Genomic DNA, 143,932 nt, shown 5'->3' on the forward strand with positions numbered 1-143,932 from the left:
TTGCTGCATGTATCTAGAAAAAGGTGAAAGTTTTCGCCACTAATTATTTGAACTCTTTTTCTATCTCTTTTTTTCCCAAACCAACCATTGTAGGGATGGTGTGATGCACATAATTCAATACTTCAAAAATGTTAATGTATTTTTAAAAATAATTGTTAACTTATAAAATGCATGGAATCTTTTAAAAATCTATAACATTTATAAACTAGACATGCTATTAGTGATCATTTTGCTTACTTTTTAAAATTTACAAGTCTCTGGTGTTCCTTTTGCTACATCTAACAGCTCAAAAGGTGGCTTTTCTTTAAAGGTTTCCACTTATAGGAGCCAACTTCTGTTGATGGATAGCAACCGTTTTTGTCTTCTCTGTTGTGGACAGTGTAATATAGTAGAATCCTGTAAACATTGCCATGCTTTTACTTTCTAGGTGCAGGGAAAGTGCCTCTTCTGAGGGGCCATCTTTGGCAGAAGAAATTAGGAGCAGCAAATGCTTAGAGTGTGTAGTATCTGTGCCTTCAAAGTTCAGATCAATGCTAGCCACAGCATCAGCACTCTCTCTGGCTCTGTCACAGTGCTGCAACAGTTGGTTGCTTTTCCGAGACCATGTCAGTATTTCCTCTTTCATCATATGAGGACCATCCACTTTGGTATCAGCTTAGTACTGATCAGTCTCTGTATTACTCAAGCTTCTTCATCAACTCTGCAGATGATGTTGGTCCTCTGACATCCAGCCACAATTTCTAAGTGGTATGTACCTTCAACATCTGCTTGTAAAAAGGGAGGAGGCAAAGAGTAAGTACTAGTTAAGGATGGAAAGATCCAGCCTGAATTTGCCTCTCTTGAACTCACCAGACTTCTTTCCTGTGCTTAGCCTTGGGCAGGAAGCAAGCTGAGATCAAGTCCGCAAATACTCAGGACTGCTAGCAGACCTCGTCTTTGAGCAAAATATGCAATTCTTTGTGCAAAGCATAGAAAGTCTGGAAGTCATATGTGTGAAAACAGAACTCTGCTTGCATGAGGCAGGGGGGTGGGGGATGCAAGCCAGACTCACATAGAATTGCTTCTTGTAAATGCCCAGTGCAGGTCAGACTTAGAACAAGAAGAAAACAGTCTGGACTCTGAAGATCTAGGCCAGGAAAATCCGATGGATTCCCAGTGACACTAGACTCCTCACACATTGGTAGCACCAGTTTATTTCCAGTTAGGTGCAGTTGACCAAATAACAGAAAATGTATGTGCTGCAACTGTTACTAGTGCCTATCAGTTGAACCATCAGGGTTGTTTCCACATCAATGTTTTTTGGACCCCAGTATGGAGAAAATGTTACACCAGTACATTCAAGACAATTGGCTGTGACCAAGGTGTTTCACACCTTTTACCACCTTGTTCACCACAGGGTAATTCAGGGCTTAGCTAGGGTCCTGCATCTGGATCTCCCCATCTCAGGATGGCAGTGTGGCTTATTTACCTCTGAGGATCTTCTCTAAGGGAGTTGGGAAAGTTCACAGGTGACTCACAAACTGTCAAGCTTTGCAGCCAAGTGGACCAAGTTTCTGAAATTTTCAAACAAAGCAGTGGTTGATATTCAGATATGCCCTATGACTACAATGTTAGATTTTTTGTTTGTTTGTTTCAGGTCTTTTTTTAATCCAGAGGGCTTTTGGATCCCTTTGCCATTTCAAGAAATCCTGTATTTGTTTGTCTAATTCAGTGGCATATAGCAGTTTTGGACAATCCTTTGAAGGAAGTCCTTCAGTAGTAAAGCAAAGTCCCAGATTCAGCCTTGGCATTCCTTGTCAAAAGCATCTCAGATAGAAGGGCTGGAAAACATCTCTGCAGTAGAGAATGCAGGGTTATGTGGTGTGAATGCATGTTCTCCCCTCTCCTGGATGCCTACTTCTGTAACTGTGGGAAACATTAGAAACTTGTGCTCTTGAGAACCTCCCTCTTGGGATTTGATGTCTCTTTCCTCCTGAACTAGGGTCCAAAGATATTCAAGTTCATACCCCACAATTTCCATGCCTCTTCTTTTAGAATTACTTGTAGAGCTCCTTTAATTGACAGGGAATCTTACTGTATTATGGAAGGGGCCATGATGTTAAAAGCCTCTGGGATGTATGCAAAATCAGCATTATCTTTGCCAAGGAGATTTTTTTTAACATTGGCAGCATTGAAATGAACAATATTTTGAATAAATGAAATGTGGTTACCCGTGATATTAAATGTAATTTGATTGAAACTTCTGAGATTTGTATCTTTTTTCAATTTGGATGGGTGCAGCATAAAAGAGCCAACCTAAATGCCGTTTCACTTTATTTTTATGTGTTAATACTAGTTAAGTTTAAAATTGTGTTCTTTGTAAATGAAAAAAGATTTCAGAAGTATTAAGACACCCACTTTTGTGCTGGAATTTAATATGCAACTTTTTATTGGAAAATAATCGTCCTTGTCTGGCAAAATCCACCATGCAATATTTCTGTTAGTAGGCATAATGTAATAAAGGCAGGGAGGGCTATTTATCACAACAAATTTTGAGGATTTCAGGATTCTTTTTATTATTTTAATATATTTCTTTGGTATTAAATCAGAAAAATGATAAATTACACCTGTCGAGGCTGTTTTTCCTTTTTGCTGGAAAATGATGTACAACCCAATTTTGCTGGTCATTTTGGCTTTTAACAGTACGTAACCCCCCCATTAGAAATCTATTGGTTCAGCTGTTAAAGAATAATACCAAGGTACTTTTTATTTCTTACATATGAACTGTTTATAAATACTCCCTGGTATTGCAAACTTTGACCTTTTAACATTGCATTACTTTATCAGAACAACTCAATGGCTGTAATAATCAAGCTCACTTAACAAAAGCACTCCTGCTTCTGATCAGGATTGAGCCACTGTGGTAGCTGGAAGGTTAGATTTCTATTATATACAACTTCGTGGAAAGCATTATGTTTTTTAGAGACCACATCCAGGGAGGGCATTTTCTGCACATAGGATACATTAAATTGTGATTAATTTGAAAGGCTAAGAATAATTAGTTTAATTTAAATGCCTGCCCATTGCTTAACTCATTCATATGCATATAATTCCCTTCCAGAATCAAACACTACATGTTCCTTGAAATAGGTACTTTTATTATGTATAAGGGTTATGTATTTCTAAACTGATGATGTAACATTTTTAAAAAGAAAGCATTAGATAAAAAAGCAAAAAAATAGGGTGGATATTTTAAGCAACAAGAGGCAACAAATGATTTGTGTTGCTGTCTTATTTTGCATTTATTTTAACAATTATTCTGGGCTTGCATATTTAGAAATATATTAGCCCAATTTGATTTTAAGGCTCGAGTTATTTGAATTATAAATCATTATGTCCCTTCTAGCTGATCAGTCATGGAATAGCTTTGAATTCATTTACATAATAGAACGTGTTAGTGTTTCCTTTATGTCAGTGCAGTCATGGTGCTCCCTCATGCATCCTCGGTTGTTTCTAATAATTAACTTTATCAGAATCTTTCCAGTAACAAATACATATAATTGCATAGTTATTTTGTGAAGCAACTGACCTCAAGGTGTCTTTCAATTATTCTAGTTGTTCTATTTCCTAGCTATGTATCTTTGCAGTTGTTAAAGGCTTCCTTTAGATTTAAGAAAAACACACACTGTAAAGAGTTCATAGTACTCACTTAGGTTGATGAAAAATATACAGAAATGTTTGCTAAAAATCTTTACAATTATCCATGACCTTCTAAAAGGGAAGTGGATAGGTCTTCCACTGGTGAGTCATGACCTGCAGTTGGATAGCACCCAGACCTAAGATGGGTTGCACAGGGGCTAATTCATGTCACTGTTTGAATAAAGAGAAATAGAAACGATCTAGATTCTAAATAGATACTACAGAGAGATGTATTAAAAAGAATCATGGCTACAATCTAATACTAATGTAAAGCCTGTTACTATCTTGAAATGTGTGCTAGACTGTGGTGTAAATAGAAAAATAAGTCAAAAGTGGGTCCCAAGTTATTAGTTGCAGTAAAACATGGTTCTAGGATCAGGAAAACCTGAAGGCTGCTCATGTAAATTTTAATGTGCTGACTTTTACAACACTGAGTTAAATGTAATTATTTTAAGTAGACCCTAATTTAGAGATCTCTTTAACCTGGAAATTATGTGCAGAAATTGGGCCCACTGCTCCCATTAAGCAGCTTTCAGCAGTTTTTAACTCAAATTCTGATTCAGAAGTAGAACAAGAGGGGGGTTGGAATTCACAGACTGGACCCAAAGATAAACCAGGCAGTTGTTGAGAATCAGACAGTCTCTAGTTTGGGTGTGGGAGGAGGCATCATGGGAAGCAAACTGAGATGGGGGTGGGGGGTGGATGTTCCTAGTAATTGATCTATAAGCAGAAAGATCCACCTTGAAGGTGAAGTCAGCCCTTTTTGGTTTGAAAACAAGCAGAGGCATTTCATTTGAAACTAACTTAATATCATTTAAGCACATTGCTAACTTTGCATTATAACTTTGCTTGTATCTTTTATTGTTGACTTCTGCATTACTTTCCTTTTGTATAACAAAGGCAGCCTAGCCCTAGATGGTCAGATTTAACCTAATTAAAACTTTATTTAGAAAGACTTTTGTCCTGATCTGCTTGGAAGGAGGGAAGGATAGGTTAGCTCCCAGTGTTAATTTCCTTAGCCAAGGCCAGTTTTCCCATGCAGTTTTCCTATTGAGTGTTCTGAAAACTTTTCTCTCCAAAGAATAATTTGTGTAAATCTTTTAATATATTTACTCATTTAAGTAGCAGTATATATTTTAAAACTTATTCTAAATGTATTTTAAAACATACTCTTATTCTATGTATGTGTAGGGAAAAGGTACTAATATTCACAGCCTTTGCCTTTTCTGTTTTAAATATTCTCTGCTACAAATGCATACTTCGATGCAGGAGTTATTGCTCTATTTGATATACAGCTTAGATAATAATAAACAGAATGATGTGGAATAATTCCAGGGTTTATCTGTAATTCCTTTCCTTCCTATTTTGGCAATAGTAAAAAAGGAAGTGATAATAAGGTGAAGTGTGATGGTGTGGAATCTGTTAGAGGTAAGTTGAACTTAAGATCTTGTTCAAAGGCCCATGTACATACGCATAATATGAACAGGGCGGTACTATCAGATCCTACAGTTTTGAACACCTGTTGTCAGCAGTGGTTGAGAGGTTTTTTGAATATGGAAACCTCTCCCTGACCCCTCAGTATTGGAGTACCACTTGCAGAGATGACAGCGTTGACCTTGAAATGTACTCAACAATGTTAGTAGAAAATTACAGGTCTCCTAAAATGTCAATAATTTTTGACAGTTACTATGACATATATCCTCTTATAAAAATTTTGGTGACTCTCAAAACTGTTGTATGTAATTAGCTGCTGGTTATTCTGTTTGTACCAGATCTATTTTCAGTTCACAAGTTATTACAGTGTTGCACTAGCTATATCAGTACTTTTAATATTTTAAAGGTTTTTCTTATTAGAATTATTAGATATTCAGTTGTATTTTTTCATAAAATATTGTTATGCAATACTTTAGCTAATTTTTAAAAACCTTTACATTTTAGTTTGTATATATTTTTTTAAATCTCTGACCATGAGAATGAAAATGTTGTTTTCCTTAACCTCAAGTACTTATATTCTCTTAAAAAAGCTTGTGAAGATAGATGCTGTCAAATTCATGCTGCAGAATCATACGGTAGGTCTCTCAAATTTATTTTCAATATTTCAAAAATCACTAACTTTAAAAATTATTAATTGGTCTGTTCTTTTTTCTTTTCTGCCAGAGTAAACATTTTCCTTTCTTGGGTGTCAATGATAATTATGGGCTGAGTGACCTTAGGTGCAGAACAACTTTCTATACTGCCCTTACACGTCTCCTTATGGTAGAGCTGGGTAAGAAGTTGCTTATGATCTTCCTTCACTATCTTCCTGAAATTAGAAGGTTTTCAAACAATGTTATTCAATTAATGATACTGGTACTTAAATCAAAATATTTCTATGGGAGACCACACTGAAAGCATTTTATGACCACATTTAAATCTAATGTGATGAATTTCCCATTCAGAAGATATTTCCTTATCACAGAAGGGCTATTTTCTATCTCATGCTAGAATGTTGTGTGGGTAAAGTAAAAATTAATGTTAACACTTATGCAAGCAAGAGAATGAGAATTGTCATGTGGAATGAACATGAACCCTTATTTACATGAACCCTTAAAGCACCCTATATGCAGAGCTCATTAATGACTCTTTTCATCCCACACACTCTTCTCTGGATCCATCCCAATTTATTTACCTGTTGGTTTGGTTTTAGTGTAAATATGCTTACCAGGAACTAAATTTCAAGATTGATTTGCAAGAAATGTTTGGGATTAGGTGGGCAGATTTCAGGCATGTAGTAACTACTTTGCTTTTTACCAGAACCTTGAGATGGAAGAAAAAGCCAACACTGCATACATATATGTAAATTTAAGTAATTTTGACCCCAGGAATTTATTTACTGCATCAGAACTGAACAACATTCATAGTCTTTCAGTAGCACAAAATAGCACAAAAATCTACTAATAGGTTCCCGATGCTTTCTTTATTTCTACAGTATAATTTAGGGCAGGAGAGGAGAAATTTATTACTCCTATTATAAGCAATGAGGAGTCAGTCATCTGTGGCAATCCAGTACAAATATCATCCAGAGATCTGTCAGTAGATCCAGAACTATTTTCTGCTCATTCTATTATTATTAGACCATGATTATTGATTATTAGACCATGAGACTTGGGCACAGGATTAACCTCTTTTCCACATATGTTGCTACTTTTGTTTCAAATGTTCTATACTAAGAGTGTAAACTTGGATTTGGAGTGTACATAATTTTATTGGTCTAGGTTGCACCAAAGATCTGTGATGCCACAGTATTTCAAGCTAAAGCTAATTAAATTTCAAACTTTCTCTACAAAGTAGAACTATCTTCTAGAGTAGAGCAAGAATAAAGTTGGCATGTAAACTACCAATACAGTGCTGATGCTTATTAGAATCCTGCAAGGGTCTGCTGTCTTTGTCAACTGTGTTACTGTTAGAATGCATTGTAAATATTTATACAAACACAGTTGTTAAAATGTAATTGCTTGGAGAGAAGGAAATCAAAGGGTTCTTATATGTAAAAAGAAACTTGAATGTAAGATTTTTATTTATTTGTATAGTTTTGATAGCAGTAACAGAATCAGAATATTGTGAAAATAATTGCAGCAACCTACTGATTAAAGATAGTCATCAATCCAGGTGATGAGAATTATCAACACCACAATGCTAAATAACATATTTGATAGAGCAATCGAATATTGTATAAAGTTGTGTAAATACTTAAGAACAAAAGTAAAGTGAAGATTTACTGAAGTGAAGTGAAGAGCTAAAGTGAGTGTTCACATGTCTGGCATTTGTATATACATATTTGGGTATGGTGGGGACAGTAGTCTAATTTCAAGTGTCTTCTTGGTTTTCACCTGGAATTCGCAATACAGCGGTTCGTGTGGCTGTCTGATTGGCTTTCTGGTGTTGTGCGCAAGCATGGTGGCAAAGTGCCCAAATGCGCATGAACCAGATTATAGCTTTGATGGGAATGCAAGCTCAGTCAGTGAAGTCCAGAGGTTTCAGAGTGCTTGCCCCCAAGTAACAGGGGTATAAAGAGGAGGAAGACTAGGGGATGTCAGAGAGGATTCAACACTTCACTCTGTGTGAACTCAGAGCTGGGCAACAATAAAGTCCTGTGAAAGGAAGCACTGGAGCAGTGTGTTTACTTGGGAGGAGGACCATCCCTCAGGATACCTGGCACCATGCAAAGCCTTTTTAATTTCTCCAGGCATCTATTACTTTTATGCGGCTTTAATTTAAAAAAATAATCCTCCTATTTACTTTTTATGTTGTTATTCTTTAATTGCTGTTTTTATAGTGTTTAATGTAATTCTGGAGGCTAAATTGTTTTGTAAATGCATGTGTCGATGGGTAAAATATCAATATATAGAATATGTAGATACAGATAACATGAAAAAGGATGTGCAGGTGAGGGGAGTGGAACCCTTCTCCACTTTGCATCCTTCCCTGCATTCTTCTACCTGAACTCCTTTTTCCTAAGCCAGAAGAGAGGTGCCTGAAATGATAGAGCTGATGGAGAAGGAAAGGCAAAGGAGAAGGGAAGGCTCAATTCTCCTCACCTATGCACTTCTCCTGATGAAACAGTTAGACCCTGCCTCAGGCTTCATATATAAAAGGGGCAGAAGTGAATAAAAATTGCTGCCTGTGTCACATCTACGTTGCCACTTCCTGATCTTACAACTATCTTGAGAAGAATTGGGGTTAGTCCCTCACCCAGTGAAGCACTCATAGTCACCTCCAGATCTACCAGGAGTGCAGAACCCATACACTCCTGGTAGATCATAATAACCCGTGATGACCAAGGGTCTGCTGTGGAACTAATAAGCCAAAAGTGAATCTGACAATCTGAGCCATTGTATCTATGGCTCCTCAGACCAATTTTTAAAGGAAGGAATAACTGGATTGAGTTGAAAGTACCCCCTGTAAATGCATCACAGTAGTTTGACCACCACACCATTTTTGTGTGAGTAGAAGAACATGGATGCATCACATTCCACGAGACTTTCCCATGCAACACGAATTGAGCAGAACCCTTTTTTGCTGCTGCTGTCAGATTTCATATGGACTCAATGCCATTTTTGCTCAGATAGGGCTTTATTTTTCCCCTACTTACATGCTTGTGTTGTTCCTAATGTCTCAACATCCTTCAGTTATAGATATGCCAACAGATAGTCTGCCTCGGAATCAGAATGGAAGGAATCATAGTAGTTACTGTATCAGTAGCCAAAATCAGCTTCTTGTTCTAGTGGCCAGTCAGGTCATCATCAAGGCAACCATGGCTACCATAAATCTTCCAAAGCATTCTGTTCAGCATCTTCAAATCTGGACCATTATTTGGCTGTGTGCCGCCACCCCCCCCCCCCACCACTATTCTTTGGCAAAGGATATATGTGATGACAATCTACACCTCTGTAGTAATGGTCTAATCATGAGAGTAAGAACAGCAACACCATACTCAAACTGTCAATATCTGGGCCAGTGTGATACACTGAACCCAATATATCATATGTCACATAATTGCATCTTGAAATAGCAAAATGTTTGTTATGAGAAACATGATGCTTTGAGCCACACTCTTTGAGATGGCCTCAGTGTGAAATTTCTGTAAAGAGACACATAAAGGCTGGAGCTTAAATAAGGCAAAAATTCCTTGATCCTTGATAAGACATGTGTGTTCAAATCTGACTCCAAAGGTTGCCTCCAGAGGGAATTGTATTCTTTCAGATAGATGTAACCTCATTTCTCCAGATGCCATCTCATGTTTGCTGCTGCCCTCAGTCTTTAATTAATATTAGCATATTAAAACTACCATTTTAAAGGCCACATTAGCTACTTTCTGAAAAGCCCAGGAAGTGGGGCCAGAACAAGGTAGGACAAAAGTCCAGCAACATCAATCATGTCCCAGTTTTGCATTTGTATCCCCCTTTGGAACATGTACCTTTTGGTATATTTTGGAGAGAGCAAAATTGTTTATTTCAATCATATACTCTGGTAGGAAATGCCCATGGAAAGCTATAGCAACACTAGAATGATTGCTTAAACGATAGGAAGTGCAAGGCCACAGGCAGTGTGAATGAACTTTAAAAGGTATTTGTTTCTATGCTGCACTCTTGGAAGAACAATGAGATGGATCAAGTACAGTAGGCCAAAGAGAATGCTTAGGGGAATGCTAAAAGGGAAAATGTGTGCTAAAGCCAATATATAGAAACAGAAAAGCAGCAAAGAGGGACCCAAGGGGCATAAATGGAATGACATGGGCAGTGGTGCTCTGGGCTGGAAAAGGAAGCATGTCACCTGGAATGACATTCAGTTGTCATTATTTGGCATAGTGCAACACTCTCAAGTGGGAAAATAGCATGTGGATTATGTTCCTGTTTCTTGCCAGAGAATGAAAAGGGGATGATTGAGAGCGGAATTTGACACAGGGCGGGGCTTGTAATTCAGTGGTACAGTGCATGCTTATCCCACAGAAGAGGCCAAAGAGTTAACTGGAGATTAAAAGGCCCAGCTGATGAAGCTGAAGGAGCCTCCTGCTGCATTCTGAGAGAGTTGTGGCCAGTCAGAGTAGTAGACAATGCTAGACTGGATATGAATCCATTGGTTAATTGCGGATGAGGCCAGTGCCGAGTTCATGTTGTGGTCTGTGGAATGGCAGTTCAGTGGATTAATGGTCACTAAAGAGAAATATTGGAGGCCGGCCTGCCATGACAAGTGCCAGGCACAGCTCTGTGACCATCAAACGCTAGCCCTGCTTGGAGCGCAGTGGAGCTGTGGAGAGAAACCATCATGCTGAAGTAATGCAGAAAATACTTTGGGTTTTATCATATACAATTAAATAATATTAACATCTTAAACATAGCTAGTGTTGATTTTTTTATACTAAACAAGTGGAAGGAGAATTTACTGAAGGGTACCCATTACATTTGATGCATTTTCCCTGTCTGGAGAAATGTACCCATTTGCATTACTTTTTTACTCAAACAATCCTAGTTCCCCGTTCCTTTTTGCTCTTAGCAGTTACCCAAACAATCTACTTCATGTACTTTGTTCTACTGATATCCTGCTAGGTCTAGTTCCAGATAGTTCTCTTCGATCAGTGTTGTTCTTAATATTCCTAAATCCTCTTCTGACTACCTCAACCATCTTTGTCCGTAACACTTCTCTACATTTCGTAGAATGTGCAGTTCTCCTAGTTCTCTAAATCTAGGACATAAAACAAGACTACCCTTCTAAACTTCACTTCCTTGCAGGAATGTTGTTGTGTGGTAAGTTGTTCTGCTCTTAAAAGCCAGAGAGGATCCTGTTGTTAGCCTCCCATGTTTGATTTGATATGTCAGGGAACAACTGTACAGGTGGACTAACCTAGCTTGGGAACTAGGTAGGGTCACATGGGTATCATGCCTTCCAAAGGGTCCTGCTCTGGAGTAGCCTCCTAAAATTGCAGTATACTGCTACTTTAAGGGAAAAACCTGTCAACAGATGTGATTTATTTATTTATTTATTTTTCAAGTAAATCTCTTAGGACCAAAAGTGTGTGTGCTGATCTTTTCCTGAAATAGCCTGTTCTTTGGTTCTTTTTTTAAAGTGAGTTGCATTGATATAATAGTAAATATGTTTTTCTCTGGTACCACCAAAAATGAGAGACTTGCCTATAATGGACAATGTTTTAATAAACACAGGAATGTGACTAATGTATCTGTGAATACAGTGGTACCTCGTTTCACGAACTAAATTCGTTCTATGATTCTGATCGCAAACCAAATTGGTCACGAACTGAGTCAAATTTTTCCGTAAGGTTCAATGTATATAAGGTTACTCTGTTCTGCACCATATGTAATTTTTTCTAACCACAAAAATATGAAACACAGTACAGTACATTATGAAGAGAGAAAACACTAACCTTGCTTGAGGCGACGACTGGCATGGAGGACAGGAAGGTGGGTGGGGAGGAGGTTATTGTTTGGAGGGAGAGTCTGCGACCACGATCTTGACTAGAGGAAGCTGCCACCATGTGTCAGAGTGGGAAAGATGGCCGCGTTCGTGTTTCTACAAACATAAACACGGCCACCTTCCCCGCTCAAACACGCTCTGACACATACTTGCGCTATGGGGAAGATGGCCACAATCATGTAACTCACCCGATGCAGAGTTTGTGAACAGAAGCAAAACTTTGCCAGACTTTCTGTTCGTGAACAGAAGCATTTGTGAACCAAGGTATTACTGTACAGGGTAAGTGTGTAGCCAGACATTGCTTGTATTTGTGCTCAGTTGTAAATAGTCGTGAGAAGTAGGGCTCTACAGTACTATTGTTGTAGCCTGGAGTGCTTCTTTTAGGGTTCTAGCTACTCTTTTCAGCTCCTAATTCCACTCCCCATTTTTCTTCCCTGTCCCAACAATCTACATTGGGACACTGGGGATGGGTTGGAATGGGGGCTGTAAACACACTGCAGCCCAGTCTCAGCAACACGAACATCTTTTAATTCTGTATTTATCTCAAAATGAAAGGCTGCTTTAGATTTTATGTTGAGGTTTGCATAGGTAAGTAGAATGCTTGGGTTTTGTTTACTTATTTAACCTAGTGACTGTTATGCCTGATTCACAACACTGTGTTCTGTTTGTCTTCCCAATTCCTTTTTCTACAGGAGAAGATGAGGATGAGTTTGAAAACTTCATGCTTCCACTGACAGTTTCATTTGAAACTTTAGCCCAGATATTTAACAGTAGTTTTAAGCAAGAGGAAGCAAAGGTAGGTACTTTGGATAGTAGAGGGAAATTCGGATCATTTTTTTTTTTTAAGGTGGTGTGCACAGTCTTGCCCAAAAAATAAATAAACCGCTACCTTTAAGTTACATTGACTTAAATGGAAACAAATTAAGTGTAAGCTTAAGTCTGAATTCTCAGCAAGATTGATTGAACACTGCCTTGTATATAATTTATTTAAGATTTTTGGAATGTTAGGGTACATTCCCAAATGTAAAGGCATGTCATTAAATCTGTGTGGACAAGGCACTGACGTAAAAAGAGGACAGCATAGAGTGGGCTTCTTGCATTGTGCCTCACTTTCCATATTTGTGGGACCCCTTGCTTCTGTGTTCCTTCCTGCATGGTGTTGAGTGATTTAGGGTTTGTATACATTAAGTTTATTCCTAGCCTATACTGCATGGATATGGCGTACCATTGATTCCCGTCCTCCCCCGCACCCCATGTTGAAAGCTTTGCAAATAAAATAGAACTAGATATGACACCATTCATGTGATTGCTATCAAAAATCATCAGTGTGCTGCCAGTTCCCTCATGTCTCCCCATAACAGTTAGTAAAGGAAATTGTGATGTCATTGCTACATAAGTTTATTTCCCTTCCATCCATTTGCAGCCAATAATGCTAAGCAGGATTGGAAATGTAATGTCAGATCAAAGATTTTGATTACTTAACGGGAAGGAGGAATTAGAGACAGGGTCACATTCCGTTCCATCCTCTCATGAGAACTTTTGAATGAAAGATCAGTGTCTAATTGTTTTGAAATTTCGTCTTTGTATTAAATGCTTGGAGGTTTTTTCCTGTGTTGGTGCTTTTCAGTTCGTTTATTTTGTGTATTTATTTGTTGAGCATGTGTGATTTTCCAGAGGTGCAGATGTATACTAGGTAAAAACACTGAATGCTTAGAACATCTCTTCCAAACAAGAATTTAATATATAAATCAGGAGTTTATTAAATGGCTGGGCATATATGTATAAATAGGAACTGGTCTTGAAGTATTGCATTCTTAAACCAAACAAAGTGATTAGGATAACTGATAGCTAAATAAGGTTTTTATGTGCCTGTGGGAGCCATATTAGGATTGATTTGACAAGTCAGTTCAGCTGTGGCAACAGTCATATTATCTAGCACAACATTATGTTTTATTAGTAAAATCCTTAAGTGTAGCAAGCTGTTTGTGTCAAAACAACAGTATATTTTAGGAGGAAAAGACTTACTAAGTGGAAACTGCATCATCAGGAATGAAACACATTAGCATAGCATTACATTAAATATATTGCCTTCTACTATTATGAACAAACAGTTAGCCATGCACTCTGGAGTGGCTATTTCAGATACATTGTGTAATATTGCTAGAAGCTCTATCAGTATTTTTTCTTTAGTATTTTAAAATGCAAGTGGAAACTCAGTAGTGTCACTGCTGTTTCCCCACTCCTCCCCTCGGTATTTCCAGAAGACACTGACTGCCATGTATGCAGCAAACCTCTGATGCTTCTTTGCCAGACATCATTCCCCTGTCCCACTTGTCAAGCTGATTACGAACTCAGGCAGAGGGCACTGCAGAAGAAGGCTGTGCAACAGGGCCAGCCCAAGAAATGTTTCTGCCTAAGGCGAAGGACAAGATGGCAGCCCTCCCCCATCCCATGTCTAGAAGCCAGCTGGACTGGCAGCTAAATCTTGTTTTGCCGCTGACAACAGGACAGTGTCCTCCACTGCACATGCAGAACAGCCTAGCATAGGGAGGGACATGGAAAGGCAGGCCACATAGCCTGCTGTTCCAGCGAAGAGGAATAGCCCCTGTGCTGCCTCTCTCCTTCTCACAAACCCTTCCGTATCTGCCGCCTGAGGCTCAGCTACCTAACGGCAGAGCTGGTCCTTTGTGAGGTAATTCATGGAAATGGTGCTCGCAGAAAAGGCCCCAAAGTCCCTTTACCTGGGCATAAGCTCTTGTGTGCACTTGAGCAGTCTTACAGAATCTGGCCAGAAATACTCATCAGAATACAAGTTTGCTTATTGTTATTTTTATTATTAGTTACTCCATGTGAACATTCTTCTTGAATTAGTGACTTTTGGCAAAAATATGAAAAGTATCATTTTAATGTATTAACTGCCTGGTAGATTTCAGGTGCTTTAGTAATTTAATAATATCAGTAGTATCCAGTTTTGATTAAAAATAGTAGCATGTTTTTAAACTGAACATTTGCTGATTATTTAGTAGAGCATGTTAGATACTAAAATATTTCCAAGTACGCTGTACCAATCACTGTTCTACGATGCAGTTTGAAGTTAAAAATATGATTTAAAGCGGAATTTAAGCTGTTTTGGTGAAAAATAGCTTCTTTCTGTCATTTGAGGACTTTGTCAGTACTGAAACCATTTTGCTCTTGCACTGTCTTGTTTGATAGAGAAACATTCTTACTGGGGAAATTTTTTAATGGAGTTCCAGTGTTATATCCCTAAACTAGCAAGTTCTTAATGACCCTGGAAAGTGATTGCTTTGATTACACTTTAACGGTATTTGCAAATAAAATCACAAGTAATTAAGGGGAAATCTCCAGGCTTTTGAGCAACTTTGATGCATGATAACTGCCTGATTCAGCTCCATCTAGAGTAATGCTGTGTAGACAAGAGCTACTGAGATCAATAGCAACATAATGATAGTGGCAGAATTAAGTGAGTAACCTGAGAACTGTGCCTTCAGAATGCGTGCAGCTGCCACAAGCCAGGGCCACACAGTGCACTCCTTGCTTCCGTCCTAAATGTTCATCAAAAGACGCCCTGCAGGAAAATGGAGTTAGATGCTCTTTATTGCTGATCGTGTCTCTTGCCACATTTATCAGGGAAATTGGATTAGCAGTTGGCAGCTGCAGGTAGACAAGGTTCTGCAGTGATTAAATATGCAGCTTGGCTGCATTTGTTGTGACAGACCTTTAGTAAATTCTACTGTAAGCACCATCTGTCTAATTTGTATAAAGGGAAACTTCATGCTCTAAGCCACTGCTAAAGAACTAAATTTGTTGCTTTATCATAAAGTAAACTTTTCCGCTACAATCTTTTAAACATAATTTATTAAGTTGAAGGGATTTTGTTTTGTTTTGTTTTTTCTGATGAATAAATAATACGTGGTAAAATGCTTTCAGGTACTCTTATTCTGAAGATACTGAAAACAAAAATAATACATTCTGTTCTTCAATAAAATGTTTAGTATTCCTGTCTGCAGGGAGGTGACACTGTTAAAATATCGCTTAAAAAATGGCCCGTGACTGCCAAACTCATTTAATTTGTGGCTTCTGCTAGGATTTTCTAATTGGCTTTTTATACATCTGAAATACGTAGTTGAAAAATAATTGCAGCAGGGCAGCTTACGCTTGTTGCAATACATCTGGAGTTGACAATCCTGTTCATAAAGCATATGTTCAGGTTTATTTTCCAGGAAATGCTAATCAAATACATAAGGACATTTTTGTGCCATGCCATTAGCTGGGTAGGGCAAATTCATAGTCACACGATGATTGCCAATTTTCTCACCACCACTCTCTTAAACCCCCAGATTGGGCTTGGAAATTTTGCTCGATAATATATTGGCTTTCTATACTTAACCCCAGTGGTACTTTGATATTATTTATGACATGATTAGTTTGATAGGAACAAATAAAGCGTTACATCCAAGGAAGAGGAGTGGTTAAGTAGCATCATGCTATGTATAGCTGGTTCACAGAAACTCAAAGCTCCTGAATTATTTAAAATCCTTGATTTTCAGCTTGCACACATTAAAAGTTTTCACACTAAGTGCCAAATGTTGCAAACAGCACTTTAACAGAATGATTTTGCTTTGATCCCTGTAGCAGTTCCTGAATAATTTATCACAGGTTATTGCCTTAATTCTGGAGAGGGATAGCGCAATAAAGGCAGATGAAAACACTCCAGTTGAAACACCTTGGGGCCTGCTCATTCCTCTGACATGGCTCTTTTGTTGGAACTATTTAGAGGTTATTAAGACGTGTCTGTAGAATTAAGAGTATGCTGTAAGGATGAAGACAGCCATCTTAATTCTAAAGACAAAGCACTATGACCCCTCACCTCTTTCGTGGCTGTTATTATATAGTAGAATTATGAGGGTAATATTATAGCTGCACCCAGAAGTACAACTATACAGTTAAAGGTCTGTCAGACTTCTCCATTATAAAATCCTGTTTTGGGGTGTCCGTCTGGCTCCAGTTGAACAAGTTTAGCAAATGTGGCATAAGCTGTCAGAGTACAAATTCAGTTTGTGTGACAGAGTACTTTTAGAAAGCCATGGCCATTTTATTTTTGAGAATTCAGTGAATAATAGGAAATGGACGAAAAGCCAGCAAAGTTCATTTTAAAGCAGCTTGTTGTCCTTTTTATTTGTAGTTGTAGGATAGACAATAGTAAATGAACACATGCGTATAAATCTGAGTTCTGGCCACTGAAATTCTCCCTGTACATTTTTCACATGTAGGCCTTATGCCACTGTGGTGTAGTATGTTCAGCAACACTTATTGTACATCTCAGGAACTGATGTATTTTGGTGGAACTAGTGAAGCCATCCTTGCTGCTACCACCCTTTATGAGAGACCCAGTAAAGCTATACTGTGAGAATGCTGAAGCCCTCTTCTGTATTTTTCCAAAGAACATGCTAGCCACACAGAATCTATATACTGAATTTGTAGCAGCTCTGAGAGTTTGTCATGGGCCAGTAAGTGGGTTATCAGTTTTTAAAGGAATAAGCACACTTGGCAGCCTTAACATACTTACAGGGTACTACACACTAGCAGAACCAGTGAGATTTCTCATTATGCTATGTATAAAAGGAGAACCTATATTTCATAGAGGTCTGAAGGGAAAGGGTAGGTTGTAAAGGATTTTGAATACTCTATGCAGGAAGCCACACTGAGGTGCCTGCCAGTGGAAGCTTGTAAGGAGCAGTGGACAGATTTGTCCTTGTCTGAACTATACCCCCGACTGACTTAATCACATTCAGTATGAATCATTAAGAATTAAACTAGCTCCCATCCCTGTAGCTTTACCCTTTCTATAGTATTGTGCTCAGAACTCTGCGTATGAATTTTGGTGTGATGAAAACTTTGGGTTCTAAGACCAAAGTTTTGGAGGAGCACAATGGACCGGAGACACCCACCAAATACCAGCATATTTTAGCTTAAAGGTGGGTTTTTTGGCCAGTAATTAGGCCTTAGGAGAGACATTCCAACCTCATAGAATGGGCAAAAACTGGGAAACCACCAAATGGCTGGTGATTAGAGGAAAGATGTAGTTCCAGGAAAGTGAATATGGCCTTTTAGGAAACCATAGAGGGCCAGATTTATCCCTTGTGCCTTAGGTTCTGCACTTTTGGACTAGGTAGAAAGAAGTAATATTTGAGATCTTTCCTTTTGGAAATTATACACATTGATATACTTTGCCATTGGAAATTATATACATTAGTAAAGGGAGTCGGCTCCTGGTAGTTACTGAATGACCAGCTGCCTTGGATGGCCATCTTAGATAGAAATGGTCAGTGGAAAAAATGTTTTCTGAAACATGATTGAGGGAGTTAGAATTATTCAGAGTATCACCTCCATTATGCTGAATGTGTGTCAGTGGCAATGATTCATCAATTGCTGCCCATCTGCCTGGGAAAAGCCTCTATGTGACAAGGCTGAGAGGTTTCATTGTAAGTCTATCCTTAGAAAGCAAGTTTTAGAAATAATCAGACTCAAAAAGCAATGCAATTATTCATTGTTTCTTTTAGATGATAAATGCTCGTAGTTGAACATGCCTTGCTCCCACAAAACCTTCACTGTGTTACTTATATTGAATGGGTGTTGCTGGTTAAAGAAGAGTAGCTTAATGTAGTTGGTAAAGTTGTAGAAATACCAGGCAAAATCAGGTTAATTTTTGTGTATGAAACAGCAACTCCTTATAGCAATGTATCTAGGAACCGAGTGTTTGGTAGTCACATATCCTTAGGCTGTAGGTCAGCTTTGCCAACTTGATGCCTTCTAAACATGTTAGACTACAACTACAGTCATCCCAAGACAATGTGAACATTGTGCTCTGAGCACAGTATTAGAAACAAATAAAAAAATTCTGTGCCAAGAGAGTGTGATTTTTTTAACAACCTGTATGACTTGTGCAAATTAAGCACATTTACTTGTATTTGATTGCTTTGCTTTATTCTGGTTCCAGTTGTCTTGAGGAAAAGCAGATATTACATAGAATGTGGATGGACTCCTCCTCAGCGGGTATCCTATTGTTGCTGCCCTCCCACCTAAGCTTTCAGAATTTCCGAAGGTGTTGGCCAAATGACTTCCAAGCATATTTTCACAGTCATAAAGACTAGAAATTTGGCAAAAACAAATCTATTATCCAGTGGCCTGATACTAAAATTTATACCATCTTTACACTTACTCAGCATACTGGAATATGCAGACTGTCCAAGGTATTCCAGATGTATGGCTGAGAATTAACTTTTACTTCCATCAAAATTATGCATCATCAAACTTCAAGTGAGATTTGGAATGGATTTGGTCTGGTCATCTCTCTCTTACTTGGAAGCTCTTGGTGTGCCTTCCTTTGGTGATTGCATGTTCTTCTAGCTTCTCCTCACCCCCCACAGCCCCCAGTCAGAAGTCTTTCTGGAGTTGTGCAATTGGCAAATCAAAGATGAGGAAAACAACATTAAGATCTAGAGTTGGAGAGCTACAACTATGTTCTATAGCTGTTCTACAGCTGCATTTGTATTTAGTCCCTCTGGCTGAGAAATCAGACAACTGGTGCTGAATTGAAACAATTACACTGATAATTGTGATGGTTTTGCTTGATTTCTGTAAAAAGCAAACTAAAAAAATGTGTTCTTCATTCTTGTGTGGCTTGCTACTTTCAGCATATGTAGATTTTCATATGTGACCAGCATAGGTGATGTAGGCTGGATACATGTCTCATTAAAGACCCAGTAGGGTGGTTGAGCATAACAGATGCCTCAAATTAACACTTACCTGTGCTGAATGTACTACAGGCAAAGTGTATGTATCTTATGATCTTCAACCCAGAAATTCTTACTTAATTTGATTGTTGCTTAATACCAGATTTATCATTCTGGTATTAAGGCTAACTATGATAGCAGTCAACTCCTGTTTGTTCACCTGTGCTGTCTAAAAATGAAATAGCCAAATTTGCCAGTTTAATTGATTATTTAAAAATCCTGCTTTGAAGGCACCCAAATGCCTTTGCATATGGTTTTAAGAAGTGTCTCCTAAACAGATTCAGCAGTTGTTTAATAAAAATCATTACTGGGTCAATATAAAAGAATTTTATATCATGAAATATTTTCAGTGAATTGAATTTTAATATATTAATATACTCAGTAACATTTATGGTTATGTGCTCCTGGTTTATATTCTGCAGTTACCTATGCTTGAAACGTACAAGTGAAACTGCTAAAGAGATTTGTTCAGATTACTTTTGAGTGATGACCAAGTTGGAAAAGTGACATCAGTGAAAATCCCTCAAGCCCGGTTAAAAAAAAAAGAGAAGGGAGGAATTGAAAAAAAGGGTTTATAATGGAAGTTATGTTCTCCTAAATGTATTGTCTGAACTTTAATTTATTATATGATCTCATATCTACTATGTCAAGCTAAACTAATTTTATTATTTTTATGGATACCTTTAGTAGACCAGTAAACATTTTATTAATATTAATATTTAAGTTGGAGACTTAAGCTCCAGTGTTCTTTAAGGGGGCAAGGGAAGACATTTACACTAATGAATTAAAATCAGATATTGTGCTCATTATTGGCTGATCATTACTCCATCTGCTCTTTGCTAACGTGAAAATCAATTACTGTGTCTCTTTCCCACTGACAGCGTATGTTGATCGGACTGGCAAGAGATCTTAGAGGGATTGCCTTTGCTCTGAACACAAAGACCAGCTACACCATGCTGTTTGACTGGATGTATCCTTATTACACTATGACAATACTGGCTCTGTGCACAGAGGGATACCAGGTCCCTTGCATTAGTTTAATAGTGTGGCACAGTGGGGAAGAGGAAACAAAGCTAAATGAACTAATGTGTAATCAGCTAAAATTACAGTACAGTTGCAATCATGCCATTAACTTGGGAAGGCAACATTTGGAGAGAGACCACAGAGAGGTCACTTTTGGGAGGGGCGAGGTTATTCTCCATTAATCTTTAAATATTCTCCTAAACCATTGTTACATAATTCTGTGGCCCTTTAATTTACAATGTGATATACTTCTGATTAGGTAAAATATAGATTGAACTCCACTTCAGGTAATCCATTGCAAGAATCATTTTTAATTTTTTTCTGATATTTAACATGCCACTGTGCAAGTCATCCTGAGATTTGTTGCATTATTTTATAAATACTTCAGGCTTCTTCCAATTGTGTGGATTCTCTGTTTCACTGTACAAGAAATACAAATGTTGGATAATTGCTTCTGAATTTGAAAGAGCAGAAGTGCATAGGTTGAGCAGCTTGAATTCTAAGTTGGGTTTAAATGTATGTGGGTCTCAAGAGTAAAAAGTAATATGCCTTCCTAGAATCCTCCAAGCTGTCCACCTTACTGAAATCAACAAAGCTCATTTTAGAGAGCACTTGAGATACCAGATATCTGGATCTCAAGTTTAGCATGGTCTTCAAAGGGTAGGATTAGGGTCAGTTATTGCAAACTGTTCTGCCCAAGGAGGATTTGTGTTTCACTGAAGTCACCTCAGGCAGTTTAGGACTTCAGCATTTTTAAGGGGATCTAGTTGCTAATATTCATAAATAATGCTTAAATTGGCTTTTGTCTTTCCCTTCTATTTTTTAAACTTTTCTTAACATTAGAATTTAATTTACATAGAAAACTGATTTATCTCCTTTATTTCAAAAATATTTCTTACAGTGTGCAAATTAAAAACAGGAAATATCAAATCAGTATGTAGAATTATTCAACAGCAATAAATAAAAAGAAAGCAAGCGGCAAAGCAGCAGTTGTTAAGCATAGCATGCATGTTCTGTATAAAGATGGCTCACTTCTACTTTTTGTCTGAACATGAAGAATATATCAGACCAAAAAGTTTTCTTAGAATCACTTCTGGTAACCTCCTTAGATTTCCTTCAGATTTGAAAAAACAGCCTTGATTGTTTCTTCTGTCCACTAGATGGCAAACATGAGCAAAATTTATAACATCTTTGACTTGGTCTTTGACCTAGGAATCATTATATTTTATATATTATAACCATTCTTGGGTATGTTTAGAAGTGAATAGCCAAGCAAGCAGAATAGTAATGTTATCCAGCAAAATAGGATTGTTTGTAGCAGGCTTGCTTATACTAATTGGGTTTCCGTAACAAATCAGACTCCTTGGAAAAAGGCCAAAGGCTTTTCATAATTGTATTGACAAGAAAATGAATATGATAAATGGTGTTCATTCAGTTGAGAAAAGATTTATAGTTTTTCCCTCTGGGCAAGGGATGAAGAGCAAATATGTGCAATAATAGAAAAATCTGTTACAAAGTTGTTATTTGATCTCTCATAACGCTTTATTAAAATATCTCCAAATCTTTTAAAGGCATTTCTGGTGGTAAGGTATAGGCTGCTCTTGGCATATTGTGCTAAGGAAAGGTATATAGGATATGGAAATAAAAATATCATGAATATGAAAGTCATTCATTTCCCCTGAAATATTGATATGTCAAGCTGTCACTGATTCGAGTGTTACATTTTGGAAGTTGATTTGCCTTGTACAGTCAGCAGTAGGGTATACAGGGAGCACAGAGCATTCCTAAATATACAGAAGCAATGTTTTATCAAAGCTGTGCCACCAACCCTAAAAATCAAGATGCAGTCCTATTAACTGAGTTTTTTTTTAAAGTAAACAATGTAAGTTTTATGTATTTTTAAAAATTATGCCAAGAAACTGCATGTGCCTTGGCTACATCACAGGATCCGATTATTATTAGGGTTAATATAAATTGTGTTTATTTTAATGGATGTAAACGGAGCATAAGGCTATCAGTGACTACTGGTCATGATGGCTATATGGTGTTTCCAGTGTTGGAGGCAGTTTGCCTTTGCATACTAATGGTTGGGGAACACAAGCAGGAGGGGGCTGTTCAATTTTTGCCCTACTTCTGGGCTCTCCACAGGCAACAGGTTGGATGCTGTATGGACAGGATGCTGGAGCTGGCTTGCAGCAATTTCTCCCTGTCTATGCATGGAAAAAGGAAGCCTTGTGTTGGGAGAGCAAGCCTTACCACCAGAATATCACCCATCCCTAGAATGGGCATCATTTGCACCTTCCAAAGCTCCCCACAATTCATATCAGGCCTCCCAAAATGCAACTGCTCTGCATCCTTGGACAATAGCATTTCCTGCTGATGCATTTGAACTTCCTAACAGTTGCTTTCAAATCAGTAGCTTCATAACTGGGGAATGTAAGAGTCATGCTGGATCAGACTACAGTGGCTAACCAGATGCCCATAAAAAGTCCAGGAGCAGGATTTTAGTGCAATAGACCCTCCTGTTCATACATCTCTGCAGATACTGCCTCTGTAGATGTAATATTTAGCCATCATGGTTAGTAGGCACTGGTTTGTATAATCATGGTTTGAATTTGTTGAGTTTGCAACCATCGCTGCCTCTTATGGTCACAAAATTCCACTGTTAAACTATGTACTGTATGAAAGGCACATGCAGTTGAAAGATAATCCTGGGTTTAAGATTATTTGGGAATGAGAAAAAAAATTATCCACCCCATGCATAATTTCATATGTCCCTATTATATTCCCCTGAAAGCCTTTTTTCTAAGATGAAAAGCCTCAAATGTTGTAATGCAGGGGAGGGGAGCCACTGCCCTCAGAGGTTCCTCAACTAGCCTGCAAAGCCACTGCAGGCTTTTCTGGTGACTGAGGCTTGATTTCCAAGCCTCAAACCCTGGAGAATCTGTGATCTGATCTAAATAATTGGCTGTCATCAGCAAATAGGGATGTTTCATGTCTCACACCTAACTTCCGGTAATTTATGAGCACTAGGTGGCTTGCATGGCTCCAGCAACCTGTGAGGTGTGTTAGGCTGGCCCAGAGTCACCCCCTCAGCTCCAAGGCTGAGCAAGAACTAGAACCCAGCTCCCAGCCCAGCACTCAAACCACTTCACCTCACTGGTTCTCCGTTGGTGTATGTTAAAGAGCTGTGCTCAGTTTCAGTGACCATTTATGCCAACTAAAAATTTCCCCAATATCTTATTTGTAAAGTAAGTTTGACTATTTCATTTTGAATTTTATCTTTAACTTACATTATGAAAGATACCCATCATATCTTCCCATTCTGCAAAGAGCTGTTGAGCTCTGGTATCGTGAACCAGCATGTACGACTCCTATTTTGAAGCTCATGGCCGAGATGATGCAAAACAGGTACAGTTCCCCCACTCTTGTTTATCTGAGATGCCCTGCAAGAATTGCAGTGTATGGTCAAACTAGACAGATACAAACTTTATTAACACTGCTTTGAATTGCTCCAAAACAGGCATCATTTTTGTTGAAGTTTCATTTGAGATGCCTCCGAGGACTTTACCCGGTAAAGTTGGGCCACCAAGGCCTGACTTCCAAAGCATCCCAGAACCCTATAACAAGTCATGGGGTGTTTTGGAAGCCCAACCTGCAATGCAGCTTGGCAGGTTCAGATGCTGTGAAAAGAGTAATAGGCAAATCACATGGTGTACAACCAGCTCACAGCCTGATGTGCACCCAGCTGTGGTGCTGAAAAGCCACGCCCAGGGCCATGTTCACAGATACAATTTCAGTTGTTAAAGCTCTTTGGCAGCCCAGTCCTATGCGCATTCACTCAGAAGTAAATCCAGCTGAGTTCAGCGGGCCTTAGAACCGTGTGTAGTCTTACATGCACTTCCTTGGAAGTGAACCTCATTAAGCACAGTGTGACCTACTTCTGAGTAAACATGTAAAGGACTGCTGTGTGAGCAGATAACTGTTTCTGGGCATTCACCTAAGAAAAGAAGCGATGTGATGGTCCCTTTTTAAAGTGAAGTAGTGGCCTTATTCCTGTAATCATTATAGGAACAGAGCCTGCTGTTCTCCTTTCCAGAATGCTTCTGTTTACCACCAAGAGTATGGCAAGTTGCACTATAGGAAGCAGAGCCAAGAACAACTAATGGATAACAACTAATGGGTAACTAATGGATTTTTGTGATGGTGATTCTCACTCCGCCCTTCAAGACAGGAGCCCAGTGTACACCTGCTTGAAAAAATTACATGATAAATAGAAAAGGAGAACTTATCTTCCTGTATAATTCTGACAGAAGTATCCAGCATGGTTACTCTTGTGCCTGTCGTGTATTTTCTTCCTTCTGTTGACTTCTCTGGGTATTATTCCCCTATACTTTTTAATAGATTGCATAGTGCTGATGATAGATAAGAAATGCAGTTTGGAATAAAGTTACTGAATTTGTACCCAGGATTGGAGAGATGACTTGAAAAAGAAAAGGATAACCATTTCTTTGCAGTTCATGTGTAAACTAGTTGGGTAAGATGTCAGTGAGATATAAGTAGCATAGTTGGATACCTAGATATTTTATCTTTAAAGGAAATTGAAAGTTGAAAAATTTGAGCTGTCAAATATTTTCCCATTTAAATCAACTCAGGCCTGTCGCTAAACTCTGAATGAGGGTTTAGTCTATTGATGTCCTTGCCATGGCTTTATCTGATGTATTTTATATCACGTAGGTGTTTTTTTTCTTTTACAGATAGTTATAGTGTAATTTTAACATATAATTGCCTATATCATGTCCTTCCAAAATTAGTAAAGCTAAAGAAAGACACCTTTATAAATACTGACAGTGGGAAACAGAACAAAGAGGTACTACTAGATTAAATCTCCAGTGAGGGGGAGCTCATTGAACTGCTTTGCATATTCATTATATTCATTTACCTATTGGTATGCAGAAAGTCTGTATTGTTCCCGTTGGAGAACATCTTTAGGGATGGGTTTGCTTTTTCCTGTGTTGTGTATTGCATTAAGTTTTACAGGTTAAAACGCATAATACAATACACTTTGACATGGTGAAAATATGTTACAGGGTATCAAATTGTGCATTATGATAGAACAAGGGTTTGCTTCCATTTTTTTCCATCTGCCAGATGTTATCATTTTGTACTTTGCAGAATACACAGATATTGTAAAATGTTTTGGAAAATTGCAGCTTTGGTGGGTGCAAAACTGAAAATTCGGCTAACTTTTTTTTTGAAAACCTCAAAGCTTTTTCCTGGCATGTCCATCCAAATTACTGATCCATTTACTTGTAAGGAACCAGAGAAATGTCCTCAGCAGTATGAATCTCTGTAGGGGAGCAGGTATATGTGGGCACAGAGACCTAAGATACATTCATTTCCTTCTCTCCCTTCATGATGGCTTTCCTTCTATTAAGAGTAATCCCCTTGTCTCATACATTTGTTTTTAGAATCTAGAATATATATATTTTAGATCTTTTAATGCCAATACTTAGCAAAGATATGGAAGGTGAGTTGCTTCTTAGAAGAGGCATTCTGCCACCTGTACATGAACCTCAGAAGCAAGAGCATGAACACAACCATTCTCCTGAGGTTTTTCTGTTGAGCTGCAGGCCAGGAGTACCATATAAGTGTCTAGTACTCTCCTGCTGCCAAAAGCATTCATCTTTCTCATTGCTCAGACCATGAAATGTCCCTTCTTAAATCCCTGTACAGGTTTCCTGTTTGTTCCTGGTTACTGTGTAGGCTTATCCTTACTTTCAACCCCTTCTGTGTTCTTTCCTGACCCATATATTGTTCCACTTTTATGACTATAAGCAGTCCTTCCTACCAAATATATGGAGTTGGGGGCACCCAGTGGGCAGGCAGACTTCAGAGATGAGTCTGTTGGGCCACATTCCACACACTTGCACTCTGGCAGGAGAAGGGCTTGAGCTGCTCCTACATCATTTCCACACCTGTTTATAGACTAATACTGATAGTATAATTCTAGCATCCCATCCCCATCCAGACTGTGATCTGACCTGGCAACTATAAATATATAAAACATTTGGAATACTGTGAACAGTTCTGGTTACCCCATCCCAAAAAGGCCATCATAAAATTTCAAAAAGGCAATAAAAATACCAAGAAGTCAAAGCACCTTCCCGACAAAGAAAGACTAATGTACTTAAGGTTGTATAGTTTCTTTAGGATAGAGATTTATCAAATTACACTGGTACCTTGACTCACAAACCTAATCTGTTCCAAGACTGTGGTCGTGAACCAAATTGGTCATGAACCAAGTTAAATTTCCCCATAAGGTTCAGTGTAAATAAGGTTAATCCGTTCTGTAACTGTTTTTTTTTAATCAGAAAAATGTGAAGCAAAGTGACAAAGAATGACAAAGATCGCTGCCATCTCCCCCTCCCCAAACATGAGTGTGGCCATCTCCCCACTCCCACAGCACAACTGAGATCACGCCCGTCTTCCCTGCATGCGCCTGTCATCCTGGCGCACTGGGGGGAGGAAGAGACGGGCGTGATCCTGGCCATCTTCCCCACCCCCACCCCCAGCACAATCTCGGCCATCTCCCCACTCGGGTGCGGGGGGAGATGGCTGCGATCTTGGTCGCCACCCAATGTGGAGTTTGCAACTCACGCCAAAATTTTCATGACATTTTTGTTCGTGATCCGATTTGGTCATAAACCAAGGTGTTTGTGAACCGAGGTACCACTGTATTGTGGGGAGAATAGAGAGTTGGTAACTTTCTAGAGGCATCCTGAATGCCCTCTAAATGGGCAGTAGTTTGATCCTATCTCAGACAGTTTTAATGTGCCAGAGTTGAAACTCAAAGTGGAATTTGTAACAAAAAATTACAATGTGGAGTGTGCCAGTTCATCCTTCCTGCCAGCCAACAAGCTACCTTCTTTGAGGACAAACTCTTCAATTTTCTCTCCCCCATTTCAGTTTTATTTTCTCTCCCGCAACAGACACTCAATTTTTTGTGGCCCCTGAATGTGCTCAGTCTGCACTGGCCATTTCATTGTGCAAGGGGTGTGGGATGGACTGTTATTTGCCCATTAGGTTTTTTATTTTTGGTTAAGCATTTGTTGCATCCTTAAGGATGCCGATACATTCCTCGTTTTTCTCAGTACTGTGTTTTTGCCACATAGCTAACATAACTCAGCCCTTGAGTTTGGTATTAATGTATATGATAAATGTTTCTTTGATTGGTTCATTTAATGATGTGCTGCTGCTGCTTTTCCCCACCAGATCACAGCGTTTAAATTTTGATGTGTCATCTCCTAATGGGATTCTCCTCTTCAGGGAGGCTAGTAAGATGATTTGCACTTATGGTGAGTATCTGTTGCTTTTGCTATATATAATTCTTTGATTATTTAGTAAGAAAGGAATCCTTCATTCTAATTAAATAGGGCTTAGCTTCCCTGTTTATGCTGAAGATGTTGATAGCCATACTCCAGCTGTGAGAAATGATAAATTTAGAATACCTTGGAACAGTAGACCACTTGGTTGGAAGTTTATTAAGTTAAGCGACAAATTCCAGAGGAGTAGTCATCATTCCCTGTGATAGCAAAATAGGGTGATCTTATGCCTATCAATTTGGAAGTGAACTTGGAAGGTGAGCATCCCTAAAGACAAAATAACCTGCAGGGGGAATTATGGCTAGGGGAATATATGCCACAAAGTGAAAAAAAAACAAAGGAAGATTCTTCCTGTTTGGAGTAAGGGAGGGTCAAGAGGAGAGGAGAACACCTTTTTTCACTTTTGGGAACATATCAAGCCACCTTATACTGAGTCAGATCATGGGTCCATCTAGTGTATTATTGACGCAAACTGGCGGCAGGTCTCTAGGGTTCCAGATCAGAATTATTCCAACCTTACCTGGGGATGTCAGGATCCAACCTGAGATGCTTTATATGCAGCATGTGCTCTACCACTGAGCTACATCTTCTGTTCTTCAGAAACACACTTCTTAATATATTGCTATAAAGCTCAGGGCTTCAGGTAGCCCATCTTGAAGCTAAGCCCCTTACAGGAAAGAACAAGCACTATTTCTAGACAATAGGAAGCACGTTTTTAAAATTTGCGAGCCCCACCCATCCATTGACTCCAAACAGCACTACAGCGCTTCTGTTACAGGCTGTCTAGAATCGTTTTCTCAGCTGAGGATATACTCCCAGGTCAGCCCCAGCCTACAAGAAAGGAAGAAGCAAATCTGTAAAGGTAGAAAAAGTCTGGAATGATACAGAGTTTGAACTTCTGGTAAAAACTGAAAGCTGCTGTTGACCATGATGAGCACAGAGTGGCATTTAACTTGGTATCTCTGCGAGTAATACCAAAGTATTCACATAAATGTGGCTTTTGAGAGTTAGGTGTGGAAAATCAATTATGTCTCAGATGGGAAGTGCTATTAAGAACTGCAGTGGTCTATGACTTTCTATAGCACTGGTGCAGAGCTCAGATTCCTTGCCAGTTAAGGGAAGAAACCTCTTTTTGTTGCTGTGTGTAGGGTGGGAGTGCTCTACCTTCTTGAATGAGTTCCTGCTTCCAGTTATACTTTCTCCGTGTCTGAGGGGAAGTTTTCAGATTCATACTTTCCAATGTTGCTATCCTACCTGAAGGAATGGGTATAATCTCTCAGATTTCCAGAATTATTAGTTAGATTCTGTTTCCTCAGAGATCTGGTCAAGCTGTTTCACTGTTCTGAACTGACTAGAACTATCCTTTTTGTTCATACTAATCAGAGCACTTTATTTTAGTTGTGTTAACACATTATGGCAAATTTCTCTGTGTTAATAACCAAGGAAATGTTATATTTATATAATAACGGCAGTGTTCTCACATATAATGGGCAGTATGCAACAGGGCACTGCACTTCTGCCAATTTTGTTATGTATTCACCAGTTCTGTTGTGGTAATGATTCTCTTGTTGTTCTGTTTCTTCTTCAGTAAAGTTAACAATTTACTTCATTGTTGTCACTTAATTAGATCGATTTTATTATTAGTAAGAGATGTCCCCAACATCCGGTCCTATTTAGTAACCTCACAGCAGTATTCTGCACTAATTGCAGTTGCAAGGTTGTCTTCAAAGGTAGCTCGCTACACACATTGTATTATAGTAGCCTACACAGGAAGTTGTTACAGCATGGTTAAACTCTGGCAAAACTGGACACATGTCTCAGTGGTGGAAGGTGTTCACGCCACAGGTGGGTTGGTTTCAAATGTGTTATGGACTCTCTTTTCAAAACTATAATTCCAGTGTCCACTCATGTGTCTTAAATTTTAAAAAAGGATCTTTAGTGGAGCATTACTTGTCTGGAATAAATAAGCTTGAGTATGTGCTTTGAAAAGTGCTGTCATGTCAGAGTTCACTCTATTTCAGCATTTTTTTCAAAAACCTCAGCAACTGGCAGGCTCCAGTTGGACCACTGATAAGCTGCCATTTACCTTGTGTCCAACCCGGCCCTGCACCAAACTGGTTTCTAGGTGTGTCTCATAAGAGTTTAGGCTACTTGAAAGCTCTGGCTTTGCTGGTATATAGATATAATAAATTCAGATGTGCTAAATATCGGCACAAGAAGCTGAAAAAATATTTGTTCTAGACCTCAGTATATGTCTTGCTCTAGTGTTTGTGAATAGAATCCTTGTTTTCTTAGTAAGTCTTCTACCTCATCCTTATGGAAGACTGACAGAAAAATAATATTTTCAATATGCTGTATTTTATTTATCTACATTCTGTCATGATATACTTTGATGTAAGTTTTTAATTTTGTTGCAGCTTTCAGCTGTTCTAGCAGTTACTGTTCAGGGTCAACATCAAGGTTAGCCACAGTAGCACAGAACAATTTCCTGTTCTCATAGCCCAGGTAACATTTGGATGAGGATTACATTTTACCACATTTTCCAGTAGCCAGGGACATTATTTCTAATGAGCTTTAAATTGCTTCTAGAACATCTATTGTGTAAAGCTTAGTGTTGTAATCCATTCCAGCCTAGCAACTTAATAAAATAGTGCATCTTTTTTTTAAAAAAAAAGTTAAGTTCTTTGTTGTGCAATACATATTATTAATTTTTTAATCCATTGCCCATTTTTTAATAATGGAACCGATTTTGTGCCCAGTTACTATCCCTAGCTCCTTTGTATTGTGTGCTCCTAGCATCGACATGTTGAAGACAGATGTTCATAGATGTAGGAAGTGATAAGTTACTCCATATTTCAATACTACACTAATTCCTATTTACCTTTTAAAGAGACTTTTAAACATGGCAGCTTGGTTTAAACAATGGTCTTGTTTTGTGCTGGTCAAACCTGTGACTATATGCTGTTCAAAGAAAAGTAAGTTCACTTGAAATTGTGTGCATGTTTCATTTGAATCATTTTTCCCCCTGACAATCACTCCAGTTTTGCCCATTGTTAAGATCGCCTCTGTGTCGCATAAGCATAGCTTATTGGAGGTGCTGCCTTTCTTTCTTTTTCTTTTCCTTACAATATCCAGAAGAGTGTCAACGTTATGACACAGCTAGTGGAAGGCACAGTACAAGGTATTACACTTGTTTGTGCCAGCTGTCACATTAAAAGGAAATCATGCAATTAGTAGATGGTGTCTATAACACCTGCTGAGTCCTTTGTGTTTTCCAAGGAGATGAGAAGCCTTGCAAAGGCAAGCACAGGTTTGTGTTATCAAAGTAGTATATTTGTTCAGATTTTAACACCAGTAGACTGAATCCCCTGGTAAGCAGGTAGGCTGTGGAAGGATGGCCCGTATGCCATGCTCTACCATCATGAGTTTTTGTCAGCTGTATTGGTAGGTCAGTGGATGCATAGTGCATAGGACAGCATTTCAGGTTGAAGGCTTTATTCATCAAAAGCACCCTTGGATTGGACAAGTCTGTATATCACCCAGTGTTTTGAAGGCACTGTTTCCTCAGTGTTCCTGAGGAAATGTATAAGTTGGATGACTTCCTTTTAATGAGGCAACTGGCTACTATAAGAATTTGTCATCTGAACCAGCATGGATCTTATGTTCTTATGATCCTTGCAAAGCATTGTAAACCAATGCTTCATCCTTCTAGTTTGGTACAGTAGTATAGCTGTAGTAATGAAGCATCTTTGTTTATGTTCAATTTAGGATTACTTATTATTTTCTAGTATGTGAAAGCTCTGGAATGTGGTATCAGGCCCCTTCATACGGAACAAAGTCATTGTTGGTGCTGCTGCCTTATTGGGGACAATTATACATTATGTTGAAATGGATTATGGGAATACTTTTTAAATATAGTGATTGCTACTGTGTATTATAAATTTTAAAGAATATAGAAATACTAATAAAAATTGTGATGTGAAATGCTAAGTGACACAGTTACTAAGATTTTCAGTTACTTATGTCAATTTATCTCTCCCCTTTTTCCCCCTCTTGCAAACAGGCAATCAGATCTTATCCCTTGGGACTCTGTCAAAAGATCAAGTTTATCCACTGAAACTCAAGGGTATTTCCATCTGTTATTCTGCACTCAAATCTGCCTTGTGTGGAAATTATGTCAGCTTTGGCGTCTTCAAGTTGTATGGGGACAACCACTTTGACAATGTACTTCAGGCCTTTGTCAAAATGCTGCTCTCAGTATCCCACAGTGACTTGCTAGTAAGAAATTATTCATCTTGGGAGTCTTTATGCAAAATACAAAATCACCACCACAGGCTTAAAATGAGAGAGGGGGATCTAGAACAGCTCAAACATACTTCTTTTTAGTCTCAGCTACTTGCATCTGTTTCCATTCTTGCAGTCAAAAATTTCATGAATATTTCCATTAATTGAAATGATGAACATGCACTTCAGAATATTTAAAATATGTCATCAATATAAGAGGGGGCTGGCCAAAATTAGCTTGTATATCCATAATAACCCTCAAATGGCAGGACAATTATTTTTCATGGTGTCAGTTTAATTTTGCTTAGCTTCCATGGCACTTTTTTTGTAACAGAGTACATGGGAAACCATTTATTTGGGAAATCTGGAGCATAGTTTCCAAAATAGCACTTCTGTTCTCCTCTGGAACCTGGTCATATGGATTGGCTTTAGTAGGAATGATAGCACAGTCCACTACCTGGCAAGTGAGAAAGAAAAATTCTACCGTCATTAAGACTTTACACTGAATCAAATGAGGCTTTTTTCCAGTACAGAAGTGCATAACAGTGAACTTCATCTAGTTTTCTTGGCTGTATCTTGATTTATAGAACTCCTCCTGAACAAAAAGAATCACAGTTTTGGGAAAATGAAGGCAAGTGTGCTATATGTCCAACCAGAGTAAAGAGCACGGATGTGCTATCCTATTAAAAGGGAAAGTATAAATAGTCTTTTGCAGTAGCAACTTTTAATTCTGTAATCTGATCTGCATGTACTCTGCAAGGAGCCTTTTCATATGTATGCATGCATATATGGGAAAATGTGACTTGCCCCCACAAGTAGTACATGAATTTTTTAGCTGAATGTTTCTTTGAGGCACAGCTGCTCTGCATATGCCAAACAAAAGGGGAGGAACAGTTGAGTTACAGTAGTTTGGCCCAAGAGTTTCCACGCTGAATGAACGAGAAGAGACATGGATGTTGGGAATTTTGAAAAGTTGTACTTAACAACTGGCAAATTCTTAGACGCAATGTTGTGGAGGCTTCCGACTAGTTGAGAAGCACAAGTATGCCCGGGCTACAAAATTCAGAGCAGGGAGGGATGCCCAGGGCTTCTGACAGTGCGAAGGAGTGTAACTGCATTCAGCCGGATGTGCTCATAGTCTGTCACAGGGGCCCATTTCCGCATTTTCAGTTTTGTAATTTCTTTTACTCAGTTTCTTCCCTCCTTCCTTCCCCTGTCCCCCCCCCCTACACACACACACACACATGCATGTTTGTGAATTTTGTAACAGGAAAAATATACAAACAGGATTCTGTGTATGCCACAATTTTGGTCTTCGATTTATAGATTTCTAGTGGGTAAATTTTCACAGCTAAACCCTGTTTCTATAATCAGTACAACAGGAAAATAATCTGATGTGTGTCTGAGTGTATAATTAATAGAGGTTGCAAAATGTGTATTTATACCTGTTAGTTTGGTTGATATCATTAAAAATAGGCTATAATGCATCTTTTGGCTATTTTTATGTTAAAAGGAATTTAATTCTATAGATAGTTTGGAATATATTGGGGCTACTTTTGCAGGCATCAAAGTATTTTAATACAATAATTTTTAGATATTTTTTTCTATTTTCCTTCTTTTTATTCTAAGCAATATCGAAAATTAAGCCAGTCTTATTACCCACTCCTGGAATGTCTCACTCAGGACCATATGAGTTTCATCACCAGTTTGGAGCCTCATGTACTAATGTATATATTCACTTCAATATCTGAAGGACTTACTGCACTGGGTAAGTACAGCCTACAACTGAGCCAAGGAATAATATAAATAGTACCATGTACCAGTCAAAAGCAATACAGTATGATTTCCAGAATCATCGAGAATTTTGTTTTGTAATTTTAATTCATGTTTCTTTCATGAATAAATAAATAAATATTAATAGTGTTAATATACCTATGTTAGGAAGAAATTCCAGTTATCCCACCTGACTATAATGAATAGAAGTGGTTACAACCTTCAGCCTACTGACACCAGTGATAAAGCTACTAATGGATGTAATAGAGCCAAATATGCATATTTCCCTTCAAAGTTAAGAGTGTCTGATGCTAAATCATGATTCATATATTTCTTAAAATGAACATCTGACTTTTAATGCAACTTTTGACCCTTTGTACAAAGTGAATTGTTAATCCATGCCATCTTTTTTAAAATCTTCAATTTGCCCTCCTCATGCTGTAGTTTGACTATCATGAATCTAACTTTCCCCACCTCTGCTAGGACAAGAGACATGGCTAAGCAACCACAGCCATCTAGAATCTGCATTTCTACTCATCCTAAATTGATTCTTTGCTTCACATACACACTGCCTCTCAACCTATTCTCTTTGTGTGGATCTTGAAAATTATACTCAGTTGGAAACAGATCTTGATTTAGTTATTTGCTAACTTTACCTAGCACAACTAGACATCTTGGAAAACACACGGGTTCCAAAGGATTCAGACGAAGTCCTGGAAAGGGTTAGGGTTCCATAATCTGGATTCCTATATATATCCACTCCATATAGTTATGGGGTGAGGCAGTCCACCTCTATGGAATATAAGCAAATGGTGTCTTGCAGTTTCTCTTATCTCACAAGGTTGATAGTGTAAGCATACCATTTGTCACAATGACTGGATATATTTTCTATATTTCTTCAATCCTCACAAAAAAACCCAATTACCATTTTACAGAATTGGAACAATCAGGTGATAGCAGTTTGTCCAAGTCTATGCAGTAAGTTCATAAGCAAACTGAGGTGTGAATTCAACGTTCCTCATCCAAGAGCAATTGTTTAGCAGAAAATGGTTTCACAATTATGTGTTTCATAAAGTGCAAATGACATTTCTTGTTCCTAAAGTGGAGCTGGATATTTGTAAGGATGATATAAGTGGATGGCCAGAATGCTAGCCATTCAACTATCAGTCACTTTAAAAGGAGCAGAACCCATAAGCACTCTCTGAGAGTACAGTTATAATTTTAAAATGCATGAGCAGCAGCAAACAATGTTTGACAGTTAAATGCAAGTAATGCCTTCAGATGTGCTAACATTGAAGCATTAAAATAAGCAAGCTTTATCCTTTGCTTAGTAAAATAGAAGGAGGTGGTCAAGATTGCAGACAGTTGGCACTTGTCATTACCCATAGAAAAGTATTATCTGCTGAGATTCCTTTTTTTTTAAGTTTTATCTGCTTTTCCCTTGAGTCACTGAAATGTTTGAAAAAGAGTATAATACTGTGAATTAAACAGAAAAACATGCATCTTTAAACTTATTTTTTAAATTCTCAAATAGAAGCACTATGGTTCCACAGTTTATATTCCATACTCTGCAACAATATTTATTCCTTTGGAATACCTTAGCTGTAAATCATGTGTAATGGAAGCCCTTACTGAGACTTCATAGTCAGGATAAACACTTCAAGAGCCCTTTTCTAAAGTGTTTACCTGGCTTTTTCACAGCTGACTCAGTGGATTGGAACCTTTTAATGTTTCCTGTATGACATGTTCTCACTAACCGCCATGTGAAGCCTCTCTAATTCTCCTGTGATGGATAATATACTATCATTCATTGACTAAAATGAAAGCATGACATTTTCTATGTCCAGCCATATATTATATAGATTAACTTGTTTACTTTCCAAATTGACTGTCTTAAAGGAAGTTTGTTCTGCTACGGTATTTAAAAAAACTGATCAGGGAGCATTATGCTTAAACCTCTTCAGTTTAGCTTCATCTTAAATAACGCTCTTACATTATAGTATTCTCAATAGTATTGCCATCCTTAAAATTATTATTTCATCTTTGCTTATTCATAAAAAGTTAAGACCAAATGAACAGAAGCACCTTGAGACATTTCCCCTCTCCCTCTGTGTTTACCTGAGCAACAATTGTCATTCCCCCTCCCTTTAACTTGCTTCCTTGTTGTTTGTCTGTCTGCCTTGGGTAAAATGCAGTAAGAACTCCAGGTTCAAGAAATGATTCTGTTTGTCCATTAAAATCACTGTGGAGGTCTTGCATAACATTCTCCTCTGTTACACCCTTACAATAAGAAGAAAAATGAGCACCACAAGCGTCTCTGATACACAGTTATGGGAAAATATAAGTAGCTCTTAATACTTAAATTGCATCCTTGTGAGCAGATGAGAGGGTAGACCTCTCCACAGTGCTGCTAAGATCACTTACAGAAGAATATAAAATATCTACTTGTACAGTATCAGCATGTTTAGAGCAGCTACTGGGTTTCTAAATGGACGTTAGTGATTTACTTTGTGTTATTCAATTTTAAAACAAATAGAGTCAAAGCACTGGTTTAAAAGTACTGCAAAACCCGCTTATGAAATATGCATTTCCAAATACATTTCCTGAAGTGTTCATTACTTTCATATGCAGCTGCAAGGTAAAAAAGTTTTAGCAGAGAAAACATAATGGGCCAGATCCTACAGCGTTCACATCAACAGGTTCCCTGGATTATTCAGCAGCAGCTTAATACTTGCAACTAAATTTGTGTTCAATTCTTGGCGTTACTTAGAGGGACATTTGGCCTAAACAAGAGGGCTAAAAACTTGATTGTTTATTTCACTCAAACTTTTGTAGTGCATAAACAACTTCAGGCCTATACAGTTTATTTTTCACTGTTAAAAATTGTTTGGAGTATTTATTTAAAACATTTCTATGCCACCCCCATCGCAACAAAGCCTCAGGGCGGCTCACAAAGCATACATAAATACATACATAAATAATGATAATATGACAATTAAAAAAATCATTAAAAAACCCCCAGTGCATTCTCGGCTAAAAATTTTAAAACCCTAATTAATTCAATCTCCTTCCTGTTTTCAAAACTTTTATTTCTTTCTGAACCAACTTTTTAAATAAAGAAGGAGGACTGTTAGGGAGCCAGTACTCCATTCAAACAAGGAAAGGGCTAGAAAAGAATCCTCTTCTTTTTAGGCTATCCAGAGAAAGTAGCTATTCTGTGACTGGGTTTGGGAAATACTCTTGCCTGATCTCTTTCTGATATGTCATGGTATACAAGAGTGGTGTTCCCTGCCCACTGTACATACCTGTTCTGGTAAATCAAGAGTGGGCCACCTTAGGAGGTCTGGGTCCATTCCCTACCCCCACCCTGGCCCACAGTATATGCACACACATAGAAAAACACTTTATGTTTATTGGCAGAACACTACTGCCAAAGAGGTCAACCCTATTGGGAGCAGGGTTTGGGAAGGCATATGTACCTAACTTTTCCCCAGAATCTGTGCATCCCAAATACTTTCTTAGCCAGTTTAGAAAAATGGGAAGTCATGCTAGATATATACAGAAGTGTGTATTGTCCAAAGAAGGTGGATACAGAGACATTCTTCTTCCTTTCTCATAATGCCAGGCTGGCTGGGCTAAGAGTTGGAAGCACTGCTCTGCAGTGGTTCTGTTCCTACCTAACTGATTGATCCCAGATGGTGTCACTGTGAGATAGCACCTGGGCCCGCTGGCAGTTATGCCATGGTGTGCCACAGGGTTCTATCCTATCCCCCATGCTATCCCCCATCTACATGGAACTGCTCAGAGAGGTCATCTGGAGGTTTGGGCTGAAGTGTCATCAGTACACTCAGCTCTACCTCTCATTTTACCTCAGAACCAGGTGAGGCAGTTTCAACTCTGGACTGGTGCCTATCTGGGGTGATGGACTGGATGAGGGCCAGCAAATTGAAACTTAATCCAGACAAGACAAGGTGCCATTGATAGGTGGAACCTCATTCCAGGAGGAGGATAGCTGCCCTTTTCTGGATGGGGTTGCATTCCCCCTGCAGAACAGAATGCAGAGTTTGGGGGTGTTGCTGGACCCAGAATTGTCCCTGGGATACCTGGTGGTGTCTGTGGCTAGGAGCACCTTTTATCAACTGCACCCCATCTGAACAAACAACCTTTAGTAATGGTGATCCACACACTGGTAACTTCACTTTTAGATTTATGCAGTACTCTGTATGTGCGCCTGTCTCTGAAAACAGTCTGGAAAGTTCAGTTGGTACAGAACAGGCCACCTGTCTGTTGACTGGCATGTGTTGATACAAACACATAATCCCTGTTCTCTATTGATTACATGGGCTACCAGTTGAAGTCTGGGCCCACTTCAAGGTGCTCATATTAACATATAAAGCCCTAAATGAATGGAGTGGTCTAGAAGCAGCTAATAGTCCTAGTAGCTATATGATATCTCTGGTATCACAGACAGTATGTCTATGTAGTTCAGTTGCTGGGGAACATGGGTGGGAGGGTGGTGGTGTACTCATGCCCTGCCTGTGAATTTCCGATGCGCAGCTGGTTGGCCACTGTGTGAACAGAATGCTGGGCTAGATGGATTCTTGGTCTGATCCAGCAGGGCTCTTTTGTTCCTGGATGTTTCTGAATGTCAATACCAATCATGAATTGTTTTTCTCAGGGCTTTTTTTTGTCATAGAACACACCGGAACAGTGTTCCGGCACCTTTTTTTGACGTATTTTTCCATGCAATTGTGAATCGCCTGTCAGGCGTAGCAGGTCGGCAGCAAACAGCATTAAAATAGTGCCTGCGGGCTGCGTGTGTGTCAGCGCTGCTTGGGAGGGCGCTGTTCGGCTCAGGATGCTGCTCAGCTTGGGATCGGTCGTGTGGTCGCGCGCTCAGTGCTTACTGCCAACGGCAACCATTATGTTTATGTGTGTGTAGAGTGACTGACACCAAGAGGTGAGTTCCAGCACCCTTTTTTTTTTTTTTTTTTTACAAAAAAAGCACTGGTTTTTCTTATTATACTTCCTGCATAAGTCTCTGAAAAATATTGTGAAATAAATGATCCAAGGCCTTGTAGTTTTTCTCCTGATGAGCATAGGGGAAACATAGAAAACATAGAAACAGAGCGAGTCAAAAGGGCCTCCTGGGCCATCTAGTCTGACCCCCGGCTCCAGCCGGCTTCGTTCACGACATGCCCATCATGTGCATGTCCAGCCTATCTTTGAACACCCTCACTGTTGGGGCCTCAACGACCTCTCGTGGAAGCCCATTCCACACCCTCCGGGTCCTGACTGTCAGGAAGTGCTTCCTGGCATCCAAATGGAACCTTGGCTCCCTGAGCTTTGCTCTGTTGGAGCGCGTCCTGCCTTCCTCTGCAGGGGAGAACAGGTCTCTACCCATCTCCATGTGACATCCCCTCACACACCTGCATGTCACCAACATATCCCCTCTGAGTCTCCTCTTCTCCAGGCTGAAGAGACCCAGTTCCATCAGTCTCGCCTCATACCTCTTCCCCTGCAAACCGGCCACCAACCTTGTGGCCCTACGCTGCACTGACTCCAACCTGGCTATATCCTTTCTGTAATGAGGGGCCCAAAACTGAGCATAATACTCCAGTTGCGGGTGCACCAGTGTCATACAGAGTGGTAGTAATACCTCTCGATCTAGAAGCCACACTTCTGGCTATGCAGCCAAGGGTGGCATTCACCCTCTTGACCACCGCATCACACTGCTGACTCATGTTTAGCCTGCAGTCAACCAGTACCCCGAGGTCCCTTTCACAAGTGCTGCTCTCCAGCCACTTGTCACCTAACCTGTACTTATGACACCTATTCCTATGCCCCAAGTACAAGACCTTGCACTTATCCACATTGAACGCCATCCTGTTGTCTCCTGCCCACTTCCATAGTCTGTCCACATCCTTTTGGATCTGGAGTACCTGCTCCTCAGTTGTGGCCACTGCTCCAGTTTTAGTATCATCTGCGAATTTGATCAGCAGACTGTTCACCCCTTCTTCCATGTCATTAATGAAAAGATTAAACAGGATCGACCCCAGGACAGAGCCCTGAGGGACCCCGCTTGTCACTGGCCGCCATCCTGATGATTCCCCACTAATGGTTACCCTCTGCTTTTGGTCAGTCAACCATGCCCTAATCCACCGGACAGTGCTTTGGTGTATCCCAAAACTCCTCAGTTTCTCCACCTGGATATCATGGGGCACTTTGTCAAAGGTATACCACATCCACTGCATCCCCTCCATCTAGCCATCTCAAAACCTTGTCATAGAATTCCACAAGGTTTGTCTGGCAGGACCTGTTTTTGGGGAAGCTGTGTTGTGTGGCTGCCAGCCTCCCTTTTCTATCTAGCATCACTAGATCTCTCTCTATTATGAGCCTTTCCATTGTTTTTCCTACAATGGATGTAAGGCTAACAGGTCTGTAATTCCCCGTGTCCCTTCTACTACCCTTTTTGAAAATTGGGACCACTGATGCCACCCTCCAGTCCTCTGGAACTTCACCCGTTCTGCACGAGGCCTCAAAAATGGAGGCCAGCGGGCGTGAGAGAACCCCTGCCAACTCTCTAAGTACTCTCAGGTGTAACCCGTCAGGGCCTGGTGCCTTTGTAATGTCCAATGCCCTGAGGAGCCCCTCGACTTCTAGGGAGGTGATTCTAATCTGTGCCCCTAAATCCCCGGCCTCATCTAATCTCCTATGCAGATCTCCCCCGTCCAGCTTTTGGGAGAACACAGAGGCAAAATAGTCATTTAGTATCTGTGCCTGTTCCCTCATATCAGTCACTGAATCTCCTTCCTCCTTATTAGTGGTCCCACCACTTGTCTCCCCTTCCTCTTCCTATTTACATGCTGAAAGAAGCCCTTTTTGTTGCTCTTGATATTCTTGGCAAGTCTCAGCTCGTAATCAGCCTTAACCTTGCGAAGAATCCTTCTGCAACGGGCCTCCTCCTCCTGGTATACCCTTTTGTCTATTTGCCCCAGAACCCATTTCCTATGGAGGTTCCTCTTTCATCTAATCCCTCTAACCACCTCCTTTCGCATCCATGGCGGCGCTCTCCTCCGCCTCCCCACTTTACTGACTAGAGGTATCATCAAGGCTTGTGCCTCCAAAACCTCCCTTTTGAGTGCCATCCACCCCTCCTCAACTCGCTTACCTTCCAGTAACCTATCCCAGGAGACTTTCCCCAGTCTGGCCTTCAGTTGGCCAAAGTTGGCCCTCTTGAAGTCCCAGCTTCTAGTGCTCGACCTGCTGCATGTCCCCAGTCCCCTGATCTCAAAGCAAAGGATGGAGTGATCACTCGCATCCAGAGCTCCCCTAATCTATACTTCATCTATCAGCTCCTCTCTGTTGGTCAAGACCAAGTCAAGGATGTGGTGAATATATTTTATTCATTTTTTAAAAATTTATGATTAAATAACAAAGTGCAAACAGTAGGATAGAGAAGGGTAGAGGGAAGAAGGGGATGTAGAAGGAGAAAAGTACATTTGGAGTTTGAAGGTGAAAAGAATATTCATGACAGAGCATATTGGAAATTGAACCATAAGGCACATTGTTCAAAGAGAAAATAGGCATAAAATTCTGTATAAGAATCTAAATGGATGTCTATCTGCTATTTATTTGATCACATGTTTAAGCAGACACAGCTCTCAGAAATGATGGCTGTACATTGCTACATGATCTTGTATTCATTTATACAACATGACCTAACATGAATTTCCTTGTTAGCTCAGGTAGCACTACAAAGTTCATTCAGATTACCTTGTCCTAGAAGAAGGAAAGGCTTGGGTTTGCATTTTTTTCTTAATGGGTGTTAGAATCTCTTGACTTAAGCTTTAATTCTGCAATTAATAGAATTAACTATGTAAGATTTTTACATAAAGATCAAGGAGGAGGAAGGGCTGTGTGCTTATCCTTGTTAAATTCAACACTTAACAGGTTGGGGTGAGGATAAAATGGGAAGATCATGTATGCCGTCCTGAGCTGGTACGATGATGGAACATCGTTCCATTAGACCGATAATGAATAGGGTGGGAAGATGTTCCAAATAATGAAACTCTGACAGTAGAGATATGAATGTTCAGTTCCATTTGAAGCCAGTGGAAATGGAGATTGTCAGAAATGCACAGGAATGTTTCATGCTTGGTAATATTAAGAGAGTCTTGAGACTAATTGTGGCTATATTGTCTGCAAAATCTTTCCAAAGACCTCAAGAGAACTTAGCTTAGGAAAAATATATTGCAGTGATGTTCAAATACAAGTAAACTTCAAAACAACATTTATAAAACAGAACTGGCACAGATCAACATTCTGGTGTCTAGAGGGAAGTTCTCAGATGCTCACTGCAATATTGGCAGGCTTCCACTTATCACAGTTTAGGGGGATGCACTTAATTGAGTCTCTCATACACCTTGTTTTTCTCCTACAAATGAATATTTTAACAGTTTGCTGCTTGCACATGCATGCACCTCTCCAAAAGCAAAGCATCCAAAACCAATTATGTGTTCTGTGAAAGTAACCTAGGAGAAAGTACCTCTTGGAGTTAGTGGAGGCTGTGGTATTGCCCTCGCTTGGGAATAATAGGTTGAATCGTTAGAGGTTGCCAATCTCCCTTGAATGTGATTCTTTTGCATTGTTCATGGTAGCATCTATTCAAGTTCTCCTAAGAAATAAGGAGAATAAATTATATCTACTAGTACTACTACTAGAATTGGAAGAGAAGCTGTTCTTGGATACAGAATGATCCCAGAGATGTCAGTATTGTGGGGAAAGAAGACCACAGAATCCAGTCATGGAAAGCTGCTTGAAATGGGCTAAATTCATGACGAAGAGTACAACTTATAAACAACCTTCTGTTGCCATGTGCTGGTACATATAAGCAAATAAACTGTTTTGCAACATGCACTGGAATAAAAAGATACTGGTGGAATGGGAACCTGTAAGGGAAAGATAGTGGGTTTTTTAAAATCAAAAATACAAGCTGAGGAGATAATTCTAGCTTCTGCAACATTCTCCAAAGAATGGGCAGATCCGCTGAATTGGTAATGTATGGTTGAGGGCAGTTCGCTGTATTGAGCATACAAAGGTTTTGCTGTTAAAGCACTGGAGATGGTATCCTGTTTGCAAAGCGGGTATAAATAAAGATGTCAAAGCGAGAAAGATAAACTATGTCGATCCTTCTCACAGCAAAGAACAGAATTACATGTGTGATTCACTTACAAATATTGCATCAAATATGGCTAGGTTTTATTCTCAAAAGTTTGCTTTACTATAAATCCTGCGAGTAAAATTGTGACATGGGCCTTTGCTCTCCTTTTTCTCAGCAGTCACTTTTCCACTGAAATGTTCATAATCCAAAAGTTCTGAAAGAAATTTTGCCTTTGTATGTTTAATTATCCTTGTTTATATTCTGGTAATAAAAGTACCCAACTAGCCAATTGCCCTCCTTATTTCTCAGTACATATCCCAACATTCTTGTCATCCTAACCTTTAATTTCATATCTAAATACAGATTAAATATTTTTCATAACAGGAATATCTGGGTCATTTTTTCTGACTATCTAGCAATAAAAACTGGACACAGGGTGTTCAACTTGTACATTCCTTTTAATTCAATTGTGTCAGTGGCTTTTCAGTATGAATTTTAACAAAGGAAAAGAAAACATTTTTTTTCTTTTCCCTCCAAGTATAGACCCTTCAGAGTTCATAATTCCATAGCAATAGGGAAACAGCTGGAATCCTGCAATTTGTAACAGCCAGCAGGAGTGCTTATAACTAGGCAGAATACCAGTGGGGTATAAAAGTCCCCCTGTGCTGTGTAGAATGAAAGGGAAGGATCTGTCACAGAGAAGCATACTTGGAATACGTTAAACCAGCAGAACAAGAGCAGTGATGTAGTGAAGCAATTTGTCCTCATATTTAATCTCGCTATGGTCTTGTGACTTCACTTTTCTAGTGCATAGTCTTAACATTAAAAATAATAAATGATGACCTTTTATTTCCTTTTCTGTGTACAGATACAATTGTCTCCTCCAGCTGTTGTGCAAGCTTAGACTATATTGTCACCTACCTCTTCAAGCATATAGCAAAAGAAGGCAAGAAACCCCTGAGATGTAGAGAGATCTCTCAAGATGGGCAAAGATTACTGCACTTTATGCAACAAAACTCAGAGGTGCTCCAGCAGGTAAACACAAGTATTGTTCACCTATCTTGTACTTGCATTGATGGTCTGAGCAAAGGTTTTCTGCTTTTCCAGCCTTCTTTGAAAAGCAAGTTCACAGTAATATATTGGTTTATGAATTAGTTGAGATGTTTTGAATTATTTTTATTTTGTAAGACAGTTAACAGCATCTGACTTAGTGATGAAATAGAAGTAAGAGAAGATTGTTTTCCATTCATGACCCCATTGTCAATCATCCTAATCATTGTCTTTTTTATTGGCCCATGGAAACCACATGTCTGCATCTTTGCAGGAAAGGAAACAGTGGTCATATCTGTGTGACCGGGAAATACTCTGATAAATTTATTTGATCATAGAACTTCAAAAACTTCACATGGACACACACACAGAGTCTGAACTGATGAGAACTATCCTGGAAAATGATATTGAAAAACTTTTGGTAGTTCAGTAAAAATTGTCAAAAATAAGGCACAGTGACAGTGAAAAATGCAAATTTAGTATCTGGAATTATTAGTAAAAGGATTCCTCATCCTTCATGAGGCCTTTGTAAATGTATGATGAATCTGCATTTGGGATATTTTTCAGAGTTTTGTGCACATCACCTAAAATATATAATAGAACTGGAAAAGGTACAGAAAGGTATAACTAAAATCAACATCTCTATGAGGAAGGACACTGGTTTTGTGAGTATTCACTAGGAAAAAAACTAGGGAGCACGAGAGAGGTTTATATAGAACTGTAAATCATATTAAAAGAAGGTAGGAAAAACTTTCTTTAATTGTACTAGAACTCAAGATCACCCAGTGAAACTAACTCGCTGAAAATCTAGAGCATAATAAAGAATGAACTTCTCTGCACAACACACAACTGATTTTTGGAATTCACTATCATAAGATGTAGTAATGACCACTAGCTCAGGTGACATTAAGAAAACAACAAGTCAAATTCATACAGGATAGATCTGCCAATGGCTATCAGCCATGACACTATTACTGGGAGTGAACATACTGCTTTCTTGATGCAGTTTGTGACTTTTCTGGTTGCGTCTCACTGGTGGCTGCTGGATGTATTGACTGGCACTTAAATGATCTGGATTCCAGACCCACAGGTTACAAAAGTTTGCACTGATTTGTATATGCTCATTTCTATACAAATGTAGAAATAGTTAATAGAATTGCTTTAAATTTTACAGTAGGCAAATCTAACTAATTAATTTCTCACCCTGATATTTCAAATAAAACTAATTGTTCTCTTAATATGCCTCCTGACCCTGATCATCCCAAACTAATGGGAAAAAATTTTCCAAGACAATTGTCATGCCTTCCCTATCTTTAAGCCACCTTAAATATGACCCTTTATATGACAAGGCATTAAGGATGCTCAGGGCTCTAAGAAATAGGAACCCAGAAGCCCAAGTCTAGCAATGCCTTATTGGACTGGATGTAAATACGAGGATGCTCGTAGAATGCTGTTGCAAATGATCTGATCCAACAAGACTGTTCTTATAATATATTATGAACAACCAGATAGATAGAAACATAGAAACAGAAAACAGAGCGAGTCAGAAGGGGTCTCCCGGGCCATCTAGTCTGACCTCCGGTATTCCAAAGGTCCTGTCCTTTGTTCATCCCCAGTAGTTTCAAAAACAGAGGCAACAAGAAATCAGTATAGGAGCTCTGCTTTGTGCAAGTGCCATGGGCAGTCCAATATGGAACAGTGGGAGAAAGGGAAGAAGGCACAGTTTCAGTCTTTCTCACTGAAGAGGTGGGGGCCATGAAGGACAAGAGCATCTCTGCATTCCAGCATACAGAACTCCAGAGAAATAAGGATGACCATCTTCTTCCCCTTTATTCCCTGTTCAGAAGTGTTAAGTGTGTCTCCCCCTTGACCTCACTTTTCCTGTTAAGGCCACATCTGTCTTCTTCTATATGCTGCTTCACATCTATAGAAAACCACTGTGTGAGATCATTTGAAGCACATTTGAAGCGATTTGAAGCACAACACCATCAGTACACTAATGATGCCCAATCTAGTTATTTCTGTTAAATCCATATGTGGTGATGGTTGCCTGGGACAGGAATCTGTAATGTAGTGGGTAAGGCCTAATGCATTTTATTTCTTTATGCAAAACAAGGTTCATAACTAATCAGGGCCAGTAGTAACATTGAAAGAGTCGACAAAGTATCCATTTGAAACAGTAATATAAAATAATTAACTTTTAAACTGCAACATAGCAGTCCAATAAAGGCATTATTTGAAAGGGGACAACACTAAACAAACCAACCTTTAAAGACTTGCAGTGATGGGACCTGTCATACCCCCAGTGGAACTGATTTCCTCAAATTGGAAGTTACTGGCAAAAAGGCCTTCTGTTACATGCCTGCCAGTCTCATTGCTTTCACAGGTAAGCATGTAAGCAGGGCCTAGGACACTTAACCTAAGATTGCAGGCAGACTTCCATTGGTGCAGGCAGTCTTTCTGATCGCTTGGCCCCAAACAATTTAGGGACTTTAAAAGTCAATGCCAACACTTTAACTTGGGCACAGAAATATACCAGAAACTAGTATAGCCAGTACATTGTAAAAGGTACATGCTTCTGTACTGCCACCATTTGTGCCAGGATTATAAACTTAACCCCAATTAAGGTAAAGCTGAGGTACAGTTAGTATGATTAACCACAGCTGAGTGTTTGGCCTGTGCTGCTACCTCTTAAGGAAGTTTGCGGGTGGGGGAACCTTTTAGGTCCAGCTTTGCTTATAAACACTCAAATGATATCTCTAGTTTGGGGTGCTTTTTGCCTTTATTTGGTATGTCAGTTGCAGCAGAATCTTGCCACAATTACTTAGGCCTTAGTAACATCTACATTAAGCAAATACAATGCATACTATTGGAAAATTGACAGTGAAGAAGCTTCAGAAACCAGCTAAGCAAAATAATAATGAAGAAAAGGCTGACCAAGAGAAGAACATTCAGCTGGTTTAGAGCATTGTGACCAAGTTATTAAGTGAGACCTATCATATTGAACTGATACCAAAGGCTATTTTACTGACTTCTAATTAGTTTCTGAATGCAGTTTAAAATGCTGGCTTTGGCTTGTGGCAGCCTGAACAGGCTTCCGCCAATGCCACCATCTTCATCATCCATTGCATTTGTCTATTAACAAATAATTAATCCATCTTCATTAACAAATTCTAAATGTGATATACAGAAATCATTAAAGGAACAAATGAAATATATGCTCTATGTCTGTGCCTGTTTGCTAAAATCAGCTGGGAACTTGATCCAGCTACCTCCACTTTTGAAAGCTAGGTGTGTGGCCACCACTGATGAGGTCTTTTTTATTGTGGCAGTCCAGCTATGGAACACTCCCCAGAACATATTTGTCTAATGCCTACTTTAATTTCGTTAAGGTGTCAGATGAAATCTGTTTTATATCCTCGCCTCTTGCATATTTTAAATAAAGATGGCTTTTAGTGCCACTGCTTATTATGCTGGCTTTTCTTTTATGGGGTATATTATTAACTGTAACTTGATTACTTTGTATTCAAGTTTATTAGCATTTTATCTTTTACGTAAGCCACTGAGGACCATCAGATGCAAAGGTGGCATATAAATCTTTTAAATAACTTGATGTTACTAATATCCTAACATAAATTATTTGTATACATTTTCATTTACCTTTTGTTTTCAAGACAAATACTACTAGAGCAATTAAAATGGCCTGATCCAAAGAAAGCACAGAGTTGTATCTGTTGTTGCTGTTAAGGATTACATTATTGCTGAAAGGACCCATGAATGCTGACAGATCCTTTGTCACTTTTGACTTTAGTGAGGGATTTCAACTGTTTCTCCAATGAGCAATTGCTGGGCATTTTAACAACAGACTGTTAACCAAGTACCATGTTTAAATAACTGTTTGGATTTATGGACTGCAAGCAAGATACATTAACAGTAGTGGAAGAGTTGGCATGATCTTCAGTGACCTGGAGATTGCACTGGTGGTTACAAAACAGGAATAGTGGTTGCCATTTAACTTTACCAGATTTATCACTCTTATTTCATGCTCCAATTACTTTGGGCACACTTTGCTTCCAAATAAAACAAAATTGGGAGCCAGTACAAAGGCTATTATTTAAGCATGTATATGACTGACATTATCATTGGCAAATGATCATTTCCTTTATTGCCTCCTATTGCAACTACATTGAAGTAGCTATTTCAGAGTCAAAATTGATTAGAACATGGCCAGTGACTGAGTGCAGTAGTTAGTACCTGATAAGCACTGCAGTATGATCAGGAAGACTAGAATGCTGGCCTCCAGTCTGATCTGGATGCTCATATACTTGCCTTTCTTATGACCTTAATGTCCTATTTTGTATCAATGATGCTTGGCAATCCTGAAATTTATAGCATATGAATAAGCAGCAATCTGTCTTTATTAGCTTCACAATTTGTAGTATACATTATATTTAGTTTGAATACAGGCTTTCAGGTACTCTTTTAAATATTAATGACTGGTCTCCAGTAGTCAGCATAAATATGATTTGCATTAGCACGAGTCATACTGTATTGAGTGCCTCTGATGTCAACCATTCAGTGTACTAATACCTGACATCATCTCCTGAGGTCACTGCCAACTTTGACCTTTCTCCTTGTGCACTGTTTCTCCAGTCTCAGAAGCTCTTTTGAATTGATTTGAAATTTTGACTCTTCCCTTTATGAGGCAGTAAAATTGATAATTATTCAGATGGGAACTGAGTGCTGAGTGAAAAATCAATTCCGCCCGCTCTCTGCTGCGTATAAAATTACTTCTGACTCTGCTGGTCTGAACGAATAGCCAAGGTAAAAGCAGCAGGCAGGAATAGTTGAAAGAGTTAGCTGGACGAAGCTAATAGCCTAAAGGGATGGCTTTTTGAGATGAGGGAGTGAGCCAGTTGGGGGTGGTTATCTGCAGTGATGGGACTCATTGATTATATGTTTACATCAGGTTTCCATTGGGTTATAAATCAGCCCTGAATAGAAACAGAACCCAAGGCTTTGCATCTTACCAGAGGGACAATGAATTAGATTATTCTCATTTTCACACTCAGATGAAAAGTGAGCCATTGATTATTCATCGGCAGGCCATTAAACCCTGGCTTTAGAGCTGATTTGACTATCAAGGAAGCTAATGAACAAGACTGTTACTTCACAACTAGTGGTTTCAGTTTTCCAGACAGCTGTGTCTTGTAAGTAATGCCTAACCCTATTAAAAGGAAAGGGTTATTACAAATTGCTTAACAGTGCTAGAAAACTAGACCCTAATGACTAATTGTACTGTGAGCTTAAAGAGGCTTGTCAGTTCTTTAAAGTGATGCAATGAAGCTGGATATTTCCCCAGTTTGTCTTTTTTTAATGGAAGCACTGTTGCTTGTGTTTCTTTTAAAATAGGAAGAGAACATCTCTAAATACCTGTACATATTGGCACAAGTGTAGAATCACTTGTTAAAATAATGCTCTCTTGTTAAATAAATTAAAAATATTTTGTAATTAAATATAACAACGTGATGTTGTCAGTGAGGTATTGTATAAGTTCAAGATATAGATCAGAAAAGTAATTTACTGCTCATGTAGAATGAGTATCAAGTGTTCTTCTTTGTGGTCTCTGTGCATCACTCATATGAGCTCTGTGTCTGCATGGAGCCTGCTGTCAGGAAGATACTGCAGCGAAGCATCAGTTTGGGTGGGAGCCCCTCCCCTTCCTGTTCTCTGCATTGATGGGAGGGGCTCCTGCCAGCTACCTGCTTGCCTAGATTAGGAAGTGCGTCTCTGCTCAATTCATGTAATTTTTCAGCATTTATTACCTTTTTCTTCCTCTACCACTTTCTATTCCTTGGCTCCATAGCCTCTTCTTCATGAACTTTGTTTTCACTCTTCACTTGTAAAATCCGGATTCTGATGAATAAATGATATTAATATATTGTGGCATTTGCCACTACCAGTCCCACCCCTCCATACACAAATTGAATAGTCTCACGAAGCTATTCTTGGCTAGTTAAATGGCAGGATGGTGGCCTCATGGTGGTATTCTCATGTCATGAAGGGCCAGGGGAAACAACATTTGCTCTTTGGAACCTTGAGGGTAATTTCCTGTAATGACTACCATGATATTGCTTTGCTATCTTCTAAATGCTGGGATCACCATACTGGTACCATGGAGTGAATCAGAGCATGGAAGGAGTAACTATATTCTGAAGTAGGATACAGATGGCCACAACTTGTAATGTCTTTCAGCTCAAAGGGTTTGGCATGGCACAGGGCAAGGATCCAGATACCAGGCAGCCCAACTGCTGTCTCAAGCCACCATCCCAGTCCAGATGCCTGAATCATGTTGATGGCAATGGCAGGATCCTCAGACCCATCGTGGTACAGGCCTGCACTATGGATGTGCAGCAGGCATACTAGCCCTGGTTGGGCTTGGATGGTTGAAGCAACACTGCAAGATCCCCTGAGACAAGGGTGTCTGACCCCTGAAGGATAAATTAAATTTCAAAGAAGTTCTTGGGTCCATATTCCAGCTGAGGGCAAGGCAAAAGAGGTGGGGCCAAAATACTAAAACAAGAACAAAAACAGCATATTGTAGTTTGTGGTTTTTACTGTTAATAACTAAGCCTTTAAAAAAGCATTTCAACATTTCAGCCTGAAGAGAAGGCTGTGCAGAAGCCGCAAAACCAAATAAGCGATAAGGGGAAAAGGAGTAGGACCTTCTGGGAAACCCCAGAGTGCCACATTTGGCTCACGGACCTCAAGTTGAACATCTCTGTCTTATGGTCTTTCTTTAGAAGAAGGCAAGCGAATCTACCCTGTTCTTACTCCTGCTATAGATCTGGTCAGTGCCTCCAGCATCTGCAACAAGAATCTATGAGAAACATAGATGACAATGCAATTAAGCAGCAAATTAATCAGTATGGTGGCAAAAAACCTGCACTGTTGCAACTAGGCGTGAATGTCAGGCAAATTTTCTTCCTTGTCAGAGGCTCACCCATGTCCATCACAGGGTAATAGGCCCTAAGACAGAGGAAAGAGGGAGGACAGAGAAGTGAGAAATGATTGTGCTCTTCGAAGCCACAAGCTATAGATGAGCTTACAGTAGACCAGAGGGAGAAGATTCCCCTCTGGTTCCCTTGAAGGTTCTGCTCCAAGAAGCCATCCAGTGTAGCCAGTTGGCTCATGGGGCAGGAGCTGAGCTGTGGTATGACTGGGTAGTGAACAGGATCGGAAGACAGCTGGATAAACATGGCCTTCTCCTGTATGCAGACTACGACATTCTGATCTGGTTCACAAGGGGCTACATCATGCTCCAACAAACGAGGAGGATCTTCTGCTAAGTGGGTCCATAGGACTTTCATAAATATTCAGAGTAGAAAAAGGTATCATGCCACTGGTAGTGGTCTCCTGAAAGAGAGAGGATTCCAGGGACCAACTATATTCCTAAAACATTTGATTATCCAGTAAAGAGTGGACTGTTTAGAATAGATCCTTCACTGTTTCACTCTATTGAGCTATTTCTTGGTTGTGATTATACTTATACCCCAACTTTTCACCTGCGAGGAACTCAAGGAAGTTTACGTAGCCAATCTCTTTATCTGTATTTTGTCTTCCCAACAACTCTGTGATGTAGGTTAGGCTGAGAGTTGGTGACTAGTCCAAAGTCACCCCATGAGCTTCATGAGCAAATGGAAACAAGAACCTTGATTTCCCATGTCCTATTCCAACACTTGAACTGCAATGTCATGCTGACTATCTGGTTGCTGTTATATAAAAGACACATCCTTTACTAAAGCTTTGACAATAGGAATAATATTATGGATATAGTCATTCTTATTAAGAGTATTAGAACTTCAGTGAAAGGCATTTATTTAATTATGTCATAGAATGGAAACTAATTCTGAGAGTGTATATCAGATTGTAGACCTGGAGCCAAGTGCTTTAAGGAATTTTATCTCTTTCAATTGACTGATTTTGTCTACTGAAGAAATAAAACAAATTTATATAGAATGCAAATGGTATTGCCCTGCTCCCATCAGTGGAAATGTTCTTGAAAATATTTTCCACATAGATAGAATGAAAGAAGTCTTGTTATGCACAATTTGTGTTGCATTCCTAGCCAGTACGGCTTTTTTAAAAATGCTAGTGTGGTCTGTTCATTGTAGCTAAATGCAAACAGTGTCTCCTTGTGCTTGTTTGTGCTTTTACTTTTATTACAACTGTTGCTATTCAGTTCTTGCTAAGGCTAAACAAAGGCAATGCCTCCCAACTATTAAAAAGCCTTCAGTTTAATTAACTAATGCTTGAATAGCTTCCATAAGCTGTAGCTTACTGTAATGTAAACAGAATCCATGTGATTTTTATTTTATGTTAGCCAAGTCAATGGGAATTACTTCTCAATGGTGTTTTTTGTGTTGCCCATCTCAGAGTTAATAAGAACTCCTAAAGAAAATCCTCCTGCCTACCTTTGTTTTGGCCTAGGGAGTAGCTTGTGGTACGCATTGTGTTTTGGCACACTTTGTGGGATGTGCTTCCCACTTAAGATTCTGATTGCTGCTCATGGTGGTGAGTGATGGGAGAAGCAGCAGAGGCTGTCAACTTATAGAAGAATTAGAATTAGCCTGGCCTCTCAAGGAAAGGTGCTAAAATAAGTAATTAATAAAATACCCCAATATTTCACTCTTGTGCTTTTCATAATGAATGAACGTTACCCTTACTTGTGTTTGGATGTATGGCAATGTATAGCAGAGACCATAGAAGCATATTTATTTTGTCATTACTCACTGGTGCAATCTTTTCAGCTGACATGACAGCCATTTTTGTAACATTAGACTGCAATTTGGACAAGTAATAACTTTACTTCGTGGTTCGTGTACCGTCTGATAGGATTGGGAATGGGATGTGGGTGGTAGTAGCACAAACAGCACATCTGTTTAAACAAATTGCCTGTGTTTCTGTGTGGTGATTACTCAGTAAACTTTAAAGAAATCATTTTTAACAAAATAAACACAATAAAATAACATACTTCTCCACTGTGCTGTGTTGAGTGAGGAAATTAGGATTGTTTATATAGGAAAGGAAATCATTTTGGTCTTCAGAATTTCTTCCAAATTGCCGGTTTTTTCACTGGCCTTGTTTAATATATTGGAATAGGTGTGCTTTTGTGCAGTTTTCCATAAAATTGAGTGTATAGTAGTGCTCTTGAAGCAAAGAAAGAATTGAATATATATGATTTAATGATGGAAACAAATCTATGGGTGAACTCAGTAATACAGAATGGTAACAAAGGAGAAAGCACATAATCTAAGAACATGGGTCGTACAAGGAGTTAAGACTTGAGAAAGCAGCTGCATCTTAGGGCATGCTTCAGGTTGTTGGTGAATTCAGTCTGTCTAAAGTTATGGACACACTTAATGCCTTGTACTAATTGAAGTCGATAGAATATTTGACAGATTTATATGTTGAGCCCAAACAGTTTCCTAGGATACCATATCTGTGTTCAGGATTTTAACATATTTTGATGATATTCACTAGTATCATAACTTCATTTAATTGGAATGAGAGAAATGTAACAGCTGTAGACCAACTCAGTAGAGACTTGGGTGGCTATGAGATGGACAAAAAGCACCATATTGAATTCAGCCTCAAAACCACTTAGTATAACTATTGACATTACATTGAGGCAACTTGGCATTGATTGATAGTGTAATATCAACAATTTTAATGAAGAAGAAAAAAACTTGTATATAGCTTTAAAAACATATTAACATTTGCACTTCAGTTTGTCACAAATCTAAGTGTACCTATTCATTACTTTGCTTTTGTACTTGTGTGGTTTTTATCAGCAAAGAATTGTCCTCTCATTTTATGGCAAAGAAACCCAATATACAAAGTGATATTTCTTCAGGACATGAAAGTGTCAGTAGATTTAATACTAATGCAGTAAGGGTCTACTGCAAACTATCCAAAATGCTGTGCTTACCATTATCTACATAAAATTATAAAATGGTGAGTGGAGTGGATGAAGGAACCCTATAGCCCTTGCCTTAGTTTGGTTTCTTGCCTAAATTGCAACTTTTATTCCAAACCCTAAGTTTTTATAGTTACTTGAAGCATTTGTAATTTTTGTAACAAACAGTTGAATCAAGCTAGGAATAACATCCCTCATTTTGGGCCATGTTCAGCCTTTAACAATAAGCTCTTTCAAAGACTGTGTTGAAGTTTAGCTTCATAAAGTAACAAGTATTCTACAGTCCGTGGATGGAGACAAAAAGGCTGTAATGTGGCGTTCAGAAAATATCGCTGGAGGTGTCAGTGGGAGAGGTGTACCCTAAGGCTAGGCAGCTGGGGTGTGTGGGTGCGCGCACACACGCTTTTGTTTATCCCTTTCTGTGTTTATGTACCCTTTAGGGCAACAGATGAAACAATTGCTCCTACAGGGTCAGCTGCTGGTCAGAAGCAGAGTAAGAAAAGACTTTGCGTTAAAATATGTCAGCCATCATTTTAGCGCAGCTGGCACCTGCTACTGGTGCACAGCAGGAGGGTTAAAGGTCAAAGAGGCAGTTGTTCTAAACTCAGTGATGGCTTAAAGGGACTTGTAGATTAATCTGCTTTATTAACTTCCGTATATTAGATAACTATTGCTGTGAATGAAAGCATGTCTTTCTGAATAAGTAGCATCACCTCTTTCCCTTTTAAATTGGCTTTTGAGTAATGAATATTAAATAGAATGCATTTCAGGGGTAATTAAATGAAAACATTAGGATGCTGATGTTTGCATCTTATTTGTAACTTTGTTGCATATTTATAACACATTGCTTGCCTTATAGTATATTTGAAGGAAAGACAGATACGCAAAATTTTACAAATAAAACCTTTTCTGCTTGCTCAGTAATAGAAATTTTCTGTGCACTCACTCTTAAAAATAGTAACACATATGACACAGCATTTCAGAACAGATGCTTATAGCCTAATGTGTCTGCTTCTTTAAAGCAGACACATTAGGAGGAATGTCCTACTCTGTTGACTGCACTTTGACTCTAAATGCAAGGATAGAAGACTTTTGGGGTTGGTAGAAATTTTGGTTTCAGAATACAAAGGATATTGCCAAATGCTAAAAATGAAGCATCTTATTGAATGGCTCAGTTGTTAGACTTTTCTTCTTCAAATGTCTCCCAGACAGCTAGGTTTTTTTCTAAAACATTCTCTCTCTCTCTCTCTCTCTCTCTCTCTCTCTCTCTCTCTCTCTCTCGTATTAGACAAACATTGATGGATTTATTCATTCAAGGATTGTGAACAGTGTTTATTGGTGTACCTCTAAATATCTGTTCTGGAAAACAAGCATTGTGGGAAGGCTCTTGCTTTCATTCCTGGAGGTTACCGGTTAGCCATGGTTGAAAACAGGTTGCTGGTCTAGATAGGCCACTGCTGTTATAATGGGAGCCATGCCTAGTCTGTTTCCACTTGAAACTTGAAGAACATTGTTACAGTGTCATTGAGGCATGTTTAGGTGAGTCCTTTTCTTTAAAGAGAGACAGAGTTTCACAGTAAAGCTTAATATCTTGGGCCCACATCTGGTTCATCTTAAACTAGGCCACCATATTTTTCTCCATTGGCTGCACTTTTGCTACATACTGTCTTCCCACTAAGGAGCTCAAGATGGACTACATGGCAGATGCTCCTGTTATTCTCATGGTTAAGGTGAGGTCACTCAGTATTGTTTGTGGCTGGATTGGGATTTGAACTCAAGTCTGCTTAGTCTATTGCATGATATTTGGAGAGGCGTAGGCAGTTTGTAGGCCTAAACAGTATGTGGCTCATCATCAAACGGTAAAGCTTTCTGATCAGTTCAGGCTTCTGGCAATAGCAATCTGATGCTTTCCCAGCAGCTCACTGGATGGAACAGAAGAGACTCTGGTGCCACCCATCACTGGCTTCAACTTTGGCAGCTGCTAGCATCTGTTCCCTAACAGATTATCCCCAAGGGAATGGAGCCACCTGTTGAAGGAGTACAGCTCAGTGAACTGAACTGAACTGAACTGAACTGGTCTGTATGTATGTATGTATGGAGGAATTTCCTTGTGGGTCTCTTGTGGTGGCTGCTGCCATTCTAAAATACTGGGGCTGATGAGAGCTGGTTGTTGGATTGATTAGCAATCCTAAAACAGCCACTAGATTTTGCGTGGCTTGTCAGGCACCCCAGCAACCCACCCTTGCACAGACAAGCTGCAGTGCAGTGCACTGTCATGGTAAGAAGCTGCTTGGTGGAATTCACCCACAGTGCCTTTCATTTTGTGTGACCCTGTCCAGTGGCTCTTTGCACACATCAGATATGCCTTGATTGGGCTGATCTTCGTCCTTTCTGTTGCCTCACATGAGCTCTGCCTGATGTTTAAGAAACCCTCCCTTCAGTCACCCTCTGTTGGCAACTTAGGCCAAGAACTTTTGAGATTTTTGTTGCCATTTGAGCAGTATCAATAGTGCCTTTTAGTTGTACTTAGGTTACTTTTATTGACATAAAAGCACTTAGCTCCTTCTGCCTTTTATGCCAATACATACATACATACATTCTATTTGTAATGAAGGTTCTAGTGATCAGAGAAATCCAGAGTGACTAGAATCTCAGAAACAGTGACCCAATTTGTGTGATGGATTGTTTAAGCTGCCCCACGTGCTGGACACCATGCGCCAATATCTGCCTGGACACAATTTGCCTTGTTGTCCAAACCCAGCTGGTATGACTTGTTGAAGAAGGAAGTAACCCTGACATAACCCATGGCCTGCTGCCGAGTTTGAGAGTTGTTACACACTCAGTCAAGCCTTGTTACCATTGTAGCCATGGACTTTTGTAGTTATTTATTGTGGGGTTAATAGTGTTTCCTAGTGGTTTTCATTGTTCTCTTCTATTGTTGGATTTTGTTGAATATGTTTTAAATTGTATACTGCTCTGAGAGTTCTGTGGGCTATAGGACAGTATAGAAATGCAGGTCAGGTCAGTGAGTAAGAAAAGGAATATTTAAAAGGTTCTTCTAAAAAAGTAATGCCAGTATATGCTCTTACTTTTACTTTTGATAGGTGGCAATTGTAATGAACTATATTAATTGGAAAAGATTCTGATTCCTTTTTTGGTTATATAAGAGGCAGGCATTTGTTGCCACCCTCATCATTCCAGTCTTTCATCCTTACCTGAAATAGATGCTGTTACCGTTCAGTTCATCACCAGACATTTTGTGAGAAGTGCCATTTGTTCCCAATGCAGTTCCATCAATATTTAGAATCAGTGTGTGCACTTACTGTGAACGGAGACACTAATGATGTCTGTATACTGGCACAAACTGTTCTAGCATGTTTCTTAAATGTTCTGCTACTCAAAACAAAACATGCTGGTCTTCTGGAAGACTCTGTGAATGAAATAAAATATAGATACTTCTATAGATCTTCCTGCATTTTCTCTCAAGGGCATAAGCATTTACCTGAATACCAATGAAGAGAGCAAAAACTATCAATAGTTGATATTCATGAGAAAATGTAAGCAACTTTTAAAATATGTAGTTTGCATGCTTCCTCCCTACCCATGCTGGGAAACTCTCTTTTGGTCTGTGTCTCATGTGAATGAGGAACAATTTTCAGTTGATTAGCATTGAGGAGGAGGGAAGATCCTGGGAAAAGATGTAAAAAGGTCTGTATCCCAGTAAAGCAGGCACTGAAGGTTCCACAGATTAGGGCCAGATCTGAAGAGGCTGGTAGGTTAAAAGCTTGCTTTGCACTGATAGACTGCTGCCAAGGCCATTGGCAGAGGAAGCATATGACACTGCTATTAAAGGGATCAGGCTGTCTGCACCTTTCTTCTCTCAAGAGGCACTTGTAATGGATGCTGTTTTCCCCCCTCATTAATCATGTGATAGTGATTGTTCAAAGAAGCGGCTGTTTGCCAATCCCAGTAGTGGAAATGCAGTGCAAATACGGTAAAATGTGGAGAGTGTGTTCTACAGAGGCCTATGTCAGTACTGCCAAAAGGTGGAAGATGTTTTGATCCAGTCCTTAAAGAGCACGTCATAATTTCCAAATAGACCAGACTGCAATATGATATGCACTAACTGAAACTGACTTGCCAGAGTGTGTAAGCTGAAGAATGCCAAGGCATACTCCAAATGAGCAGCTCCCCTTTTGTAAAGTGATAACTTATTCCATCCTTGAGGAAGAAAAATGTTCACGTCCAAAAGCACAGATGGAAAGGTACAAGCACCTTGACTTGAAAAAATCTTGTCAGCTACATCATATACCCAAGAGCAAAACAGCCTGAAAGGACAGTATACTCAATAGAGAACTTATGGGGAATTCCATGTAGACAAAAGCAAGTGGCACTTTTTCAGATTATACATTTCAGTTATATGGAATGTGGCCAGGACAGCCATGCATCACCTATTTGACTTTTGGGAAAATAAGCGTACATCCCACCATACTGCTGAGGTAAAGCCACAGCTCCTTGGAATCTTTTCTCTATTATGAGCTTATTTTCTCAAGAGACATGTTTTCTCCTGCAGCAGATAAACCGTGCGGCTTTTTGAAATGTGAACATGCACCGCAAATGTAAGGTGGGCTTTCACCTCTAATACAGCAGTGACCTCGACTCAGGCTGCTGTTGCCCTGGAATCACCAAACCAGACATGACTGCTGCCATGTTCATGTGTTTGCCCTTTTCACATGTTGGATCAGCTGTATGCCCTCCCCCGCCACACACACACACACGTATCTCTCCATGCTTTGTAATCCCAGGCACTTTGCTCATGTTTGATATTGCACCTAGGCCAGAGGGAAAGCAGATCAGAGGGGTTTTGAGGAGGAAGATGGGTGGGAGATGGAGAAATTATTTCTCCTCAGCTACAGTCCCCCCACCCATCCTTTTTAATGTTAAAACTGGATTTAAACACAGGGGTACTTCTCTTTATACTGGTACATGAAAACAAATATGGCTGCTGCCATCATATGTACTATGGTTCCGAGTTATGTCATCTTCAGCTGTGCTTGAGTCCATTTTAGTCAGTATTCAAACTTGATTAGGGCACAGAAATAGCCTTTGATCCTTGTAGGATGTAGGATACAGGGAGAGTGAAACCGTATTGATTCTTGACCTCTTAGTAGCTTTCACTATCAACCATGGTATCTGTTGGAGATTGAAGAAGGTCTGTTGGAGATTGCTGTGGGTGGGACTGCCTCACAGGTTCCTCTCTTGGGTGGATATTTTCAGAAGGTGGTGCAATGTCATCTTTACTTCAGGGCCCCACAAGGTTCAATCTTGGCCCCCATGCTTTTTAACCTCTACATAAAACTGCTATGTGACATCCTTCAGGGGTTTACAGTGTGTTGTCTGTATATGGGTGACACACAGGTCTGTTTCTTCAGAGCTACACAGCACTCTGGGAATAATGGACTGATGACTGGGCATGGTCACCTTACAGCCTTTGCTATAGGTGGATAGCCTGGCTGCAGGTTTTCAAGCCCTGCTAACTTCATATTTTGATTATTGTAATATTGGGACTGCCTTTGAAGATGGTCTGGAAATTTAGCTGAGAATTGTATCTGGGACTAGGAAGTATGATCATATTGCTCTTTAGACTGTGCCGGCTCCCAGTTATTCTCTATTTTCTAGTATTTTTCTCCCAGAGCAAAGTGCTCCTGTTGACTTTTAAACCTCTACATGGCTAAGGACTGCAGTACCTGATGAAATGTCTCCTCCCACATGTATCTCTTGTACTCTAAGATCATCCCTGTAAGCCTTTCTTCAAGTGCCCCCTCATGCTGAGACTTGGAGAATACCAATGAGAGTGAGGCTTTTTCAGTAGTGCCCCCCCTGCCCCCAGTTCTGAAATGCTGTTCCAGGGGAAGCTTGTCTGACACTCACGCTGCTGTCGTTTTAATGCTGCACTAAGGCTGTCCTGTTTTGCCAAAATTTTACATTTTTCTAAGCCTTTTAAAGTCTTTTAAAAATGCTTTAGTATCATTGTGTGTTATTATCTTTATCCCTGCAGTGTTCTTTATTGTCCTAGTCCCCTCAATTTGATGTTGCATTGTATGCTGCATTGGTACATTTATTAGTTTTATGTTGTTGATGTTATTGTGATTTCAGTTGTATTTTTATCATCATTCTAAAGTGCTTGCAGAAAAGTATTTTATGAGGCCATTTAATACATTTAATATTTAATAAATAACAATATGGATGTCAATCAAGCTGAAAGGGCATGATTTTTTTTTTTTTAGTTCTCATTGTTTTCTTTCTGAGAGGCACATGTGCAGTCACACAGATGCTTCCTGTTTTCCCATTTTCCCATTCCTGTTGTATTTACTTTCAGATAAAATGCAGACATCTGCTTTATTATCTAGTCAGCAATATGAAAGGCAATCTGCCAATTGTCAAAATATTCAGTAATAAAACATTAGATATAAAATGATGGTAGCTTTTTAATCAGTAGAGAAATGTCATTACATTATGTTATGTCATCATGTAAAATTGGAAGATAATGGATAGGTGTAACTGAACTCTGAGCTCCTGGGTGCTTCCAGGCAGACGACTTCTATAGCTACCAATCAAAATACATTGTGCAGCTATTCCATCCTTTCCTTCTTAATGGCTTTTTCAGCAGTACCAAAACAGATGGAAGAAGTGGTAAGGAAGCACAGGAGGATTATTGGTAGGAAATGATGCCCTCTAGACCCCTTGTGGAATTCTGTGAATTAGGTAGGGCATTGACATATAAAGGCCTCACCTAGGCACAGCCTTTACGCTAAATACCTTCCTAAAACAAAAGAAAGACAATTTGGGAAGCTGCCATATCAGGTAAGACTGTCTGTAAGTGAGACTGTCCATTTAGTCAGCAGCTCTTTGGCATCTCAGGCACACTTGCTTACTGATGATTTTACCTGAAGACTAGGAGGCAGAACTGAAAATCTTCTGTGTAATTGTACAAGGGACCACGGGTGATGCATTACCCATGCCAAATCAGTTTGCATGACATGACAATCCATGATCAGGGGTTGACTATACCAGCAAGTATCCTAGAGAGCTTTATGGCAAAAATCCTAATTTCCTTATTCCCTTTCTGTAGTTGATCTGCTGGAGGTACAGCTCATAAGGGACCCCCCCTCCCCCTGGCATCAGATTGCAAAAAGAATTTAGGTTTCTGAGTCCTTAGGACTATGGAAACATATTCACAGTTTTTTCAAGGTATTACCAAGTGCACAAGACTGCCTATTGAGCCCAAATAGCAATATCCCCTCTTGTCAATGCTGTCAGTTTTGTCCTTCACTTTGGCACTTCCACCTCGCATCAGATCACAAAAAGGAAATACTTTTCTGAGCACTTCTGAACATGGGCTTGAGCAGCATTTAGCCATGCATGCCAATACTCATACTTGTCAATGGGCTTGTCAGTTTCATCCTCCGCTTTGCAAGCACCTCTTTTTTGTTTAAAGCTTCTTTGCATTTTGCTGAAACAAAGACATCTGCCCCTAAAGCTCCTTGCCTTCTGTGACCACAGGACACTTCAGTTCCCCCATTCCCATGCTTGTCACTTCTCTCCCCAGGTCTCCCATTGCTAGCTGTCAGATGTATGAGGGTTGCAGAGCAGTGTGGTGGATTGCTAAGCATAACACTGTTGTCATTGCAAGACAGTAAAGCTAAGGGGAAAATTTCACAAATGTGAAGGCAAATCAGTAAAGCTAGGTGAAAATTTTCACACATCTCAAGGCAGAACAATAAAACTAAGGGAGAAATTGTGCAAACATCATGGCCGAGTGGTAGTGGCACAAGTTTCAAGACAAAACAGGAAAATTGCACAAATTTTTTAGCAGCAGACATTTGCTCCTGTGGACTGGGGTGCATGGTATTGCAAATATGTTAATGATCATTCCCTGGTGCCTTTTATTCAAGATTTCTATGAACTAAAACAAAAATCTATCCTGAGGTGGAGGGAGTTGAAATGGGATGAGGCAGAATGATGGCAGCACTAGCAAGATTGTGAGGGAGTGGCAGGAATTTCCACTAATTTTGCCATCCACCTTTCTAGATGTTCCTATCAACTGATGCTAAAATCACCCCGAGAACATGCTTCATTGAATAATGTTGCTACAGGCAATAGGTTCTCAGGGTGGTGTGTTTGTGTAAATTAATCCACATTGGAAAAATGGCTCTAGATGCAGATGTCATGCTAAGCCACTCTGCAACAGCCCACTGTGACTTAGCATGAAGTGCGAACCAAGTCACTGTAGATGTCAGCTTTTATCTAAGGGTGAGAGATTCCTACCCTTGTGACAGTTTCCGGCTGGTTAGCCATGTTAGTCTATTGCAGCAAAGACAGCAAGGGGTCTGTCTTGTTAATTAGCTTACCAGTGGCAGGATGCCTGTGTTATCACCAACAAGTGTTTTGTGAATTGCCACTATTAATAATATAATTGTCAGTCCCTATACCGACTGAATACATAGTTCACTCAGTTCTTAGTGTTTGCTATTCCTTTGCCCCAGCCTGTAACTCAGGATAACACCTCATGCATCTGATGGTGGACTGAATTTCATGAAAGCTTATGCCATAAGTTTTTAGTCTTTAAGAGGTCAAAAGCTCTTCACTGTTTTTTCTATCCCTGTTTCCCAAGATTCATATGATGGGAATTTTTCCTGCTGTGAAATTGACTTAAAAATGTATTGCCTACATTGCAATCCAAAGTGATCGAGTGATTTTCTACCTTCATGCACAGAAATAACTGAAGTGTGAGGCAAGAATTATAGTGAATAGGTTAAGCAGACAATGGAATGCCTGTTTAGACCAAAAACCATCCTACAAGTCTCTGGGTTCCTGAGCCAGCATGGATGGCTAGGGAATTCTGGGGTTTGTAGGACTTTTTTCAGTCTAAAGATATACAGGATTGCACCCTAAAATGATCTGTTTCCAAGTAGTACAGTGAGCTTAATTATACAGGTTCTACATGTATGTTCTGTTGGGTCTATCTGGCCCCTTATTGTCACATTATGGGCTTCTGAAACCAATAAGCCCGCCTACCCCTTGCCTGTCCAGTTCTAGGCAAACCATGACTCCTTGTGAAATTCTAAAACCAGTAAGAAATGAAGCCAAGTCCCTTTTAACTGACTCTTGTGCTCTCTCACATCTCCTAACTTGCATCTCCTCAGGGTTATTTCTTTGCCTAAGTAGTCACATTAAGTTACCTAGAAAATAGAAATTACAGCCAATTTCTCAACTTAGTGCCATTGCTATTCATGTAGAAATAATCCTTACTAGGAAATTTAAAGTAACATTCCTATCAAAGAGACTAGGAGAACGACATAAAATAGTCATATATTCAGCAAGACCAAAAGCATTTTATTAGTACTTGAAAGTTTGATGATCAAGGTCCTGGGCAGAGTTTTTTCCAACCCTGTTGATGGAGGTACTTTTAACTAGATATGCTGGGAATTGAACTTGAGATGTCCTGCTTGCAAACTATGTCCTGGTGCCATTGAGATGTGGGTTTTCCAATTGCATGGAAGGGGAGGCAGGGAAAGTGAGAAATACAGCACATTTGTCTGATGCCTTTTCCAGCTTGTGACATGTGCACAGCAGCTGGATCTGAATCCAGTAGATCACCTGCTGAATCCAGTGTATACTTTCGTTTGTTTTATATATTGCTGTTATACCATAGATAACAGCATCATTATTTATATGTCACTGTTAAATGAATGTGCAGATTAGAGTGTTGGTGTATTTATAAAATGTGTGACATTTAGGAGGTTTCATATCCCTCTAATGCAACCTAGAATTGTGAGAAATTATCAAACCATCTAAGATGGACATTTATATTTGATGTACAGTAGTGACAACCAAGACTTGAACAACGTATTTTGATGTTACACTCTGAATTGAAGTCATTGTATTTCCATTGTAAGGTAAAATACAAGATTAATAGAAGTGTTATCTGAATTCTGTTTATAGAATTGCATTATAGAGAACATAGCTGTATCTTATTTTGATGCACTATATTTTCTGCTAATGACTTTGTTTTAGCATTTGATTGTATTTTACTCCTTAGGATTATGTTTATATATGTAGAGAAACTGGAGGGATTGCCTTTTTCTGGTACCAAAGTATCAGTCTATTATATCTACCCAATCTAGAGAATAAAGCTCTAAATAAAGCAGTAAATTCACATTTTCTTTTTCCTTCAAAGTTTCCTCATTTGTGAATTGTTCAAAAGTCTTTTCCATTGTTGCCTTCATCTGAATCCCTTCAAATTTGTTAGTATTCGTCTTAAAATAATATATTCAAAGCTTAACAATGGCACATACAATCTCTGATGCAAAAGCTAAAGAAACATTTCTTATACTTGCATACAACACTTTTGGAAAGTAATCTAAAATGGTCTTCATCATTCCTTCTCTTTTTGGATGTCACATTGTCAGAATATGCTTGAAATGTTTCATGCTGATACTTGAACAGGCATATCAGATACGCCTAGTGCATTATCGCTTTGGAGTCTGATGTATTTATTTAAAGTTTTTATATGCCGTCCCCTTGTTATATAGCCTCGGGACGGCTCAAAGAAAGAAAGAAATATAATACAATACAATTAAAACCCAGAAACACCCTGGCTGCACAATTAAAACCTGTAAATATTAAACATTATTAAAATATTGTTTGATGTACAGCCAAAAGGCATATTAGAGTTGAAATATAAATGTTGAGAAGAACCCTCCATTGTTTCTGTGCATGTATGTGTATAGAACGAACACACACACACATTTCTACAAAAGTTCAATGTCCCATTTTTATCAAAACTCTTTTATTAAATTGCATTTCTATTCCCTCTATTGATTGTAATTCCCTCCAAAAGGTATTATCCCAATGGGATGAATGGGCATTGAAGTAGCATGTGGTTTGGTGTAAGCAAGTGTAAAATGATACCTTTCAGCAAAAAAATTCTAACTCTTTACTGATTTCCTTTCTTGCCTCATAATACTAAGACCCGGGGTCATCCGAGGGGTGGGAAGGAAGTTCTGCTTTACACAGTGTAGTGTTAATTGGTGGGATTTTGCCCCACAGATGGTACAGGGACCGTGTGGCTGTATATGCCAGTTGCTGGAGAACATGGGCAGGAGTGTGCTATTTCATTCCTGACCTGTTGCAGGTTCCATGGGTATCTGGTTGTGCAAACAAATGTTGTACTAACAGACTTTTGAACTGACTTGGCATGGCTCTTCTTACATTCTTACATTTTTTTAATTGTACCATTGTTTGGGACTGCATGTATGTAGGGGATATGCAAGTGAATTAGATTTATGACCAATTATATAACCTATGTTCTGTTTGCTTGAGTTTGCTATCACATATGCTGGCAATAGCCAAGGAAGGCCTTGCTTTCACTGTGCAGTACACTTCTTGTCTGAAGCTACTTCAATAATTTCCTTGTTCTGTGTGATTTACAGGGCTATGATTATCTCTTTTCACTTAATGAAACATGTTGTTTGACTTAGTCTTGGGCAGTTATTGCAGTCTGGTTTGTAGTGTGTGCCAGTTCTCTGGGGACTCAACTCACTGATACTCATTGCCCTTGAAGAAATAATGTAAGGATTTCCTACATTTTCCTTACTTTTGATATTGGGGAGGGATATTGTGTGTTGCACCAGTGTGTCACTTTTTCTTTACAAATGTAGCACTCTAAATTTACTCATACACTCTCGGTATTTGTATGTGGGATAGTGTAGCTGTGTGTTCTTGCCCTTTTGGTTTCTGTTTTTGCTGTTCTCTATAAAGATCTTGCCTGTGTAGGCATAGGGTACATTCAGGATTTTCAAACAAATAAGAGTGTCTTCCAAACTAAACTCTTAGAAGTGGACAGAGAGTTCTTGTCTGCACAGCATTTAAATCATCTGAAAGTCAACAAATCTGATTCCTTCTAGCAGGCTTCTGTGGCTTCACAGCCTCAATAAAAATATACTTGTCTCATTATACTTGCATTGGTATCCTGTATTTTGACTGAGTAGTCTTCCTGCTTTTGACACCAAGTCAGCATGGCAGAACTGGGGTCAGATTTTTTTCCTGAAGAATTTTTTTTTATTTCTTTCAGATGATGTCAATTCTTATGAACACCATAATTTTTGAGGACTGCAGAAACCAGTGGTCTGTGTCAAGACCCCTCTTGGGTCTCATACTGCTCAATGAGAAAGTAAGTATTTCAGAAGTAGGATCTCCTGTTAGGTCAAAAATTACTCTAGGCTACTTAGGGTGTTAGTGTTGGATCCTAATAAATGAGCTTCTTTTTGTAGTCCACTCATGAGGGTGCAGGGAAGGGGGGAATACATCTCCAAAATCATGCAATCATGTTCAGAGAGACCCTAAGCTGGAAAGAAAGAGTCTTGTTTCTATATAGAAAGTGAGGCCCCTTTCTGAGCCCCCAGAAATCAGTAAGTTTCTGGTTTGGCCCTAGTCATCCATGACAGTATCTTTATTTAGGACTCTGATTTTGTTTAAAATGTCTACATTCTGTTTTTAATGTATTCTGAGTTGCCCGAAAATCTTTTGGCAGTTTAAAAGTAAAATAAATAACTAATCCTTTCTACAGTTCTCACTAGGAATGTGCATAGAATCTGTTTGGAGGTGGGAATCCATTGAATTCCCTGCTCTTGACTCCCCAGACTCCAGTTTGCTTTGCAGTGGCCCAGAGTCTGCAATCCTGGCAAGTGCTCCCAGCATTCATGGGGCATTTGTCAGAAACTGACCCTCATACCCTGCGCAAGCCACACACCCCTCCACACTCAGTGCTGCTGGCTCTGGTGGCAGCAGGCAAGGAAGAAGGTTGGTTGCCAAGACTGACACCCGCTGTGCATGCTCAAAGCACCTTGGGACCACCACTGCTGGCACCACCAGGCAGAGAAAAAAAAAGGATTGGTCACTGGGAGTGGTGCCTGGTGCACCCATGTGCAGCGCACTGCTTCTGCCTCCTACAGCTGCACTTTGGCTCACTTTGCAGGACCAGGCCAAGAACAAGAGGAAGCCTGTGGATGCTAGAGGGATGGATTCTGAAAGGGTTCCTCCCACCCCTTAGCTCTCACTATAGAAAAAGAGGGCTTTCCTGACATTTGACTTATACAGTGAGTACTCTGAACACTCAAAGTTTGGTAGATTGGCCAGGCATAGCCTCCTGGATTCTGGGCCATTTATCTAGCTCTGGCATCAACTCAGTTGGATGCAAGTCAAGCCAGCATGTGCTCTTCCTTTTCTAAAGTAGCTCATGATCTGTGTATTTTTTACGGCAGAGAAATGTGGACAAAATACAGCCACAGGTTGTTTAAAGTACATAAAATACAGTTATATTTGGTGCAAATTGCAGCAGTCTTGTATGCAGATTTTCCTGCCTTTTAAAGAATAGGTTGATTGTGTCCTGCTTTAAAAGCAGAAGCTACAAAAACCATCTCTCAGTTCAAACTGTTTCCAGAGCTGTCAAGCCAGTGAGGTGCACTGAGATCCACTGAACACAAATGGGTTGTGCTTCAGCGTTTTCCATGCCTGTTGAGATTCCTCCCTGGAGAAAATGAAGTGCTTATCTGAGTATTTCTTAAATGTGCCTTTGCACATCTTACCAGTGCTGCCACTGGTTGCGTAATTTGTTTTGAGTTTGCTATTAATATGGCAACTGGAAGGGAAACTGAACAGAAGCTGTGGGCTTGTTTTCATGATCATGGTGGAGTAAAAAAGCCACAGAGGCTTATTTCCCTGCCACATGTGCCAGCCCATCATAATGGCCCTTGGAAGCACAGCTCCCTGAACATGGCCAGGGTCGCTTGTTGTGGTGCTTAGCAAGAACACTACAGTAGCCCAAGTCTTCTGGGTGGCTTGTTAACCACAGCAATAGGTTACCATGGTCAGGTTTGCACAGCATGGGAAGCTGTGCTGCCAAGGGCATTTATGCAAATCCCCCCTCCCAGTTAGCAAGCCATGATGGCTTATGAGCCACTTTGTGATCATGCACACCAAGTTAATGTGCACATCAAAGCAGCACAAGAGCAACCCCTTGCACTTCACTAGAATCTCCCAAAATGGTTTACAATGCTGGCCTGTGCTGGCACGGCCCTAAATATGCAATTGCACCCACAGCCTCACAAAAAACAAACATTACCAGTAAACTGCTGTTCAGTCATCTTCAGATTCCTGGTGGAATGTTTACATTCCAGCCACTGATATTCCCCACCTTGAACTGCCTGCCTCAGCGGTAGACAATTTTAATGTTTTTCAGACAAGCTGCCTTTTTGGGACCTGCCCATGTAAGTGTAGATCTGTAGGCCTGAGATGGATGGCCAACAGTATCCGGCTGAAAAGGAACCTGTTTCGGTAAAATAGTGTGAGCCAGTTGGAGTGTGTATCAGCTTGCTGCAGATGCTAAGGGATTGTTCCTGAAGATATTGACCTGTACTGTTCTCCATACTTCAGTGCGAGTTCTGACTTTATTCCAAATTCGTTTATCTCCTGGGCAGTCACAAGTGGGAGTGCATTACTGCTTTGGAGAATGAATTGTCTATACAATAAGATGGTGCTGGGAAAAAATAAGACACTAAGATTAGCTGCAGCCGCATACATTAAAATTCAAACTGAAATCCCAGCCCTGGTAGGAAACTAATAGAAGAAGGAAATATATCAAGTATAGAAGCGCCGTCTCATCATTCACCTGTGCTGAAGGATCCAATTTTAACCATATCCAATAGCACTGTCATTCATCTTCTTGGTGTATTATTGTGATTTAAATCCAAGCTCCATACGAGGAGCAGTTCTTTTAAAATGATTGAGAGGGAATAAGGGCAAATTCAGTGTTTAGAAAAAGTTTATGACATCACAATATTATCCTTTACAGATGGAAGCAATATTTCCTACTTTGGGAGGAAAACTAATCATTTTCTATCTGCCCTGAGTCACTGCATCATTATAAAAGGCAGAAATAAGTAGTCATATGCATTCCCAATCTTGTTGTTGGCAACATTTTTGTTTAGCCAATGCCTCTGATTTATAGTATTAAATATTAGCCTGACTCCATATTAATTATGTGGTTTTGATTTTAGAAGCTTTAGTGTAAGAAGGAATTAAATATTTCACAAGGAGATACAGCCATGCAATCATGAATAGTAAGAAATATGAAGCTAGCACAATTTTCTTTTCTGCTGGAACAATATTGCATTCTAATGATCATGGAGTTTGGTTAGCTGCAGAAGCTGTATGTATGCCATTATTTATCAGCAGGTCCTCTATAAGTCCATTCACTTTGGACTTGTATGCATTAAGGAGGCAGGCGTTTCTGTTAATCTGTCTATTGAAAAAAATGGGTTGATACAGAAGATGCAAACAGAAAATACTCTGTGTGCCCTCCAGTACACATAACAGTCACTGCTCTGGTTTCTGGAAAGCCAGCAATATCATGATGCAAAGCAATTTGTTTCAAGTGCACAGTTCCAGCAATAGTTTAGGTGCAACCTGGAGATGAGGCATGCTGCAATCCTATGTATGCTTTCCTGGGAATATGTGCCACCCCATACAGTTGGACTTCCAGGTAAACACACACAGGGTTGTGCTGCCAGTTACTCCAAAGCCATCACAATAGATTATGCAATATATATTTAATATTATAATTTTACTGCATTTTATCCCCTCCTTTTTCAAGGAGCTTGAGGCAGCACACACAATATCTTTCCTTGTTTTCTCTTCCCACAAATCCTGTGAGGTAGGTGAGACTGGACAGGATTGACTCAGGTTCCCACAATCAGCTTCACAGCCCAAGCCCAGCACAACCCACTATACCAAGTCTAATATTTAAAGTCACATGATAGAGAGTATCTCCTTTTTCTAAATATACAGTAACAAGTTCATAAATTTCCACTCACTTCAATATATAAAATAAAATTACAGCCTTGTGCTATTTTAGCTCTTATGCCCTCCTTTGGGTCTGGATATTCTCCAAATAAAATATAAACAGTCTTCCTCAAATGGGCCTCCATTCCTAGCCTAATCCTGTGCTTGCATTGGTCTCTCTCTTGTGTTCTCTCTCTCTCTCTCTGTATGTTGAACCCCTGCTTCATAACTGGTTCAGAGCCTGTGAACATCTGGGCTATTATCAGCAGGCTGAAGTGGAGTTTCTAGTTCAGAAGGGAAGGCTGTCCAAATTGCAGGCATCTTTGAGGCATTTTGTATCAAGGGAGCCTAAGGTTACAGCTGAGTGAGGAGGGAGGAACTCAGTGCAGAACAGCCAGAACCTAAATGCAGATACCAAATATACTTACAGGCATTTATTTATATTAAATATTAACAAAACATTTTATTGCATTTAAAAATCTGCCTGGTCAGTTATCCCAGTGCCTTTGCCCTCGCGCTGTGGCCAGATCATAGTAGAAGATGGAAGTCGACTGTGGGCAGAGCAGTCTTAACCTCCACATCTGCCAGCTGGGGAAAGGGAAGGATGGGATGCAGAAAGGAGCTTTGCTGACTGGGAGGGTCCATTCTAGGGGCTCAGTTCCACCCATGGAGAGCTACAGCTGGCAGGGCTCCTACTGACTGTGGCAAGCATTCGGCCTCCAAATTGAGTATTTTAGTGGTGCAGTACAGCCACCTTCTGATCTAAAGCTGCCTCATGCTCTCAGGAGAGCATGACAGTGATATCACCCTGAAAATTTTGGACTGGGCTAAAGCTGTAGCATAACTGAAAAACAGTGCGCATTTCCAGTGTAAACAGCTTATTTTTAGTTTTTATTATGGGCAGCCTGGCACAAACCAAGCATCACGTTCCATCATGTCTGTATGAGTTGAGAATGTTGCATTTCGTGCTCACATTTTCTTCCATGTTTTCGCTGGCCATTTTTGCCTTGTATTCAGTAACCTTGCTTCTTCGTCGTGGCCTCTGTGCATCACACATATGGGTTCTGCGCCTGCGCAGTGCCTTTGGCCGGAAGATTGACAGCTAACGGTTTTTGGCGGGAAGCTCTGCTCCCCTCCCCCATGGCCTATAAAGAGCAGAGCATCCGCCATTTGTTCAGTCTTTGCGACTGCCGTTCACTGTGCCTCGTGCCGCTTTCGTCTTTCGCTTGACCGTTTCCTCGTAACTATTGTCTTCTTCTCATTCCCAGTTTTATATCTCTAAAACTCTTGTTACTTCTAGTTTCTCCTTCTAAAAAAAAAAACCAAAAATATATTCTTACCCTCTGCACTGTCTCCTTTTCTCTTCTCATTATTTCTGCGATGGTGCAGCAAGCGGCCTTCCGCAAGTGTGCGGAGTGGGGATCGAAAATGTCTCCATCTGACCCGCATGATCTATGCCTCCTCTGCAGAAGCCATTCTAGGGAGCAGCGGTCCAAGAGGGTCGAGGACTGGCATTGTCCCTACTATCCACCTTGGGACGAGCCGTACTGCACCGGATACTATCCCGCTCCAAGGGATCAACCACAATTCCACCTTTGTGACCGCCCGCCCCATTCGGATCCAAGGCGCTAATCCCCGGTACCACGGGATGATAGCAGCAGCTCCGTCTCGCCAGCAGAGTCTTCCTCTTCGGCTCCTCCTTATTACGGCATGGATTCCGACGACTCCGATTTGGATTCGACCTCTCCTGATGCCATGGTTACCTCCCAGGGCCCCGCATCACCGGACGAGTCACATGTGTCCTTTGCGGAGCTGATGGGCAGGCTCGTCCAATCTTTGGACATCGACGCTGTCCAACGGCCAGGGCCGTCTACGGACAAAATATACGACGTCCGCAGGGAGCAGTCCACCTCCATCGTCCTGCCACTGATTGCCACCTTGCAGCAGGTGATGACCCAGCCCTGGGACTTGCCATCCCATCCTCAACCTACATCCTGGAGGTACGAAGCCATGTACCGGGTTCGGGAGGAGGACATTCCATTCCTCCTCCAACACCCCAAGCCGAACTCGGTCGTGGTGGAGTCCTCCCAGGGAAGAGAGGCAAGGGGTCATACCGTGCCGAGAGACAAGGAGGGCCGCAAGATAGATTCACTGGCCAGGAGGGTTTACGGAGCCTCAGGCTTGGGGTTGCATATCTCTAATTACGAGGCGACGTTGGCGAGATACCAGTATTTCATAATGCAGTGTCTCAACAACGTCGTCTCGGCCCTCCCGGATCAACAGGGCGAATTGGCCAAGGTCCTCATCAAAGAGGTGATGCATGTGGCTGTGCAACAGTTGTTCACAGCCAGGCACCATGTGGACACCAATTCGAGGGCACTGGTTGGTGCTGTCTCTCTTTGGAGACATGCGTGGCTACGGAGTGCCAATTTCCCTGAAGAGACCAAACGGCGCATCGAAGAAATGCCCTTCGATGGGTCCAGGCTATTCCACGCTAAGACGGACCACAAGCTCAAGAAACTCCATGAGTCTCGGATGATGGCCCGACGAATGGAGCTTCAGTCGCTGCCCAAACATAAGTGGCCATGGAACCGTCCGCCCTACAGGCAGCAATATCACCCTAGGCAACAGCCTCAACATAGGCAGCAACAGCAACAACAACACCGCCGTCAGCAACCTCAACAAAGATACCAGCGGGCCGTCGCCGATTCGACAATTGGAGGCAGCGCTGACGGGATTGGCGAACCACTCCTCATACTCCTCAAATACCCACCCCTCTCTCATCTGGGGATCGGTTCCGGAGCTGACTCCCCATTTGGGAGTCCATCACATCTGACCGGTGGGTATTATCCATCGTTCAACACGGCTATCGAATAGAATTCGACATCGTTCCTCCATCGAGTCCGATCCGGTCTACTTCATGTTCACCGGTACTTCTAGACGAAATACACCAACTTCTCCAAAAAGGAGCAATTCGCCAAGTATTCCCATCTGACGGACTCCACGGATTCTATTCCAGACATTTTACGGTCCCCAAGTGGGACGGTGGTCTACGTCCGATTTTGGATTTACGGGACTTGAATAAGTTTATTATACTGAGAAAGTTTCGTATGAGCACCCTTCAAAACATTTTGCCGTTGTTAAGGAGAGGGGATTGGTTCGCCTCACTGGACCTGAAGGACGCCTACTTTCATATTTCAATTCATCCAGCTTACAGGCGTTTCCTTCGTTTTGCTGTTGCAAACCAACCTTATGAGTTCAAAGTTTTACCCTTCGGACTGGCTACGGCTCCGAGAGTTTTTACCAAATGAGTGGCTCCTGTCTGTGCCTTCCTACGCCTTCAGGGCATACAAATTTACCCGTACCTCGATGACTGGCTGTTGGTCTTGCAGTCCAGAGAAGGACTCTTGGATGCCATCCATTCAACATGTACCTTACTAGATAGTCTGGGCCTGCGTATTAATACAGAGAAATCTTCTCTTCTCCCGACACAGAAGCTCACCTTCATTGGAGCCCACTTGGATTCGATGTTGGAGAAAGCCTTCCTCAGGACAGACAGCAGACCCTCGCTCACCATATCCATCGAATCCGTCAACAGGGAACGGTTACGGCGAGATCCATCCAGAGGGTCCTGGGGTATATGGCCTCTTCGGTTGCTGTAGTTCCACATGCCACACTTCGGCTTCGCCCATTACAACTGTTGTTCAACAAGGTGTATCATCCTCAAAGGGACCCACAATTGAAACTGATTCGGATCCCGTTTTCCATGCTCCACTCCCTGTGCTGGTGGCTGAAGCCGACCAATCTAGTGATGGGAGTCTCCTTCAGGGCGCGACCTCCTACGATAACTCTCAGTACCAACGCATCTCTTCTAGGATGGGGAGCGATATTCTCTGGCCTGTCTACCCAGGGAACGTGGACTCGTCTAGAATCCATGAATCATATCAACTTCCTGGAGCTACTGGCAGTCTTCAAGGCCCTTCGTTCTTTCGAAGACCTCCTTCATCATCAGATCGTTCAGATAACTTCGGACAATATAGTGACCATTTTTTATCTGAACAAACAGGGAGGGACGAAGTCACCGACCTTAGCCAGGCTTTCTATGAGAATTTGGGACTGGTGCATTCAGAGACACATCACTCTGATGGCTGTTCATCTGGCTGGCACAGACAATGTGCATGCTGATCTTCTCAGCTGGCACATCTTCACTTCTCACGAGTGGGAACTGGACCCTGGCATGTGCAACCACCTGTTCAGGCGCTGGGGGTTCCCCGATGTGGACTTATTCGCTACCCAACAGAACAGGGTATGCGAGACTTACTGTTCCAGAGTGGGAATTGGGCAAGCATCCCTAGGGGACGCATTCATGATCCCTTGGGGCAACATCAACTTCTATGCTTTTCCTCCGATCCCTCTTTTGATGAAGGTCATAGCAAAGATAGTGAGCGACCGTGCATCGGGGATACTAGTTGCCCCTTGGTGGCCACGCCAAGCGTGGTTTGCGAAACTGCTCGATATCTCCCACGGGGAGTTTCTTCATCTTCCAGCGCTTCCATACCTTATAACGCAAATGGACGGCACACTTCGTCACCCAGACTTGCTCTCATTGAACCTGACAGCGTGGCGGATTTGATGATTGACCTTCCATTGGGGCTGACGGCAGATTCGAGAGCCTTGAATCTGACAGCTTCTATTAATCCATTGGTATCGATGATTACTTCGACCGCTTCGGTTCCGATTCTCGAATCCAACCATGCGGGTGCCTCTCACTGCCACAGTCTCTCCGTACCATCCGGTTCGAGACAGACCCCGTCAAATTCGAACCCAACGCTCTTGCACCCTGAGATTCAGCATATTATCGACTCTGCCCTAAAGCCATCCACAAGGAAGTCATATACGGCTAAATGGAAATGTTTTTCCACCTTCACCGAGTCTCATTTGTTCTCCCCACTTGTCTCATCAATCGAACAAATTCTTCAGTTCCTTCTGGAGTTGCATCACTCTGGACTGAAGCCATCTTCTATTAAAGTGTATACGGCCGCAATAGCCTGCTACCGTGGCTTAGTCGATGGATCACCCCTATTTTCTCATCCTATCCTCAAAAGATTTTTGAAAGGACTGTATAATCTTAATCCATCGATTAGACCAGTTATGCCACGTGAAGCCTTTCTGTAGTTCTACAGGCCCTTATGAAGGCCCCCTTTGAACCTTTGGCGACTGTGGATCTCCAATTAGTTTCGTGGAAGATGGCGTTCCTTGTAGCTGTCATGTCAGCCGAGAGGGCCAGTCAACTTTGTGCCCTCTGCATCGACCCTCCTTATCTAAACTTCCACAGCGAAAAGGTTGTTTTACGTCTCGACCCATCTTTCTTGCCCAAAGTCTCTACACCTTTCCATACAGGACAAGACATTGTACTGCCTGCCTTTTTTCCATCGCCATCGAATCCCTTGGAAAGATCCTTGCACTCCCTCGACGTTCGGCGTTGTTTAGCCTTTTATCGATCGTGAACGGAGTCTATTCAGCGATCCAATAAACTGTTCATCAAATATTCGGCTAGAGATCAGGGTGACCCAGTCACTCCACAAAGGCTTTCTAAATGGATAGTCCACACTATTACCTTGTGTTATCAGTTAGATAAGCTCGAACTGCCTACAGTTCCCCGAGGCCATTCTACTAGAGCTGTTGCTACGTCTTCTGCATTCGCATCCGGAGTTCCGATTGATGACCTCTGCCGAGCTGCTACTTGGGCGAATCCCTGCACTTTTGCCAAGCATTACCGTCTCGATGTTCGGGCTCGACGGGACTGCTCCTTCGGTAGAGCTGTTCTCTCCTCTGTCCTACAATGAGGACACCTTCCCTCCTCCTTTGATGGTAAGCTTGTTAATCTACCCATATGTGTGATGCACAGAGGCCACAACGAAGAAAAGCAGGTTGCTTACCTGTAACTGATGTTCTTCAAGTGGCCATCTGTGCAGTCACACAACCCACCCGCCGGCCCCGCTCGGTGTCGGTGAGTGGACACATTCATCGGTACCGAAAGTTTCCCATTTTTTCTTGGTACCGATCCCTTTTTTCCTATCTCATACTGAAATTTTTTCCACAAGGGGGCGCACGTTCGGTTGTCAAAGACTGAACAAATGGCGGACGCTCCGCTCTTTATAGGCCATGGGGGAGGGGAGCGGAGCTTCCCACCAAATACCATTAGCTGTCAATCTTCCGGCCAAAGGCACTGCGCAGGCGCAGAACCCATATGTGTGACTGCACAGATGGCCACTCGAAGAACATCAGTTACAGGTAAGCAACCTGCTTTTTGTGCAGCATGGGGAAGGATCAGGGTGGCAGATGCTGGTTGGTTATGCACATTCATGTTGGCTACTCTTAGATTGATGTGGTTTGTTAGTGTTAAGCCGCAAACCACTCTGGTTGTCTTGTAAGAGATTCAACAGTGCTTCACAAGAGATAGGACAGTGGATATTTGTGGCACGATGCTGTCTCTAGGTAGCATGTACCTCACATGCAAGGCATGGCAAACATGTGAAATGTTGCCTTTTTAGTTCTGCAGTGTCGAACTTTTTGGAAAGGCTGACATTTTATAACTGATCTTCATATTTAAAATACTGCCTAACTGAACTTAAAATTTACTCTGCGCATTGGTTAGTCTTGGCCATAGTTTCATCTTCTGTAGTGTCAGTCCATGTCAGTAGCAAATATCCATAGACCACTGGCTTCAAGCAACTTTTTCTAGGCCAGTAAATATACTGAAGCGTAGGCCATTTTAGGTAAAGGGTTACTCCCATGAGGAATATGCTGTTCCGGGACCAGGTAAAGTTAACTGAATGTACCTGTCTGTTACAGGGGGTAAAAACTTCTTTCCCCAGGTGACTCTTCCACTGTAAAGATACCACCTTCTCTCAGCACTGGCAGCACACCTAATTTTGCATGAGAAATTTCTTTTTCACTTCTCTTTAATTTCAGGGAAAAATAAAACATACAGTGTGGCTGGCTTATATCACTGATGTTCATACTTCCCTCAGAAAGCCCATCCTGATTTTTCTCCCCAACCCCTATGCCACATCTAACTTTGCAGTGGACTCCAAGTAGTGTTCTAGGGTAGAGCTGGGCAGAAGGTAAATTTTAATGTACTGGTAGACCTCTGGGTCTACACATGGACATCACCAGACAGTCAACACAGAAATCAGATTGACTATGTGCTCCGCAGCCAAAGATGGAGAAGCTCTATACAGTCAGTAAAAACTAGACCAGGAGCTGACTGTGGCTCTGATCATGAGCTTCTCGTTGCAAAATTTAGGCTTAAATTGAAGAAAGTAGGGAAATGCACTAGGCCACTCAGGTACGACCTAAATCATATCCCTGATGAATATACAGTAGAAGTGACAAATAGATTTAAGGAATTAGATCTGATAGACAGAGTGCCTGAAGAACTATGGACGGAGGTTTGCAACATTGTACAAGAGGTAGCAACTAAAACCATCCTAAAGAAAAAGAAATGCAAGAAAGCAAAATGGCTGTCTGAGGAAGCTTTACAAATAGCTGAGGAAAGAAGGGAAGTGAAAGGCAAGGGAGAAAGATACACCCAATTGAATGCAGAATTCCAGAGAATAGCTAGAAGAGATAAGAACGCCTTCTTCAATGAACAGTGCAAAGAAATAGAAGAAAACAATAGAATAGGGAGGACCAGAGATCTCTTCAAGAAAATTGGAGATATGAAGGGAACGTTTCATGCAAAGATAGGCATGATAAAGGACCAAAATGGCAGGGACCTAAAAGAGGCAGAAGAGATTAAGGTGGCAAGATTACACAGAAGAACTATCCAAGAAAGAGCTTAACGTCCCTGATAACCACAATGGAATGGTCACTGACCTTGAGCCAGACATCCTGGAATGTGAAGTCAAATTGGCCTTAGTAAGTCTGAGCAGCAACAAAGCTAGTGGAGGTGACAGTATTCCAGCTGAGCTATTCAAAATCTTAAAAGACGATGCAGTAAAAGTGCTACACTCAATATGCCAGCAAATTTGGAAAACTCAACAGTGGCCACACGATTGGAAAGCTGTAGCACATCCTCTCTCAACTTGTGGGCTTGGCTTGACGTGAGGCTTTGTATTGGAGAGGTTACTCCTCCCCTGTGAAGCAATTGTACACATATAAATCTGTTACTCAGTATTTGTGTTAGGGGTCTATTATAAAATAGCAAAATAATATATTTACAGTACAAGTTATGCCTTAGCAATTGTTATTCATACTTCTCTCTCCTCTGAAATACCAGATCTGTGTTTAGGATGCAGTAATGTTCAGGTGCCATATAGCCCCATTCTCCTCTTCTTCAGTTGGTGGGTAGGATGGATCAAGCTAGAGATTTAGGATGCATCTTTGTTGTTAGTCGCGAAGTCATGTCCGACCCATCGCGACCCCATGGACAACATTCCTCCAGGCCTTCCTATCCTCCACCATCCCCCGGAGTCAGTGACCCCATCTAGCCACCTCATTCTCTGCCATCCCCTTCTTCTTTTGCCATCTATTGTTCCCAGCATTAGGCTCTTCTCCAAGGAGTCCTTCCTTCTCATTAGGTGGCCAAAGTATTTGAATTTCATCTTCAGTATCTGGCCTTCTAAAGAGCAGTCAGGGTTGATCTCCTCTAGGACTGACCGGTTTGATCGCCTTGTGGTCCAAGGGACTCGCAGGAGTCTCCTCCAGCACCACAATTCAAAGGCCTCATTCCTTTGGCGCTCAGCCTTATCTGGTTTAGGGATCATTATTATTATTTTTGAATCATTCCATGCAGAGGGGATAGTACCTCTAAGTAAGGTATCATTAAATGGAATTTCTGGTATGTTGATTTTGAACATTTTTAAAAGAATTCTCCCGGTGAACCATCCAGCCCTGGAGCCTTTTGATATCCATTTTTAACTGTACGTTCTTCTCTCATTATTTTTTGACTAATGAAAGAAAGATGGTCTATCACTTAGTTTTTTTTAACTGTGTCTTTTCTAAGTATAAATATAGTTGCCATGTGCTTGCACTGTGTGAAGTATGAACTGAATTACTTTGTTTATGCTGTGAATTTTGTTCCTGGATTATTTAACTTTGAGGAGCGATTATTTCGAATTTTTCTTTTCTCAGTAGTGTGATTAGTTAGCTATTTTGTTTAATTCCAAATATTTATTCTGCTTTTGTACTAAATGTCTGTCTATCCTTTTGCTGAAAGTCTTTTATGTTCTAGTTCAAGGCTACATGTTTCTTTTATATTTTTTCCATACCAGTAGCTATTCTCACTGATGCAAACTCCACATATCACACTACCTTTAAAGAGTTCCATATAATTGCTTTTGAGTTTTCTGAAGTGTTATTGATTTCTAAATATTGTACAATTGCAGTTTGTATTTTTTCCACAAGATGTTTGATTTAATAACAGAGATCAGTTTAAGGACCATATGTATGTATATTGTTCTTCCCTTCCTGCATGCACCACTGCACACGCAGGGGCATGATCAAAGAATGTTATTTGTCCTATAGAGACTTGCTTTAAGTTTTGTGAAAGTATTCTTGACACAATGTTATAATCTAGCCTGGTGTAAGTGTGATAGTGTTTGAAGAAAAGAATCATTTCTTTCTCCTGGGTCTCCATAAGTCTGTGAATCATAGTCTTCTAGAAGTTTAGCAGAGTAGCTAACATCTTTAAGAACTTTTGCCCTCTCCCATCCAATTTTGAATCATGTATCCAAATAAGGAGTTCTCCCATTCTACAGTGATTTCTTCTTTTTAAACGTCAGTCTGTAGAGGATTTAATCTAAACAAGTTTTATTTGAATTTAGAGTATGTATCAATCTTATTCAAGTCTGTGTTTCCTATTTTTATTTTATGGATAGACCATGCCCAGTAGGGTCTTCAACTCCTTCATGGATCACTGCCTTGTCGTGGCGAAGGGGCTTGTGTAGCTCAATGAAGCTATGAGCTATGCCGTGCAGGGCCACCCAAGATGGACAGGTCATAGCAGAGAGCTCTGACAAAACGTGATTCACTGGAGAAGGAAATGGCAACCCACTCCAGTATCTTTGCCATGAAAACCCCATGGACAGTACCAAAAGGCAAAGAGATACGATGCCAGAAGATGAGCCCCTCAGGTCGGAAGGTGTCCAATATGCTACTGGGGAAGAGCGGAGGGCTAGTACTAGTAGCGCCAGAAAGAGTGAAGCGACTGGGTCAAAGCTGAAAGGACATTCAGTTGCAGATGTATGTGGTGGTGAAAGGAGAGTGGTCAAACAAGAGATGACAAGACTGAACATCGACATCTTGGGAATCAGTGAACTAAAATGGACAGGAATGGGTGAATTTAATTCAGATGACCATCAAGTATACTACTGCGGGCAAGAATCCCTCGGAAGAAATGGAGAAGCCTTCATAGTCAATAAAAGAGTAGGAAAAGCAGTACTGGGTTACAATCTCCAAAATGACAGAATGATCTCAGTTCGAATCCAAGGCAAACCATTCAACATCACAATAGTCCAAGTCTCTGCCCCAACCACTGGTGCTGAAGAGGCTGGAGTTGGCTGGTTCTATGAAGGCCTACAACACCTTCTAGAATTAGCACCAAAAAATGATGTCCTTATCATCATGGGGGATTGGAATGCTAAAGTAGGAAGCCAAAAGATAACCAGAATAACAGGAAAGTTTGCCCTTGGAGTACAAAATGAAGCAGGGCACAGGCTGGTAGAATTTTGTCAAGAGAATATGATGGTCATTGCAAACATTATTTTCCAACAACCCAAGAGACGACTCTACACATGGACATCACCAGACGGTCAACACAGAAATCAGATTGACTATGTGCTCTGCAGCCAAAGATGGAGAAGCTCTATACAGTCCGTAAAAACAAGACCAGGAGCTGACTGTGGCTCAGATCATGAGCTTCTAGTTGCAACATTTAGGCTTAAATTGAAGAAAGTAGGAAAAAGCACTAGGCCACTCAGGTATGACCTAAATCATATCCCTGATGAATATAGAGTAGAGGTGACAAATAGAGAATTAGATCTGAGGAATTAGATCTGATAGACAGAGTGCCTGAAGAACTATGGACGGAGGTTTGCAATGGCAGGGACCTAACAGAGGCAGGAGAGATTAAGAAGAGGTGGTAAGATTACACAGAGGACCTATACAAGAAAGAGCTTAACATCCCTGATAACCACGAGGGGGTGGTCACTGACCTCGAGCCAGACATCCTGGAAGGTGAAGTCAAATGTGCCTTAGGATGTCTGAGCAACAACAAAGCTAGTGGACATGACAGTATTCCAGCTGAGCTATTCAAAATCTTAAAAGACGATGCGGTAAAAGTGCAACACTCAATATGCCAGCAAATTTGGAAAACTCAACAGTGGCCACAGGTTTGGAAAAGGTCAATTTACATTCCCATCCCAAAGAAGGGCAATGCCAAAGAATGTTCATACTACCGCACCATTGCTGGACCATAAGGAAGGCTGAGCGCCAAAGAATTAAGGCCTTTGAATTGTGGTGCTGGTGGAGACTCCTGCGAGTCTCTTGGACAGCAAGGTGATCAAACTGGTCAGTCCTAGAGGAGATCAACCCTGACTGCTCTTTAGAAGGCCAGATCCTGAAGATGAAACTCAAATACTTTGGCCACCTAATGAGAAGGAAGGACTCCCTGGAGAAGAGCCTAATGCTGGGAACAATAGATGGCAAAAGAAGAAGGGGGCGGCAGTGAATGAGGTGGTTAGATGGAGTCACTGAAGCAGTTGGTGTGAGCTTGAGTGGTTTCCAGGGGATGGTGGAGGACAGAAAGGCCTGGAGGTTGTCTAATTTCAGCCACTGAAAATGATGAAGCACATTGGATCTTACATTGTATAATTTTTCAGTTTTTCAACCAGATTTGCCTTTTCTTCTGCAGCCCACAATAAACCTTAAACATGGTGTAAAATAGCCATCAAACACTTGGCACCAGCAGAGTGAGGCAAAACAGGCAATGCTCTCATACAGATGCTGTAGCTCATCCCCTCTCAACTTGTGGGCTTGGCCTGACTTGAGGCCTTGTATTGAAGAGGTTACTCCTCCCCTGTGAAGCAGTTGTACGCATATAAATCTGTTACTCAGTATTTGTGTTAGGGGTCTATTATAAAATAGCAAAATAATATATTTACAGTACAAGTTATGCCTTAGCAATTGTTATTCATACTTCTCTCTCCTCTGAAATATCAGATCTGTGTTTAGGATGCAGTAATGTTCAGGTGCCATATAGCCCCATTCTCCTCTTCTTCAGTTGGTGGGTAGGATGGATCAAGCTAGAGATTTAAGATGCATAGCACTCATTTTGCTTCTGCAATTGGGAAATCCTTGTGGTCCTGTAGTCCCTGTGCATCATACACATGAGCTCTGCACTTGCATGGAGCCAGTTGTCAGGAAGATTTTGCAGCTGTGAGCCTTTTGGCAGGATCCCCTCCCATACCCCAACATCTGTTATGTATCAGAGGATTTCCCACCCATTCCCTCAGTTCATCTTCAGCTGCCTTCCCTGGTGCGTCAAGAAGCTCCTCTTTGTATTTGTTCATGAGCTGTGAGCATTTTCTCTACCCCTTCTCTCTTGCAAAACACATTTCTAAATACCTACATCTCAGTCTTTCTCTTATTTTTGGCAGTCACCCATCTTTCCTTACCCTCCCTCCCTACAAAAAAACTATAGCAAAATAAGGAAATGTTCTTTGTCTTCTTTGATTATTCCAACCCCCGATGTTTTTTCTCTCACACACTGCTTTTCTTTTTTTCTCCTTTGACTTACCAATGGCATCAAAGGCAGCATTTCACAAATGTGTGAAATGCAGTAGCAAGCTCCTGCCAATGGACGGACACTCTGTCTGCTCTATCTTGGTGAGGAGTATCAGGTCAACCAGTGTCTGCACTGTATGCCCTTCAGTAAAAGGCCAGGAAACTCCTATCTCTGCATAGGAGGTTCTCTGAGCAGTCAACATCCTTAAGCTGCCAGAGCGTATCCACTCGCCAGCATCTGGAGCTGCTGGCTCCTTGCCTCAAGGCATACCTCCTGCAGCAAGTGCCTACACCTCAGACCAGTTGTTGCCATCAACTTCAGAGAGATCCCAGAACCTGAAGGACAACTAAGGTTACTGGATCAAATTTGATACTTCTCTCCTCTTGGAGCCATAAGAAGTATGGCCCAGTCTCCAGCCCTGCTTGGGGAGGCACAATCCTTACTCTCTAAAGGAGCAATTGAACCTGTCAATAGCAATTCATCTGTCATCTCTGAGGATTCTTCTCCAAACACTTCACACTATAAGAGCAGGATGGGAGAGCTTTGTCCAGTCCTGGGCCCAACAGACTTAACTTCTTTATCCTATTGAAGAAGTTCAGTGTGGTTACCCTAAAGAGCATCTTGCCTCTACTTCAGAGAGGAGTCTGGTTTGCACTTATTAGACCTAAAAGATGCATATTTTCATATTTCAGTATAGCGCTCCTCCAGGGAATTCCTCCATTCCTAAACGCAAAAGATCTTTCCCCTTCCCAGTCTATCCTGTATATTGGGGCATGGCTAGACTCCATCTCAGCAGCAGCATATCTCCCAGAGGTAAAAGCTACAGCAGTTGTCAAGATGTCTTCAAGCTTCACCAGCGACATGTAGTAAAGGTTCTCCAGATGCAGTGACTGCAGCTGTGGCTATGCCATTAGCCAGACTTTGGGTGTAACTACTGCAGCTCTGGCTTGTCCGTACCTACCATCCTATGGTTGACCTGCAGCAGCTGGCCCTTTGGTCCCCCAAATTGACCTGTTCCAGACTTGGCTGGTGAATGTGCCACAGAAGCTTGTTGAGAGGAATTCCTTTCTTCTCCATGGTTACAACTGACACCTCCCTGTACGGATGGCAAGCTCACTGTGGTACACAGATGACCCAAGGAACCTGGAATGATTTCTAAGACCACAGGTGTACCAACTACTTGGAAATGCTTGTGGTGAGGAAAGCTCTCATCACATTCCAGACATTTCTCACTGGCCATCATGGCCAGATCACCGTGGACAGTGTCAATATACAAGCAGGGGAATACACAGTCAGTCCCGCTGATATGCCTAGCCATCCAGATCCAGGACTGGTGCATTGACAAGAGCATTAATGTTGATTGTCGTTCATTTCACTGGTGGACCCACCAAGCAGGAAGACTCTCTATTCATGAGTAACTGAACAACTTTGCAAGAGATCTTTGACATGCGGAGAACTCCATCTGTGTGCCTGTTTATCATGTGGGACAATGCCGAAAACAGCAACTTCTGCTCTCCAGCAGGACAGGGCAGGGGCTTCCTGGTAAATGTCTTCCTGCTGAGTTGAGCAGGGACTTTTTCCTACCTTCCCCACCCCTCTAATTGTGAAGGTCTGTTGGGGTGCTGTGGACTGTTTCCTCATAACAGCTTGGTGACTGAGACAACCCTGGTTCACCCACCTCCGTAAACCAAAATTTCTTTGTTGAAAAGAATGAAGCTTTGGATATTCAACAGTGTAGATTTCTCTAGAACACCTGCTCCCCATTCAACTCTAGAAGCAGGTTTCTTTAATTCTAGATGCATGTTTTGCACAAAACTCTAGCTGATGGAACCTGGAACTGTAATTTTAGAAAAAAGATCCTGCAAGCCTGATATCTGCCCACCACCAGGACACACACTTGCAATGACCTGCACAAATACACAAGAATGCCAAGTGTGTCAAGCACTTCCTACAGAATGTGCATCGCAGAGGAAGACTAGTAATGGGGCAGCAAATATCTTTCAGGAAACCTTATCCTCCATTATTGATCTTTTCATCAAGAAGCACCGGTTAAGTTTCTAGTGAACCCATTTCAGAAATCATTGCGTTGGCTTACGCAAGGAAGCAGGCACTCAGTCTTCTCCACACAGTGCATTCTGATTATCCCTGTGGATGCATTCTCATGGAGGACATAATGAGTGGGCCAGACCACACAGCCAGGGCTCTCCAGGCATTGCGGGCAGCTTTCCCAAAGAAAAGTGTGTGCTGTTGCAGTTGAGCCCCTCTTCTGCAATCACAAGAGCTGCTTCTGAATCAGGCACAGAAATTTCAAGTTATCAGTACTAGCACACCCCAATTTGTAGTCTTGGGGCTGCGTTCAGTTTTGGTTCAGAACCTATGAACATTTGACTTCCATGGAACTTTTCTTCACAGAATAATTGCAGGAAAGAATAGATTGGTGGATTTCTTCCAGTGTTACTTCTTATGTGCAGCTGGAAACATTATGTTAAGTTGTAGAAAGTATGAAGTGAAAATTAAGTTTTTGGGAGTTGAGAATATGAACTTTCATCTAACATTGTTTTCTATTAAAAAGATTCAGGAAGAAGCTCACAGATTGGGGATGGGGTGTGGGATCAGTTTGCCCCAGTGCTGTTGGCAGCAATGCTCAGACAGCTTAGCATACATTAGCCATGGTTGCCAGAGTAAGCCATATCAGACTTCTGTGCTCATGCATCCATTGTGGCTGCTGTTTGGGTGTGCAATCTGTGTCTCCGTAAGGCCAGGCCAGGGTGGGAGGTCAGACGACTTTCAGCCACACATTCAAATGATGTGTAAGGGGGGCTTCAGTGCCATACTGGGTAGACCTGCTGGTCTTCCCAATGGCAACAGGCCCTACAGCCTACATATTGGTGTGTGAGAGGAAAGTCCCAGGGAGGCTCCCCCTTGCACAAAGAGAAGGCTCTTGAGTGTGTACAACCCCTTCTCATGCACACCAATTGGCAGCATGGCCAGCAGGGATTTGAGCTAGCCCACAAAGCCCTTGACAAAGGGCCTGCCTACAATCCTATAGTCACCACATCTGTTTCTGATACCCTGCCTGCTTCCAGGGTAGCTGAGGTATCTGGCCTCAATTCAGAGAAAATCGTGTTGAAGCCCTAGAGAAATTAATAGAACTTTAAGTTTGTCATGCCTACCTTGTTGCTTTGCTTTCAGTGATACTTATACACAACTAGATTGTTCTGGAGTGTGGTGTCTGCATTCTGTTCATCATATTCCACCTTGCCGTCTTGGCTGTGGGTTATGTTGGACCCATATGCTCTCCCACATGCTGTGGAGTGACATCTTAGAAATATCTGGGAGTGCTACAGTGCAGAAGATTGGGCTAAATGACCTTAGGGAACCCTTTCCAGTGATAAAATGGCATCCATCTGAACTATAGATAGAACTAGATATTCATACTCTTAAAACTAAGCTCATTTATACCCAGGGTTTGAGAAATACTTGTTTCCCACTGTTTATTCTAATAATGTATTCTTTGTTTTTCCAGTACTTCAGTGAATTAAGAGCGAGTTTGATAAACAGTCAGCCTGCCGATAAACAAGAAGTGCTTCATCAGTGCTTTAGGAACCTAATGGAAGGAGTAGAGCAAAACCTTCTGATAAAGAATAGAGACAGGTATGTCCACCATGTCCTCAACAGACAGCTAAAGTTATAATGACAGAAGACTCCGTAAAATAACCTTACGCAGAGAGCTTTCTAGACCAGCATGCTGAATACAGTGAATGCACAACTAGGATCCAGTATTTTTGCTCAGATATACACTGGAAAAGTTGGGCAACTTCTCAGTGTTGTTGGATTAGGATTGCCATCAGCATAGCACTGGGATCACATTCTAGGATGTATTTCCATCCGAATGTGCCACCCTGCAGAACATAATTTGGCCAAGTGTGAGGGCTGCAGTGGAGAAAAGAGGAGAAACTCTTGCCAGATGATCAGAAGTCTGCTTGTGCAATATTGGGTCCCACCCACTGTTTTCAGTAAAACTTATTCCCAGGTAAGTATGCTTAGAGTTTCAGCATTACTTGGCACTTGGTTCACTGAAATAAAAGTTGAAATTATTTTTAATTATTTCTGTGTTAGATCTTTTTAAGGATGTTGAGCTGTTTCCAGTGTACTGCTTTCTAACTCAGAGGAACGTATATGAGAAACATATGATTTTGTCATCCTCACATAATGTTCTCCTTAATGTTCTTCCATAACTGCCCAAACCTTCACTTAGGGCAAGAGCTTAATTACAGAACTAGCATGGTTTGCTGCTTTCATGTGGTTACTTCTCACTCCACTTTTGTTTGTTTGGGAGATGAAAACGCTGACCACACTAGAGCTGGCCACTTCCCGTGCTGCTCCTGAAGTGGCTCCGATTCTCAGAAGTGAGAGAGAATCAGGCACTTCTCTCTGTCTGGCTGCCCATGTGCCTTTGCTGTGGGAGCCTTGGACCATCAAGGCTGCTCTTCCTATTCATCTCCTGCATCCTATTCTTTTGAGAGTAGATTTGCTTGTCTTATCAATTCCAATTCCTAGAAGAAAGTGGAAAGATTATTATCTGGGAAGCAGGAGATTGTTGGGTGCCGTCCATTAAGCATTGCAAGACTGCTCTTGAGAGATACATGTTGAGTCAAGTAGAAGCTGCTGGCGTCTCGTAGTGGCCCTGTGGTGGCTGCTTGAGACCTTTCTGTGTGGAGTCTTCTTTTCACACAGTTAAGTCATTCAAAGGGGTTGGGGGGCAGAAGGGTCATTTCACACTTGGGGTACTTACAGTATATCACAGAAGTGAGTACACCCCTCACATTTTGTAAATATTATATCTTTTCATGTGACAACACTGAAGAAATGACACTTTGCTACAATGTAAAGTAGTGAGTATACAGCTTGTATAACAGTGTAAATTTGCTGTCCCCTCAAAATAACTCAACACACAGCCGTTAATGTCTAAACCGCTGGCAACAAAAGTGAGTACACCCCTAAGTGAAACTGTCCAAATTGGGCATTATTAGTCATTCCCCCCCCCTCGGTGTGATGTGACTCATTAGTGTTACAAGGTCTCAGGTGTGAATGGGGAGCAGGTGTGTTAAATTTGGTGTTATCGCTCTCACTCTCTCATACTGGTCACTGGAAGTTCAACATGGTACCTCATGGCAAAGAACTCTCTGAGGATCTGAAAAAAGAATTGTTGCTCTACATAAAGATGGCCTAGGCTATAAGGAGATTGCCAAGACCCTGAAACTGAGCTGCAGCACGGTGGCCAAGCCCATACAGTGGTTTAACAGGACAGGTTCCACTCAGAACAGGCCTCGCCATGGTTGACCAAAGAAGTTGAGTGCACGTATCATATCCAGAGGCTGGCTTTGGGAAATAGACATATGAGTGCTGCCAGCATTGCTGCAGAGGTTGAAGGGGTGGTGGGTCAGCCTGTCAGTGCTCAGACCATACGCCGCACACTGCATCAAATTGGTCTGCAGGGCTGTTGTCCCAGAAGGAAGCCTCTTCTAAAAATGATGCACAAGAAAGCCCGCAAACAGTTTGCTGAAGACAAGCAGACTAGGGACATGGATTACTGGAACCATGTCCTGTGGTCTGATGAGACCAAGATAAACTTATTTGGTTCATGGTGTCAAGCGTGTGTGGCGACAACCAGGTGAGGAGTACAAAAACAAGTGTGTCTTGCCTACAGTCAAGCATGGTGGTGCGAGTGTCATGGTCTGGGGCTGCATGAGTGCCGCTGACACTGGGGAGCTACAGTTCATTGAGGAAACCTTGAATGCCAACATGTACTGTGACATACAGAAGCAGAGCATGATCCCCTCCCTTCGGAGACTGGGCTGCAGGGCAGTATTCCGACATGATAACGACCCCAAACACACCTCCAAGACAACCACTGCCTTGCTAAAGAAGCTGAGGGTAAAGGTGATGGACTGGCCAAGCATGTCTCCAGACCTAAACCCTATTGAGCATCTGTGGGGCATCCTGAAATGGAAGGTGGAGGAGCACAAGGTCTCTAACATCCACCAGCTCTGTGATGTCGTCATGGAGGAGTGGAAGAGGACTCCAGTGGCAACCTGTGAAGCTGTGGTGAACTCCATGCCCAAGAGGGTTAAAGCAATGCTGGAAAATAATGGTGGCCACACAAAATATTGACACTTTGGGCCCAATTTGGACAGTTTCACTTAGGGGTGTACTCATTTTTGTTGCCAGCGGTTTAGACATTAATGGCTCTGTGTTGAGTTATTTTGAGGGGACAGCAAATTTACACTGTTATACAAGCTGTATACTCACTACTTTACATTGTAGCGAAGTGTCATTTCTTCAGTGTTGTCACATGAAAAGATATAATAAAATATTTACAAAATGTGAGGGGTGTACTCCTGTGATATACTGTATCTCCATGCGAGCACAAACAGCTGGAACAGGATTGAAATTCCCAGTAGCACCTTATGCACCTGATGAAGAGGACAGTTGTCTGTGGAAGCTTATGCCAGAATAGATCTTTGAGGAGACACAAGACACTGTTCTCTTCTCTGTAATTCACTAACATACTAGCATGGCCAAAAGTGGTGATCAGCTTCATCATGTTACTGTTTAATAGCTGTGACATGCAACAATTTAACAGGCACCACTAACCTGGCTTTTTAAAATAAATGTGATCAAGTTTGGTTCTAGCCATTTTTACTAGATTTGTATCCCCCATCATACCTTCCCTGTAGTTTAAGCAATAGTGACTGGCTGGTGTTACCCCTTGAACCACCAGGCTTCTGAAGGGGATTTGAACTTGGACTTTCCCCATCTCTAACATCACACAGATTCTCACCACAAGCCATTACAGCCAAATTGTCAACTGACACTGAGGCAGGGATATTCTGTGTCTATGCCAGAAACAGACAAACAAAAATCTAGTTTGACTGGGTAAGTCTGAACATGGAGAAAACCAGACTTGTGGCCCTTTATTATTTTTGCAATGTGCACTTGCATGATAGAAAGCCTGGAAATGTGGACATTTTGGAGGCCAAACAAAAATGGTGGGATTTTATCCCCTTTCTACTTCTGGTCAGCCACTAAACTCTTCCATCCATCCTGCATCCTCATTTGAAATGTTTAAGCTTGTCAGACATTTAAACTACTTTGATATGGGATTGCAAATATGGAATTGTTTGTAGATGGGGGTTCTGCTGGGCTCAAAGAATAATGGAAGAGTTCCAGCTAGTGCAGTAGATGCATTAACTCTATGGAAAATGGTATCCCCATTGGGAAGATCAGAGGGAGGGATTTGGAAGGCTACTTCTAATTTTAAAACAATTTAATATATTCTGGTAGAAATTCAAACTCAAGCTATAATTATGGCTAAAACTACAGTCTGCAGAGAGTTAATGCTAGTTTAGAGGAGGATCACTTTTCACGGTGTATGTGTGCAGTCTTCTCAATCTTGCCTCTGGTCAGCAGTCTCTGAAGGTTTTTGTGTTGTTTCAAATGCCTGCAAAACCTGTATCTTTGAAGGCAACAGCATAGATAGTGAAATCTCTTAAACTTTAAACTCCTAAAGCTCTGGCATAATGTGTTAAAGCAGAAGTGGTCTGAGAAACAAAACAGAAAATAGTTATTCCTGCATTAATTAGCCAGATAATTCAGTTTTTGGCTATGCCTTATTCATGCTTGGGGAACATCTCTTGTGAACCACCAGAGAGCTTCAGATCTTGTGTGGTATAGAAATGTAATAAAATATCCCAATTTCTCTTCACACTCCAAAAAAAGTAAAAAAAAAAAACCCTACGCAGTGCAAAAAAAAACCAAACCCCCCCCCCATTACAGATTCAATAACTGAAATGTGATGACCATGTAGACAAACTTTTAAAAAAGTATTTGGGACCCTGTGGAAAATTAGCACTACATGGAGTGAAATTTTGATTAAATACTGAATGTGCAAGAATTTATTTCTGTCAGCTCAACGCTAACAAGAAGACGGCTTTTTTCAGCATTCTAACTCATGTGGAATTAGATGTAAGGTTATGCTACAATTTATTTGTTATATTTCTTCTAAATGCCTTAATCAAAGGACACTTGTTTGGGGTTTTCTTGGTTACAGGTTCACACAGAATATGTCTGTCTTCCGGAGAGACATGACTGAAACACTGCGCTGCGAGGGGGTGTCAGAATCAAGCAGTTCAGAAATGATGAGTTGATGCTGAACTTGGATTGTGTTTCAATAATAATGAACACACTTGGAAGGTTGGGGCCCCATGCTATGTTGTTAGGTAAATTTTGACTTTCATAGAAAATATTTTTTTAAATGATTTCTGCCTTTTTATACCTCTGGCATAAATGTAAGGATTTGTAACATTGGAAGCAATGTGAAATCAGACTTGGCCCGAAGAACCATTTTGAATTCCTGGACTGGTATTTCTTTTTTTCCCAGTAAAATGATACAGAAATGAAACTTACCAAAGAATAAAATATCTATTTTCCCCGAGATTGCATTTGCGACTGGGTTTCAATTGGACCAATAAACATTTTCTCAGAAAATTTCTAAAAAGTTAGTGATTGTCTTTTGACTTTTTCATCTCATCTTTCCCCAGAACCTTTGAATGAACAGAGCACATAATATTAAACAGTGCAGCTATAGATACATCTATATTTTTTAAGGATTTCCATCTAAATCCTTTTGATGAGAAAAATACTTACAGAATGAAAACTAATTCTTCTGGTTAAATATAGGTGAGAATGCAGAATGTGATCCTTTAAGAAGCGTACAGGTAGTTATACATCCTTTGGAAGAATGTGAATAATTATTTGTTTCACACTGATGCGCTTTGAATGTTTCATTCGCAGCAAAATACCAGTGCCACAATCTGTATTTGTTAACTACTATAGCATTCTTGGAACAAGAATTAAGTTGAGTGCCACTGTAAGAAGCCAGCAAATACAGAGCTTTCTATCTTAAGCATGTAGTGTGTAAATAGTGCATGACATGAATCTAATATCAAAAGCTGGTATTTTACTATTGTAGAGGAGAGCATATCTTAAGTGCTAGCAAAGTGTAATGTGAAATCCAAAAGCAAGGACTCTTTGTCTATTAGTTTCAAATGCTATTCTGTTGAAAACAATGGGATTTACTTGGAAGTACTTTTATTTTTAGAATAAATATTTGGGAAGGTGAAAGAATATTGAGGTGCTTGCCTTCATCCTGTTTTGTGCAATCAGCATTTACCTGCTTTTGTATGTTTTTCTTTGAGATTTTGATTCAGCTTCCTGCAATTCATGCTGCTGTTTATTGTAAAAAAAATCTTTAACACATTATTTGAATATGTGGTTTTTCTTTTCTCCTAGGTAAGTAACATTACAGTAATATTTCTTAGGAACATGGTGTCACATAATGTCCTCTTCTTATTTCCTATTATGGATGTTACTAGGGCTAAATAAGACACAAACAATCCAATGCAGAAGCTATTTTATTTGGCTTTCACTTAACCACATGGTAACAAAATAGGTCTAAGTTGCATTTCAAAGCTAAAATTACCCTATGATTATACTAATATGTGGTTTAATAAGAGGTATTCTGCAAGCCATGAGTGCCCGTGTTCACATATTCCAAAAAATACCCTTGATTTTCAGTAGGTGCACTGGATCCTTTCAGCTCATCAGTGACTGTGTGGAAGTTGGCCTTTGACAGGTCTCAGGAGTAGCCTAGAATCTCTGCCACCAGCAGACACTTCAAAGGCTTGCGACACACACCCCCACAAACAAAATTAAGACTGTTCTCCCGCCGCCCCATGGGTTAAGCACCAGGGGTTGCTTCAGCAGTTGAGGTTAAAAGTATGTACACTAACTTTGGCGATGGTTTTTGAAAAGCAGATAGATTCAGGGTGGGTGGCCTATTGCACACTCCTGTGCACAACGTAACTGCCGTCTCTTTGGGGGTTGTGGTAGTTTATGCTGACAAAAGACCTCACACAAGCCCTGGTCAAGTGTGAGGGTGTGGATGGGAAAGAAGCAGGTGGCAGCATCCCAATATACGATCACAAGAAGCACCTGTAGTGAATAGGTCTGTTTATCAGGGAGCTGGAGTTGGCTGCACTTGCCTGGTGATTGTAGCACCTGAAGGGCAGGTGCATTTTAGGTGGCTCCAAGTATGACATGCATAAGAGACTCAAGGAACCTTCCCTGCTCGTCTGTGACTTCTCTACAAGAGGCTCACTTGGTCAGGGGCAGCGCAACAAGGAACCACTCTGATGGTCCAAGGAATTCTGAGCACGGAGGTGCTCACGCCACCCATTTTAGTCCAGCACACAGGGCTGAGTTCCTGTATGAGCAGCACAACATAATAAAATAAACCTCAATACCAGCACTTGGTCAGTTGGTTAGTCTGCCCCTATGTTATCTTATGTTACATTATTTTGCATTTTTCTAATCCCCTGAAGTCACTGTTCCAAGCCACATCTCATATGATTGGACAATAATGCACATTTCAAAATTTTGAACCCACAACCATTTAGTCTCAGTCTGCTGTTCACTTGGATAGTAGGGCTGAGAAATACCCACAGATGAGCCTTCAGGGAGCTGCTGCCAGTCTCGGTATGTGATTCTGGGCTAGACAGACCAGGGCTCTGACGTGCATTAAGGCAGCTGCACACAGGTACCCAGATCGCATTTAGTTAAAAGCTGGTGTTTGTTATTGCTGTAGAAAGATGCACTGGAAGGAGTCTTGTTAACTCTAAATTGTTTCGATCTGGGGCGGGGACAGGCAGTGAACAAATAAATGACAAACTGCATTCTGTCAAGTTATTTCAAAGCGTGAGCTACTCAAGTCACAAGTGCTTTTTCTTTTTTCTCTCCTTGTAAAGAACTCTGGATCCTATGCAAAGCCATTGCCTTTACCCTGAAAATCTGTACATTTATGTTGAAAAATTGGGATGAAGACTAATTGATCCTTAGCATGACATGGGAAGATATACTGCTGGCCTGCAGTCTCCCTGTGTGCACAAATCAGTCATTTTTGTTGGTTTAAGCTAGCATCTCTCTTGAAAGCAGAAGTTGAAAAGTATCGCCTTGTAACTCAGCACTCTGGATTTAATGCTGCTTCCTCATATAAGACTACAGGTTCCCTGGAGCACTGAAATCCACTGCTAAGATTCACTTCTAACATGCTACTTCCAAAAAAATAAGATCCTATATAAATTTGTAATCCATATTTTGAATAGCATCTCAACTTCAGTTAAGGGCTGAAACATATTAGAACAAATGAACATATAAGCATGCAAACATCTTGATAGGAAATGGGTGCCATAGTATGTGGTCTGAATTTTACAATTTTATCTGCTGCCATTAAATCTATCTGTTTTTCCAAGGAACACTGCCAAATTAGAAGTGTCCAGAATTAATTCCTGTTAATGTTTTATCTGTGCAGTAGAGCCCCTCACACAAGTGTTTTAATGTCCTACTTTTACATGGCTCTTTTCCTATGCCCTATTTTCTCCATAGCTGTGGGCCAGGCATAAACATTATGGAGGTAAAATAATTGGGATGGGGAATTATTCTAAAAGCAAAGAACTAGGCCACAGTTATTCCTTCTGAATTGAGTATCTGGGTACATAAATTGCAGCTATAAATTTAACAAATTGGGATTTCCAGTTTGAGAATACACCTGAATTGCCCTACTAAACATAGGCATGAAGTAAAACCAAGCATTGACTAGACTTGTACACAGAATTTTTTAAAGTATCTATACTTAAAAGTATCTTTTTTAAGTATCAAATGCTGAAAAGGGTTACAACTTGCTTTAAAAGACAAGGATAGAGAAGGCAAGACAGGGATAGAGAAGGCAAGAAGCAAAGCTAGCCATCTTGGAAAAATGTTCCCTGTTATGCAAGGTTTTGTGCTTGCATAAGAATGCTTCAGAGGAACTTGGCTGTGGGTGCCTATGTGCTTCGTAAAATAATTCTTCCGACTTTTTAATGTTTTATTGTAGTGTGTGTTTATAGTGACAGCAAACCTTTCAAACTATCGAGAAATACCATGCCTCCTTGCCGTATTAAAAAATAATGGTGGTGTAGATTTTATGTACCTTAGTTTAGATTGCTGTTAAGAGCGCTTCTTTGACAACATTCTTTTTGAGGTTTACAGAAAAGCGTAATAAAATATGTAAGTTACATTTCTACAAACAAAAGCCCCATAGCATAAGTTATTTATAAGTGTGAGATCTAAACAGTATCACGATAAATAAACTCTAATGGATACCTGCACCATCCAGCCTAATGTAATTTGCCCAACAAAAGTGTTTGAAACAAAGTTATATTTAGTAGAGAGAGAGAAAAATCTGGCAAGGACTGAACAGTGTTATATAAAAACACAAGGAAGAAAATGGAACAGAGGAGCAAGTTGGCTCAGTGTGCTATAACTGGTTTATGTTTGATCCACACATTACACAGATCTGTGATGCATGTTACCCTTAAAGAATACACAACCTTCATGTACAGAATTGTGGAGTTTTAAGGATCTCCATCGTTGCTTGACTCTAATGAGCTAACTTTAATTCTAGAGAAGACCAAAGTGAGCTGTCAACCTTTGGCATGCGTTCCTTGATATCTGCCCCTGACCATCCCACCTGGCCATCCATGCTTTGCTCAGTGCATTTCCTTGTGGGTCATGGCCTCCTCTTTTTGGCCTAGAACAGGGATGGGGAAAATGTGTCCCTCCAGAGCTTGTTCGACTGTAACTTTCTATCATCCCCTGCCATTGGCTGTTCCAACTAGAGCTGAAAGGATCTGCAGTGCAGCCATGTCCTGGTGGTCACACTTGGTTCTGTACCCCTGATGCTGCCCCATTATTATCCTTACTGAAACCTCGTGCTATTCCTTTTGGCTTTACAGAGGCACAACAGAAGTCTATTTCCCATGTATCCATCTCTTCTCTGGGCAAGGGGATGCTGCGGAGAGCGTCCAGTTCCAACCAGAAAGCTCTGTAATGCTTGTTTCTCTCACCTTCCCCACTGTAGCCCTATACTAATGCTGAAAAGGGTTACAACTGGAGAAAAAAATATGTATTTGTCTAACTGGTCTTGCCTCTACACATTGTTAATGCAGACTTTGGTGGCAAGGTTAGGCCGGTAGAGCTTTGTCTCGTGTGTTTGTCTCTCCACTGTGGAAAGCATGGCTTCTGGGAAAGGTGCAGCTGCTTGTTTAGGCCAGCCTTACATTAGGCAGAGTGCAGAAACAAGCCTGGAGAAAAGAGCAGCGTGCTGCTACACCCCCAAGTTAACCTTCAGGTCCCACCATCAATCCTGAAGACTGATTTCTCTGCAGATCCAGTCTGCTCTTGTACAAAGGACTGGAGGGAGTACCATCTTGTTCTTCCACCTCAGGCAGAAAACTGTCTTGGGCCAGTCATCATCAACACACACAGCACACATCTGCACCTACAGAATGGTTTTGGTTCAGATGAAATTCATTCAAACGGCGACTCTTGTCATTGTATATCAGAATGCACGTCCTGCCATTTTTGCTGATACTCAGGATTAAGAAACAGAAACGGTTTTCTAAATAATTAAATCAGCAAAAAGAAATCTCTGTCTGCAGCAGAAGTCTATGCTGCATGGAAGGTTGCATTTGTGGAATGACAACTCTTCGTTTATACGGAGCAACTGCAATTGGCTCCGATTGTAATCAGGCCTGAGTCAGTTGTTGGGTGTGCTTGTGCCAACCCACCCTGGCAATACACTGAACAAGCCACGGTGTGCCCATCACCTGACTGGGTTCCTTTGCCCTTCCCTCCTGCTCCTTCCCCTTTGGTCCAACCATGGGTCTCATGGGGGTCCCTATGCCAAGCCTGGCTGGTCCACTCCTACTCACAGCAATTGAAAACCATTTTTGGCTCACTGCAGCTTTTCTCTTTAACATTGCAAACAGCTACTTGAGAGCTGCCTTTTCTGATCCCCAGTTTGGCAGCCACAGACAGTCCCTTCAAAGTGCCCAAGCAGCACATTGCAGGGGCTGTTTGTGGCTGGGAAACAAGGTTTTTAGATGCTTCCTTGTAAACAAACCTTGTCGTGGCCATGCAACAGCAGAGGCGCACAGTTCCAGATGAACAGCAATTGGAAGGCTTGGCTGGGTCAATGCCCTGGGGGGCACCTGCAGTCAGAAGACAGCAGCGTCCTTCACAGGGACTTCTGGAGGCAGCCCCTTAAGCAAAAAGACAGAAAGGCCATGGAGACCTGAAGTGGCTCCTGAGTGTGGCAGGGGACATCAAGCCAATCATCTCCAAGTGCTATTTGGGCACTTGTGGGGTGGTTGGCCCTGTCAGGTGCCCAGGCGAGGTTGGCACAAATGGCAGAGGGGTGATTGGTAAGTAAATCACTGGCATGATGGGCTTCACTACCCAGGCTCAGAGGACACAACAATCCACTGTGGGTACAACAACCCCAACCACCCTGTGAGAATCCGCCCAGGTTCACACAACACAACAATCCAGCATGGATTGTGTAAAGTAATGAGCTGTAGTAGTGGATGTTTTGCATCAATGGGGGCTGGTCTAGATCAGTGGTTTTCAACCTTTCCACAGCTGGGGACCTGCAAAAACAGGGAAATGGTCTTGAGGACTGCTGAGAAAGAAACAAAAAGCACCATACACACGATACAGTATTCTGTATATTAGTTTCCAAACACAGTACCAAAAAAATGAAAATTCTCCAAACCAACCAGAAACCAAGCAAGAAAAAATGCCAAGAAAACAAAATACCAAAATCACAGCATGACTCCCAGCCAGCTCACACCAAACCGTCTCTCCCCTCTGTGTCCCTCCCCGGCAGCACCAACGTACCCCCCTGCAAATGCAAGGAAGAGGTGGTGAAGCACAGCCGGCCCCAGCACCAGTCCACAGCGAGCAGGATGCCGCCCCTTTGTGGACCAATCTAGATTACCCTTGCAGTCCCTTTCAACATCATAATCCTACATCAGCAAAACCTCAGCAAGTTAACAGAACAAATCCAGTCTTATCTGCCTACTGCTTTTTGCTGCATTCACCAGTGAGGGATATTTGGCCATGCTTCCTACATGTTGAAATGGGAATCATTTCTTGTAATGCTATCCATCTTGCTGAGTCTCTTTGCAGTGCTGTTGATGCAACATCTGCAACTCCATAGGACTCTCAAAGTAATGTAGTATCAATTAATGTTCCATTATTATAAAATGTTACCGGTCTTTTTAAAAGGTTTTCATTGCCTCACTTGCTCTTGATCTCCTTCCAAGAGCCTGTCCATCTCACCTCACCTCTTCATTTAGAAAGAAAAAAGTGAAGTATTAAATGACAGATGTGAGGAGCTATACAGCTTCCGCTGGCATCCTGTTGGAATGCTGGATGGAATCCACTTTACAGCCTGCCTAGAATTTCATTAAGGAGCTGGAGGTATGTGGGTAGATCCAGGTACTTGGTTCTCTTATGCAAATATTACCTGGCCAGGAAGGTGAGACAATACATTGCGCAGAGCCCCTTTCATACACTCAGCTGAAGACACCTGTATGGAGCAGAAGCAGGGTCACAGGTCCTGGCAGCTGCTGCCCAAATTTGCACATTCAAGTGAAGATGTGAAGAAGCTTAGATCTATGCAATTTGCTCCCACACAGGTAACAGATGCACCACTCTGCCTATTCAAGGAGCAAAGCCATTGCAGGTACAGTTAGTTTTCTAGGTGTTTGTTCTTTCACACCATCTTCTGAAGATAAAAATATGGCCCGTAGCAGTGAGTATGAGTGATTCCATCTCTGCTGGATGTACCCCAAGTATATGAAAGGGGCTGGGGCTGGCATATCCCAGGGGTTCTCAGCTGTCTTGGGGTCACTCAGCATGTCTGCAATTTTGAGAGTACATTGAGGGTACTCTTAAAAACTGGCTTCCAGAGTGGGTGTGGTTGGTCCCAAAACTCCCATTGCCCAGACGACAAGCTGGGAAGGATAAAAGCAAATCGCTCAAGAACAAAGTCCACAGCAGAGGTTGTGCCAGATGTTCAAAATATAGTAATGTATTTTTGAAGTTTTTTTCTGTGCTTGCATCCATTTCATGGACAGCACAACAAAACTCAGGCACAAGTAACTTGGCCAAAACGCTGGAGCACGAATGGCCAAATTTCTCATACTTGTTTCCACATATGCCCATTTCAAAGAGGGAAAATTGAGAAGCACACACAGGCAACAGCCCAACACACATGCACAGATACCTGAAAGCCAGACAAACCCCACACCGAACCATCCGCCCTATACACAGAGAACCAGACAAAACTCACACCACACTGAAACAACCAAACCTGATCTCTCACTGAAAGAAGCATCTCCCCATCCACCCACCCTTTGCTGCCACTTCTAGCCTCCCAAGATGCCTTAGTCCATCTCATCATTTGGTGAGGCCATTTCCCCCTTTTGCTGGGCAGCTCACATGTTTCAAACAGAGGATGCCTCAGGGACCCAAGCTGGTGGATGGCCCAGCACTTTGCTTCATGCCAGCCTCCCAGTTATGTTTTCTTGATGAAAAAGCAGAGCTGCGAATCCCCCTCATCTCTGCAGTGGATAACACACCAGTCCCAAACTTGCCCAGATAAATCAGTGGGCTTCAGCCATCAAGGGCAAGGCTTCCTAGCAAGGTCCCCAGCTGAATCCCTCTCCAATCCGTCATTCAGCCTGTGCTATTTTCAGTGGCTTTTAGCAGCTGGCAGAGAGGAGTTGGAGCACCGTGATGAACTGTGTGGATGATGCCAAGCTACGGGGTGTTGCAAAGGCACAAAAGGGTCAGGAACGTCATCAGTCCCATTGGATGAGCCGATTCGATTGTGTCTGCACCTGCGGAAAAGCAGCCCATTATCACCAGGATGGGCAGGGGACAGGGAGGACAACTCAGGAGGAAACAACTCAGGAGGAGAGCCATGCATGGGCTTGGGCTGAGGGCAAAGTTCCCTCAGAGCTGCCTGCAGGATGAAGATGGCATGCTCAGTTGTTTGTTACCGCAGGTGAAGTGTGGGTAGAGATTTACCCCTAGGCAAATGGCTACAGACTCATTTAGCCCTGCAGAGCAGGGGTGGGCAGCTGGTGACTGATGCACCCTGAGATTTGTAGTCCAGCAGCACTGGAGAGCATCATGTGGCAGAAGAATGGCACAGACCAACTGGCCATATGAGCGACGACATGAGGCCCTCGCCCTAACGTGAGGCACTTGACTTAAGCTGCCTTTCTCCTCTTCCACTCCGATGATACACCATGGTGGAAAAGTGAATAATTGATGATTACATTTGCTTTATCATTATTTTATTATTGCTAATCTTTCATTATAATCATGCTGAAAGACCTCCAGGAAAGCACGTGTGTGTTGCCTCATCCCATAGGCTCAGGGCAGCTTACAACATTTTATGAAACATTCATTAGCATTAATTAAAATACAGTGAATAATTAACATGCAATCTAGATTAAGAAGAGGCAAACTATAAATGAATGTCCCTGACAAACCTCCATGCGCTGATTTCAGCATTAGACAGCTCCACATGTCACCTGTCTGTCCCCATCAAGAGGTTTCCAAGCCATTTCTCCGAACAAGGCATCACTGGGGACCACGATGCATGCAACAAGCAAGACAAGGGTTGCATAGGACAACAAATGCTTCCTGTAAACCCCAGGATCCACCTCTGAGGCTCTTCCAGGCCCTTTCCCCTCCCAAGTGCTCCGTTTCCTGGTTCAGCCCCTCCTTGGTGTCAAAGGAAGGAAGCCAGTGGCACTGAGGGTCTAAGGGGCAAAGGCATGAGATCCAGCCCAAGGGCCTGCCTGAGCACAGGCCTCCTGCTCCACAGGGGCTTTTGCTCCACAAAAGAAAGGAGAGTCCAATTCTCTGCATCTTGGGGGGGGGGGGGTATTTGTGTGATGGCAGGGAAGGGGTCAAAACCTGCTCACCCCCCACAAAAAGACAGTTGCAATGCAGGGTTCCTCGTCAGTGGAAGTGTGCTTTAAGTCTTGCCTGACTTCTTCTCGCAAGGGACCAGGCTGGTTTGCATGGTCCTCCTCCAGCTCACACGTGAGAGAAGGCATTGCCCCACTGTTGCAGGATGCGTGCACATTTTCTTTTTCGGGAGGCACCTTCTGTGATAACGCCCGTGATGTGCTCGCCTTCCCTTCCGCTATCCAAACGTATCTGCTCCAGCGTGAGTGTGCACTGCAACGCCCATCGAGACCAAGGCCGGGGCCAGGCCGGGGCCAGGAAGTCCCAGCCCCGCCTCTGTTTCCCAGGGACCCAAGTGCGAGGCCGCTTCCTCAGCGCAACTGCCCCATGGGAGATAATCTCCAGGAGGAGCTGAGCGGGGGGGGGGGGGGGGGGGGGCGTGCCGGCCTCCTCTTCCCACACTCCCCAACCCCTCCCATGCATGGAAATGGGGCTAAGAAAATGTCTTTCCGTTGCTGTTGATGGGAGATGATTCCTACTCTTAGCTGCCATGCTGGGACGGGGATGGATTTCCACGGCGATCGCCGTGGGAAAGGGAAGGGTTACTCTCCCTTCCCCATGGACTGTGGGCCCCCAAAGCCCCCTCCCTGCACAGCAATTAAGGTTATTAAAGCAGGTGCTTTGGTTACAAGTGCAAAGACTGGGCTAGCCATGGCCCTAATTAAGCCATAAATTATTGTGTGGTGCTCCTTGGAAAGGAAACGCTGAAAGGATAGACCTCATGAAGCCTCACTCCCCCTCCACTCCCAAAAATATGAGTAGCATCGAGGCTGATCCGGGAATAGGAACTGGCCCCCAGGAGCCGAGGGTGGCCAAAGCCATTTTACTGCTTGTGCAGATAAGAAAGCATCTCCTTCCACGTGGGGTAGCCACCACCAGCCAGACTTGCCTGTGTTACTACAGCCATGCTGATAGGGCATCCCTCACCAGCCCCACATTCCATGCCAGCCCCTAGCCTGAGGGTCCTCTGTTACCTCCCCATGATGCCCTCACCCTTCCGCCCAGCCCTTGGGTCCACCCACATCTCTGATGCCCACCCATCTGAGGTGGCCCCCTCACTTTTCACTGGCCACACTCACCCTCACTTCCCACATGTCAGCCCTGGGAAATCCCATATCCTTACCCACCAGCTCCATCTGTTGCTGCCACCTTGCTGCACCTGTGGCATGCCTCTTGCCAGCTGGTACCCCAAAATTATTCCTCGTGCTTGTTGAAATTTATGACATTTCCATAATCTGGATATCCACACTCCCGAGTCACTGCATGGTTGGAAGAACAACATTGACTGGCATTGCAGGCTCTGGCGCTGCCTTGCCCCTCCCTTCGGATTGGCCAGTTTTATGCTTCCAGAAAACTCCACCAGGGAAGGAGTGAGGTGCCCTGAAACCCACGATTGCTACTGAGGTTTGCTGGCCATGATAATGAGAGGTACGGGCTGAAGGCAGGATGCGGGGGGGGGGGGGCAGCAGCTCAATGATCCAGCCCCTGCTTTGCATGCAGAACACCCCCATTCGATCCCCAGCATTTCTAGGTAGAGCTGGAAGGCCTCCTGCCTGAACCTCTGGAGACCCAATTGCAGTCGGCAGCGCTGGGCTGGCTAGAGCATGTGGTGGGGTCAGAATAAGGTGGGCTCCTGTGGGCCTTGCAGGTGGCATGCAGCCAGGTCAAGAGATGAGGCAATATATTTTGGGGCGGTGGTGATCATGTGTGTGTGTCCTTTAATATTTTTTGACCAAATATTTTTTGGCCTGCATTGATGACAAAATTGGGTTCAGACCCCTGTTCAGAAAAGAGCCCAAATTGCCTTGGACCAATTCAAAAGATGGCTGCTTTGACTTGGGCCTGAAATCCAAATCTTCTTGACAGTCACTTGGGCCTGAAATCCAAATCTTCTTGACAGTCAGTGGAAGACAACAAATGGCTTTGACTTTTTTTGGTTTCTGTTCTCCAGAACTGGATGAGATTTGAGGGTATCGTGGTCCTTTATGGGAAGCATACTGCCTGGCCTATTTTGGACAAATAGGTGCAAGGTATTTTGCATTGCACATCTTTAATTTGTCTTTTTAAGAGACCTGTCATGATAATCACTTTAAAAAGGAATTCTTGCCAGAATTATCTGAAATTTGCCAGAACAGTTCTCCTTTCTGAGGAGATCAAACCTACCAAGTTTCAGATAGAACATGGAAGCAGAATTGATAATTTCCAGATCTCAGGAAATAAAGGGTGAAAAAGAGAATGAAAAGAAGGAGATGCATTATTCCCTTAAGGTTCTGTGAGCAACTGTTATGGAAACAACACACAGCACAGAAGTCCTTGTTAAGAAAACTGCAACATTTCACAAGGTTTGCAGTAGTGCGTGTGTGTGTGCAGAATCCAAGTGTGTGTGGGGCACTGAACCACTTCCTCTTCTATGGTTTTTTTGGAAACTGCTATAAAAATAATGTATCTGTAAGGTTTTTACAACCCTGTAAAATCTTGGGAGGATAGGTGCACAACCTGGGGAGTTATGGTGAATATAAACCAATGTAAAACCTTTTTTCCCAGCACAATTTGACACCAGAGAAAGTGAAGGACCTACAGATAAGGAGGACCCTTTTAATTAGCCCCAGCCCTTCTCCTGTCTCTTCTCAGTGTCCCCCCCCCCCCCCCCACAAAACATGCCCAGGAGAGAAATCCCCATCTGCTCCTAGGAGAGGGAACCAGCAAAGAGCTGCAAAACATTCCTTCAACACACCGCCCGCAAAACACTGAGTGATGAGCCTTGATAAAACCATTAGCTGTGCCCAGAAAAGTGGAACTGCCCCTCGTCTCTTGGCCTGGTGTTTCCCTAAACAGATCTGATAGCTGGGGGAGAAATTTATTTGAGGGAGACACACTGCTGGTGTCACTCTGTTCCTCTGCATCTTCAGAAAAGTTAAGACTGGGATCTGGTCTACTTCAGAGTAGCCTCGCTTCAACACGGACACCTCCTGCAACTGTTCCAATCAGACAAATTCGCTCAGGGATTCAGCACCACAGTCCTTGGATAAATCTACCCAACCACTGCAGTGTCATCAAGCAGAACAATCACACGAGATTTTAACAAAAGGTTGAAATAATAGGCTTATAAGGTGTAACAACTATACAACCCTATTAAATGAAAACAAATACTCTGTGTATGTTCTGGACAGGCATCTTCAATGGTATTCTGCCAATGCAGTGCACAGCAAGCCTTCAGTGCCAGCTGGCAGGCCAATGGCCAGTGAGGATGGGAGTTGTAGTCCAAAACATCTGGAGGGCACCAACCGGGGGAAGTGGGAATACTGTACTAGTCATTTCCCTTGCTCTCAGGGAAAGCTGGAGGACAAGACATGTTTGCTGAGGACCGGGCTTCTGGGGCTAAGAAAACCAGAAGGTGCGTTCCTGATGCGAGCAACTGATACAGAACAGTGGCGGGAGGAACAGTGACTGAGTGCACTTCCAGGTACTGCGCATACAAGAGAATAAGCGAAGGTTAGCCTAGATTGCTCCCCCCCCCCCCACCAACATGCTACTTCTCTATAAGCGGGAAGGTGTTTTTTAACTCGGGAGCAAGCGAGCCAACTCACAGAAGCAGCCTCAGGTTCAACCCCTTCCCTCCTCCTGCCATCCTGTAGCCCACCACCGAGTAACCCACTTCTCCTTCTATATTTCCAGCATCGGTGGCCTGGAAGCAGAACTTGCTTTGCACTACCCAGGACTCGCCCAAGGACAAAGCCAGGAGGTGCCCACAGAGCTGTCTTCAGAGGGGCCCTGCCACCTTCAGCTGCAATCTCTCCAGCAGGAATATCTGCATTTCTCTTCTTCACTCATTGTGTTTTAAACCAGCACACCTTTGCATGTAATTCTGTTGTAATTCTAGGCTTGCTGGCTGCCTCGAGCGCCAGATTTGCAGAGGGAAGGGGAGGTGGCACCTGCCAGACATCCAGAAGTGCCCAGAGATTGTGGGCAGCCCTGTCTTTGCAGCTTTCTTCTCCAGCTTGGTGCCCTCCACATTCTTTGGACTTCCACTCCTATCAGCCCCAGGCAGCATAACCAAGGCTTGGAGATGCCTGGAGTTGTTGACCAAAGCAGCTGGAGGGGGCCACCCTAGAGCAAGGCAGCAAGGCCCAGAATATGCTTACCAGGGAGGCCGGAAAGCCGGGCGAGAGCATGTGCTGCCCCAGAATCTCTGCTCTTGGCAGCTTCTCAAAATGTGCTGCTGGGACCCACTTCCCTCCAAGATTGTGGTTGTGTGACATCCTTCTGCCTCATGGTTGGCAGGGTGGGAACCATGCCTGGCCCTCGTTTCCACTCCTGCCAGCCCACCGGGAGCCTCCCTCTCAAGCCAAACTCACACCTAGGAAAAGAGCAGGTGGCTCCATCCCCCCCACCCCCAAGCACACATGCAGGATCAGGCCCAGAGACCTTGGAGCAGCCAAGCGGCCAGATGGGACCATTGCCAGGCAGCCAGGGCCAGCTGCTTACCTTGTCCCTCCCCTGCACTTCAGTTCCCCTGCCCCTGCTTTTGGCTGGCTAAAAGAGCAAAATACACCATGTTACAAAGGCAGTCCCTCCCTCCCTTGCTCGCACATGTATGCACACACTTGCATGTGCACACACATTGCCACATACAGAGACAATGTGGCAAACACAGTGTCACACTGAGCCCCCTCACACACACAGTGTGTCTCTCTCTCCCTCTCACAAACACATACGCAGTGTCACTCGCATAATACATAATCTCTCTTATGCATGCAGGGTCACATATCACTGACACACACACACACACACACACACAGAGTAGCACACAGTGTCATGCAAGGAGACACTGGAATGAACACACAAATGCAGCATGTTACAGAAAGTCTCTTTCTGCCTGTCTAGCATGAGTGCACGCGCACACACACGGAGTGTCACACATGCATTGCCACATATATCGATTGTCTTTCTCACACAGTGTTACACACGGACTCTTTCTTGCACACACTCATGCACGCACCCAGTCTCTTCTCTTACACACACAAGTTACTGCCCGGGCTGACTCCCCATGAACCTGCAGTTCTTGCATTTGGCACAACTGGCAGGAAAGAGGCCAAGCTCCGGTTCAGTTCCCGTCTCCTCCCTCTGCTTCTCCTCCACTTGGATCCCCTTTTGTTTTGCTTCCCTTCACGTAGCTTGGTTTTACTATGTCAAGTTCTAAGTGGCGATGGCAACAGCAACGGAGGATTAATAGAGCAAGTTTCTTGAGGCGCTAGTTTCTGCAGTGGGACCAGTCCCTTACTGCCTGTGTCCAGTTTGCAAAATGCTCCAACCGGTCTGGTATCATTAGTGAAGATGGCTTCTATTATTGACTATCAGAACTGAACACTATTATTAACAACATTATTTTCGCCTGCCTATGAAGACTCTCCAAAGCAAGACAAAGCACAGTGCTGGGACAGCGTCAGCTCAGGTGAGTGTGTGGCAGCACTCAATGACTTACAACTTCAAGTCCTGTCCCCACTTCAAAATTGCATTGGACACTTTTCTTTTTTGTACGGCTGCCTCAAGTTTCTTTCTGTTCTCTTCCTCCATTCTCACCCTGTCTCTTCTCCAACCCACCCCTTTCCCAAGATTAGCAGCATCTACAATCTCGTTGACAGGAAGGGCAGACCAAAAACTTTGCTAACAAAATGATCTGTAAATGACTGAATTTGCCCTAGTGAACAAAAAGCACTGCTTTTTTTTTTTTGCTTTTCCTTTGTAATTAAAAATAAAAATAAAATGAAGAACACAAAGAAATAAAAATGTGGTACATGTGTTTAATGTAGATTAGTATAATTTAATAAATTAATTGTTTGCCAGTGGTTTTAATATTCTACTTTAAAAACTGAACTCAGTTTGCAGGATCGAGTTGTATGTTTTATGTAATGGGATGCAATATATTACAAGATTGCTCTATAAACCACCTTGAAGCATTTATAATTAAATATAAAAATGCTATCTTTCGCCATAAATTCACCTGATTGTGAATAGAAAACATTTCTTTACGGGATATGACCCTGGAAGGACCACCAGTTCTTAAAATTAATTCACACAAGTTTATTGCTTATGAAAAAATTGTGCAGAAGAGTTGCATTTAAGAATTCCATTGATTCTGAGTTATTAATTATGAAATATAATTAAAGTAAAAACTAAAGAACGTCAACATATTAAACTTAAAAAGCTGATATTAAAATAGAGTTAATATTTAATAAGGAAGCCCAGTCTTATAAGACTGTTTGGATTTGATAGACTGTATAAGTTAACTGTGTAAAGCCAGAAGAGAGAGAGAAATTCCCGCAAAGAAAAATGTATTGTTTATGTGATTATCAAAGACTCTGTGATATATTATCCTTTTCGCCCAAATAATATAGATCTCTCTTTTTTTAAATATAGTAATAAAAACATACTAGCGCCTTTTAAAACCCACTATTACTTACCACCCCTTTTCATATTGTACTATCAGAGACACTTTGGAATTGGTTTAAAAGCACATCATTCATTATTCAAGGCTCATCTTTGCATATTATTCCAGCTCAAGTCTGCCAGGCTCCCTGTGAAATCGTTCACAAAATTGATAACAGCAGACACACACACGCAATAAAAAGATAGCCTTGGGCACCCGAGAGCTGCCATTATGCAGATCACGCCGCAATTTTCTCTAACAAAGCCTGCCCTGATCCCGACCGGCGCCGCTCGAGCGAGCTGCGCCGGGCCCTGCCTGCCGGGGGTGCGCGAGCGCACGGCCGAGCCTGCCTGCCTGCCTGCCTGCCAGCCGCCGCCCCGAGGGCCCCGGTCAGGATCCGGCGCAGGGGCCCCGGAAGGGCGCGCGGGCGACCCGCGCGGGCGCTCTCTTTCCGTCCCGGCCCTCTCCGGCGCTGCGCCCCGGAGCCGTCTTCCCCGGCCGGGCGGCAGCTTGCTGGTATCCTGCAAATCCAATTAGCTCCGCTTGGTAGGAAGCTCAAAGTAATGATCAGGCCGCTCAGACACGCCGCCAGAGCAAGTGGCGAGAATCCAATTAGCCCAACCTCCCAGACGGCGGCGGCGGCGGCGGCGGCTTCCCTGGGGCGGCCAGGCCGGGCCTGCCCGGGGCGGCGGCCGAGCAGGAGCCGCCGAGCGGGCCCGGCCGCGCCAGGGACGCCGAGCAGCCTGGCCGACGTCGCCTGCCTGGCCAAGCTGACAGCCGACGGCCCACCTTCGCCCCAGGGGCCGCCTCCCCAGGGGCCCCCAGCCGCCCCCGCCCGGCGTGGCCTCCCCAAGGAGATGGGCAGCCGGGGACGGGCGCGCCTTCCTTGCAAGGTGCGCACAGCGATCCTCGTGCGGGCCCCCCGCCCTCCCCTCCTTGACCTGCCCCGCCCTGCCCCCAAGCCCCAGGCGCGCCTCTGTTGAACAGAGCTTAAAAGTGTAAGTTCCTGCAGGCAGAGACGAGGCGCGCTCTGCAAAGCACCTTGCGCACAGAGGGTGTGCGCATGAACGCGGTGGCCAAAATAATCCCGCATCTATGCCTTTGCGTCTGTATATAAATGTAAACGCATGCATGAAAACATTGCTTCGTCTCATACACGCGTGAAAGCGACATCTGTCCTCTCTGCCTCTTCATGTGCTCGCGTGTGCATAAGGCGGAACTAGGTACGCACGCACGCACGCAGAGTGCACTGTGCGTTGGATATGCCTCTTGGCATGAACGCGGCTCGTCCTATGCAGGGGGCGATGCACGGCCACGCGCCTCACTGCGGCCTTGCGAAACCCCGAGCACGGTTCTGAGTGCAAGTGGGAACACAGCGGTGCGAACGGCACAGACGACGGACGCCCCGGCTCCAGGCCCTTCAAGGCTAAAGGGGCGGGGCGCAGACCGTGGCGGTAAATGGGGAAAGCGCCCTCGCCCGGCTGCGGAAAGACCTTGGAAGGGCCCTGGGATCTTCCTCCAAGCCCGAGCGCGCCCGGAGAGGCCGCCAAGCTCCGCGTGGACTTGAGCAGACACGAGAGCGCGGGAGCAGGCGCTTGTGCCTGCTCTCCCCCGGCGCTGCCCGCGGTCTTGGCACGGCCGATCTGCGCCTCGCCGTGGCTGCCCTGGTGGCGAAAGCATCTCGGAAAGCGCAGCCGGGCTCCTGGGAATGAGCTGGCTGCCCGCGCCGGCCTATTTTCCCCTTAACCGGATTATCAGCCCTTCGCGTTCCATCCGGGCTGCCTCTTAAGCGCGCCCGCCTGGAAAGAGGAGGCCCGAGCAGAGAGCGGGCGAGCTGCCTCGCCATTAGCTCGGGTGACTTGCCCAGGACTGGACGCCTTCTCGAGCCACCGCTCCCGCGTCCCTCCCCACCCTCTTTCTTCTCCAGGCAAGAGGACTTCCAGCATCCATCCCCCCACCCCCCAATTCTTTCTTTCCTTCTCCCTCCTCCAAACGGGCCAAGGCGGTGTTTATAAAGAAAGAGTGACCACGAAAATTTATTACCAATCACATTTCCACTGTCCCTTCCTTCCTCTTCCTCTTGCTTTCTTGTTCTCTCCAGAGGCAAGCTGATGATTTTTGACCTCCGCTAGAGTGCTCCTTTGGAAAGGGCCGTCGCGAAATACGGACTTCGTGTCTCCTGGATCCTTTCTTTGCCGTTCCCCGCCCTGCACTTCACCCGACCCTTCTTTAGTCCGCCCTTCAGTTTAACGCTCATGCAGATTTGCAATGGGTGCCCAGGACGCAGCTAATTGGAAAGAAGAGACGACTCGGATGTTCTTCTTCCTCTGTTTGGGAAATAAGTTTCCATCTCCTTTACCTGTTTCTTTTGTTCTTTTCCTCGGGTTCGGATATGAGGACTCCCTCGTGCTGCCCGACCCCAAACCTCTGACTGACAGTTTGTTCAAAGTTTTCAGCAAGAATATAATTTAAAATCGCCTCGTTCCTAAGCGCGATTGGTAGGGAGTACTCCATGTGAACTGCGCCCAATAGAACGGAAACCAAATAATGGTCTAGCGTCAAGTTTGCACCCTTTTCCCTTGAAATCGGTTCTCCTGATAGACCAGAGAAGGGGCCTTGGAGGTCCGAATTCCCTCCGAGGTTTGTTGGTCTTCCCCCCGCCCCCTCCCCGCTACGGCTGGGAAAACACGAACATGCGCCTGGTACCTGCCCAGCTCAGCCGCACATGACAACACCAGCTGGCGGTGTTATAAACGCGTAAGAGCTGCGGGTTAGTTGGTGCCTTCTCGAGCCGCACACACCCTGCAGTCAAAAGCACCTCCTAGCACATGCAGAAGGATTTCCTTCCGAGCAACCCGAGTGACAAGGTTGGCGGGGACACGCTGCGCTCCACCTGCAACCCACCAACCGGGAGATCTCTTGGCACGCGGCGTTCCCATTCATCTCAATGGACAGGCCTTGCCGTTAAATGCGCCTGACGGATCGCAGGCGAAACCTGGCTGGGAGGCAACGCCCCGTCCAGACGCCCCTCGCAAGACCAAGCCCACGGATGGGCCTGCCTCGGCCTCAGTTCCGAATACGAAGCCCTCTTGGTTGTGAAATGATCTTTTCGCCGCTTCCGGAAGGGAAAATGAAATAAAACTGTCTGTCTCAATTTTTTATCTTTGTGTGCGAGGGGTGCGGGGCTGTCACAAGAGGGAAAAAAGATGGGCAGCGGCGTGATTGTGCGAAAATAAATATCGTGATCTGCGATAAAAGTACCCCCCCAAATACCCACTTTAATAATGAGAGGATGACCCGGTCTATCTTCCTTTAGGACTTATTCGGGGAAAGTCAAAGCAAAGGGAAAGGAAGGGAAACGGAGAAGGAGGGACAGCGCATCCCTTCCGCAGCCTTTCCGTGCAGTCAGCCCAATAAACTCCACAGGTCTGTTTGCATTTACTGTTGCCATTTAAATTATTCAGTGTGTTGCGGTAATTGAATCCTAAGCTTTAAAAACTAATATACTCCCTCCTTGTCACCGCTTTCTGAAATCACGGAATCGGCCCTAACAGGTGCTGATCAAATACTATTACATTCTATTAAAAGGAAAATTCTATTCCCTGTTTTCATTTCCCTTTATAAAGGGGAAACTAAGTAAATGCATTTGAGCGTTATTTAATTTTTAACGCTTTTAGTCCAATTTGGACGTTAGGGAGCGTCTCCAAACTCACAAAGCCAGACGGCGTGACGGTACGTTTTATTGCAACAAATTAATCCAAAACGGAACCCTTTTCTGGGCTGCTCCCTCCCGCAAACGCTCGGCACGGAAGGCTGTCCTGTGCCAGCACAGCCGGGCCGGGCCGGGCCGGAGGGAAGCAGGCGAGGGAACCGGGACGCAGACGCGGGCGCTGGCTCGACGTGAGGCCGGCAGGGGCGGAAGGGGAGCCCGCGGGCAGCCCAGGGCACCCCTTGGTCTCCTTTCCGGAGTGTGTGAGTGTTGCTCCCGGTGTACACGCACCCAGGCGCCTAACTGTAACTGTCGCCGGCTCTTTCTCCACCGGCAGGTCTTGCAGGTACCAGGCGCGCCCGTCCAGGCCCCGGGAAAGGAGTTGGGTGAACCCGGGAGCCTTCTCTGCCGGGCGCAGAAGGCGCCGCGGCGCGCTCGTCCCGTCCTCTCGAGAAACGGGGGGTTTGTCCCTCCCCGAAAACTGATTTTGTGGGAGAGCGCAGCGTTCCCGTGGGTGGCCCGTTGCGACGCTCCTCTCTGCCTTCCTCGCCCGTTTCCGAGGGCAGGCGCGCCTGTGTGTGTTCAAAGAGCCTCCTTCTGTGCTGGCCCTAACCGTGACCCGAAAGCCGCTTTCCCCCGCCAGAGAGACGCTCGGCCCTTCCGGATCAGTGCACGGCGCCCGGCCCGTCCTCTGGGCACGTTAATTCGGGAGCGGGCTCCGATGGGCACTTGCTTGCTGTAAGTGTGCCCAGCTTCGCCGCCTTGGGAGCCCCGAGGAACGGGCAGGGGGACGGAAGGAAGGGGTGGCGCTCCGCCGCCCGGCGGGCGGCAGGCTTCCCCGGCCCCGGCCTCCCTCTCGTGTATCGGGAGAAGCAAATCGCTTGAAAATGGATGTCCCGGGGACGGGCGGTGAGGAGCAGAATGGGGCAGAGGGCCCCACGCGCTCGCTCTTCTCCCACCCCCACCCCGACCCTTCGCACCCTCTGTATAATGTTTATAAACAAAGAACTATAGGAAAGAGTTATATCGATCCCAGATTAATCCGCCGAGGAGGGTCGAGCTGCGCCTCTCCCAGCTTGGAATTCTGTTCAACGAGCGTATTTGCTAATGATTGCAAAGGGTGGCGAAGGGAGCGGAGGGAGGAGGGCGGAGGCGTTCGCCTAGTAATTGCTAAGGTTTGTTCAATTTCATATCGCTAATTTCCAAAGACAACAATCGCAGATGCTCTTTGCAATATCCGCCCCGCATTATCTTAGCTAATAAATTTGACCTATTGTGCGTTTGTTAAAATGATGTCACCATGGAACAGTCCCTAAGCTCCTATTCCAATGAATTAGGCCTTTATTGAAACCCGGGAGCCAATGGGAGGAGAGAGGCTTGTTTGTTGTGGCCAATGGCAGCTGCTGGAGAGAAATTAGAAGCTGAAACTCAAGGTTTGGTTCAAAAAAGATGACACAGAGCCTGTCGGGCTGGACCACTGTTGGCAAAGTTTCAGTGTGACATCTATACAAACCGGGACCTTACATGGATCTACTGTAAAAGGAAAGGGGAGCGTTTTTATAGGGGAATTCTTACGGTTTTTTCTCTCCCCCCACCCACGTTTGAGCCAATATTTCTATTCACCAAGGATGGATCAGCCAACGAACACGCAGACACCGCATCAACACGAACCCATCAGCTTCGGGATTGATCAGATTTTAAACAGTTCTGATCAGGAGACCCCTTCCCAGCCCGCCCCCCGAGGATCAGACGGCAGCACAAATTACCTGGGAAGCCCCGTCAGCAGCAGAACGAGCGCCCCGTACCCTTCCCTCCCCGGCTCTTTCGCTGGCATCGGGGCCCCATTCGAAGACTCTGGATCTTACAGTGTGAATCTAAGCTTGGCTCCATCTGGCGTGATTCGGGTGCCAGCTCATAGACCCATCCCTGGGGCAGTGCCACCTCCAATTTCTAGTGCCATCCCAGCCATGCCAGCTGTACCCAGCCTTGGCAGCCTCAACTTCCCTTGGATGGAGAGCAGCAGGCGGTTCGTCAAGGACAGATTCACAGGTAAGCGTGGGGTGGCGGGTGGCGGCCAGAACAGGACCAAGAGACGGTCCAGCGCTTCGCCCGAAGTTCTTCTGCAGCGTGTAAACAGGTCTTGCAGGGGGATTTTGTTTGCTCTGCTTATCTGACATATATGCTCAGCTCCTCATCGGGTGTTGGGCGAAAAGATAATTTGTTTTAAGAGAAATAAATACAATACAAAGCGGTACAGCATTTCGTTCCCATCGGCAAACTTCTTTGTACAGCGTGGTACCAAACGGTGGTTTCCAGGTTGGGGTGGTCAGGACGACAAAAAGGACCTACAGTGGGTCAACCATACTTCTGCAGTTTATGTGTGTTTATGTGTGCATGTATACATCTATACTGTTTGTTTATCCATGTATATAGCTATGGATAGATTCCGAGAGAGAGAGATTGCTTTATATACACACTTGCACGCGCGTCCCTAGAAATAATGCCGACCGGGAAAACTACCACCCACAAGTCTTAATAAATCCTGATTTCCTCAAAATCCTAATCGTGGACCTCATATATTTCAGGCGCCATATATAAGAGCCCGAGAAGAAGGCGAGTAAATCGCCATGCCTAATCCAATTACGGGGAATAAGCGAGCGTGCGAGGATGACACAGAGAGGAAATTAGGTGATCAAAATACTTTTGAATAAAAAGTGGATTAGATGAAGGGTGAGAACAGGGGAAATGGACCCGCTTAGAAACTCCACATAAAAAAAGGGGCCACGCAAGTCGAGTATTGCCATGCACTTCAGGGTGAAGGCATGTATATGTGTTAGAGAGAGAAGAGAAGAAAGACAATATTTAACTGGGGTGCCTGAAGATGGACATCTACAAAACTCTGAACAGAATGACAGAGAAAATATACGGGAAGCTCTGGAATGGGTGGTATAACATGCATCTTATTACTGCTAATCATAATTAATAATACTTCTGCACTGACTGGGAAAACTCTCCAGGTGTGTTTGCAGTTTGTCCACTTCAGCTCCCACTGAAGCCTAATTTGGCAAATACGATTGTTCAGTGTTACCGATTCTATATCTCTATAGCTATACCAATACTCATATCTATCTACACTAAGCAATTTAAATTCCCAGAAAAGCGATATAGAAAGGATAAACAGCAAGGAAAGGAAAGTGTCGTCTTATGGTTCCTGCTTAGCGTAACTTTGGCGTCGGGGGCTCTCGCTCGCTTCCTCCGAGGCGCTGCCTGGCCTCTCGCTGCATCCCAGGCCCTGCCGCAGCCGAGGGCGAGGGGTGTGTGCGAGGTTTGGTGCCGTGGTTCGGCTTTGCCGTTAGTATTTTGATTTCAGCTTTTCCGCTGCAAACGCCCAGGACTGGGCACACCCACTCGCCTCTGTGTGTTACAGGGCAAGATCCAGAATCACTTGGATTCTGTCTTCACAAGCTCGCAAGGGGGAGGGAGGGAGGGAGGGGGCAGGGAGGGGGCAGGGAGGGTTCGAGTCCCCATCCCACCTTAGCATGGGCTGCAACATGGGCGGAACGAGGCACCCCTTTCTCCACCCGCCCAGATAATGGAAGCGGGGCGGCGGAGGGAAGGGGTGCCGCTCCGCACCAAGTGGTAGTTAACCTAACCCGGGGCCGGGTGCCTGAACGCCTTCAGCTCCTGCTGCTTTGGCCTGGACCCCCAGATGGGAATGCGAGGGGCTTTCCTGAGTGGAGCTCCGCAACCTCCTGACCGCAGGTGTGCTGTGGAGGGAAGAGGACAGAGCTCCCTCCCTGCCCCAGCCGGATGTTCCAGCCACCCAGGCGGGCTGGCCTGACGTGGCCCGGCCGCCTGACACGGCTGGGGTTGGGGCTGGCGCCGGTTGCGAGCAGCAGAGTCTCCCTCGGCACGGCCGCTTCTCACCTGCCTCTTTGTGTGTCGCAGCGGCGGCGGCGCTCACCCCCTTCACGGTGACGAGGAGGATCGGGCACCCCTACCAGAACCGCACCCCACCCAAGCGCAAGAAGCCACGCACGTCCTTTTCCCGGGTGCAGATCTGTGAGCTGGAGAAGCGCTTCCACCGGCAGAAGTACCTGGCCTCAGCCGAGAGGGCGGCGCTCGCCAAGTCGCTCAAGATGACCGACGCGCAAGTCAAGACCTGGTTCCAGAACCGCCGGACCAAGTGGCGGTGAGTCCCTGGATCTGGAGCGGGTGGCTGGGTGGGTGCAGGAGCGAGCAGACAGGGGCCGGGCACCTCTCTGCTTCCTGCCTTCCCCCTCGCCTCCTGTCGAGGCGAGTGCCTGGGAACCAATCCCCAAGGGGAGACCCTCAGTCTAGACAGGTGGAACTTCCTGATTGCAGAGAGGACAGCTTGGAAGTGAAGGGAAAACTCTGTACATGCTCAGGAGGCCCCATTCTTGTTGTTCTTTTGAAGTCTTCTTTCTCGTGCCCCAGAGCTGATCCCCAAATCCTACAGGCCTCCTGTCTTGCACCTTTTAAGCTTCTTATCCCCTGACCCTCAGCCCACCCCTTGGGGGTGCTTGTCTCCCTTTTTCTTGCATCTGAGATCCTGAAGAGGATGTGGGGAGGGAAGAGCAGGGTCACACAAGTCTCCTTTTCTGGATGCGCAGTGCTGCAAGCTGAGAGTCTGCCAATCTGGAAGGGAGGCCCAGGGGAACCGAGGAAGCCTCTTTCCCCAAGCAAACATGTACTCGATGGGGATGTGCCAGGTCTCATGCAGGGTGGACTCCTTCCTCAGACCACCTCATATCTCTCAAAAGACAGGCACATGGACAGATGAGAGAAGGGACGGGGCTGTCCCCGCCTATCTACACGCTGCACTTACCCACGCAAATGCGCAAAATGCCCTGGTTTCTCCATGGATTTGGTTTGTTGGTTGATCCTTCTGATCCTTCTGAAAATCAGGCAGGTGCAGAAGCTTATCAAAGGAAGATCCCCGGCAAGGAGAAAGGCCATCAAGGGAAAGTCACTCTCGGCATCCCTTGGCAAGGACGCTCGGGATGGACAAAAGGAAGAGAGATCCATGCAGTGCCTGATGGATTCGTTGCGTTCATGGTCGGGAAAGGCAGTGACTAAGTGGCAAGGTCAGACTTGCTTCCGCTCTGCTAAAATAAATGGCAGCGCCGAGAAGCCAGGAGAGATCAGTATATTAATGAAACCGAGGAGAAGAGCTAGGACCGACGAAGGACAAAGGGCAGCCTTCGGTTCTTCGTCTGTTCCACAGGCATCGTGAGAGTTTCCACTGGAGAGAGAAGTAGCGACGCAGAGAGGTGATCCAGGACTCCAGCCTGAAAGGCCATTGAGGTGGCTCTGCTTATTATTAGCATCAATTCCCTCCAGTTCCTCCGAAATTCGGTGAGGCAGTCATGCTGCGCTTGGGGCAGAGTGGGAACCTAGACCTCTGCCCCAGAGTCTTGCTCGGGGCAGGAATGGGCACTCATCTAGCCCTGCGCTTCTCATTTGTTTTGTTCCCCGGCGGACGCAGCTTCTAGACGCCTAGCCTGAAAACAAGTTCAGCACTGCGGACAGCTCCGTTCAAGTTCTGACTGAAATTCAGTCACCCCCCCCAGACTTCGGATCCTTCAATTTTGGCAGCCGTTTCCTGTAAAATGGCCTGTAGGTGGGGCAGGATAAAAGGATTTATTTCCTCCCCGTGTGTCACGGTCCCAGTTCTACTGGCGTTTTTGGTGAACTCTTCTACTTACTGCTTCTCCAAACCCCAAGCATGGGATTCATTCGAAGTTGCCAGTGAAATAAGATCGAGGGTGCCCCTCGCTGTCAAAGGAGAAAGGCGGGAGCAAAGAGCGAGCCAGGCGGGAGCCGGGAACTGAGGGCAGTGCGGGGTCCTGAAACTGGGGCCAGGCGGGCCCTCTTCTTGAAAAGGCACCAGCGACACTGCGTGCCTGCCCTCCGTGTCATCAACTTCCGAAGAGGCCGCTGCGCCTTGTTGCCTGGGCCGGACCTGCCACTCCCAACGTGCGAGCACAGGCGCAGAGGACGTGAAGTGTGGGCCCTGCTCAGCGCAAGACCTACACCGGGAGGTGGATGATACCCAACTGATCCCGAACAGCTGTGGGAGAAATCGAGCCTGCATCTCAATGCGCGAAGCCCCGTGAAGCTGTTCCTGTGTAGGCATGTTTGGGATCGCGCGGTTAAGCCACCGTTGCCTGAATGACTTGCAGCCACTCGGCCTGCCGCTTTTCAAACTAAGCCCGGCTGACCCAGAGGCCCAGGTGCAGGCTCCCAATGCTGCACATCTTTTGCGGCAGGTGGATGCCTTTCTGGTGTATTGTGCAAAGCGGTTTCTTTCCACCTGGTTTCTTGTTGTTTGGTGCCTGCTGGTCCTTGAAGACGGGACCGAAACGCAGCAAGCCGGGCGGGTCCTCATATTCCCGAGAACTGGAGGTTAGCGGCTGCAACACGGGCGCTCAAGCAGAAACGACGTGGCTGCAACAAAGACTATGAAGGCGCGCAGTCTTGGTTTTAGCCAATGAGCTGATAACACTTGCCAGAACAATTTCCACAGTTGCAATTATCTCAGATTAGGTCATTTGGGGCTGCAATCTTAGGCATGCTTATGTGGAAGCGAGGCCCACTGAAGTTGGTAAGACGGATTTCTGAGCAGGGATGTCTCGATCGCTCTGATAAATTCTAGTTGGTAAGGTGCTTTCTCTGGAACTATTCTGGGTGGAAGCCCCGGCGTTTCCTTGTGCCAGCACAATCCGAAGCTCAAAGTCTAGTTCCTGAAACTTGCTTAGTGCACTCTGAACTGGACAGTGTTTTTTTCGTTGTTAGTTGAAAACTGATGGGCATCAGTCTCGCTACCTGGCCTTTGAACGCGTTTAAGATGTTTCACTTTTAAATAATGTTCACCTTTTGGTGTTCTTTCAGTTGTGGCCTTTACTGCACAGAATGGCAGAGGAACAGGTTTGGTTCTGATTTTCCCATTCCCCAACCTCTCCCAAAAATGCATAAACATAAAAATTAAATAAAAATAACTGTCTTGCTACTTAACCATCTGCAATAGTCAAATTAGAAGCCCCCCTTCCTCCCATTTCGAACCCTTTCATGAAAGGGTGGTTCCCCCCCTCCCAATAATCGCTAAACAATAGGAGTTGAGGGCGTGGAATTCCCAGTAAATGAGCTGGATGGACAAATAGCCTGACCCAAACCACCTTCTTCACGCCTTTCACTTCCAAAGTATTTGACAGCCATGGGGCTTTCATTAAGTCCTCAAGACACCCATTCACATGAATGAACTCTGTCGATGATCAATGCTGAAAATATGAATATATTAGATTTTGTTAGACCTCTGGGTGCGGTAGTGGGGGTGGTGGAAAGAGGGAAGGAGGTGAGATAGAACTTCAGTAATAATTCCAGTTTGTTAGGCAATGAGGCAACCCCCCTCGTCCCTTATACACACGCACAGACATATTCATATTGTTGATTATTGTTTTTCACATTTTAGGAATCTGAGAATGGATGGATTTCATTCACTCTCATCTAAAATTACTTTAGAGAAAATCACACACATTCTCTTTGGCCCCTGGGTGGTATAGAAATGTAAATCAATTTTTGCTTATTTTAAAAACCGGCATTATTTGAGCACGGTTACATTATTTTCCTTTTCTTAAGTTGCCTTCCTGGCTGGAGAAAATGTGTCTTTGGCTAGCCTTTAATTTAACAAATAACTTTCAAAAATTCTGGTTTTCTCTTTGTTTGAGTCTCTTTTCTCTGCAGCCCATTCTGTTCCATTTTTCCCCTCCCCTGCATTAACTTTTGGACTCTGTAACTTGCTTTTTAATATCAGCCAGAGAGAGATGCAATTCACATTTCAGGCGGGTCTTCAAGGTCCTTCAGCAGATTTCAAAGAACATCAACAGCAAGTGGGGAAGCCTCCGGCCGAGGCTTCTAGCCCCAAAAGTAACGCTGAATCCTTGCCCTTGATTTTTTAAAATGCGCTTGGAAAGGTTCACGGCTGAACCAAGTGAAGGGGCCGGCAGACGCGGAGAAGGGGAAACCTTATCGAAATCAAACTGCGATTGCGGTGCAAGGGGCCCAAGAACTCGGGTCCGGTATGAATTTGCTCGCTAGCGAAGTCTCGTGGGACTTACTTCCGAGTAAACGAGTTTCGGTCGCTTCTGCTAAACCATGCGCCGCTTAAACCTTACAGAATCCTCTTTGTAAGCTAAGGGACTTAGAAGACGCGATCTTGTGCAAACTTGCTTACTCGGGAGGAAATTCCAGTGATCCATGGGGACTTACTTCTGAGTAAATATGCGTGGGATGGTCTTGCGTGACTCTGGCCTGGAAACCATCGGCTTGCTCGTTTGTTTCAAAACGGGCATGACTCCCGAGGTGCGCTGCTCTTGTCCTAAAGAACCCGATGTAAACGGCTGGGGGAGAAAGAGCCGCGGCTTCATCGAATAAACCCGTTTGGGACCGGGGTTCCCCTAAGCAGCGAGTCGACGCCTGAAGGGGTTTGGCTAGTTCCTCCCACCACCCGGCTTTACTTTCTGGACAAGCCCTTCCCCTGACAAGGTTTTCCAAATTCGAGGAGGAAACTGGATTGTTTTTGGAACGTGCGTATGTATGCTAGCTCCGAATTCCATGTACACCAAAAAGCCAGCCACAATTTTTTGCGGCTCTGATATTTCCGCTCAGACCGAGGCCGGCTATTTCCGGAAGTGAAACGATTCCTGGAAAAAAACAAAACACCAGGGCCTGAAGGCGGCGATCCACAAAGTGGTTACGCGCAATGGCCGGAGCCCTGCAGGTGACCGTCAGGCCAAAATCAGTTCCTTCGACTTCAAGGAAGCTTCGAATTCGATAGTCGGATTCGGGCTTCTGAATCGACTTCACACGACAAGCAGTCCGACTTAACGGGCTTGTGACTGCTGGTGGCCATCCTTCGGTTTCTCCCCAACCCTCGCTCCCCAACTGGACTAGCAAAACCTTCGGTAAAACTAACCCACTTGAAAACTAGCCTGTTGAGATTCGCTACTGAGGACTGTTGTTAGTTTTGTTTTGGGTGGATGTAGGTGGACTGGATGGCGGGGAAGAAGATCTGGGGAAGGTGTCCGCGTTTAGAAGTAGAGAGAGCTGCTGCCTCGAAGGGAACAGTGAAGAAACCTCATTTTGGATCCGATTTGCGGGAGAAGCGCCTTGGAAGAAATGCCGGCGGCAACAGAGCGCGAGTCTCCGTTCCCGCAGAGCAGAAACACCGACACCTTTCGGCTTCTCTGAAGCGCTGGGGCGGCGGCAGCAGCGGCGGGGGGGGGGGCGATGGGGGGTATCGCCTATAAAAAGAGCCGGGGGCGATTCCTTCATGTGCGTGCGGCTTCGAGGGCCACCGACACCCCTCCCATACGAGGATCCGCCACCATCTGATCTCCCTGCAGCCAGCTGGACACACCTGGGCGTCTCTAAAACCCCACCGACCTGGAATAAAGTCCCAGAGGATCCGAATTGCCAAGCGGGGATACACGCGTTCTTGTCTGCTTCACAATAAAAATAACAGTACAATCTCTGAAGGATTTTAGCTCAGAGTAAAAGGGCCGCAAGCTTGAACCCAATTGCCCGGGACCAGGCCCCTGGTCCGGCGCGCGTTCGCGTCCCAAGAGACGCGCGCCCTACCGCGACTGTACGGCCCGGGGAAGTGAGGCCCCCTGTTGGGGACGGTGGCTGGGATTTGCTCCCGAGTAAACCTGGGCCGCGATTAACCTCGGCGTGAAGCCGCGCAGATTAGGCAGGACGAGGGGAAACGCGGCTCCTCAGGCGAAGACGGGGTGGCTTGCAACTTCCTTTCAGCCGCCGCTTGATCTTAAGGTCCTTTACTGCCTTAGGAAGCTTCTAACAGCGACCGGCCAGCCCTGCCCTATTGCGGGGGGGGGGGGGCGGAGAGGTGTCCTTCTGGTCACTGCTCAGAACAGGGCCCTGGGCCTGTGACCCTTGTGGCGCCGCGGAAAGGCCCCGGGGGTATTTTCGCTGCGTCCCTCGGGGTGGAGCTGCCTGACGGGTCCGACTGCTCTGTTCTTTGCCTTTTAGGAGGCAGACGGCGGAAGAGAGGGAAGCTGAGAGGCAACAGGCAAGCCGGCTGATGCTGCAGCTCCAGCACGACGCCTTCCAGAAGTCGCTGAACGATTCGATCCAGCCCGACCCGCTCTGCTTGCACAACTCGTCGCTCTTTGCGCTCCAGAACCTGCAGCCCTGGGAGGAGGAGGGCTCCAAGATCCCGCCCGTCACCTCCTTAGTGTAACGCTCCGTGCCGGGCCGGGTGGGCCTTGGAGCGGCAGACGGACAGGCGCCCTCCTCCACCTCTCCCTGCATGAACCGAGGCAAGACAGTGCCCCGAGGACTTTCCCACGAGGGACGGAGGCCACGTGTGCCGGGGGGCGCCTCCACTCGCGTGGGCCGGAGAAGACGCGGGAAGCCATCCCACGGTGACCACCCTCTTCCCGCGGCTGACGGACGGGGGAGCCATCCCTGGGCGGAGCCGTCTGTGCCCCTTGGCGGGACTGCATGGATTATTGCGTGAGGACCGCCCCTCTCAGTCACATTCTTGCCCTCCTCCTACTCCCTCCCCAGTAAGGGTCACTTGGGTAGTTTTGGGAGTCATGTTCCTTCCAGCCCCAGTGGCATCAGAAGCTTTGCACAGCCTCTCTGGCTGTGGGGTGGGTGGAACTGGAGAAAAACCATCCCTGTTCTCCCCTTCCCAAATTACCAGGACCCCCGCCTCACCCCCAATTTTCCCAGGGTGATTGGCTGGGTAAGACATGAGCAAAACATGAACTTTGCCACTGGGCAAAGAGAAGGCTTGTGGCTTCTCTAGAAGAAAGGTGGACCTCCCCCCAACACACACACGCTGACTGCCCCTGTGGAGAGTTTGCCTGGGCCCTCCACAGTTTTCGTTGGTGTAAAAATGTCATCTTTTGCTCCAGAGTAGAGCCCACGTGCAGTCACTGAGCAGGGCACTGGTGGCATAGGAGATGCCTCCGTGCCTCTAATTCACCCTGTCTGAACGGTGCCTCTGCTGGCCTCTGCCTGCCTCACCTGGCTGGCCACGTGTAATCCAATCAAGGAACATCAAGAAAGGTAGTGGAGTTACTTTTTTTCTTTTTGTAAAAAATGTGAATAATTCAATTTATTTATGCACCAAGATGCCGAGCACTGTTAATACGGAGAAAGTGAGTGAGAGAGGCTATTTATATGAAAAGCAGGACAGATTTTTGTAGGCTCTAGAAGAGGGGGAAATTGTGTGTGTAAGGGGGGGATTGGTCCACCTCTGACTCTTACCTTGGATATTCCATCATCCAGTCCTCTCCCTGCCCCTCCCCTGGGAAGCCACTTAGCAAAAGAAAACAAATTTATTACCCTTAGAAGAAGAAAAGACAAACCAAACCCCCAAATCCTGTGAAGCTGAAAAGCAGCCTTCCCCCAGCTGTGCCCCAAGTGGAGTTTCCTGCTGTCCGTAATTTATTCACCATGGTAATAAGGGCTCCCCTTTCACGCAAATGCAGCCTTCAGTTCTTCCCACCTCGCTTCTGGCAGTGAACATGGGGGTGGGTGGGAGTGATGAGCAAGTACAGCTGGGAGGGAAGGGCATGCAAGTGAGGAAATATAATAGGACACCCCCCACTCTGCCTCTGCCCCCCCTGCAGCCGAAGCCCTTTGCCCTGCCGCAACAGAGTGTAGAGAAAGCGCCTTATGTTTCATAATTAAAATAAAAATACTAAGGAAGGGTTGAGGTTGATCCAGACCGTGTATAATACTTTGTACTTGCTGAGATGTGTAAATAAATGTTTTCTTTAAAAATGGTTCTGGTCTGAGCTGTGATGTAGAAAAGCTGGTGGCAAGGAACCAAAGAACTTGACTGCTTTCGAATGAGCCACTCAGGCTGTTTGATGGTCACTGGCCCACAATGGCTTCCTTGGACTGGCAGAGGCTGGCCAGGGTCTGTGGCATAGAGGGGTCTTCCAGATACCCAGCAGTTGCCCAGTCCTTTGAACTGGACATGGGATGTGCTGAACCAAAGCAGGTGCCCTTACATTGTCTTTTCCCATGGATAGCAGTGTGTGTAGCTGTGTATTGGCACGTCTGTTCACCCGAGATACATCATGGAGTGACGTAGGAAAGTTGTGGTTTAGCACTTGCATGCCCTTCTCTCTGCTTTAATTTCCACAGGTGGGTGGAGGTGGTGAGATTGCCAAAGTCTTTCATTCCTTGACTTGGAATGGAAACATCAGTACTTTGGGAAAGCTCACCTTTCATATGAAGTGAGCGGAAACCTTTGCCACACACCTGTCCTGCTTCTGCTGCAGGGCCGGGCCAGCAGCGGGGTGGAGAAAAATTCCTTTTTTCCCTTCTCTGTCTCCCCCACCCCATTGCTTAAACTACCACTCAGGTCATGGCCCAGGTGCCAGGAATAGCGCTATAGCAAAAGAGTTGAGCTGTGCCCTCTCTCCCTCAACTGTTCTCCTTCGATTTGATGGAAGAGAAATGCTTTGAAAAGGACATTCAAAGGGAAAGAAAACCACAGAGATGTTCTAATGGGTTCGTTCAGTGCTCTTGTGCTTACCTCACCTAGGAGGTGGCTGGGAAGTGCATCCGCGTCACCTGCTTTTTTGTTCCCTTCATCTAGGCTCTGCAGCCTTCTTGGCTTCCTGCATGTAAGTGAAAGCCCCGGGAAAGAGGGCATGTGGTAATTCCTCCCAGGGAGCGCAGGCAGTCCAGGAGGCTGCAGAGCAATGGAAAATGCAGCATCTTAGACTATCTTGCAGTGGCGAGGGAAGATGAAAATCATGACTCAAATAAATGGAAAATGAATTCTAAAATGCCTTTAGTGTGAAGCAGAGAAGTGAAAGTAGACACCTCTTTCATGGATGAGAATAACATTCAGGAAATCAGAGGGCTTTTTTGAGCCTATCACTAGCTTGCCGTTTTTATTTATTTAAGGCTTTTGTATACCTTCCGGATACTACTGTACAGTACACCTCTTCCCTCATGCCTGCATTGTGCTGGATGTTGGTGCAATGTGAGGACCAGCCCACCAACACAGTTGATGCTGTTGCCACTTGCAGTGGCAAATGTGCACACACAATCACACACACATACTCTCTCACGCCCACCCCTCTCTGGAGGAAAGAAAAAGGCAGTGCTAGACCCCTGGCAAGCGTGAACCTGATTCGTGAGAAATTGTTGGAGAATTTCTCTCCCCCCCCACCCCCCAGATTGTTTCCCCACAGGGTGGAGAATTTTGAGAAGCCACCTGCATGTTGCTTTAGCCAGGAACCTGTGACATGTTATTCTGCCAGATGTTCAATGAGAATCTGAATCCAAGCCCCTGGAAATAGTATATTTTCTAGGGCTCCGGATGGCTGTCTGCAGAGGAAGGCTGCCTGAAGGGGAGAAGGAGAGTGGATCACAGAGAAAATTTGGGGATGGGGGAGGATGGGGAAAAAAACATGCTGCTGCCAGGAGGTCAGAAGATTTGAGAGTGGAAATTATGAACAAACTTCGGATTCTTGGGAACAAAGACTTCTCCCTGCAACCCCAATGCTTCTCCAACATTGCTTACAATTACAGGTTCCAATCTGAATTGAGCCTGGAGGACTTTGTCTATTCCTACATGTTGGGGGAAATCTGGAGCCAGACTCCTGCTTGCTTCTGTATGTATACCTTCATCTTTCAAAGGAGATATTTTTTGTCCGCTGAAGACATACCTGGAGAAAGGGAGGCTGTGGGCAAAAAGAAAGAGAAAGCTAAGGAGCTCAGAAAAGAGAGAAAGGAGAAGGAGGAAATGAGAATCATGGACATAAAGCGGCCAAGTGTTGCAGGTCCAGGTTAAAGGAGTGCCCCTGATCCGGAACGTTTGGAGACTTTGCTGGCCACATTTGCTTCAGTGCTCCTTTCCTATCATATGGGCGAATTGCTTGCAGTCTCTGCATCATGGTGGCATAAGAAGTCCACTTCCTAAATCCCTTGGGTTTCACAGACCTCCTGGTGGAACAGGAAACTTGGATTGGTCGGGGCAGGGCCAACCACTCTTGAAAGGCACGTCTGATGTAGCCCAGCCTTCCCAACTGGCTGCTCTCCAGATGTTTTGGGCTACTATTTCCAGCAGTCCTGACCATGGTCATGCTACCTGGGGCTGGTGGGAGTTGAAGTCCAGAATATCTGGAGGAGGCCATGAGGTTCAGAAAGGCTGGTGTGACACAGATGATGCTTCCTATCTATATTTGCAAACACTCCCCGCCCATCAAGTATTTTAAAATTTGCCAGCGTTTGGCATTGCAGAATAGAAAAAAATAAAGTAAGAGAACATCTAGTTAGAATGCAGGAATGCTTGCTTCTTTCCTCTTCTCCCCAGCACCACCCCCCACAATACCATCCATGGAAAAAACGGGGATCATAACCATATAACGGGTGGTTGCTTCTCAATCACGTGTAATTTGAACATTTCCCTGGTTGCTTGAATGCCAGTCCTTTTGCGATAAACTGCATTTATTTTGTTTCATTGATCTCTGGATCTCTGCCATCTGATCCATTTCAGACAGGATGCATCTAACTCAGAAACAAACCTCTGAACATCATTAAAACCAGTGCTTTAAAAAAAAAAAAAAAAAAAAAAAAGCTCTTGCCACAGACACGTCTCCCATTTCCTGAATCCAGCAGGGTTAGAAAGGTTAAACTTTTACAGTGGCCTAAAGTGCAGACCAAGCCATATTCAGTACAGGGCCAGATGCAGGGCAAATGTAGGACCTTAAACTGGTTTCTTAGTAGTCTGGCTAGACGTCTTTAACACAGATCTTTCAGGCTTCACCGAGCTACAGCTCCCAGGATTCTTTGGAGAAGCAATGACAGAAGAGCATATAAACAAAACAGGGTTTCAACATAGATCTGCTCACAGAGATCTAATAGGTCTTATTTTTACATTTTGTGGTAAAATGGAGGGCATTTCATTCATGACAGTGGGGTTTAAAACCCTCTTGGCCTCAAAATAGTATCTCAGATAATTCTGTTCATTACTCACTGGATTGGTGAGTGATCATTCCCTGGTGCACACAGTCAAACTTGCAGCTCCTAATGTGAGCCACTTCTTCAGAGCCCCGCTCAGTTTAACCCCTGCTTGCTTCAGTGCCTTGTATCTTCCTGCTTTCTAACTCAAACCTCGTACTCTATTCCCTACTTTTCCTTTCGCATAACATTCCCTATTCCTGTACTTCTCTGTTCTGCATTGCAAAACATCTTTTTTAGCATCTTTTTTCTTGGTTCACCCTTTCTTCAGCCTCCTTTCCTCTGAGTTCTCTGCCTTTCATTGCCCTGGACCTGCCAGTCCTCAGCTTCCTCCATATGATGCTGGAATCCCAGCCAAACTGGTGACTGTCTCTTCCCACAAAGAAACTGAACTGCAAACTGTTTAAGTTCCATGAGCATCTGACCATCCCATCCCATCATGCTGGCTCAGTCAATCAATGCCACAGGGGTCATTGTCACTTTATCAGAATACAGATGAGGGAAGGCGACTGAAGTTTCTCCTGAAGTCCCAAGACTGTGAACAGCACCTAAGTCAATCCACAGAATTCCTAGTGACAGCATATAATGAACAGAACCTAATGGAGTCCTTGGGCCCCGCCCATTCTCCTGTGCCCTATAGATTCTGTGGGGCAAGTGACAGGTCCTGCAGATTCCACTGAATGAGCAGCACATACTGTCGCACAGCAAAGGTTTGGTGCTTCCCAGAGGAAGTCCCAACTAAAGGGACACATTTCCTACTTGGTTGGGTTGTCAGAGCTTCTTTATGTGAGCCTCACCATGCTGCGCCTTCCAGAAACAAGCATTTCGGGTTGTGCCGGAAGTGCTAAATGTCCATCTGCCAAGTGGTGGGTGCTGCTTGTGGAGGGGAACTGGTGGGTGCAAGTGAGTCAGTGGGAGCACAGCTAGCCTAAAAGGAAGGGGGTGCTAAATGTCGTAGGGGGCATAAATCTTCTCCTGGGATCTTTTAAGAATGAAATTGTAAACAGATTTTAATTATTTCTTAACCAAAAAAAGTGAACAGAGAAGATTTATAGGGCCCAGGGACAGATAATTGCCCTGTTGGATTCTGCCCAGGAAATCATGTCATACTTTTTTATGCATCTTCATATTTTCCAAACCTTACTCTGAATTCTTTAGAACATTTAGACACAATGTGTTGTTGTTGTTGTTGTTGTTGTTGCATTTATAGCCCACCTTTTTTCCCCTTGTGAGGAGCCCAAGGCAGCTTACCTGTTATCCCCACAACAGCAGTGCTATGAGGGAGGTGAGGCTGAGAGCCTGTGCCTGGCCCGAAGTCACCCACTGGCTTTCAGTTTGTCACTGTGCAATCATATGCATGTTACTTTAGGAGTAATGTCCACTTTGTTCAATAGGCCTACTCCCAAACAGGTGGAGGGCTGGACAAGTGGTGGAAGGCGGAGCTAAGAGGGAAAAGGGAAATCAAGAGCTTTTCTAAATGAAGCATGGATTGTTCTATCATGATTCCTCATCCATACTAGTTTGCAAGTGCTTTACACAATCTCCTCCTCTTCCAGGATCTCTGCCGTGTTTTCTGAGCATTTCTGCAGGATTTTTAAAATTGAGAATGAGGATAATGAACCATTAAGGCACCAGGAGGCTATAAAACCCTACAAACTGATCATATATTTTTTGCTAACCTGTTCTGTCACAGTGCCATCTTGTGGTTGTGATTGAATGTATAGAAAGGCAGAGAGGAAAGCCCTGGCAGCAGGGAACTTGTAAAGGAGCTGATGTTGATCCCTCAAAGAATTTAGAAGCAGACGTTTTTGTAGACATCCAGGTTTAAATGCGTTAAATGCCCAAGGAAGTAAAGCCTTGAGGCAAATTGCCTTAGAGATCATGCCTGCAAACCTGAGAGGGGCAGAGATTCACATGACACAGAAGCATTCCCCTGGACCCAAATTTTCTGTTCCAGCAACATTCCCCATTGCACACTAAAGAGGAAGAATGTCATGTAACTACATTAGTGCAAAGCAGAAACTGTGGCTTCTGCTTTGTTTTAAACACACACACAATTTTGCACTCTTTTACTCTCTCCTTCCCCTCCCCTTCTTTAAGCACATCGGACCCATGGATACTTAAGAGGAAAGAAAACCACTATGGTTTAATGAATGTAGTGACCAAATATGGATGCAGAATATAAGCAAAAAAAAAAAAAAAAAAGCTTACATTCCCCTTCTCTGTGACTATATTAGTTCCCTGAGTAGGGCAGGGGACGATGATCTCTAGGTCTCCAAAGACACCTGGGTGAGTATAAAAGAGAATGGTTCTCACTATGGCATTCCCCAGTCTAAGAACAAAAGAGAATGCTTCTTATCCTGGATTTATAAAGTCCATCACTGCTCTATTGCAGAGTCTGTTAGTATACACAAGGTCCACCTCCCCCTTTCCTGTGTGATGAGACCAGGGGGCAAAGCTAGCTCAGTAAGGCAAACAGTCTTGTTCTCACAGCAAAAGCAGTCTTTATCTACAGGGGAAGAGATCTTCAAGGCTATTCTCTCAGATGCTCTTCCAAACAAGCTGAAGGCCATGAGCCCTTCGCATGGCTTCTAGAAACTATCCTGGATTTTAGACACTGGGAAAATCCACGACACTACCTGTTCGACCATAAGAACCATCATACCTTTCTTCTGGTAAAGCCCACACAATACGGCCTTCAGAGAGGCATTGCGGGTGTAGGTTGTGCATCCTTACTGAGGCTGGCAGCTGGCTAATAGTCCAGGGTGATGCACTGAGGTTTCATCAGTGGGAACTAATAGCAAGGAGATCCCTACTCCCCTCAGCCCAGCCTACTTCACAGGCCTGTTGGTATGAGGATAAGACTGAGGGGAGGAGGAGAATTACATAAGCCACCTAGAGTTCCTTGGAAGGAAAAAAGTGGGAATAAATAATATAACTGATTAATAGTCTAGAGTTTGAGAGAAGTGACCTGCAAGGTGTGTGTACACGTAGTCATTGCTGTTAAAATATTTTTCACCCTAGAAGGTGGAAGGATCAAAGTAGCAAGTAATGATGTAAGGACTTGCGTAGCTTTCTACAGATCAGCTGCACTGCCCTCTCAGAATGGAAGCCCACAGGCCTGGTGTGAATCCAGTTTCTGTTCTGTTACTCAAGCCCCCACTAATTCAGCAAAGCAATTCATTGTGTTTAACTTTAATGATGTGCTACAAAGTGATCAAGCACATGGCTGAATAAAGGAGGACTTCACACAGGTATGGAAACGCGTCTTTAGTTGGACCCATCAACCTTGGCCACAGTCCCCAAAGAGCTCTCCTGATGTAATCACAATGGGAGCCTCTTCCATGGGTCTGCTACAATAACTAATCCTTTAGGTACAAGTGAGAAAATTTAGGAACTGCTCCTTCAGAAAATTTAGGAACCAGCCTAAATTTAAGCCTCCCTTCCATCCAGGCTTAGGCTGCAAAATGTCTTCTGTGGCTGGTTGGAGAATGCTGGGAGTTGCGGTACTTGTTGTGCCTAACCATGTGTAGCATTGCATGATCCTCATTTGCCTGAGCAGCAGGAAGTCCAGGGCCACAGATGAAACGCTCTGCAGAATGCAGGAGCACTACAGGTATATTTTTAAAATTTGTGTTATTTCCAAATAGACAGACCCAGACAGAGCATGGCAGCAGCCAAAGGGGCTCCTGCAGCAGGCTGTAAAGCCAGTGACCTTGTCTCAGTTCCTCAATCGGGCAGCCTGGCCCCAGATGAGACCAGGCAAGGCATCCCCTCAGACTGCTGATTCTGAGTGTCACAAAAGGGGAGAAAACAGGGCGCCACTTCATTTTAAAAATAACTTTAATAAATTGCATTTTGGGGAACCGTTTGCCTTGGGGGCCAGAGTAACTTGACTAACCTTGGGCCCCCTGTGCCTTGACTTGGGGAAGGGGCTGCAAGGTGCTCAGGGAGCAAAAGGGCTAGCCTGGTAAGAGGGTAAACATGAGGTCTTTCACAGTCCTACTGGGCTAAACTCAAGCTCAAAACCTCTCTCTCTCGCTCTCTCTCTCTCTTGCTCAGATTAAGCTTCCAGTGGCTCCCCTTTCTCTTGCTCAGTCTTTTCTGTAGAGCACTGGAGGTGAATTGCCCATTCAGAAGGTATGCATGGGAGAATCTGTCGTCACCACTTGTGCCCAAGATGTTTTGCCTGTGGGTGAAGCCCAGTAACCTCTAGGGTGGCCACTTATAAGTCACCCACCGAGAGATACTCAACAGTATCCTGGAAACCACCATGTAACAGGCCCTGGATGATACCAGAAAGCTCCTCCGGGTAACTGAGAGAAGGCTCCATACACAGAAGCGGCAAGAGGTTGCGTCTTTGCAGCCCTCAGTGCCCCTGGATAGACATGACTGTGGGCACCCACCAGTGCTTGATTGATTGTATCCACCAGGAGTTATTTCCCACCAGCACCGTTTCATTGCTTTCTGGTCTGGAATATGTGACCAAGCTGTGTGACCCTGCCCACATCATTCCTGCGTTGCACAGGTCAGGTAGAGTTTTGCCAGGACAGAAGAGCCACACTTCTGAGCTGGAAAGCTCCCCAGGGTTCTTTGGAGACCTTAACAGGTTAAGGAATTGCACCTCCAAGTTTCTTTCTGATGTGGTAGCTTACGACATGTAAGTAGGTGGAGGCGGGTGGCTTTTTTAGGGTGGTGGTCTACCATGTGGGTAATTTAAAATGCACCCCCTCATCCTGCAGTCTAAAGTAGTCTACTGCTCTCCCCCTCAGTTTAGAGCAGGGGTCCTCAAACTTTTTCAATAGGGGGGGCAGCTGAAAGGCGGCGGCGTCTGGCGTGGGCCGGTGGGGTGGGGGTGCCTGGGGGCACAGTTCGGTGAGGTGGCGTCAGGCATGCATGAGGCGGCATTGGGTGTGCACGGTGCTGGCTTGCTTGCTTGCCTGGAGATCTCCCAGTGAGTCCAAAACCATCTCCGAGCGAGCAAGCCACCACCTCCCTGCCCATGCTGTGAGGCGGCAGCGAGCGTGCGTAGGCGGTGGGCAGCAGTGTGGGCCGGATCTGTCCCATGGGCCGTAGTTTGAGGACCCATGGTTTAGAGTCTCATTCTTTGTAATGGGTAGATTGGCTGCAGCTCTGTCCTGGGGCAATGGAGATTGGGGCAGGCCCCAGGAGCATCTGCACTCACGGAAGCAAACCCATGTAGAGCTGGGAGCAGAGGGCAGGGGGCATCTTGGCCAAGCCATGTGCTTGCTTCCCTCTCTTCTCACTTGTTGACAGTGCCTGTTATCTTGGGCACTGTGCCAGGTGCCAAAAGGATCTGAGGTCCTGGCCTACAGGGCCAACCCCCAAAAAAGCACAGCACAGCACAGCACCACTCCCCCCCAGTCCTTCCTTCCACAAATTTGCATTTGATGCCCTATAACATATTCAAGGAGAAAGTTTGGGACTTGATTGCATTTACTGATAAATTTTACCATAAAAACCAGCCACAGTCATCATCTCCCAGGGCAGAATGTAGTCCAAGGGATGGCAAATGTTGCTCCGTGAGAGCAAGACGTCAAGCAGAACTTGCTCCACCACTCTTCCTTCTCTGGATGCATGGCGTTTCCAAGAGCACTGTCCCCTTCGAAGTGGACTCGTAAGGGATGCAATTAAAAATGACGATAGCTCTGAGAATGTGCAGAGGGCTTTCCCTGCTCCTTCTCCTTTCCAGCACAAATTAGAGGTAAGATTTTCTGGGATGGGTCAAGGGAAAACTGAATCTTAGCACCTTGCCAGTCCTCATAAAAGAAGGAGTGTGCATGGCTGTCTGTTTGTGCTGTTGTGCTGGAATGTGGAAACCCGGACACCTGACACTTGGCATGCACTGCTGAGGGGACCCCACGGCGTGTGCTTCAGGGCTGTTTCGTTTTCCAAGCACATTCATGGATTCAAGTGAACTTAAGTGTGTCTGCGACTGACGCATGCCGTAACATCATCAGCTATGGGGGCAGACCTCTCTAACCTGCATGCCCAGTAGCTTCCCCATCCATACAGTTTGTAGCTGGGGTGATGAACAGGGTGAGGGGCAGAGGTACAGGCTGACCCCTTCCTCAGGACCGTTTTGGCCCCTGCCCAGTGCAGTAGAGTGGACAGATGCATCACTTGGTGGGTGCAGAGATGCACCATGGCAGGGGCAGGGGCCTTGTCTTAAGGTGCCAGCAGGCACAGCTGTAGTCATGACCAAACACCTTGACAGCTAGTTGGGTTCGCTGGAAGGGTCCAGTGGATCACACGGAGGGCTATTCCAAGCTGGGTGAATCCACATATGCAAAATAGAAGCTCACCAAGTAAGCACTGGTAGGAATCTTTTTTGAAAGCAATGTTTTATCTGGTGTAGCCTGGATTCAAATCTGAAGCATGAGTCTGAACAGCACTTTTTGAGGGGTCCATTGCTCTGGCTCTTGCTGTACACGGCACCGGAAATGACACTATCAAGGCCAGTTCACAAATTCCCCTCCAAACATGGGAATCTGCTCTGTTTGATCTGCATCTCTCAGCTTATATTTTACGTCCTGGCATTATGTGTGCCTAGGTAATGCGTGCCAATAAAATCTCTATAGGAAATTGTTTTTCTAAATGGATCTGAAAATCAATTGGTTATTAGGTCTTCTTACACTTCTTCACTTTGAGCTGAAAGTCCAATATACTTAAATGGGAAAGCCCTACAATATTGAGGGACCTCAGTCTATCAAAGAGTGTTGCTCAGTTTGTCATCATTTAATATATTTATGACCAGTATAAATTGTACCGAGTGTACACCTTGTATGTAAACAGACATATTGCCTATTTTCACAACCAACAACTCTGGGGAGCTATCATTTATAAATACAGGCCATGATTGTGCAATAGATAAACTGCCATTATGTTATCTAAATATGTTGCTTATCTGGCATATTCTCTGTGTAGCCTCAAGACAGCCCTTAGCAGATGCTGAGTTCATCTTAAAAACAAAACAAAACAAAACAAAGCAAAACAAAACAAAACTTCGCATTCATGAGGGCTAAAAACAAATTTGGAGTATTTTTCCTCTCAGTTACGATCTTTCTGTATTGAATTGCTAATCACCCTACAAACAAGTGTATGTCTGTACTAAACAAATAAACTCATTTTAACCATTGCTTTTTCTGTCTCTCCTTGATACACCCTGGGAATTGGAGTTCTTCAAAAGGGGTATCTCTGAATAAGTTCTTAACCTCCATGCCTAGCCACCTTTTAGACTGAGGAATGACAAAACCAGTTTAATATGCATTCAGGTTTGTAATGCTGTGTTGTTACTACTAAATTCCTATTGTAGTGAAGGAGGGTTGTGTCATGCTACATGACTCTGACATGGGAATAACTTTTGTATAGCAAAACCTTGCACAGAAGCAGTGGACATTCCAATGTAAAGAATTGTTTTAAAAATGTATTTAAATCTGATTTGAATATTGATTCTCAAATATGATGTTAATATTTATAAGTAAATCACATAGGGATTTAAAATACATAGCCTAGAAATATTGCAAATAAATAAATATGGGTAATATTTATTTGTGGCACAGTAATTACTGGGTTGGAGTGGGACTTGGAAGGTCTGTATTCTAGTTCCCACTTGGCCCTGAAGTTCACTTTGGGCCAGTCAATGATTCTCAGCCCAACCTACCTCACAGGGTTGTTGTGATGAAGAGAAAATGGGGTGGAGGAGGACTGTGTAAGCCATCTTGGGTTCCTCACAGGAGGAAAGAAGGAAGGCTAGAAATGCAATGTAATAATAATACTGATTTGCAAAATGACATATGCTAGTTTATATATACAGATGTGTATTTGTAAACAAGTACTTTTAGAAGGCCAGATCCTGAAGATGAAACCCAAATGCTTTGGCCACCTAATGAGAAGGAAGGACTCCCTGGAGAAGAGCCTAATGCTGGGAACAGTAGATGGCAAAAGAAGAAGTGGACGGCAGAGAATGAGGTGGCTAGATGGAGTCACTGAAGCGGTTGGTAAGTGGACTCCAGGGGAAGGTGGAGGACAGGAAGGCGTGGAGGAATGTTATCCATGGGGTCGCGATGGGTCGAACATGACTTCGCGATGAACAACAACAACTGTAACTAAGTAGAAGTTCAGTACATCTCAGGTTAGTGTGGTGGAAGGTGACCAGGTGCCTGCCCACGTGCTCGTCGTTGATGGGCAACTTCAAGGCCAAGCTCTTCCTGGAGCAGGACTGCCTTCCAACAGAGGACAGCTCAAAACAGTCCTCTGGCAGCTCTTCAAATAGAGAACTGTCCTCAGGAAAAGAGGACACATGGCCTCTCTAGCAAGGGGTGGGTGCAGCCACCCTTCCCTGCTGTGTCCCGGAGTAATGCTACATCCAGTGCGCTGCAGAAATGAAAACCAACAGCCAGTCCCCCTCGTGCCTCTGCAAGGGCTTTCAAGTCTTCTGCTCAAGGTTCCAGCCAGGTGCCAGGGCTGGTTCTGTCCTGATCTAATTTACATCCTTGCTTATCCAAGGCCCGTATTATTAACATGCACCTTCAGCTATTACGTTCCTTCATTCTGAATGCCCTTCTGCTTGCAAAGGAATGTCATTTCCCCCGAGATGCCCTGCAATCTAGGCAGGGTGATATTATAGATACTAAAAAGCAGAGGAGAAGGCATGTGTGTTGCTCACACTGGCTACGGTCACAGCTGCCAACGGAGGGTCAAGGGGGCTGAGTGGCCTCTTGCATGGTGCCAACAGCAAGCTATTTAAGCAGCGCAGGGGGCCCATCTCTACCCAGCTGCCTCTCCGTTGTTAGGTAACTTGAGGTAGAATCCTCAGGTCCTCCTGAGCGTCAAATTCCTTTTGATTGATCCCATTCATTTTGCAGCCATTGCAGCCTGGCATGTGCCACATCCAATCCATTAGTTGTGTGCATTCAAAATGCACTTAAGTTTTTATTGCTTCTAGTTCTGTGTCATCAGCAAAGAAAGGTAAAGTTGATCTTCATCTAAATCACTGTCACAGATTATTGCGATTGATTACAACAAGCAAAGAGAGCTTTTTCAAGTTTAAAAGTTATGCTCCTTTTATTTCCCCAAGTAGTAATCTGTGCTGTTTAAGTTATTGCACTAGGGCTGCGTCTGAAAATACCGTGTATATTACATTCTTCGTTCAAAACATTTCCTTTAGCATTAGCTTCTCTCGCTTGCCCCCCCACCCAAGTCTATATGTTGTTTGATTTTATGTTCTTTTTGTTTTTGTCTGGTAGGGCAGTAACTCAGAAAGCCTTTTGAAGATTTTCTAGAGTGACTCTTGTGCAGCTCACTGGCATCTTCTGAGTGGGCCATCAACCTGCAGATTGCCGATATTAAGCCAGGGGACAAAGGACCTCATCCCTGCCAAATGTTTTGGACTACAGCTCCCAGAAGCCCTGGCTATTAGCCATGCTGACTGGAGCTTATGGGGATTGTAGTTCAAAACATGTGGAGGGTCCTGGATTGCTTTCCCGTGTGTCCTTGAAGTCATGAAGCCTGCATCTTCTAGGACAGATGACACAACCTGTAGGCAAAACCTATATGAAGGCAAAATCATATCCGGGAGATAAATATTTGGAAACTGGTGATAAGAAAAGGGGGAGCTGAGGGCTTCCCCACTTGAGGCATATAACCTGGCACTTTACTGAGGCGGTGGGAGTGTCCTCCTCCTCCTCCTCCTCCTCCTCCTCCTCTCTGCCTTCTGTATGCTCCATTGCACAACACAAGGTGGAGCTGTGGCATACAGTGGAATTGTAAAAATACTAGGCCTCTGTAGCAAATAATGGTGGCATCCAGGAAAATGGTGGACTTTCCTTGCTGTAAATGAAGTGGCAATGTGGCTGGAAAACTCAGGAGAAGCCCTGCGGGATGCTGATGCCATGGAATGGCTCTGCAAACTTCTGCAAGGGAGGCTCACGGGTGTATAATAAAACCTGCTGCAGAGAAGTCAGCACCGCCTGACTTCAGACAGGAGCCTTTTGCAGGCCTTGCTGGGGATGCCAGAGACTGAACACAGAAAAGCGGGTGCTCCCTCGCTGAGCTACAGGCCTTCTGTTCTCACAGTAGCTTTGCTGAGCTAAGGGAGCACAGCTTTAGAAAAGGGTACTTTTTTTTAGTAGTTCAGGTCCAAAGCCTTCTGGTTTACAGTATAGCAGGAGGGAGGCTTGCCTGGCATGCCTGCCTGGCAAGGACAAAAGGCTGGCTGAAAGGAGAAGCCCTGGGGGCACATGGCCTTCCGAAATGGAAGCTGGACTTGCCTTCTCCTGGTTCCTAACCTGGATAGGTCCCATGAGTTGGGGAAAGTTGAGGCAGCTGCTCTGAAATGTTGCCTGTGCTGCTTTGATGGGCTCTAATAAACTTCACAAGATCAGGACTGTGTGTATATGGATACACAATTCTAAGTTTGCAGAAATATTCACAAGTCATGAGATGCAATTATTTATTTATTAGATTAATATTTTGTCTTTACTCCAAGAAGCACAAGGCAGTGTACCTTCATTTACCCCTAGACAGCATGATAACCTACACTCAAGGGTTGAGTGTGCGTTAGCATTGAACCATGGGCTGTTACTGAAATGTGGGTTATGATATCTGAAGCCAGCCATGCTAGCAAGTGATGGTTTGTTGGCCACAACTAATTCATGAACAGAAGCCCTAGTTTGTTCTAAGACTGTGAACTGTGTATTATTCATGGTTAACTAGCTCTTGTTTGTTAATGTGGCTGGGTTCAGGCAATATAACTCAACAGCAACCTGTTCTCAGCCCTCCAGTTGTCTGAACCCAGTCTTTGTTTCCCCATGGTAAGGGGCTTAGAACGTAAGTTGCCTCCTGGCTCTCTGACCTCCAATAAGATGTACCATTGCCCCTTGTTTCTCCTGCCATGCTTGGACACTGTGGGTCTCAAGCAGCAGGGCAAGTTTACAGAAACAGGTTTGGCTGTTCCTTCCATGACCACAACCAATAACAGGGGTTGAGTATGGATGAAGCTGTTTTCCAGGGCAAAAGCTTCTGTCCTACGTGCAGAACCGCACTCCTAAACTTCCTTTCACTGGCCAAATAAAAGTAAAGCAGAAAACTGAGCAAGCAGAAGCAGGGACGGCAAAGGTGCAGAGGCAGCAGCAGGAAGCTTAGTTAGCTACATCCATTGCTGAAGGTAGACTGAGAAAATCAGAGTATGATTAGTGACGCTTGCAGAATTTCCTATACGGCCTGCTTCATTGCCCCTAGGGACAAAAGTGGTGTTAGTGATGTCACTGACATATCCTCTAGAGATGTAAGACTAAAGAAGAGGCCGGTTAGCCAAATCTGGCTGCCTGGTTGTCTCAGCCCAGCCCTGTGGGGTTCCCCAGATGGCCAAGCCCTTCCCCTGGCTACACCCCATTCTCCCCAACTGCCTCTGTTTGGGGGTTTCTTGACTTATATGCAGGCTCCCTGCTCCCCTCTAAAGAGTTGAAATGCCTCTCCTAAAGGTTTTAATATTGGCAGGAAGAGCTTTTGATGTGAGCATTTAAAATATATTTGGCCACACCCCTTCTGCCTTTGGTCCCTCCTACCACTGGAACACACCCCTCTAGAGCATCTCCAAAATTGGATCTGGCCCTTGGATTGAAAGACGTTCCACATCTTGCAACAGTGAGCGAAGGATGTTAGACGGCTTGGGAGGAATTGCAGGTTTGATGACATGGAGAATGCATCTCACGGAGGCCATAGCTAAATCAGTGGGCCATTTCCTGTTGCAGTTGTCTTTGCTGATGCTTCCCATTACCATGCTGGGTGAGAACAGGCCCCAAGAAGGTGGACAGGAGCAGTGCGCATCCCACAAGATTGCTTTCATCTGGTTTCTCTCCTGCGTTTATGGGGTGTTTTCTGCCTCTAAGCGTTTCGTATTCTAAAGTGGGCAAGCAAAGCAAACAGTTAATAATTAAAGAGCCCTCAGGCCTTTTATTTGGATTGAGGTGGGGGCTGAGGGACCGTTCTATTTTTAAAGAGGCCATATAATGTTGTTCTGGTGATATTGTCCTACGGGGCTCTGAGCTCAAATTTTATCAGAGAGGATGGTGCAAAGACTGGCATGAGAGCAGATTGGGAAATAAGGAGCTTTGCTTTGCAGCACTACCGCGTTCTCCGCCAGCTGCAATATTGCTGGATCGCTGCTGCCAGCTCTGAGGTGCAGAGGTGGTACAGGTGGTGGTGAACTTCCAGCTTGGGGGCCAGCTCACTGCCCTCCCCTTTCCCCCAAGCATCAATTATTTGGTGTCCCCTTTGGCTTTGATGCAGTCCCTCTTACCCCATTTCAAAAGTTTGAGATGTATCTCCTGAGGATTAATTACTGGAAATAAGAGCTAAAATGTATTTTTAACCATTTTTGGTTTCACCACATTTAGCCCTGTGCACCATTTGAATATGCTTTCCCCTGGGGACTTCTTCAAAACTGAATTTGAGTTGAAACTGGTTCCAATAACCAAGGGAGTGGAACAACTTCTTTACAACACCTGGCATTCTTTAGCTCAGAGGAAAGGCTTATTACTATCACTATGGCTATTAGTGTTAATATTACTATACATTTATATTTCACCTTTTAATTCTTGTGAGGAACCCAAGGCAGCATGCATTGATCTATCCTCACAACATTCCTGCGAGGTACATTGGGCTGAGTCTGTGACTGGCCCAAAGTCACCCGATGGGCTTCATGGCCAGCTGGGGACTAGAGCTGGCATCTCCCAAGTCCCCAGTCCAGCATTCTAACCATTGCACCACACTGGCTGTGATGAGGGGAGAAATGAGAGAGGGGTGTTCAGTTATGTGTGGTGAGAAGAAAGTGGATGAGGAGACATTGTTCCCCTGTTTCATAACACTGGAACTTGGACTCATGGCCTAAATCTGATTGATGGGAAATTCTGGGCAGATCAAAGGAAACACCCCTTCACACCTCCTATATTGAGATTATGGAATTTATTTCCACTAGATGTAGCGATGTCCACAAATGTAGAGGGCTTTAAAAGGGGGCTGGATAAATTCATGGAGAAGAATGGCTACTGTAAGGAATAAAATCCAAGCAGTGATGATACGGGAGGCAAAATACCAAGCAGTAATAGTTTAATACGTTCTTGCAAGAGCGGGCACCCACCACACAGGCAGTGCGCCATTTTCACACAAGACATTGCTTTTTATTCCCTTTTCCTGGCTCGTAGACCCTTCCTCTTTTCCCCCATTGGCTGGGTTACTAAGAGTTTGCAAAAGGTGACAGTTTTACCACTGCCGCCCAATTTTACCCTCTCTGGTATTTTTCAGGACTTTGATGAAAGAAGCACTATTATTTTATTGCAACTATCTACATGGTTCTACCCTCAGGCCCTTTGGCCTTAAGGGATTTCAATGATCCTACCCTAGCCCTTTATTCCACCCTTTCTTCTGTTTTCATCTTACCACTTAGTAACAGTAATTTTTCATTTCTCACACTACTAGTCCTGCCGGTACATACCTCCAGTATCAGAGGGAGCAGGCCCATGTGCTCCAGTTGCTGGGGAACATGGGCAAGGAGGGTGCTGTGTCCTGCTAGTGGGCTAGTATGAACACAATGCTGGACTAGATGACTGACCCAACGGGGCCTTTCTTATGTTTTTATGAGGATCTCTGCTCCTTCCATAGAATAACTGCATCACAAGGCCATGATCTGCAGACTGCTTGCTCTTGACCTATGTCAGTGTGACTCAGTGTAACTCAGTAGGTCCCATTAAAGGAAATACATACATGCTGTAAAAGTGGCCCTGTTGAGAGCTCTGGATCAGCCAGCCACTTTCATGACATCCTTCACCGGACTCCATTCCGTTTCCCCTCCCACTTGCTTCTCTGTTCCTGTCCACAAAGAGTCGGACTGTTAGCATTCTGGGAGTGCTGAGCATGCTCAGTCCTCCCTGGGCTGCCTGGTGAAGGGGGCGTTGCCCCCTTTGGAAATTTTCCACCAGGTTTTTTTCTTTTGGTTTTTGATCTTCTGCAAACTTGGGTCCTTTACTGAGCTTGTTGCTACCTCTGCATTGCATGTGGATGGTGTCTTTTTGGCTGCAGAAGCTCTCACATGTGGGTAGCAGAAAGTCAGAAAATGATCTTCTCATAGTCACGGCAAGTTTTTGGAGGCTGCCTTGCACTGAGACCTGGAGGCCCGTGGCCAATCAAACGTCCAGATCTGATGAAAGACTTAATTCAACATGCTGACAGATTCAGAAAGTCATTCTGGACAACATGCATTTGCTCTGTGGGAATCATTTTAGGAGGGCTTTTGGCATTGTTTCTATTTTCTAGGCTAGACTGGTAACTTATTTAGGCAGGGCATATCATTTGCCAGTAGAGAAAATACATTGATTTGTTCAAAGACTGCCTGATCAAAGAAAAACATCTCCACTTTCATTGGGATTGATGCAGATTTGGCCAGAACACATAGAGGAAAAATAATGGCTTTGTTTGGAGACAGCAACTACAGAAATGCTTTGAACAGCTGGAACATAAGAGTAAAACCAAATCAGCTACTAGCTTTTCAGGGAAGGCAGGATGGGGAAGCAAAATCTGTGAATATAATTCCCTTGTACTGAAATACGGGTGATGTTGGTGAGGAGGGTGGGGAAGGGTTGACCTGTTCCCATTTTGGTAGGTGGAAGTTCAAGTGTAGCTGAGAACTTTGCTAGCTGGCAAACTTGGTGAACTCTCCACGGCTGAGGACATAAAAAGTGGCCTTACACCCTTGATCCTTTGCCTATTCAGACTGGCAGCTGCTGTCCAAGGCTCTGCCTTTCCCAGCTCTGCCTGGAGATGCCCGGGATTAAACCTTGGGCTTTTGACATTCAAAGCAGGGCCTCCACCACTGAGCTGCAGCCTCTCCCCAGATGTTTAAACATTCAGCAAAGCTTGTGCTGGGGATTGCTTATTTGCAGTAGAGTCAAGACTGATGCAGCCCTCCTAAAGAAGAAAGTAATGCACCAAACATTGCAAGGTGCTATAGACACAGGCCATGGGGGACTGTTGTCACTAAGACATGGTGAACAGCAGCCAAGAGGTGTCCCTGCTAGCCACAATCCATATGGCAATTGCAGCAGTATTGGAATAGATAAGAAGGTGTATGGCTGCGGTGGGGTGGGGGATCACTCTTTCTCTGTAGCAAAGTATTCCTGCAGGTCATGTCCCCACTCTACCTCCTATTATATAGAGGTCTGCAGTTATGTCCAAAACTGGGAAAATGATTATCTGGTTTGGAACAAGCCATATTCTTAAGCCACAGTGTGAAGCTGGTTTAAGATCCTGGCCTGTTTTGATCCTGGTGATCATGGCTTCCTGGTTTTGGGCATAATGGGAAACAATGGTTAATTGAATACTTCCTGGATTATGGCATGTTGAGGAAGGACCCAACAGTGGGGACAAGGCTTGTCCATACTTTGACTTATGAGGCCAGCTTCTGAACTGGACCAGTGTTTTGCTTACATCTGCAATTGCAGCACACAGTGAAGGGTTTGGATGCTCCCCGCATGAATACTTTGGCTTGGAAAGGGGACTGTTGGTTTGGGTGTTGTTGTATTCTCTTACTGTTCTTTTAATGTGTTTCTCTCTTTTTTCCCCCAGGTATTTTAAATTGTTTGCAAACTGCCTCAAGTGCCATTTTGGGGTAGAAGTTATCACATTATGGTTGTTATTGTCATTACTAAACCTAATAATATACCTTTGAAGTAAGAGTAGTGCTTTTTACTCTGTTTATACTCTTTCTCAAGGTGCTTATTTATTTCCTTATTTATATTCCATCTTCTCTAAGCAGGCCAGACCAGCATACTAGATCCTCCTCCTCTGCATTTTATCCTAACAATAACCCTGTGAGGCAGGTGTGGCTGAAAGTCAGTGACTGACCCAAAGTGATTTTTTTCTGGTCAGATCTCTCTGCCCTTTGATCTGCATCGACAAAACTTCTCAAGATTAATAAACCCTTTTCCCACTTGCTAGGAAAAAATGTACTGCTTCTTGCACCACAGAGGAGTCTGAACACTTTCACATATTCTAGTGATCAGTCAAAATGTTCTTCCACCATATCCCTCCTTTTCTCATCCTTGGAAGAACCCTGTGAGGTAGATTAGGTGAAAAGTGGGAGAGTAACTGGCTCAAAGTGGTTAAAAACCTTCTTAGTTACTCCAGCCTTTCCCGAGCAGGGATCCTCAGATGGACAAGTGGGTTACAATAAGAAGAAAATGCAAGGGATCTGGTGTGCAGCCAAAAAAGGCAACACGACCTTCAAAAGATGACCCAGAGAGACCAAGGCACCCAACTCTGCAAGCGTCTTGTCTCACAGCCTAGTGGCACTCAGCCCTTTTCTGCGCTGGTGCTCTTCAGGTGTGCTGAACTACAACTCCCACTGGCCAAGGATGATAGAAGCTGTAATCCAAATTATTGAATCAAGAAGTAACAACTATGGAAATAACAGAAGCAATTATGCAACAAAAGAATGATAAAACCCCTGGTCCGGATGGGCTGCCAGCTGAGTTTTATAAATCTTTTGAGGGAGTTTTTGCTATATTTTTTAAAGATATAGGTAATGAAGCACTGTTAAATGCTAAAATACCAGATACTTGGACAGAGGCAAATATCACATTAATACCGAAAGAAGATACGGACTTAACACAGATTCAAAATTATAGACCTATATCATTACTAAATGTGGATTATAAAATTTTTGCCTCTATACTGGCAGAAAGGTTGATGAAGTTTTTAATAGACTTTATTCACCCAGACCAAAATGGTTTCCTGTCTAAAAGACAAATGAAGAACAATCTGAGGACTATCTTGGATATCCTAGAATACTATGAGACACACATGGAAGAATCAATGGCTCTGCTGTTTTTGGATGCCCAGAAAGCCTTTGATAATGTTAATTGGCAATTCATGAAGCAACAGATGGCTCAAATGGAGTTTGGGGGAAAATTCATGAATGCAATATCAAGTATCTATCAAAGACAATCAGCCAGGATTTTAATTAATGGAGAAGTTACAAGGGCTATAGAGATATAAAAGGGTACAAGGCAAGGATGCCCGTTGTCACCCCTATTGTTCATTCTGACTTTAGAGGTTTTGAATAGAATTGTTAGGGTTGACGAGAAAATTAAGGGTACTAAAATTAGAGACGAAAATTATAAATTGCAAGCATTCACAGATGATTTGGTCTTCATAACAGAGGAACCTTTTGTAACAATCCCTAAACTTTTACAACGGATTGAAGAATATGGTGAGGTTATGGGGATGAAAATAAATAAAGAAAAAATGAAACTTTTAGTTAAAAATCTTATGCAAGATCAGAAAAAAAGACTCCAAGAACAAGTGGATTTGCAGATTGTTAAAAAGGTTAAATACTTGGGAATCTATCTTACAGCTAAATGCACAACTTTGAAAGAAGACAATTATGATAAATTATTGAAAGGTATTCAAGGTGACCTGGAAAAATGGGCCAATTTACAATTGTCTTTGATGGGAAGAATAGCACTTGTTAAAATGAACATACTACCAAAACTTTTGTTTTTGTTCCAAATGATTCCCGTAAAAATTGATAAAATTTTTTTGAGGATTTAAATCTTCAAATTTCGATATTTATTTGGAGAAAAAAGAAATCAAGGATTAAATTAAAAATGCTTCAAGAAACCAAAAAGAACGGGGGTTTTGTTCTTTCAGATTGAGCTTTTTGGCTCTGGCCTCTTAGCAGAGCAGCAGAGGCACAGGCTGGGAGAGGGTGCTGAGTGGCCAGGGGACAGGCGAAGGCAAGGTAGGAGCTGGGCAGGGGAGCAGAGGGCAGGAGCAGCGGAGAGGAAGGGGGCGGGGCCAGAGAGGCCGGAGGGGCCAGGAGGGAGCAGATGGGCGGGGCCACCGGCCTGAGGGGCTGATAAGGCCAAGCTCAGCCACT

The 143,932-nt window shown here is 43.5% G+C and overlaps 2 protein-coding genes across 2 annotated transcripts; both read left to right on the forward strand.

Moving 5' to 3' along the window:
• The first annotated feature begins 5,689 nt into the window (after nucleotides 1-5,689).
• On the forward strand, nucleotides 5,690-92,010 carry LOC123030368 (ran-binding protein 17-like). Its single transcript, XM_044444236.1, has 12 exons — nucleotides 5,690-5,747; nucleotides 5,836-5,944; nucleotides 12,339-12,442; nucleotides 20,342-20,430; nucleotides 23,787-23,894; nucleotides 27,759-27,841; nucleotides 31,932-32,146; nucleotides 33,782-33,920; nucleotides 43,957-44,123; nucleotides 66,254-66,352; nucleotides 86,337-86,464; nucleotides 90,924-92,010. Exons 1-12 carry the CDS (start codon nucleotides 5,730-5,732, stop codon nucleotides 91,018-91,020), a joined length of 1,356 nt encoding a protein of 451 aa, XP_044300171.1. The 5' UTR covers nucleotides 5,690-5,729; the 3' UTR covers nucleotides 91,021-92,010.
• A 20,555-nt stretch (nucleotides 92,011-112,565) lies between these two features.
• On the forward strand, nucleotides 112,566-121,219 carry TLX3 (T cell leukemia homeobox 3). Its single transcript, XM_044444309.1, has 3 exons — nucleotides 112,566-112,986; nucleotides 114,886-115,129; nucleotides 121,009-121,219. The coding sequence occupies exons 1-3, from the start codon at nucleotides 112,566-112,568 to the stop codon at nucleotides 121,217-121,219; spliced, it is 876 nt and encodes a 291-aa protein (XP_044300244.1).
• The last annotated feature ends 22,713 nt before the right edge of the window (nucleotides 121,220-143,932 follow it).

Source organism: Varanus komodoensis, unplaced genomic scaffold (assembly GCF_004798865.1).
Source record: "Varanus komodoensis strain SLA01 unplaced genomic scaffold, ASM479886v1 scaffold44_3, whole genome shotgun sequence".
Taxonomy (NCBI): Eukaryota; Metazoa; Chordata; class Lepidosauria; order Squamata; family Varanidae; genus Varanus; species Varanus komodoensis.

Bases quoted from the DNA above. Each gene is read 5' to 3' on its own strand.
- LOC123030368 (XM_044444236.1), top strand. The intron at 20,431-23,786 runs GTATCCTTATTA...ACATTATGAAAG, and splicing joins ACCATGCTGTTTGACTGGAT to ATACCCATCATATCTTCCCA. The intron at 27,842-31,931 runs GTGAGTATCTGT...TCTTGCAAACAG, and splicing joins TAAGATGATTTGCACTTATG to GCAATCAGATCTTATCCCTT.
- TLX3 (XM_044444309.1), top strand. From the start codon at position 112,566: ATGGATCAGCCAACGAACACGCAGACACCGCATCAACACGAACCCATC. The intron at 112,987-114,885 runs GTAAGCGTGGGG...TGTGTGTCGCAG, and splicing joins CGTCAAGGACAGATTCACAG to CGGCGGCGGCGCTCACCCCC. The intron at 115,130-121,008 runs GTGAGTCCCTGG...TTTGCCTTTTAG, and splicing joins AACCGCCGGACCAAGTGGCG to GAGGCAGACGGCGGAAGAGA.